The 107,676-nt window shown below is 32.7% G+C and overlaps 2 protein-coding genes and 2 long non-coding RNA genes across 5 annotated transcripts; 2 read left to right on the forward strand and 2 right to left on the reverse strand.

Moving 5' to 3' along the window:
• The first annotated feature begins 393 nt into the window (after positions 1 to 393).
• On the forward strand, positions 394 to 23,908 carry LOC143047545 (uncharacterized). 2 transcript variants are annotated; one of them, XM_076220612.1, is made up of 6 exons: positions 394 to 526; positions 8,674 to 8,729; positions 18,744 to 19,449; positions 19,483 to 19,784; positions 20,683 to 20,792; positions 22,279 to 23,908. In XM_076220612.1, exons 3-6 carry the CDS (start codon positions 18,744 to 18,746, stop codon positions 23,837 to 23,839), a joined length of 2,679 nt encoding a protein of 892 aa, XP_076076727.1. In that variant the 5' UTR covers positions 394 to 526; positions 8,674 to 8,729; the 3' UTR covers positions 23,840 to 23,908. The 2 variants fall into 2 exon arrangements, with proteins under 2 accessions (XP_076076727.1, XP_076076726.1); XM_076220611.1 differs by having other exon boundaries at positions 18,744 to 19,784.
• An 11,093-nt stretch (positions 23,909 to 35,001) lies between these two features.
• Positions 35,002 to 57,188, reverse strand: LOC143047547 (uncharacterized). Its single transcript, XM_076220614.1, has 2 exons — positions 57,000 to 57,188; positions 35,002 to 37,259 (listed from the first exon to the last, which is right to left on the reverse strand). The coding sequence occupies exon 2, from the start codon at positions 37,206 to 37,208 to the stop codon at positions 35,022 to 35,024; it is 2,187 nt and encodes a 728-aa protein (XP_076076729.1). The 5' UTR covers positions 37,209 to 37,259; positions 57,000 to 57,188; the 3' UTR covers positions 35,002 to 35,021.
• Positions 52,535 to 54,294, forward strand: LOC143047546 (uncharacterized). Its single transcript, XR_012969594.1, has 2 exons — positions 52,535 to 53,166; positions 53,850 to 54,294. It is a non-coding gene; the product is annotated as an uncharacterized LOC143047546 (long non-coding RNA).
• A 2,591-nt stretch (positions 57,189 to 59,779) lies between the features above and the next one.
• LOC143049146 (uncharacterized) lies at positions 59,780 to 63,981 on the reverse strand. The gene is made up of 3 exons (XR_012970087.1): positions 63,892 to 63,981; positions 61,618 to 61,743; positions 59,780 to 60,479 (listed from the first exon to the last, which is right to left on the reverse strand). It is a non-coding gene; the product is annotated as an uncharacterized LOC143049146 (long non-coding RNA).
• Between the last annotated feature and the right edge of the window lie 43,695 nt (positions 63,982 to 107,676).

The raw sequence follows: 107,676 nt of genomic DNA on the forward strand, positions 1-107,676 counted from the left end.
TTTAAATATATTATTCATATGCAATTAATGTTCTCTTGATAATTTAAAAATGATGAACTAAATATATATAATTATCTATCTGTTAATAGTCTTATCATTGAAACCATTCATTAAAATAGAGTCAGTCATTTACTAAGCTACGATTTGAGGTTTGACTGTACCCAATTTTTCCTTATACAGCATTCTACTAATGAAGATGTTAAACATGCAACCAATGTGCTAGTATCTTTAAGGAATATGCAAATACGTGTACATGATTTTGTGCATGGATTATATTATTTCTCACAAAAATTCAATGTATACATTTAGGAAGTTAGTAATTTGTTTAAGTTGTCAATATCTTGTAATAAGTTGTTAATTTCCACCCGTAGGCTTCTTGGTGAATCAAAGAACATGTTCCGATCGATTGATTTCACCAAGAGGTGCTGGCTCGCCGCTTGAGAATTATATCCGGCCGAGTAGCATAATTCTTGGATTTACGAATTCCAAAACAATCCACAAAGGATTTAAAAACTATTTTCCAACGGTGAGTTAATTTTAATTTTTATCAAATTTGGTTCCGTATGGATTTCAAACTTTAAACTACATGGAAATATGTTCTTACTGTAAGAAATATTATAGAACATTACGTTTGAAGGGTGTCATTTTGTTATACTGTGTATCTTTTTTTGAAAGACCTTATTCCCAATATCTAAAAATAAAAGAAGTGGATGTATTACAATTTATATCTAATAATCAGATAGTGATCTGTTCATGTATAGCAAAGTATGTGAAAACTCATATCATTTATTGTAACCTTTACATGATAATGTAAAAACAATTCAAGCTAAAAGGCAACAGTAGCTTATCTAAAATACTGAGGGAATTGCATGAGCTTCAAACACAACAAGGTCGGATACGACAAACGTGTAGTTGTCTCCTGTTTTGCATGTATCACCCGTCATACGACTCCAGACTCATTCAGATTGTCACGACTGAGAACAGGACACCCTCGACTGTTCATACTATTAGACCTAAGACCAATAACTCATCTCACTAGTGAGTTCCTGGAGTTGAGACACAACAATAGTGACAGTAATTCTTGCGTAGTATCAAATATTCAGTCGTCCTTCTAAGTAGTCCTCTAGGAGCAGATTATACATTAGGAGCACAAGCTTGTTTTAGAATGCAAACAATCGATAACATGTGGGTTATTGAGTGAAAATACATCATACCGGTAGATACATACAGAGGCAGAATTAGGGGGCAGCCCCCCTCCTTTTCTGGGAAAATTTTATTGATTATATAGGGAATCACCGAAGCATGACAAAGGTACCCCCCCTTCTAAGTCAGTCAGTTGTCCCTTACTTATGATATATGAACGTGAATCTTAAGGAACTTGGCTATATGCATTTTTCTATAAGGTTTAGAGAAGGATTTCTATCAATTCAGCAACATATGAATACCAACATAACTCGGAAAGAAGGATGAACACTAAACCAGATGATAATGAGACCCTCCACAACCATGACAACAATGAATGTATTTTAACAAACAATTTTTTTCTCTTTGGACTGTTGTCTCTTTTACACAGACTCCGATATAAATGAAAAGAAAAAAAATCCAATTTATATAAAACTCATTTCCTTTATACCAAACACAGAGTATACTGAGCTTCAAGTTCTGATATTTAAATAAGTAGATATGGTATGACTGCAAAATGAGACAACTATCCACCAGAAAACAGATACCGAGGATTTACACATGCAACCATGTAGGGCACTATACAGACGTTAACAATGAACAAACTCATTCCATAGAGTAAGTTATTAAAGGCACCAGCATGTCAAAATTTGAAACAATTCAAAAAAGAAAAACAAGTGCCCAATTTGTCACTTTTAAGCTGAATCAAATGTAAATTAAGATACAAGAAAGTCTTTTAACTGTCTTTATATATAATACAGTATGTATTTAAGCATATTTGGCTTATAAAACTTATTTCAGCTACTAGTGTTTAAAGAATTAAATCACACAAAAAAGCCGAGGAAAACTCAAAACGGAAAATCCCTAATCAAATGGCAAAATCAAAAGCCAAAAACACATCAAACGAATGGACAACAACTGTCATATTTCTGACTTGGCACAAGCATTTTCTAATGTAGACAATGGTGGATTAAACCTGGTTTTATAGCTAGCGTAACCTCTCTTTTTAAAAGATGTAATTAAATGTATATAAAATGTTTAACTTGACTCACCATAATTGATGAAAGGTCGAACACAAACCACAAAACACACAGATCAATATACTCTTTACTATTTTTATTTGGTTTAACACGAATAGCTGTGTCATATCTGACCACGGAAATGGCAAATGTGTCGTAGTTACAATCAGATCCTCTATCCTAAGTTCTGACATCACAGAATAAGACTTGTCACTGAACTTTTACTTTCTATGATCACCACGAACGATCAGGAAATACTTGCCCGTTTGTGAAACACCTAGTTCACCTACGTGTTTGGTAGGGTTCTTTTTGCTCTCATGCCTCTGTGTAATGTATTGTGTACTGTTGTTTATCTTTGTAGTTGTGTTTGCTATTGTGTTACCAGTTTTCTTCGACTTATGGCTGACTTCCTTCATATTGTTATCTCGTTTTATCTGTCCAAACTCATTTTGAACATAAAATATTTTCGATTGGACGTCAAGCAACACAACACTTCAGCTGTTCGCTTATTTTTAGTTTATGGGTTTATTTGACAGATTCGTGAGGGACTTCACAAAATGAATAAAAACGCTCTACCAATATCCTTGGACCACACATTACATGGAATAGAATAATGACTTCCTTTCTCTAAATACATGAAATTCAAAGTTAAGTGTCCAGCGTATTTGTTTCCACACAGACACCAGACGACCTGTGCTTGATCCAGTCAGTCATCCTTACGGAACGATCAATAATTTTCAAACGGAGCTGGGGTGGGGGGGGGGAGGTAGTTTTTTTATTTCTCTGAAAATTACTTATAATCCCCAATTTGATGGAAAAACGTATTGCGGTCAAGCATATGACAAAACAAATCAAAACAAATTTTAGAAACATACCCCACCCCTCTGCCTCCTTTGAAGGTATATTGTTGCTCGCTTATAAAGGGTTTGTTGTGTAATTTTGGGGCATCTCATTATATTCATTAACATGAAGCCTTCCTTGTAATGCTGTATTTTGCAAAGACCGTTTTTTTTAAGTTGTTGTCAGTTTGACTGTGTTCGACTTGTGAGTTTGACACATGATATCCCTTCTGTAAATTCAAACTCTCTTTAATTCAAAAAATAAGAGTCATGTGCACTACAATCTTTGTAAAAGTTAAAGCTATATAAACTATTGTCTCAAGCTTTCCTTCGTAAAAAATAATCATAGACATTGCTTCTTATGCAGTAAAATGGATATCCATTTACAATGAACTAGTACACATTTTTGTTTAGAGGCAAACTGAAGGCCGCCTCAGGTTGCGGGATTTTCTCGATGTATTGCAATTCCATTGGTGGCCTTCTGCTGTTTTTAGCTCTTTAGTCGGGTATCCGTCTCTTTGACACATTCCCCATTTCCATTCTCAATTGAATGCATGGTTTGAATTTATCATCAACTTTTCTTTCAGGACTAACCATGACAAGAAAATATTTTAAAAATAGGGGAAAGTCTTGCGATGGAAATCTTTTCAAATGATAAAAAAAGCTTGACCATATTGAATGTAGATATATTTTTGAAATTAAAAGAAATAACAATATCAGTTTCCAATGTCAAATTACACTTTGAACCAGTACACTATCAATATGATATCAATAGTGATCCTATGTCATAAATATTCTTCCCGTCCATAGAATATTAATGTCAGATGTTGTGTGACTTGGAAGACGTAGAAACTTTGCCTTAGGTTTGTTTTCCTGACAGATAACTGATTGGAGTCCCAAAACACGTGACGTACTTCACCACATGCACAAATAATTCTGTCTAGACATTAATTTATTACAATTGAAAAAAGAAAAACTATCAACAAAGTCACGAGACTGAACAAGGCATACAAAGATCTATTATTTGTTTAGTAAATAGAAATATATGGTTTAGGGATATTGGATTGAAACAGCTTTTGGATTACTTTATAATTTACGATTTATGAGAGAGAGTGGGAGATAGGGGTTAGACCTGGTGCACGAAAAAAGGGAGGGTTCCAACCCCCGGAACCCCTGGACCCGCCACTGACGTCAAAGGGGAATACCTCTAATGATGTACTGGCAATGGCATGTCATGTCAAAAGAATATATTGATTTTGAGTTGAGGTTTAAATGTTTAAAAGACGTTATGATGACATGAAGACATGACCCCTCCAGGGACCGTGACCCATATGAAAATCTGTGCTCTTTATTGGGGAAGCTCGTGTCATCATGCATGTTACATTTTATTTGGAAATGAAGGTTGATTTGAGAATGACGCTAGCTTGTTGTTAGTCAATTAGAATAGGTCAAAGAATAAAAGTCACATTTCAACTTTAGATGTCTTATCTGGTGATGCCGTGACACTTAGACAAAGAGATGCCCCAAAAATCAGATTCAATTGAAGGTCGAGGATAGTAAAGCCTCTTATAAAAAACTGTTCCTTATTGTAAGGTTGAAATGTAAAACTCTGATGAAAAAATAGTTTTAATCTACATTGGATAGATGTGTAGGAGGAGAGTTGAGATCTCATAAAACATGCTTAAACCCGTCCCATTTTTTTGCGCCTGTGCCAAGTCAGGAGTTTCTGGCCTTTGTTAGTCATGTTTTTTTTTTTAATTTGAGTTAATATATAGGTTTCGGAGTTTAGTATGACGTCCATTTTCACTGAAGTAGTTCATGTGCACATTTTTATCAAGAAGCCTGCTTATGCCTGGTTGCAAATGGTTGCATTTGGCTGTTTCTGGGTTTTTTGTGGTGTTTTTTTTTTTTTGTTGCTCTTTGGTCGAAGCGGGTTGCAGTGTCGGATCCAAGGGGGGGTTGCGGGGGTTGGACCCCCCTTTTTTGGACGATCAATGCATTTGAATGGGGACATATAGCTGGAACCCCCTTCTTCGTCCTGGGTTGGAAACCCCGTTTTTAAAATGGCTGAATCCGCCCCTGGGTTGTTGTCTCTTTGACACATTCCCTATTTCCATTCTCAATTTTATCTCTCTCCATAAAACCAAATAAAAAAGAGTCAAAAGGCGAAGTAACGTAATTGATATGTAATTTATAAATCTCCGAACATGTGATTTAAAACTCGTTGAATCGGAATATCTGAAATATAAACTGTGGCATTTTAATCTTCAGAGATTAATTAATTAAATCAAGTAAAAGATCAAAAATATCTTGTCGTTTTTTATGATTTGAAAATACCTGATTGTGTTAATTCTTACATTTATTATATATGTAACTTTTTTTTATATCTAAAGGGCTGACTAAATCCAATTTAAATAGAAATAGTAAATAATTGTTTTATCTTTTTCAATAAATCAGGAATAGTGTCACTATCGCAAATCTTCCAGAATGGATTACCACATTCATGCAGAAGATGTTTCAAAGTTATGTATTTGGAATGAAATCTTAAAAACGTCTATTTTTCTGTCATACTTTATCACTGGTTTTGTATGGAAATATGAATCGCTGTACCATCTTGCCTGTTTTTCTGGTTTATTGTAAAATGACGAACTTTTTACTGGTACATTATAAAACTTCTATGTGGATATGTTTAGTACGTTTATTCCCGATCATGTCAAACGTTCAATTAAAACAATTGTCTATTTAGGAATTTTGTGTCAATTGCATTTTTTTTTTTCAATAATTTCTGTCCCATGTATTCGTCCGGGAACACTTAAAGAGCAATTGTTATATTATAATATAAAAAAGGGATATAGATAAAACCATAAGTCATTCAGACGGATGAACTCGACTCCAATCTTAATTGACTAGGATTGTCAGTTTTCCTATCGAAGGTCTGTGGTTTCCCCCGGGCACTTCGGCTTCCACCACCAATAAAAACTGGCCGCCACGAAATAGCCCAAAAGCGGAGCTAAAAAGTGGCGTTAAAACACCAAAAATCAAATCAATCTCATTTCACATGACCAGCCTGCTATTGTCAGTTACAGCCGATTTCATTGAGTGTGAAGCCAAAGGTAATATCTTTGGTTAGCTTGCTTGTAAGCTGAACCGTGAAGTCATTGTTAGGTCGGTAAACTATCCTCCTTTAAGAGAAGACTAGTCCAGCAGATAACCAATCTATCAGTCTGTTGGACTAGGAGAGTAGTTTACCTGACCTAACAATGACTTTACGGTTCAGCTAATAAGCAAGCTAACCAAAGATATTACCTTTGGCTTCACACTCAACGAAATCCGCTGTAAAATAAAATCTTAAACATATGTCGATAATAGTAACGCAAATCAAGATTGGACAAATGTTGTTAGTTATAGTCAATCTTAATTTGTTTGTTTCCTTTCTTAAAAAAAATGGAAGATGCGAGAAAAAATAGCTTCATTGAAAATTGTTTATGAAAAGAGAAAGACACATTTTTATTAAAAAAATCAATGTCAAAATACATCAGAGATTTTAAGGATATAGTAATGTTTTACCTGTAATGTAAGCACAAAGCACACATTTTTGTTGAGAAAAAAAATAATAAAACACGTTTCCGACTGAACTATCTGATTATCGATGGTTATCGATGATTCCCAGTTTATCGATGATAACTACACTTCCTTTTCGTAGTTCAAACTAACTAACGTATGGAAGACACTTTTTGTGTTGGGCAACACATTCATTAAACATTTGAAAAATAAAGCCCATGTAAAATAAGGAAATGTGGTATGATTTTCAAGGAGACAACTATCAAACAGAGTCCAAATAAAACTAAATTAGATAAGTTTAAGCATAATTTGACCTGTAGAAGTCATCTGAGACAGCTATCAAACAGAGTCCAAATAAAACTAAATTAGATAATTTGACCTGTAGAAGTCATCTGGTGTTTTTACCTAAAACAGTCATAATTTTTTACCTTCCGTAGTCATTTGTTTTTTATTGTTTTTTTTTTTACTTTAAGAAGTCATTTTGGGTTTTTTTAATTTCTTGGAAAAAATGCTGTCTCATTAACATGTATCTTACAACTCATATAATACTGTGCTTCATCAAGGACTTGTACAATATGACTATACAAACTAGGGAGCTACCATAACACTACAAAAGGGAGGGTTTGTTCGAGTCAGAAAGCCCCAATATTTGTTTTTAGATTTTTGACGGTGTCATTGGTTTTTCTTTTACACTATATATTTATATAATACATGGCGATGAATGGAACTTGCACTTTTTGTAATCAAAATCTGTATACACAAAATTCAATTCTGTTTTACAAAACTATGGGATACAGACTAGTTTTATGAAAACAAAAATTTTCTTTTGTAGACAAAATTCTCTTTTGCAGACAAAATTCATTTTTGGAAATATAAACTTATTTGCATACAAAATTGACTTTTGTTACCAGATATGGAAATTAAAACACAAACGTAAATTTAGTGAGATAAATTTAATTTTGTAAGATAAAATTCGATTTTGTAAGATAAAATTCAATTTTGTAAGATAAAATTCAATTTTGTAAGATAAAATTCAATTTTGTAAGATAAAATTCAATTTTGTGAGACAAAAAGACAAAATTCAATTTTGTGAAACAAACTTCAATTTTGTGTTTATTTTTGTGTAGACAATTTTATGTTTTGTTAAACAGAAGTGAAAATTTAACAAAAGTTAAATTTGTGTCAAAAGTAATTTTTGTAACATAAAGTATTTTTTGTCAAAACAAGTAATTTTTGTCACAAAATTCAATTTTGTATGCAAATTAGTTCGCCCTTTTTTGAATTAGGTAAGATATATACTTTATTTGGAAACACTCAGACACATATTTACATGTGTAAAAAGAGGCAAAATACAGTCATAACTATTGGTACTACAAAACAATGTTAATATATAATCACTATTTTAAAATTACAATATTTTAACTAATTTCTTAATAAACAGTGATAAGTTCCTAAGAACTTTGATATTTCAAAATGAAATCAGTCTAAAAAGTATACGTTTTCTCTACAAATTGAAAAATGCGGAAATAATCTGAACTATGTATTTTTCTGATATTTTTAACCTATTCATTTTGTCCGTACGCAATTGAATTTCGAGTACAAAAGCACCGGAGGCCTGTTCGCGCCTCGTATATAATGTATGGTGAATATCTGGATTCAGGTATTTTTTTCATCTGCTTGATCACAATATTTATCAAATTGGGGATCAGAATATATTTTTTAGGGAAAAATACATAACCATCCCTCTGTTTTTTTTAAGTTAAATGGTCGTTCCTTTATTTTGTTTATTTATAAACATATTCGCACCTATTTTATAGTATTTGCCATATTAGCATCACTTTGACTATTTTGACCAGAAGGTAAAGAGGTCAAATTAATAACCATTTCCTAATATTACAACATTTTGTGTATTAGGAGATTATTTTTAGGAAATGGCAGGAATTTGCCCTTATTTGATATTATGCTAATACTCAGAACGAGGCTTGTCTTGTTTCAGGGTATGTTCATGACGTTGCAAATATTTCGTTAGATTTTTATGAATTATAATTTATATTTTTTTTTATATCTTGAAGGATTATGTTTTATATTGTGGAATTCGGAAAAGAAGAACACTAAAGTACACTAAAAGGTAAGAGAAACTGCAGCTTTCTGATTTTGTGTCCGGCAATAATTCATTTAAGGTTCATCATAAGGAATTGAAAAATATGGCCGTGTTTACACCTCCAAAATTACTATGAGTACAGACAAACTGGTACATCCAGGAAAATTTTAAGGCATGGCAGGAACTAGATATATAAAAGTTATATGAAGTCTACGTTTCAGAAAATTATAAACTTACCTGGATTTTGATGTTCATTTTTTTCCAGTCTGCAGAAGATAGCAAAATAAACAAACACCCGAGTTTCGTTTGATACGGTCCACTCAGTTACACAGTTTAAACCTGTTAAATCACCTATTGTTTACAGGTGTCTATTGTCCATCTATTGTCCATTTAAATCAATACTACTCACAACATTGATTATATGAGGGGAGCTTCTCAATCGTTTTCACTACTTAGTTAATTTTTGCACCTTCTGCAGGAACGAAAAAAAATGGATAGCAAAATCTAGAAAAGTTTATAATTTTCTGAAACATAAAATGCATTTAAAATTTATATATCTAGTTCCTGCCATCCCTTAAAACTGTTGCAGGTGTATAGGTTAGTCTGTACTCAGAGTAAAATTTGGGGTATAAATACGGCCATTTTAGCCAAAAGGTTATGATGAACCTTAAGAATTGATGCTTCATTTTGTAAATTTATTGGGGGTGTAAAAGCGTTGACCGAAATACATTTTCGAAAAAGTTACGCACGCGCACGTTCAACGTTTTTACGACCCTATAAAATTACGATAAGAAACATTCAACAGTGGCGGATCCAGAAATTTTCATAAGTGGGGCCCACTGACTGACCTAAAAGGGGGCCGCTCCAGTCACGCTTCAGTGATTCCCAATATAAACAACCAAATTTTTCCCAAAAAGGGGGGGGGGGGGGCGGGCCCCTGCCCCCCCCCCCCCTAAATCCGCCTCTGTTCAATACTTATAATTTCTTTTTTGTTGTTGATATGATCTTGAAGACAAGTTTTTCTTTTATTTATCTGTGCTCTTTATTGTGGAAGCTCGTGTCATCATGAATTGGAAATGAAAGTTGATTTCTAAATGACGCGAGCTTACTGTTAGCCAATCAAAATAACGTAATAATGAAACATACATGTATAAGTTAATTATTCGAATGAAAGAAATTAATAGATCATGATTAATAGAATGTACAACAGATGCTGGAGTTATTTCCTTTTTCGGAATTTTCACTATAATACATTTCGTTTATTTTAATTCATATCTCGCAAGACCTTGTGCAAAAGTGTGTTATGGAAAGTTTTCAATACAACATTGGATTATGAACTGATCTTAAAGATGAAATGCGCAGCCTGTCCACATAAGTGTGATTCTTAGGTGGAGTAGTAGTTTAAAAACAGAAAAAAAATAATTAAAAACGGTGAAAGCTATCCAATCTCTTTTTGTCACAGTGACTAATATTCTACACCTCTTACATGTTAGTAAGATATAGGGAAAGATTTGTACATAAACATCTGACAAACGGAAGTCGTAAATCAAAGAAGTTCAAACCAACCATAGGCAAGAGACAAACAGGTATATCGAAAAGAAACGGTTTATTAGAAGTGAAATATTTTATAACTCGAACTAAAATATTCAACAATAAAATTATTAGAAAGGCATACATTAGATAGCTGAAACTGTTAAGCAGCTACTGAAAGACAATTATTTTAATATGAAAGAATTCCTGAACATTTAAATGCTCTTTTTATTATTATTATTCACCACACACGCTGAGTTCTGCTGTTTGTGATGTTGCAAAGTCATACAACGAAAATAAACTTTGACAAAACAAATATGGATCCATCATAAAAATATATGTACATGATTAAATGACAACAACCAATGATTTTTTTAACCTGTAAAGTTCAAGAACTTTTTAATTACTATTTTCAACATTTCTTATACACACCCTTTACCGTTAAAAATTAAAAGTGTGTAAAAACATATGTTTTTACGCTTTAGAAATGAGTAATGATGATATAGACATATTTTTTTTTCTAACAATATATTTGTTTTTGTTTTGTTTTACTTGTTTTTCAAAAATACATTCGCCCGAGAAAAATAAATCTAAAGAAAACATATATAAATATATAAATATTGATATCCTCTCAATTAGGCGACAACAACCTAACAAAAATAACCAAAATTTAAAAAATGAAAATATTAGTCTTTAACTATATACATGTATATAAAAAAATTATAATTAAAGATCTACATAGCCCCGAATGAAAAGGTTGAAATAAAAGTATCGACAACCGTACGGCCTACAACAATTTGAAACTGAAAATCATACTGTAAAGTCGGTATGGGTATAGGTTCATTATTGGCTTCAGTTAAAAAAAACCAATGATCCTGGAATTATAGACACTTGTGTTCCTCGTAGAAGATGTGCTGTGGTTTTCATCCTATATCAACTAACATTCCTGGTTGATATGTTCATAAATGACATACTAGTATTTCCTTTATTTACTAAATGAGAATGAACATACATTTTTATATCTGTATACATCTTATTTGAATTTGTTTTTTTTTTTCAGTTTCTGAAGTTCTGTTACACTTTCTTCCATCAAAATGTGTGCTTGTCCATACCTTATTAATACATTGGCTAGAGGTACAGGGGAGGGTTGATATCTCACAAAATATGTTTAACCCCGCCGCATTTTTCGCCTGTCCCAAGTCAGGAACCTCTGGCCTTTGTTAGTCTTGTATGTTAGTTTTATTTAATATATTTATATGTTTAGGAGTTTATAGTGCGACGTCCATTTTCATTGAACTAGTACACATTTTGATTAGGGCCTTTTGGTTCAGGATTTTCTCGCTGTGTTGACCTATTTCAACTTTACTGTACAAGACCTATTTGTACATGGCCTTTAGATGTTTTCTGCTTTGGTCGGATTTTTGTATCTTTGACACATTCCTCAAACCCATTCTCAATTTTATTGTACCAAGACAATATCGGAAGCGGATTCAGGCAGGGGAGTGGCGAGCGTTCACCCCCATAAAATTTGCAATATTTCGATAATTTTGCCTCAAATTTTTTTTTTCGCCTCGCTCCGCTTTGTCTTATACTTTAAATGACATTTGCGCCCCTTAACCTTATATCCTGGAATCGCCCTATACTCCTTTCCGTACCTATAAATTACGATTAATAAGCCCACATTAATTTGTTAAAATAATTTGGTGTTCAAGTGCGTTTTGAAAATTAGTGTAAACAATATAAAAGTAGAAAAAAAGTATAAATATCACGGAAGACTATCAATCAGTCAAAATATTATCAATTTTAATATTAACACAGTTTTAAGTAATAATGATATAATCACAGTTAACCACTTAAATTTTAATAAATCCACAACAATATTTATGTAAATGAATTTGGTTAAAGTTTAGGATTTTCATTTTTATTCTAAAGAGATGATAAAGGTAAGTCATGCGCATTAATTTCAATTATGTTTTAGGCTTAAATGAAGAATACCATTCAAATGGAATTTTGAATTTTAAAAACAAATATCAAAGCTTAGACGAGTACCGATAAGACAGTATTACAAAGAAAATCACTTTTTAACATGTTGTTTTATAGTAAAAGATCAGAATAACCATATTAGGTTGCATTGGTGTCTTCTGTCATCTTGGATTGTAAAATGGCAGATCACGATAGGTCTATTTTTATATTTACGTGCAATTTGATTAGAGGAATTTTCATTTAAATGTACAAATTTATGTGCTTTTAAGTTGTATGTATGTTATTTTTAATAAATATAATTAACCAATAATTTATCTTAATTTTGATTTTTCTTAAATTTTTGTATAAAGGGGAGGTAACTAAGAAAAAGTACAGTTTATAAAAGGAATCTACAGGACATTTTTCTATTATATTTTATAGCAGGAAATAGTTGTTATTTAATATTCTGAAAAAAATATTATAAGAGCTATCTTTTCTTAATTTATTTCCAATATCTATCATTCAATTTTCCTTCTATTCACAGCATGATGCTTTTCTCAGTGTAATCCATACAAAATGTTTCATTTTTACACCATCTGTATCTTAAAAACAATCTCGGTTATCTCACATTTTTATAATATTTTTGAACGTAACTATACATTTTGAGAGTATGAAAAAAATCAATTTTTGTTTATACTCTTATACCAGACTTGAACATTAAAAAATAGCAGACATAGACTTATACAATAAAAATCGCAGACATGCGCAGATGTTGACACGGGAAAATTATGCTTCTACATTAAAAACTAAAATGATAGCAATGAATATGAAATGAGTTGCACATCCTGCTCCAAAATTAAAGCACAATTGCCCTTAGACCTCTTTGATAACTATAGTGACATTGGGTTTCCGTTGCATTTGGTCCATATGTCAGCTGTACTATGATACTTTATCCCATTTTGGGGTAAATCTTTGCATTTTCAGTACTACCGGACCATGAAATGATGACTGGGGTTATTAACGACATTGACTGCCTAAGAAGCCATCGCACGGTCGGCTCATTATATCAGACTATGAAATGTTTATCTTTCTTTGGCATACAAAAATAACAGTTAATCTTCTGTTTTTAAGTAAGTTTTAAATTCAAATTTTGTTATGTTTGTCGCTTTGCCTATTTTCAACTCCATATAAACACTGCTTTTATTAAATAAAAATATGAGAAGATATGGCATGAATGGCAATGAAACAACTCCCTACAAGAGTCTAAATGAAATTGGAGGTAGCTATTACAGGTCTCCGTATGGCTTTCCTGGGAAAATGATCAAAATTATGCTCTTATTGAATTACAAAATCAATAATTTCTCGATATCATATTATGCGATTTTTACAAACATATGCAAAACAATTGCCTCGAACGTTACCTACAGAAGAACTCTGATTGGTTTTATTGTATTTTCAAATTTACATGTAACTTGTTATGAAAGTTCATAGAAGACGATGCATAAGATGCATCTATTTTTAGTCCCAAATGTAGTTTATGTCTTCTTATCAACGGTGTGAAATTTATTAATTTGCACCTACTGCAACAGTTTATCGAGACATACAGTCGCCTGAGATAAAAATGACATATCTAATATCAAGGAAGTCGACTACTGATGACAACTCTTTTAAGATAATTTCTGCATTCAGTATGCAGGTTTTGAAACATGCATTTGGGAAGAAATAGAAATGGCTATATGTACTTTAAAGAGAAATATTGAAAGAAAAAGAAACACAACAAAAATAAAATAAAAAATAAAAATTAGGAATTATTACAATAAATCACAAAACACCATAGTTTCTAACAATTTTACTAGGTGAAAATTCAGTCTAGTTCTTGTTGTTGTAATCTTGAACTTTGACGTTAACTACAGTGATCTATGGATAATTGCGTTTTTCACCCCAAAGCTATGACCCACTAAAGATATTGTCCTGGGGGGGGGGGGGGGAATCATCTCCTAAAATGTTTCGTTTTCATTTGACTTACTGGCCCACGTACGTTTATCTTCATACTAGGTTTGGTTAGCTGATTTTGGCGAGAGTTGGACATAGGCTTTAAGATATATTATCCAGATTCAAATCTTTTGACTCACTTTAGTCTTTAAATGCCTCCTGTAATTTCGACCTTTGATGTAGTGACCTCGTTCTCAGTTATTCGAAATAGTTCTAATCTCCTGGAGCATTAAGTAAAACAATTTAGACGTATAGTTAATAAGATAACAGCCTGAAACAAAAATGTTGTCAAAATTCTAGTATTTCAATAGATAATGTGACCTTCATCTATTAACCCAACATTCTATGGTATTTTGCAAAATCTTTCTCATTAAATCAGGTTGAGCAAAATAATTTGAACACAGTTTAAAGATAAAATTCAGGAACAAAATGTATGCCCAAATTTCAGTTTATCAATCGCTGCTGCGACCTTGACCTTTAACCTATTTCCCCCAAAATCATAGGGACTTACTCTTTCTGTTGGGCGAAACAAAGCAACTAGTTTGGTCAAATGTAGACATATGTTTAAAGAAAACAACAATCCTGAAACCAAATTTTCCCCAAATTTCAGCAGGCTGTTAATTTATCCTATGGCCATGACTTTTGACCCTAAACTTACTTCGTCAAAATTTGGCTAATGAGATACTGAGAAAACACGTACAAAAAAGGATATAAAAATCTTCCTTTTCTCGATTGGAAACATAATGTATAATGGTATCCAGCAAAACACCTGTTGAACTATAGGTGAAAGGTAAAGGTAAACTAAACTATTGCCGTAGGTATTTTGTGGTAGAGCGTTTTCTTTCATGCGTTTAAAAAAATAAGATGTTGTAGGGTTGCAAATGAGACAACTCTTCACCAGAGGCCTGATCAGACGAAGAAGTAGGCAACTGTGTTTAGTCTTTCTAGTTGTTCAATTAAATACCCCTTCCCTGACGATTCGTAAACATGTACGTAGTTTTTGTTAGGGAGGTACCAATTGAATTTTAGGGGGAGGGGTAAGATGAAATTTGAAAAAAAGGCAGGACTGGAATTTTGAGTGAAGAAAGGCAGGACGGAATAGAGTGAACAATAAAAAGGCAGGATATAGATTACAACTAAGAATAAATCCATCCTTGACCCCTTTCGCCATAAAAATCAAATGGTAGCTCCATTACATTGAAAATAATTGCAACAATTCCCAAGATCCGATTTTATTTCAAATGGGATTTATTATATAATTTTGTAAATACAGAATCATTTGAAAGATTGTTCGTGATATAAATCACATATTCTTGAGGGTATTTTTTACTTCCAATAATTAGCTGACTAACTTCCTATGGGTTTTCCAGGATTACACGCAAAAAAAACCGCTAAAAACTGGCAACGGCAACCAATGGGTCCACAACACAGCGAGAAAATCCCGCACCCGGAGGCGAGCTTCAATTGGCTCCTAAACAAAAATGTGTATTTGTTCAGTGATTATGGGCGTCTTACTAAACTCCGAAATGTATGAAGACTGAAAATATCATTTTATTCATTTCTAGCTAGATAGCCTATGGAAAGTTGTAAATGATTTAAAAGCGTAATTGTAACATTAATTTGTAAATGATATTAAGTTATTCAAGACGTCTACACCAAAACAGGAAGTCTCACATAAGGTGTCAGATAAGTTGCCATAGGTATCAAAAATCCTATCAAACGTATTTTGGAGATGTAAGACCTTGTCACGTTAAAAGCTGAGTTGCAACAAAAATTACCGTATTACGGAGTTGTATGTTAAGAAGTACTTTTGGTATATATATATGATTAGACTATTATTACATTAAAACGGAAGGTATTTACTGATATTTATACCACAATATATCGTATTTAAATCCACTAACAGAACATGTCTCCATGTCAATTCAAAATGTATAAATTCATTGAATGAAGAGATGCTTCATTATTTCATCGCTGATCTGATAAAAATCTAGTAAGTGTGAGCCATTGTCCACACAACTCAACTTGACATTCGAGTCTTTAACTCAGTGATATTGTTCGCTTTTTTCAAAACTACCTGTACCCTTTTTAATTGGGAAAATATGCGCAATTTTCATCAAATTTGGGAATTTTAGAATAAACCATGAATTTGACTGAAACTTCAATTTACAGACCCCATTTCAAGAGTCAAACCCTGCTTTATAAATAAGACCCTTTTTTGTCAGTGATGATACATAAATAGACCCTCAAATCTGCACATACATGTATAGTAATTTTCAGCATGAAAAAAGTACAAATGAGTGTTTTTTCAGTTTGAATTCATGCACAATTACTACTGAAACCACTGTTTGGGAAAAAAGATGTCTTTTTGGGAATAATTTTAAGCCATTTTTTTTTCTTCAAATTGGGATTCTTCTCCAGGGGAAAAAGCCTATATTCTCAATTAATTTAAGGCAAACAATATCACTGTACATGTAGCTTTACACAAAAAGACTTCTGATCTAGAAACATGTAACTGAAATACATACTTTCCAAAAATTATTCCAGTATGTAAAGTTTTGAAGAATAGAAAAACAATAAAATATCCGATAATAATATAGCAATTATCTCTCTGGCGATAACGAATAATGGCTGACAGCACCGTTGCTTTCACTAATTAGAGGCTAAAAGAGCCAGTGTCGCTAACCTAGATCTATGTTCATCTTTATCAATTCGCCTTTTCAGAAACTAGAGGACTATGGGTAATCTCATTGTACGTACAAAAATGAAAATAACGTGACGTCATTTTCAACATTGTAGACTTCAATATGTTTCATGACCAAAAGGAATTGTTCAACTTATATTTGCTTATCATTTTGATTCAATTAGAATTTTTCTCTATGATTTTTTTTTTTCGATACAAAAAAGGGCAATAACTCCAATAAGAAGACAACTGACAAATTCGTCTACAAAAATGCTGACCTATTTGCAGTTCTCGTCTTGGTGATGTTTTTTGTTTCCGAAATTTTATATATATCTTTTATAATTTTAAGATAATAGACAAAAAACGCAAAACAAACTTGTTTTTTTTTTTGTTTGTTTTGCTAAATATAATGGCGTCAAAACTAATGGTTTTTGCAAAACGGTTTTTTTTTTACAACAGTGGAAGATGTCAATATATAATGTTATTTCATATAGATAGAATTTTAGTAGGTTTTTCTGTATGAATGGGATTTTAAATAATTAAGGAATGACTGTAATATTTTTTCTGTCTATGAAGAAATAACATAAAAAATTTGGTGCACACTGAATAACCAGTGATATTGTTGGCTTTTTTCAAAACTACCTCTACCCTTTTTTATTGGGAAAATATGCGTCATTTTTATCAAATTGGGAAATTTAGAATATACCATGAATTTGACTGAAACTTCAATTTGAAGGCCCACTTTTAAGAGTCAAACCCTGCTTTGAAATAAGACCCCTTATTGTCAGTGATGATAACATAAATAGACCCTCAAATCTGCACATATAGTCATTTTAGACATGAAAAATGTATAAATGAGTGTTTTTCAGTTTTTATCAATTACAATTACTACTGAGACTGCACTGTTTGGGAAAAAAGTCGTCTTTTTGGAAATAATTTTAAGCCATTTTCTTTTCAAATTGGGATTCTTCTCTGGGGGAAAAGCCTTTTTTTCTCCGGTAATTTAAGGCAAACAATATCAATGATAACGCGCGCATAGCGGGTTATTTAACAGTGTGCACCACATTTTTTATGTTATTTCGAATAGACAGAAAATATATTACAGTCATTTCTTATAATTTCTTATAATTTAAAGTCATATGAAACGAGTGAGTGGTGAAAAATAATGTTTATCCAATTCTTGAACCTATGCATGTATATATCATAAACTTAGTCCTCTGTGCACGATTTTATCATTTTTTACGCATATATATCGTATAATCACCGGATTTTTACGAGGTGGGTTACACTCAGGTCACTATGCATACGGAGAATATGTCGCCGAATTGCTTGCTGAAATTAAAATAAGTAAACTTCTTCTAAATGTGGACAAATTAAAGAATTTTCCTCAGAAAAAAGTATGTGTACATAAGTTGTATAATGAAAACTTTCCATTTAGTTATAAAAAACGTATGCATATTTTTTTTTTAATTTGAGGTTTCTTATGACAACCGTAGAAAACCATGAAAAAACATTGATGACGTCACGGTCACATGACCAAATTATGTCTATGGGCTGATAACAAAAGAACGTCAGCCAATCAGAAGACGCGTTACACCCAAAATTAAATTATATAAGCTTATTATCTCCGGAAGAAGTATATTCACCGCGCAAAACGTCGAGTGCTTTAACGTGTATGTTAAAAACGTTTGATGTACAATTGGTTTTGGTAAATGCTTGCCATTACATACATTTCTGTCGATACTCTTAGTATAAATTATACTTCAAGTCCAAAATAACTCTATATTTAATTATATTTCAAGGTTCTTTTCAGTGACGTGACGATACCCATGAAACTTATACCATATTTCAATCTATTTTATATTATTTTTCAGATGATAAAAGGAATTCTGGTCATTGGATACATTTTATCATTATTCAGTCTTTGTTGTGCTCTGGTAGAAGAAATCAAGCCACCCGATGAATTTTCAGCATGTCTAAAAGAAAGATTGGCAAAAAATGATCCAACACACACAACTTATGAATCACTTAATAATTTCTGTATAAGTAGCAATCGAAATAAGCAAACAGCTAAAATAGAAGGTCAGCATTTAAATATATCAGTAGAGACTGTTAACTGGATTAATGAACTTCTTCGCATGTCGGAAGTAGATATAAATATACACGAACGAGCAAAACGTCAAGCTACGAATGATACTAATATTCCTATCCCGCCATATTTACAGTTTGTCTTTCCAAGCCAATTTGGTACTCCATTATATCCTAGTTTTACTAGTAACACAGCAAACCAAGCTCAGCAACAAAATACTGCGCAGCAATCCCAGAGTAACGCGCAAGGTCAGCAGACGATAGTACAACCAGCCTCTGTTCAGCAGAATCCACAATTACCTGTACAAAACAATGTTCAAAACAATGTTCAAAACCCTCAAATACAAGCACAGGTACCACAAAACACACAGAACCAGTTTCAAAACGTACAAGTTTCAGCTCAAGGACCACAGGTTCCCTTCCAACGACCGCAGATTCCAGTTCAAAATATACAATCGGGCCAGGGTCCTGCAGTTCAAAATCTACAGCCAGGCCAAAGTCCAGCAATTCAAAATCTACAGCCAGGCCAAAGTCCAGCAATTCAAAATCTACAAGCGGTTCAAAATCTACAACCGGTCCAAAATCCTGCAATTCAAAATCTACAACAGGGACAAAATCCTGCAATTCAAAATTTTCAGTCAGCCCAAGCTCCTAATCAATTCGCTGCTGGAACCCAGTTCCGACAACCACAGGTAGTAAGACCACCAGTCCAACAAGTAAGACAGCCGCCTAGAAGACAGCTACGAGTTCGAAAAGAGTATAGACGTCTCACAGACCAAGAGCGTGCTAGATACCACAGGGCGATTCTTATGATGAAAGCCGATACGGTATGACATCCATTTAATTTAATAAATAATTAAAATCATATTGCATGCTATTTTTCTGGTTAGCCAGAATTTATTTCAATCCAAATCATACATATTGAATAGTTATATGACTGTGACATATTTCTGTATAATTAATCGAATGTCCTTTCACATACAATTAATTAATGGCTGATATTGGTATTAATAGTTTTCGGCATTTTTTGGAATTATACACTATCGAGTTGAGATGACCAATGATAATATGTTTATCGCTATTTTACCTATGACGACGTTGTTAGTTTTATTGACAACGGCACGTGCACTCTTCGTGTGTTTCTAGCGATAATTTTTCATACCACTCTACGGTTCTTAGAAAGGAGTCAATAAGATCAAATGACAAATTCTAAAACAGCGATAATTTCCAATATCAAGCACTATTGATGAGAAATACATTTTTAAAACTCTCATTTGTGTAACAATTTAACACCAATATCTAGTAATTTTGTTTGCAATCACTAGGTAGATGTCACTGCTAATTACCTCTGTAATCAGCACTACACTATTACTATTGTACATGCATAATGACATCTTAATATTGATAAATTTGGCAGTTAAGATTAAGAGAGATGACATTTGTCAGATTTTACAGAGATAGAATTTTATTGAGATTTATTTTGTCTAAATAAAAACATTTATGGATTAATAAAAAAAAATATTTTTTACATAAAGACATTGTTTCAGCACTAATAGTCTCGGTAGTTTTCTCATGTTTATAATATGCGTATCTTTCGATGCAACTTCCGAGCAAGGACTGGTGCTCATAAACGCAGGACTTCGGTAAAGTCCGGATAGCCGACAACCTTGCTTCGGAAGTTGCTTTCAATTGAGCTTGATATCTAATGTATCGTTATCTTTACAGAGTGTTCCACCTAACAGATACGATGCCTTAGGTCTTATTCATTTCCGAATGGTTGACAACATACATCATGGCGGTGCCTTTTTAGCATGGCATAGAATTTTCATTACAATGTAAGTACCAAAATTCAGAAGTTCATATACCAATTAAGCAGTGTATGTACTAGTCTGATAACAAAAGAAACGATACACAAGTTTGAACACCCAAATATCATAAAATATAATGAAAAAAATTATCCAATAATTACCAAGCAAATGCATATGATAAAAAGAATCTGATCAAATTGGAACGCTAGAAAACACCGAGTTATTGAACACAGACGAAAAATGATTACGAAAATCGGCATTTAATTTCCAAGATGAGAATTAAGTATTCAAATATCTGCAAAAGTTTTAATATCGTTTTTTTTTATTTTTGGTAAAAAATACAGTTTTTGAAATAACTAAAATTGAAAAATAATTGCATTTTAGCCTTAAAATAATGGTTCTGAAAAGAAAATAACACTCTGTAAAAATTATTCCAATTGGGCAATTATTTACCTTGGTACAGTGTATTCAATTTCTTTATATATGGAAAATACATTGTCTTGTGTCGATTCTTTTGTTGACAAGTATAGTCTTAGTCCTAAGTCAAAGCAAAAAAGAAAAGAAAATAGTATTTCAAGACGTCATAATTATTTTGACTAATAAATACCTAGTTTCAAATCCAAATTTGTGTTTTGATTAATAAATCATATTTTTTTGAAATTATCTTTAATGTGTGTGTTTTTTTTTAAAATATATACATGCAATTGCAAGTGTTTTTATATCGTGAATCAAAATATATTTAAAAATAATAAAGCTTGTTTAACAGATATCCACAGAAGATGTTAATATTGCCTGCATATTAATAAATAATAAAACAAAAAAAATGGTTAAAACATAAACACTATCGCATCTAAAGCTCAATCCTTGTACTAATATTAAAATGACTGGGAGATGTGGTATGACTGCCAATAAGACAGCTGTCCACCAAAGTTAAAATTAATTGTACTGTTATTGTATCCGATATTCTTAGCCGTTTTCACGAAATTTACCAGTTAGCTACAACTAATGTTTTTAACACACCAGTCCAAACTCATAAATCGAAAATAAAGTGACAGCGTCATGGCTAAAAAAGAAAAAAGAGAACCAGACAAACATTAGTACACAAAACACAGAAAATCAAAGACTTAATCAACACGAACCCCACCCCCTTGAAGAAGATCTGCTGGTCATCAGTAAACTCCTATTGCGAAATACAAAAATTGTGTAGGTCATTTGCAAAATAACAAAATTGTGTTGGTCATTTGCAAAATAACAAAATTGTGTTGGTCATTTGCAAAATTTTGGAGGTCAAAATCGTACAATACCCTATCTTCAAGAGCTCTGGCTTACAAGGTAAGAAAAGCGTGGAAACGGGATAAGTATTTAAATCAGATTGAATTTATGCAGTAAAATCATTGTAGCTACAAGTGAAAAAATATCCGTGGACACTGGTTATCTGTATAATACGTCTTCTAAATAACGGTTTGAAGAGTTCAAATATTATGGTAAAGTACAAAATACATTTATTTTTCAGATTTGAAAATGCCCTTCGACAGAAAGTGCCAGGTGTAACACTCCCTTATTTCGATTCGACAATGGATGAAGCTATGGTAGACGAGACTCGATCGATTATGTTTTCACCCTCTTTTCTTGGCAATGGAAATGGTTTGGTGACAAGTGGTCCTTTTGCTTACTGGCAGACACCATCGGGTCCATTGATAAGAAATACTGGCAACCCTGGTGGGAGTCTATTCTCGAAAGACGAAATTCGGAGTATTTTGACAAGAACTAGAATTTCAGAAATTTTGGAACCCGGTGCTTCGAACCAATTCAATCTTGAGAATATACATGGTGATGTCCATACCTGGATTGGTGGTCAAATGGAACCAATGGAAACATCAGCTTTTGACCCTATTTTCTATATGCATCATGCATTCGTTGATTATGTGTGGGAAATATTCAGAGGTAATCAAAGACGGAATGGTATCAACCCTACTCAAGATTATCCACAGAATTATGGCCCTGAATCGCATGGACCAATGACTTCAACTGGATTCGGCAACTTAGTCAATTCTTTTGGTTTAAGCGATATGTTTACGTCAGAGGTTTACACTTACGAGCCTAATCCCTCATGTTCTTTTAATAATGCAAATTGTGGATCTAACTATTTGACCTGTGACATATCCAGTGGCACTCCAACATGTATTCCAATAACATCTGGTGGAGGACCGCCGAATGGACCCCCAGGTCCTCCGATGGCACCAGGCGGCTTTGGAGGGGTTAATGGACCAATGCTTCCTGGTTTTATGCCAAATGCCTTCGGGGGTAGAAAGAAACGAGCTGTGGAAAAGATTGCAAAAATGAAAGCCAAGCGTCAATTGAAAGTAAATCAGACGTCACCACTGAAAAGTCCATTTAGTAGTGATAATGAATGTTATGCTCCTTCAGATTCAAGCCAGAACACATTTGCAATTGACGAAAAATCCGATACCAGGAAATGGGTCTTCATTCCAATCAAGATAGTTAGTAAACGATCACCTGAAAGTAAAAATTTCCGTGCCTTTCCGATTTATGATGGTGTTCCTGCGAGGGATTTTGATATATATAGTCCAGAGTCGTATCCAGAGATCAGTTCTTACTTTGAAGATGAGGTTATGCCGCAATCAAAAAGATGTATACAGTCAATAGGAAAAGGCAAATCTGTAGGTCGTATTCATATCCGTTCGGATGGTCTTAACTACCGTGGTACCTACGACGAATACGTCATCGTTGACCTTCGACAAGCTTTCATGGAATCAATGACTTATATTGCATTGCGAAATCCAGAGAAAGAATATTCAGAGGTTCTAATTTCAGCATACGATTCTTGTGGAAGAAAGTGTAAAGCTTTCTGTCGAAATGAGGAAGGGGATACATTCGGATTCCATGAATGTGCGGGCTCCATCCGGGTCACAAATCGAGCACCGTATGGTTTCGGGAAGAATTACGGATCAGCTGTTGACATGTCATGGAATATAAAAAGCAAAGAATCCATTCCAGAATTTAAGAACGAATCTGTTCATGTTCAATTTTTCTGTGATCATCATGAATACTAATATATTTATGTGTTGGGGTACAACTTAAAAATTAGAAGAAACAATAAAATTAGGTACATATTAACCCGATTCGGCCGCTTCTTGTCCTTTAAGTTACTTACTTGTAAAACTAGACAAATTCAATTACAGTACTGCTCAATACACTTTGTTGTTAGTTAAATGGTGCTTTTAAAGCTATATCCTTTCAAATAGATCTTATTTTAATTTTATTGCCGAAGTCCATTCTTGAACACAACAAATCTTGGGCTACATTTGTTTTTTCTTTCTCTTTTATATGCATAAAAAAGAGGGATACATTAACAATGAGGTATGAACTAGACGATACAAATATTTATATAAATAAAAAGAGTCTACCACTGGCACGGTTGCTGAATGCATGATGTGGCGACGTAAAACTAGCTGTATTATTAGATCTCTATCTCTCAATCTCGATCAGTGAAATTCAGTAAACAATCAACAATATCAACCAATAAAACCTGAACACTGTTTCACAGATGATATCGGATATGTTCTTTATGTCGTAACTACAATCCTGTCCCATTTCACGAATGTGACCCACCGAATTGGACTATTTGCCGGGTTAATAATAACACGAGCAACACGACGGGTGCCACATGTGGAACAGGATCTACTTACCCTTAAGGATCAATTGATATGACCCCCAGTTTTTGGTGAGGTTCGTGTTGCTTAGTCTTTAGTTTTCTATGTTGTGTCATGTGTACTATTTTTGTCGGGCCTTCGACTTTTGTTGAAAAAGCGAGACATAGCTATCCTACATTCCGTCGTCGTCGGCGCCGTCCACAAATATTCACTCTGAAGTTAAAGTTTTTGAAATTTTAATAACTTTCTTAAACTATCCTGAATTTCTACCAAACTTTAACAGAATATAAAAAAAGAAGATGTGGTATGATTGCCAATGAGACAACTGTCCACAAGAGACAAAAATGACACAGACATTAACAACTATAGGTCACCTTAAGACCTTCAACAATGAGCAAGGCCCATACCGCATAGAAGCTTGCTAAATATGATCATAAGATTTTCTGCCAGGAAACATTACATTCACTTTGTGGTTTAAGTTTTTGAAATTTAATAATTTTTAAACTATCCTGGATTTGTACCAAACTTGGTCAGAAGCTTGTTTATGATGAAAAGCTAGTATCAAGAAGAAATTTTGTTAACTTTTTTTCCCTGTTTTCCATATTTTACTTATAAATGGACTTAGTTTTTCTTCTAGTTAACATTACTACAGTCTGCAGTTAAAGTTTTTAAAACATTTATTAGATTCATAAACAATCCTAGATTTTTACTAAACTTGAACAGAAGCTTCTTACAATCAAAAGATAGTATCGAGAGGAATATCTTCATAATTTTTTTCCTCATTTTTGTTGAGCCTGCGATTAACAGCTAAAGTAGGCGAGACACTGGGTTCCACGGAACCCTTACGATTTTTTTGTCTGTTTGTCTTTTGTTTTATTTCAGCCATGGTGTTGTCAGTTTATTTTCTATCTATGAGTTTGAATGTCCCTCTGATATCTTTCACTCCGTTTAAAAGACATATATATATATAGTGATATTCGTCACCAATTCATCGATTTTTACATAGATGGCAAACACGGTTTTCTCTCAATACGTTTTGCCAACTTCCTGTTTCAATCGGCAATTTGTTATTGGTCGTTCGAAATCGACAAGTGTTCAAGTGCAATCTGTCGAATACTTATAGGTATTGATGGACGTAGTTAGAAAATATTAAATACACATACAGGAAAACAACCTTTCTCTAATAAAATTTGACAGTACAACAGAACACACTTACCACCGACACTCAGATCCCTACCAAGACAAACAACAACGAACAACACGTGGTCAAATTGTCTGCCATGGAACAATTTTTATTGTGGTTGGTATTAATCGGATATATTTCGGAAGCACAACCACATCTTTACTTATCTAGACAATTTATCGAAAAGATGACAAAATTTCTGTATATATAAAGACGATGTGGTATGATTGGCAATGAGACAACTATAGGTCACTGTACGGCCTTCAACAATGAGCAAAACCCATAGTTCAGCCACTAACATGAAGACCACTTGCCTAAACAAGTAAATGAAAGACGGTTCATTAATTAACAAAATGAATACGTCACCAATGGAAGCTAGTTGGTGAACGTTTCGTTTCGTCCCCGAGGGTATCACCAGCCAGGTAGTCAGCACGTCTGTGTTGACATGAATATCAATTGTATGGTCATTTTTATAAATTTACTATTTGCAAAAGTATAAATTATTCGAAATACTAAGGATTTTCTCATCCGAGGTATAGATAACCTTAGCCGTATTTTGCACAACTTTTTGGAATTTTGGGTCCTCTTCAATTTTATACTTGTTTTGGCTTTCTAACTTTTTTTATTCGAGCGCGTCACTGATGGGTCTTATGTAGACGAAACACGGGTTTGGCGTAACAAAATATAAGCCTGGTACCTTTGATAACTATTGACAATGGACATGTTCCAATTACAATGATCACAACGCCGTCCTTTTCCATCGAACCTGACCTACCGAATTTGACTTGTTACCAGTTTTGTAATTACTTGAGTAACACCACATGTGTAAAATGTGAAGCAGGATCTGCTTACCCTTTCGGAGCCCTTAAGATTTTATGAGTGAATATCCTGTTGGTATCTTTCGATTCATTGTGAATTATAATGAACCAAAAAAATGATGTACATAAAATTCGTGAAATGTCTGCACTACATTTACTTGAAACTGGCAGCATTTGTGACAGGCAAAATTAAAAAAAATCGTCAGATTAAAAACCTATTTTAATTGAATTGATGAAAACTTCACTCATGTAGCCCTTGCTATTCAAAGATGTAACTCGAAGTATCCCGTAATTTGTCTGTTTGTTTTTTTATTATTTTTTTTATATTTCTATATACATTACAATAGAAGGTATGATAAAATGAATATCGTCCAATATCTTTTTTACGAGAAAATTACTTACAGAAAAGGGGCGGATATAATCTTAATATTTTTTGGGGGTATTTTCGGAATGTGTGAAACAAAGGACACTAAGTAAGGAGGCCCTCAGAAACCACAAGTCTAATAAAACAAGCAACAACTTGCTCAAAAGAAAAAAAATCGAAAAGACCAACAACATAAACAAAACAATACAAAAAACTCAAGATAGAGCAACACAAACCCAACCAAAAAACGATGTGAATTGAGGTGAAAAGTGACTGTGTAATTGTAAGGCTACAGTAATTAATATCAGCTTACTAAGGACACAAACTAGCAAACCGTACAACGATTTAAACAAAGTATTACTAAACTTATACACAATGCTTATTACCGCAAAATACAGATCAAGTTTGAATTTTGGTAGCGTCACTCTAATCGTTCTAAAGATATGCCCCTTTAAAAATGGAAAAATTGCAAAAATGTTTAGTTTCCGTTCTCTTACTCTTACTTAAGTTTGTCTCAACAAAATATTATGGCACAAAACGTAAAATGACGAAAATATAAACACGAGTCTACAAAACACAAAAAGACTGAGCAAAAAAATCTGAAAAACAAACATTTTGACATGAAATGCAGTTAAATAGAAATGTATATAAGAGTGTGTTTACGTTTGTATATTTTTGAAAGTAACCTGGTTTATGACCCTTTTCTGTAGCCATTTTTGTACGAACTTTTCAAACTTCAATTGTATCAAAACTACAGATATAATGAATAATATAGATAGTCCATTTTAAAACATCGATTACTCACTTGCTTTTCTATGATGTGCTAGTGTTATTTGTTTAAAAAAAGTTCTAAGAAACCTGTAAATTCCAAAACATCTCGTGCTGAGTCAATAAAGTCGAGCGCATCTTAAAAGGTGCTAGTTGGTTTGGTCCATATTTATGTTTGTTTTAACCAATAACTACATTAATAAACTTGTTATAAGGAAATCAATGCTAGCACTGCATCCAATAATCCTATATCTTATTCTATCAGTCATTAAATTGCCAAATATGAGATAACAAGGATAAATGCTGTGGATTTTCTATAAAATTTCCATATGTTTAACATTGAATCAACACAAGGGTACATAATCCTAGATCGGACAAACACGTGTTAGTTCATATGTACTTGTCTATATTATAAAACAAAGGCAGTTACCGTCCTTTAATATGTTCATTTCTAAAATTTTAAAATATTCGAAAAATTAAACATTATAATTCAATCAAACTCATAAATTCAATAAAGTGGTTAACTTTTTAAATGCGAACAAAAGAAAAACATCTAGGGTGCCTTCATTGAAGTCAAAATGCAGAAATTAAAAATTAAAAATACCTGAACTTGCATTATATTAAATAATATGAAAAGTTTTTCCCCACTTGTATAGTAAACATACATCACCTTCACACAGTCACATCTCAGTCACTAAACACTTTTTAAAAAATAATATTCTGGTACAAGAAACCGAAGGTGTCATAACATTTAATTTCTAATCATTGTGCTGATTATATATATGTGATTATACTTAAAACATTGCTTTGTGATATTTTTGTGTAATATGTAATATATCTGTTGTATATATATGTTGAAGAATTGAATAAAGATAAAAAAAAAAAAATCTCAGTCACTAAAGATAAAAAAAAAAAAAAAAAACGTCTCAGTTATTACAGTTGAACGGACGTGCTGGGCCACTCTCCTTTACCCGCTATCTTCGATGAGGGTTTACAGTCAGATAATCAACGACTTACTACTTAAGATGACAGAAACCAATCCATGCCGTACAGAGAGACGTAGTAGTTGGCGTACCCGCGTTAACATGCACTCCAAAACCATTGTATCATGGGCAGTGTTATGCCGATTATTTAAGGCAGCAACCATTTGATTTTCTGGGGGGGCTATGGTTTTTTTTTCTGTACAAACTTTTTTTTTCGCCTGTGGCGAAAAACAATCTATTTTTTTCGCGACAAGTCGAAAACAATTTTTTTCTTTCAATTTTAGCATTAAATATAGTGGCAGCTGAGGGTGAAACAAACAATTTTTTTTTCTCAGAATCAAAAACAAATTATTTTTTTCTCCAAAAACTGGAAACAAACTTTTTTTTCCAAAAAAAAACCATAGCCCCCCCCCCCCCCCAGAAAATCAAATGGTTGCTGCCTAATGTCCGAGGGCTGTATCCTAGGCGTTGGGTTATACGACCTTCATTTAACTGCCTCACGGCTTTGGTCCTGATAACGCTTCCTGTCATCTTTAGAACTACGTCCACGATTCATCTACCAGTACTCCATCATCGAGGTTAGCGGGCTGCCAAGCTGACCAAACTGGCCCTGAAAGCAGCCGTTGTGAAGAATAAAGATCCAAATAGTAAACAAACCAAAATCTACTCACCAAAACCAAGATGGCGGCCTCCATTTGGCGTCCTTTGCTACCTGTTCCTGACCCACGGCACAAAATATCATAAAGCTCAACAAACGCCTTCCGGCACCGAGCCGACCGTGCGAGGGCTGAAAAGCCAGTCAAGGTCGTTAAACACTTCCATATATATATGTATAGTAATCGCACCCTAACCTAATGAAGGAAACTGAAGGTGAAGGTGTCGTCCTTTCCAATATAATGGTAGGCAGTGGTGCTGTCCCCAATGGACTGTTGTAAATAACAGCTCTGAGGGAGTAGAATACTATACTGCCATAGCCATACATCACTATACGGTGGATATTCTTGTTGGTATGAGATAACCTAGAAGAATATACTTTGGAAAGGTACTTCTCTCTTCATGTTTCTTTAACAATTTATTTTCTGTCTTTCTTATAGGCACTCTCTTTCCCTTTCTTCTATTTTTTCTATATCTCTTTTCCTGTCTCTTCTCTTGTTGGGTAAGTTGCTCAGAGAGAAAAGTGGCGAAGGAGTGCGTCAACGAGAGAGAGAATGTGCACGAGAGAGTGGGCGAGGGAGAGAATGAGAGAGTGCACGTGAACGAGAGAGAGTGTGAGTGAATGAACGAGAGACAATGAGAGTGAGTGAGTGAACGAGAGAGAATGAGAGTGAATGAGTGAACGAGAGTGAATGAGTGAACGAGAGTGAATGAGTGAATGAGTGAACGAGAGTGAATGAGTGAACGAGAGAGAATGCGTGTGAATGAGTGAATAAGAGTGAGTGAACGAAAGACAATGAGAGAGAGAATGATAGTGAGTGAGAGTGAATGAGTGAATAAGAGTGAGTGAACGAAAGAGAATGCGAGTGAGTGAGTGAGTGAACGAGAGAGAATGAGAATGAGTGAGTGAACGAGAGCGAATGAGACTAAGTGAGTGAACGAGAGTGAATGAGAGTGAGTGTGAGTGAGTGAACGAGAGAGAATGAGGGCGAGTGAGTGGAAGAGAGAATGAGTGCGATAGTGGACGAGATGGACAATGAGATTGAGCGAGCGAACGAGAGAGAGTGGGTGAACGAACCAGAGTGAGAGAGTGGGCGAACGAGAGAGAGAACGAGACTGAGTGAGAGAATGAGAGAGTAGGTGAATAAAAAGAGTGCGTTTAATAAAGAGTGGTTAATTGTAGTAGTAATATCTTTACTCATTTGGATTACACCAATTTTCAATAAGGCTCTCTTAATACAATAATAATTACATTAAAAATAAACAATACATATTCAATTATAATGATAAATAATGATTAAAAACAATTTAGAAATACAATAAACAATTATGATATGGCAATACAGTACAAATATCACGGTAATGTTAAAAGGACACAGATTTGAAGTTACGTTTAAATTCTAATCTATTTTTTTAATTGAATTAGGAAGAGCATTCAATACTATTGATCCAGTGTACGAGAAACTAAACTTATTCAACTCTGTATTTGGTTTTGGAGTTATAAAATTATCTGAGGATGAAAATCTCGTATTGTATTTTTGTGGTATTGTGGTTTGCAGAAGCTGATATGATAAGACTGGACATATATTCTGGAGCTAAGCCATGTTTTGCCTTATACATTCGTCATGATTTATGATAAAGTATTCTTTTTATAGTTCTTTCTTATGTTGTTCTGTTATACCACTGTCCCAGGTTAGGGGAGGGTTGGGATCCCGCTAACATGTTTAACCCCGCCACATTATTAAGGTATGTGCCTGTCCCAAGGAGCCTGTAACTCAGTTGTTGTCGTTTGTTTATGTGTTACATATTTGTTTTTCGTTAATTTTTTTACATAAATAAGGCCGTTAGTTTTCTCGTTTGAATTGTTTAACATTGTCTTATCGGGCCCTTTTATAGCTCACTATGCGGTATGGGCTTTGCTCATTGTTGAAGGCCGTACGGTGACCTATAGTTGTTAATGTCTGTGTCATTTTGGTCTTTTGTGGATAGTTGTATCATTGGCAATCATACCACATCTTCTTTTTTTATATTTGTGTGATTGGCTCAATGTTATATTCGTGAAATAATTCGCATAAATGTTTGGTGAAATCATGTTCGTCTAAAATTATTCTTGCTGCTCTTTTTTGCAGTTTTAGTAAACTATCTAATAGAAAGTTATAAAAGTTTCACCATATTGAACAAAGATAATCTAAGTGAGGTAAAACGTAAGCGTTGTAGTACATTTGTTTATCCTTTAAAGTAAATCTAAAGAAGAGTTTACTTTTTTGATTATATAATCGAGATGTGAAAACTAAGATATAGATGTATCAATAAAAATACCTATCGATTTGTGAAGACCAAGCAAGATAGAGATGCATCAATAAAAATACCTATCGATATGTGAAGACCAAGATAGAGATGCATCAATAAAAATACCTATCGATATGTGAAGACCAAGATAGAGATGCATCAATAAAAATACCTATCGATATATGAAGACCAAGATAGAGATGCATCAATAAAATACCTAGAACCTTTTCACATGTACTTTCTTTAATTTGTTGTCCATTTTTTACAAGATTAATGTTTTCATTTGATGTAACGGAAAGCTTCTGATTAGAGCAAATACATAATATATAGCTTTTCGTTACAGCCATTGTATTTTCATCACACCAGCGAAAAATATCTTGTAAAACTGTATTAAGTTGTTGATTTGTCCAATGACTGATATGGTGCTATCATCAGCAAATAAATCGGTGTTATGTTTAAAATTAGACAAAGGAAGATCATTGATAAAAATTAAAAAAAAAACAACACCGGTCCTGATACGGATCCTTGAGGTGTCACACCACCAATTACTCCCTCAAATGAAAGTAGGCCTACTCGGACAAAAAATAGTGCATTTGATGTCATTGTTTACTTAAACTACCCAACAAATTTGCAGAAATGAAACTTTTGGTGAAAGAGAAATATATTAAGACTATTTTGAGCCCAAATTTACTTGTCTATATGTTGACATTAAAAATTGAGGATTAATGCGCTCCATAGTATACTAATTTAAGATTTCAAGAAAACCAGGGGTTATTTTTAGTGGTACATCCATTCGGAAGGTCTCTTCTTTCTTATATGGCTTTAAAGGTATGCTGAAAATTGGCATGAAGAAAGGTGATACCTGTACGATTCAGGACATACCTGGTTTGTAAGAGGTTAAACTTAAGATAAAAAATTTAGAAAGCTATGAAAATTGCAAAATTTGGTTGAACAGATAGGGACTTTTAATTGGTGGTCTGACACCTTGAGGTACACCCGTTTTTTGTTTTTGTAAGTCTGAAAATGAATTTGAAATAGATACCATATGATATCCGTCAGCCAAATATGATGTAAACAAACGTAATGAAGTATAAGCAAATTTGTATTTGTTTAATTTTTTGAATAAGCAGTTCAAGATTGAGAAGATCACAGGCTTTTGTTAGATCTAGAAACACTGACCAACAAGACCGCCATCACCAATGGGTTTAGGCCATTTATCTAATAAAGATGTTAACGCAGTTTGACAGTGGAGAGCATGTGGAGCAGGATCTGCTTACCCTTCCGGAGCACCTGAGACCACCCCTAGTTTTTTGGTGGGGTTCGTGTTGATTATTCTTTAGTTTTCTATGTTGTGTCGTGTGTGCTGTTGTTTGTTTGTCTTTTTCATTTTTAGCCATGGCGTTGTCAGTTTGTTTTAGATTTATGAGTTTGACTGTCCCTTTGGTATCTTTCGTTCCTCTTTTTTTGACAAGAGTGGTTTGCGCGAAAGTTGTATTTATTAAGATAATTTCCTAAGTGTTTTTCAAGATTTTAGAAATGAGTGGTAAAATTACAATTCGTCTGTAATTAAAAACATCTTGTTTTGAGCCTTTGTTCTTATAAAACTGGTACATGTATGACTTTTGCCAGTTTAAATGGAGATAGGAAAAAACATTTTTTAATGCTTAAAAATTAAAAATATGACAAAGTGGTAGTAATATAGCATGATGAGAAGAAATCTTTAAAAACTTTGCACTTATGGTATCAAGACCTGTTGCTTTTGATTCATCTAGTGCTTTTAGTTGTAAACACACAAACTCATAATGCATACGTGGTATAAAAAATACACGTTATCTGGTACATGACCCAATATGAAATCATCAAGTTTGTTAAAACTACTAGTATTGTTGATGTTTTGATCTATATTAAGATTATCTGTGATATTTGTGAAATAAGCATTTAAATAAATTTAATATTTTAATCAACATTTTTTTTTAATTATCTGTATCATATACCCAAGCGCCTGTGGTTGTACCTCTAGAGCAGGGATTGTCATATTTTCGTGCAATGTTTCTTTACTCCAGTCTCCAGTCAATTATCCTATGAGTTATAATTATCCTTGAAATGAGGTCAAGGGTAGCTGACTAATATATTATATAAAAGTTAAAGAGAATATGATAGAATTACAAAAGCTGCACATTAGTCAATTAAATATGCAATCAGGTCAAGCTACGGTGGACTCGGACAAACATAACAGCCAAACCAGTATAATTACCTTACCATCATTCTAATTCCAGCTTGAATGGTTTAACACTTGTCATTTTGGGGGCCCTTTATAGCTTACTGTTCGGTTTCAGCTCCGTGTTGAAGACCGTACTTTGACCTATGATGTTTTTTTTTTGTTTTTTTTTTTTTTTATCAAATTGTGATTTGGATGGAGAGTTGTCTCATTGGCACTCATATCACTTCTTATATATATATATACACCAAATATGGTTGACATAATGGCTTATGGTATATAAAAGAGGTCCAACTCATGATAACCTAACAGTGACCAATGAACCTTGAAGATGAGGCCAAGGCCAGATGATATCTGTCAGACAGTTTTCTTAAAGTATAAGAAAACCTAAAATTGAGTAATAAACAATGAAAATGAGGTCACGGTAGGATGAGATCTGCCAGACAGTTATGTACCCTTACAATCATTCTATACACAAATATACATGTATTTATCCTATTGCATATAGTATTGAACAAAAACCATATAAAAAAACAAAGAACTTAACATTGCCAACACTCAACATTTTTAAGTAGTCCCAAAACCATGAAAATGGAGTCAAGGACAATGGACATATGTCAGATGAAAACTTAGTAACATATATGTAAGCATGATAAGGGATCTGAATACAAGGTATGCAGCATCCAGGTCTTTTACCCTTGAAAATATATAGCTGTTATAAATAATTTATGTCGCTTCAAATTCAAGACAAATAATGAAGAATAGAAACAAAGTGATTGTATTTAGTACTGTAATGATAGTGCATAGTGCATATCTTCTAAACAAGGTTAACATGTTTAACCCCAAACTGAAACACATTATGTATGTATGTGCCTGTCCCATGTCAGGAGCCTGTAATTCAGTGGTTGTTTGTTTATTTGTTACATATTTGTTTTTTGTTCATTTTTTTTTAATAAATAAGGCTGTTAGTTTTCTTGTTTGAATTTTTTTACATTGTCATTTTGGGGCCTTTTATACCTGACTATGCGGTATGGGCTTTGATGAAGGCTGTATGGTGACCTATAGTTGTTTATTTCTGTGTCATTTTGGTCTCTTGTGGAGAGTTGTCTCATTGGCAATCATACCACATCTTCTTTTTTATTTATTTGTAAAGTGTCTCTGTCATCATGGTCATTGCTGGATTTTTTTTTTTATTGGTACATAATATTGAGATTTGTTCTTACATTGAGCCAGCTGTGTACACAAATAACCATCACATATTTACACATAGTATATAAAAGACTAATTTAGCAATTAACAGCATATTTAATATATTTCTAACAAATAATTTTTGAGCAATGTAGGCAAAGGCAATTGAGGTACTTTTTCCACTAGATTTCTGTCAATAGATTTGTATATAGCAACTCTAGCATTCTGCTTTAAACTTCTTGGATTTTCAGCCAGACTGTTTAGAATTTGTAGGAAAGATTTCCTTGTTGCACCAAGGGGATGGAAATGGGTGATAACTCTGGCAGTATTTAGACAGTTATACAGAATATCATGTGACATAGTGTTGTAGAATAACATCAGAAGTTCCTGAGCATTTCCATCCTGGAATATATTAATACCCATGTCTTTAACTTCATGGATATAATGACTCATAGCTTGTGTGTCTTGCTTTTTCAGAAATATTGAGCTTTGGGAATGACAAATGATTGGTTCTGAAGGATAAGGTTCAAGATCCGGGTCTGCACCCCATGCAAACAATGTTTTCAGCCATCTGTGGATTGCAATAAAGTCTTCCGGTACCGCAGCCATTTCAGTTAAACGGACAAAATCAATTAACGAATTCCCACTGCCACCTTGCAAATGCTGACTTTTTATATCTGTAACATAATTTGGGTTAAGACCATTCTTCAGAAAAGTCTCTAGTAAACTGTTTACAAGTGATGAAAATTTTTGCCTTGTATCGGCAAAAATTGAAAAATTATTGTCAGAAATGGTTAAGAAACGAGCTGCGATTTTTGCTAATATGGTAGAGCCACCATGACAAAATTTCATAGTTTTAGCACCATTTTCTAGTAACAAGTGTACAATGTTTATTACTCCCATACTTTGTTCACACAAATTTTCAATGTTGTCTTTCAATAAACACTGCATTACGAGAAATAAAGGAGTATGACCTTCAAGACATGATTTATTCAAATCTGATCCTTGGTGAAGCAAAACTTTTAAGGCACTATATAAATGACCATAATCATTCTTATAACTATATGTTGAACTAATAGACAATCTTACACATTCACATTGCTCAGACTCTGGTAAGCAAGACTTAAGAGCTATATGCATTAATTTTCCCAAGGGCTGAAGTCCATGATAATTCTGGCTCCCAGGGTCTGCGTTAAATTTCAGCAATAATTCAAGGGTCTTGACAACTTGATTTTGGTAATCTGGCTGTAACTGAGGCCGAGAACATTTTAGCGAGACCTCCTCTGGGTGTGTCAGGCTCCCTCCTATGTAAGATACATGTGACACTAAGACATGAAGAGGGGTTTCTCCATTATTGTTCTTACAGTTTATCAATTGTTCAACCCCAGTAGTCAATAAATATTTTGTAGTGTCAAATATTGTGAATAAACCATCAACATCATTGCAATAAAGTCTATGAAGAGCTGTCTCTCCAATACTAGACACAATTTTTACATCGGCACCAAAATCAATCAAAGTCTTTGAGCACACTCTTCCCCAAACTACTGCAAGTAAAAGGGGTGTGTCTTTGTTTACATCCATTGAGTTGACAATTGATGGATTTTTAGAAAGAATTTTACCTATACATTTGATTGTCCCTCTACGACATGCGAAATGAAGAAGATCAACCATTTCAGGGGTTATCTCCCCTTTATTGATCATGTGATTAAGAAGTAATGTGAAGCAAGATACCCTGTCGTTAACTATTGCCCAATAAATGGGTAACAACTGATTCTTATTGCACTTGTAGACTGGTTGATCTATTAGCCAAAGCCATTTTGTATGGCCAACTGGTTGATGAGGATCAGGATAACAGATCCCTGCTGAGAAGTTACTGTCCATACCATTATTTAGAAGGTGTTGTAGAATTGTCAATTCTCCCCAAGATGCTGCCAGATGAACAGGAGGACTGCAATGTTTGTAACCATGATGACAGTGCCATTTCAACAAACTTAAAGCCAAATCTTTATCTCCATTTATTATTGCAAACTGTAGAAGATTGCAACCAGTTGTTGTGTCACAAACACTAAGCACATCTTCATTCAGCGGAAAGGAAGATACAAGTTCCTTAACATCAAGTTTTGACTGACAAATATCATTTTTACGCTTCTGAAGATAAAATATTCTCAGCACTTTCAGTTCTGTATCTTTAGATATTGGTTGCAGCGATTGTTTTCCTATGATAACTTTTATCGGCCATACTGTTCCAAGATACTGATTAAGCAGTTGTAAACAATTGTATGTCAAATGAACAATTGTTGCCATGATGGTGAAAGTTTCATCAAAGAATTCTTCATTGCTTATAAATCCAAAGCCCTGAAATAAAATAAAATGAAAGAATAAGAATGCTATTTTCACAACGACTACATTTATATAAATATAAGTGTTGATTGATGTAAGGTATACAGTAATGGAAATTACTGAAATATTTTTTACAAAAAGAAATAATTTTGCTGTACATATGTAGTATGAGAGTAGAAGTGAAAATTTATAGTAATACCAACATGACCAAACACTTTTAAGACATTGAGTGAAAAAATTCCGAATTTTCCTAAAAGAATTGATATAATTCTTATATGTCCAAGGTCAAACTTCTTTTTAGCAGGTTTGACCTTTCCCCTAAAAAGGGCACTTCATTCCAAAATTTAAGATAATTGTCCATTTTTAATGTTACTTATTTTAATTCATACTTAATAAATAATGTACTTGAAATTGTACATGTCATGCATGTATATCAATAATTAATATAAATAACACCATCTTTTCCAAAAGATGAATAGTCCTAAACCATGTCAACTGATTATGACTATAGCCAGCCAAGAAGATACAGATACATGTATAACAAGCCTATATGAAAACTTGTATAAACCAGATGCTCCGCAGGGTGCAGCTTGATACAACCACAGAGGTCGAACCCTGAACAGTTGGGGCAAGTATGTACACAACATTCAAGCTTGATACAGCTCTGAATTTGGATTGTGATTAAATATTTGACACAGAATAGGTTTCTGACACAGAATGAATGTGGTCTAAGAACTTAAAAAACCAATAGGACATTTACCTATTATGGTCCAATATCCAAAATCTAAATACATGGTTAGATTCAGCATATCAAAGAACCCCAAGAATTCAATTTTTGATGAAATCAAATAAAGTTCAATCTTGGACCCTTTATACATTGTCTTTTTAAAAAAAAAATTTAGATTAAGCATATCAAAGAACCCCATATATTCAATTTTGTTGAAATCAAACAAAGTTTAAATTGGACCCCGATTTGGACCAACTTGAAAACTGAGCCCATAACCAAAAATCTAAATACATGTTTAGATTCAGCATATCAAAGAACCTCAAGAATTCATTTTTTGTTAAAATCAAACTAAGTTTAATTTTGGACGCTTGGGACCTTAATGTAGACCAATTTGAAAACGGGACCAAAAATTAAGAATCTAAATACACGGTTAGATTCGGCATATCAAAGAACCCAAATAATTCAATTTTTGATGAAATCAAACAAAGTTTAATTTTTAACCCTTTTGGCCCCGAATTCCTAAACTGTTGGGACCAAAACTCCCAAAATCAATACCAACCTTCCTTTTGTGGTCATCAACCTTGTGTTATATTTCATAGATTTCTATTTACTTATACTAAAGTTATTGTGGGAAAATCAAGAAAAATGCTTATTTGTGTCCCTTTTAGGACCCTTATTCCTAAACTGTTGGGACCAGTAACCCCAAAATCAATCCCAACCTTCCTTTAGTGGTTCTAAACCTTGTGTTAAAATTTTAGTGATTACTTAAGTTATTAACCGCAAATCATCCATCTTGGGACGATGCTGACTACCTAATACCAATATACAATTTTTTTTTTAAATTCTTGCAGTCGTATAAAAAGAAGATGTGGTATGATTGCCAATGAGACAACACTCCACAAGAGATTAAATGACACAAAAAAAAACAATTATAGGTCACTGTACGGCCTTCAACAAGGAGCAAAGCCGATATTGTAATTTACTTAACGTATCCTTTAAATTGTCAATTCTCTATATCAATTTGTACCATTTAAAATAAAAAAGACTTAGCTTAAAGCTTGAAAGATACTACCAAATATAATGCCTACCAATGAAAATTTTTTTTAAAAAGATGTACTATATATGCCAATGAGAAAACACTCCACCAAAAACCAAATGACATAGAAGTAATTAACTGTAAGTGACCATATGTATGGCATTCAACCATGAACAAAACTGATGATGCATGTACAGTTTTAAAAGGCCCAGAAATAGCAAATATAATACAATTCAAACAAGAAAAGTAATGGCCTGATTTATTTACAAAATAATGAACAACCAGATGCTCTGCAGGGCGCAGCTTTATACAACCACAGAGGTTGAACCTTGAACGGTTGGGGCAAGTATGGACACAACATTCAAGTTGGATTCAGCTCTAAATTTGGATTGTGATTAAATAGTTGACACAGCATAGGTTTCTGACACAGAATGAATGTGGTCTAATGAACTTAAAATTTTTTTTTTGCCTTTGAGCAATTCACTATGCTGTTGAATATTAATCCTCTCAAAAAAAAGTTTGAAGAAATTTTCTTTTTATTTATGAAATCTGAAATGAGAAAAATTGAACACCCCCACCCCCCTCCCCGCCCTGCCCCACTCACCCAATTTTTTTATCACATGCCCCTTTCCCTTATTCCAAAACTGATCTCAATTTAAATTTCTAATGGAGTTTGCAACAATAACTATTCATTTAAATACATCATAAAATATTAAAATGTAACCAGATGCTCCGCAGGGCGCAGCTTTATACGACCGCAGAGGTTGAACCCTGAACGGTTGGGGCAAGTATGGATACAACATTCAAGCTGGATTCAGCTCTAAATTTGGATTGTGGTTAAATAGTTGACACAGCATAGGTTTCTGACACAGAATGAATGTGGTCTAATGAACTTAAAATTTTTTTTTTGCCTTTGAGCAATTCACTATGCTGTTGAATATTAATCCTCTCAAAAAAAAGTTTGAAGAAATTTTCTTTTTATTTATGAAATCTGAAATGAGAAAAATTGAACACCCCCACCCCCCTCCCCGCCCTGCCCCACTCACCCAATTTTTTTATCACATGCCCCTTTCCCTTATTCCAAAATTGATCTCAATTTAAATTTCTAATGGAGTTTGCAACAATAACTATTCATTTAAATACATCATAAAATATTAAAATGTAACAAGATGCTCCGCAGGGCGCAGCTTTATACGACCGCAGAGGTTGAACCCTGAACGGTTGGGGCAAGTATGGACACAACATTCAAGCTGGATTCAGCTCTAAATTTGGATTGTGGTTAAATAGTTGACACAGCATAGGTTTCTGACACAGAATGAATGTGGTCTAATGAACTTAAAAATTTTTTTTTGCCTTTGAGCAATTCACTATGCCGTTGAATATTAATCCTCTCAAAAAAATGTTTGAAGAAATTTTCTTTTTATTTATGAAATCTGAAATGAAAAAAATTGACCCCCCAATTTTTTTTTCACATCCCCCTTTCCCTTATTTCAAAACTGATCTCAATTCAAATTTCTAATGAAGTTTGCAACAATAACTACTCATTTAAATACATCATAAAATATTAAAATGTAAAAAAAGTGCTTGTTATCACTGAATGGTAAAGATTGTTTTAATCTATCAGTTGGTAGTAAAAGTGAATATACATTGTATATTGTATAAAACAATGATTTAAGTTGATTCAACTACTATTCTGGACAGAGAAAGATAACTCTAATTGAAATCCAATTGGAATTTCTTGCTATTGCACAATATTGTGCAATTAGATATTTCTTGCTATTGTGCAATACTGTGCAATTGAAAATATTTGCTATTACACAATACTGTGCAATTGAAGATTTCTTGCTATTGCACAATACTGTGTAATTGAAGATTTCTTGCTATTGCTGAATACTGTGCAATTGAAAATTTCTTGCTATTGCACAATACTTAATATAATAATTTTGGATCCTGATTTGGACCAACTTGAAAACTGGGCCCATAATCAAAAATCTAAGTACATGTTTAGATTCAGCATATCAAAGAGGCCCAAGAATTCAATTTTTGTTAAAATCAAACTTAGTTTAATTTTGGACCCTTTGGACTTTAATGTAGACCAATTTTAAAATGGGACCAAAAATTAAGAATCTACATACACAGTTAGATTTGACACATCAAAGAACCTCAATTATTAAATTTTTGATGAAATCAAACAAAGATTAATTTTGGACCCCGATTTGGACCAACTTGAAAACTGGGCCCATAATAAAAAATCTAAGTACATTTTTAGATTCAGCATATCAAAGAACCCCAAGGATTCAATTTTTGTTAAAATCAAACTAAGTTTAATTTTGGACCCTTTGGACCTTAATGTAGACCAATTTGAAAACGGGACCAAAAATTAAGAATCTACATACACAGTTAGATTCAGCATATCAAAGAACCCCAATTATTCAATTTTTGATGAAATCAAACAAAGTTTAATTTTGGACCCTTTGGACCTTAATGTAGACCAATTGGAAAACGGGACCAAAAATTAAGAATCTACATACACAGTTAGATTCAGCATATCAAAGAACCCCAATTATTCAATTTTTGATGAAATCAAACAAAGTTTAATTTTGGGACCCTTTGGGCCCTTTATTCCTAAACTGTTGGCACCAAAACTCCCAAAATCAATACCAACCTTCCTTTTATGGTCATAAACCTTGTGTTTAAATTTCATAGATTTCTATTTACTTATACTAAAGTTATGGTGCGAAAACCAAGAAAAATGCTTATTTGGGTCCCTTTTTGGCCCCTAATTCCTAAACTGTTAGGACCTTAACTCCCAAAATCAATACCAACCTTCCTTTTGTGGTCATAAACATTGTGTTTAAATTTCATTGATTTCTATTTTCTTAAACTAAAGTAATTGTGCGAAAACCAAGAATAATGCTTATTTGGGCCCTTTTTTGGCCCCTAATTCCTAAACTGTTGAAACCAAAACTCCCAAAATCAATCCCAACCTTTCTTTTGTGGTCATAAACCTTGTGTTTAAATTTCATAGATTTCTATTAACTTAAACTAAAGTTATAGTGCAAAAACCAAGAAAATGCTTATTTGGGCCCTTTTTGGCCCCTAATTCCTAAAATGTTGGAACCAAAACTCCCAAAATCAATCCCAACCTTCCTTTTGTGGTCATAAACCTTGTGTTTAAATTTCATAGATTTCTATTCACTTTTACTAAAGTTAGAGTGCGAAAACTAAAAGTATTCGGACGACGACGACGACGCAGACGACGATGCCAACGTGATAGCAATATACGACGAAAAATTTTTCAAATTTTGCGGTCGTATAAAAAAAGTGCTTGCTATCACCAAATGGTAAAGATTATTTTCATTTATCAGTTGGTAGTAAAAGTGAACATACATTGTATATTGTATAAAACAATGATTTAAGTTGATTCAACTACTATTCTGGACGAAGAAAGATAACTCCAATTGAAAATTTCTTGCTATTGAGCAATATTGTGCAATTAGATATTTCTTGCTATTGCGCAATATGTGCAATTGAAAATACTTGCTATTGCACAATACTGTGCAATTGAAGATTTCTTGCTATTGCACAATACTGTGCAATTGAAGATTTTTTTTCTGTTGCTGAATACTGTGCAATTGAAAATTTCTTGCTATTGAATCTAAGTACATGTTTAGATTCAGCATATCAAAGAACCCCAAGGATTCAATTTTTGTTAAAATCAAACTAAGTTTAATTTTGGACCCTTTGGACCTTAATGTAGACCAATTGGAAAACGGGACCAAAAATTAAGAATCTACATACACAGTTAGATCCGGCATATCAAAGAACCCCAATTATTCAATTTTTGATGAAATCAAACAAAGTTCAATTTTGGACCCTTTGGGCCCCTTATTCCTTTACTGTTGGGACCAAAACTCCCAAAATCAAACCCAACCTTCCTTTTATGGTCATAAACCTTGTGTTTAAATTTCAAAGATTTCTATTTACTTATACTAAAGTTATGGTGCGAAAACCAAGAATAATGCTTACTTGGGCCTCTTTTTGGCCCCTAATTCCTAAACTGTTCCGACCTCAACTCCCAAAATCAATCCCAACCTTCCTTTTGTGGTCATAAACCTTGTGTTTAAATTTCATTGATTTCTATTTACTTATACTAAAGTTATTGTGCGAAAACCAAGAATAATGCTTATTTGGGCCCTTTTCTGGCCCCTAATTCCTAAACTGTTTGAACTAAAACTCCCAAAATCAATCCCAACCTTCCTTTTGTGGTCATAAACCTTGTGTCAAAATTTCATAGATTTATATTTACTTAAACTAAAGTTATAGTGCGAAAACCAAGAAAATGCTTATTTGGGCCCTTTTTGGCCCCTAATTCCTAAAATGTTGGGACCAAAACTCCCAAAATCAATCCCAACCTTCCTTTTGTGGTTATAAACCTTGTGTTAAAATTTCATAGATTTCTATTCACTTTTACTAAAGTTAGAGTGAGAAAACTAAAAGTATTCGGACGACGACGACGACGCCAACTTGATAGCAATATACGACGAAAAATTAAAATTTTTGCGGTCGTATAAAAACCAAGAATAATGCTTATTTGGGCCCTTTTTTGGCCCCTAACAGTTGGAACCAAAACACTCAAAATTAATCCCAACCTTCTTTTTGTGGTCATAAACTTTTGTTTAAATTTCATACATTTCTATTTACTTAAACTAAAGTTACAGTGCGAAAACCAAAAGTATTCGGACGACAACGACGATGCTGACGCTGACGCCAACGTGATACCAATATACGACCAAAAAAAATTTTTGCGGTCGTATAAAAACTACCTTTGGATATGAAACGCAAATACGAAATATTTCATAAAAGAAAACTTAATAAATTGCTTTGCCGAGCACAGCTGGATACGACTGCAGAGGTCCAAGTGTGAAAGTTCGGGCAAAAATGGACACAATATTCATGCTTGATACAGGTCTGAATTTGGATTGTAATTAAATATTTGACACATAATAGGTTTCTGACACAGAAAAACTGTCAACTTAGAATTGGTTATATGATTTGAATTTATAATCAATGTTTTGCTTTTGTGCAATAGGAAGTACACCACTAATTCATGGTCCCATTACTTTCTATGTTAAATTCCTCCATTTCAAGCAGGCACACCTCTTTCATTTTAAGTTCAAATAAAGTGGCAATCATTGCATGTCAAAGCAACACTTAATGGTGTCTTGTACTGAAAAAAATCAGCATACCTTTAATGGCATATAAGAAAGAACTGGTTCCCGGAACTCCGGATGTACCAAAACAGGTACTTCAGAACTGACAAACAGACAAAATTTACCCTCTTTTTAAAATTTGGTGCAGTTTTTTTAATATTTAAAATGAAAAGTCCAAAAGTGTTCTACAATGATCACCAGTCCTTCAGTTTTAAATTGAATCCCAAAATACCTAAATATCCTACATATTTTGAATGTTACACTCATGCGTAGGAACTATTTTGTGTTAAATATGTAGTACTTTCTGGTATGTGCTTTCTGGCCGGGCCCGAATTAGTGGTGTTACACCTATAACAGAACCAAACTTGCTATATAGACTTGAGCATTACTTTATTTCATTCCATGACCTATTTCAAGCAATAAAAAACATATAAAGCTTTAGTCCAAACACAATTTTACTAATTTTAAGCTCATATTGGACTGGTAGTAATATATGGGTTATTCAAAGAAAACTGCATATGGATATTATATTTTGGCAAATATACTTTTTTATTCTCAATATTATTGTTTTATTTATTAATATCTTTTAGGAAAGCTATGTCCTTACCAATAGTCATATTTTTATCAGAGGTTCTTCATTAAATAAAAAAATATTAGTCCAAACTTAAGACATAATTGAGAATATTGTCCCCCCTTTTTTCTTCAAATTTGAAAAGGGCCTTTTTTTGTATAAACCATACTTCTGTGGTAAAACATAGAATATTAAGAGCAATCTATATATCCCTCAGCTAGATAACTTGCTAAACTGGTTCAAAATTGCATGTACAGTGAGATTTTGGAATTCTTATATGAGTATATACTATTTCAGGTATTGGCCTAGATTGTAAAAGGCTACCATAAGAAAAACAATAAAACTTGAAAAATCATAGGATTAATTGACCAAAAGACTATTTGTACCATACACAAGTCATAATATACATGTTTTATTGATTTCAATCACAAATAATGCAAAAAAAAGAACTTTGAGTCAAGTCTTAACTGCATGCATGTTGTATGACCATAAAAGGCTAAACTACATGTACCTTAGTATACCAATTTAAGAGCTGATATTTCCCTTAAACAAAATTGTTCACCAAAAAAGATGACTGAACATGATTACTAACATCAAATTTGACTTATTTTCATTGGATTAGGTGCAACTTCTAAAAATTGGATTTCTGATGATTCTCTAGATCTGTAATAGGAACTACACCACTAATTCATGGTCCCATTACTTTCTATGTTAAATTCCTCCATTTCAAGCAGGCACACCTCTTTCATTTTAAGTTCAAATAAAGTGGCAATCATTGCATGTCAAAGCAACACTTAATGGTGTCTTGTACTGAAAAAATCAGCATACCTTTAATGGCATATAAGAAAGAACTGGTTCCCGGAACTCCGGATGTACCAAAACAGGTACTTCAGAACTGACAAACAGACAAAATTTACTTTCTTTTTAAAATTTGGTGCAGTTTTTTTAATATTTAAAATTAAAAGTCCAAAAGTGTTCTACAATGATCACCAGTCCTTCAGCTTTAAATTGAATCCCAAAATACCTAAATATCCTACATATTTTGAATGTTACACTCATGCGTAGGAACTATTTTGTGTTAAATATGTAGTACTTTCTGGTATGTGCTTTCTGGCCGGGGCCCGAATTAGTGGTGTTACACATATAACAGAACCAAACTTGCTATATAGACTTGAGCATTACTTTATTTCATTCCATGACCTATTTCAAGCAATAACCAGGTGCTCCGCAGGGCGCAGCTTTATACGACTGCAGAGGTCGAACCCTGAACAGTTGGGGCAAGTATGGACAAAACATTCAAGCGTGATACAGCTCTGAATTTGGATTGTGATCAAATTTTTGACATTACATGGTTTTTTTTACACAAAACAAATGTCAAGATTTTACAAATCAATTAAAGATTTCTTCTTATTTAAATCTAAAATTAAATAGTTGACACAGCATATGTTTCTGACACAGAATGAATGTGGTCTAATGAACTTAAAAGTTTTTTTTTTGCCTTTGAGCAATTCACTATGCTGTTGAATATTAATCCTCTCAAAAAAATGTTTGAAGAAATTTTCTTTTTATTTATGAAATCTGAAATGAGAAAAATTTAACCCCCCCCCCCTTTTTTCACATCCCCGTTTCCCTTTTTCCAAAACTGATATCAATTCAAATTTCTTATGGAGTTTGCAACAATAACTACTCTTTTAAATACATCATAAAATATTAAAATGTAAAATAAAGTGCTTGTTATCACTGAATGGTAAAGATTGGTTGGTAGTAAAAGTGAATATACATTGTTTATTGTATAAAACAATAAAAAAAACTTCATCAGTAACATTTTATATTGGCAAATTTCCAATGAAGTTATTTACACAAAGTTATTGGCAAATAAAAATAGAAAATGACATCATAGTCATGTCTGGCAAATTTCCAACATACATTATCTAAAACATTTTAGATAAGATAAGGAAAAAAGCTTCATCAGCAACATTTTATATTGGCAAATTTCCAATGAAGTTATTTACATAAAGTTATTGGCAAATAAAAATAGAAAATGACATCATAGTCATGTCTGGCAAATTTCCAACATATATTATCAACTACTATTCTATACAAAGAAAGATAACTCCAATTGAAAATTAATTGCTATTGCACAATATTGTGCAATTAGATATTTCTTGCTATTGTGCAATACTGTGCAATTGAAAATTTCTTGCTATTGCACAATACTTGATATGGAATCCTGATTTGGACCAACTTGAAAGCATATCAAATAAGCCCAAGAATTTAATTTTTGTTAAAATCAAACTTAATTTAATTTTGGACCCTTTGGACCTTAATGTAGACCAATTTGAAAACTGGACCAAAAATTAAGAATCTACATACACAGTTAGATTTGGCATATCAAAGAACCCATTTATTCAATTTTTGATGAAATCAAACAAAGTTTAATTTTGGACCCCCATTTGGACCAACTTGAAAACTAGGCCAATAATTAAAAATCTAAGTACATTTTTAAATTCAGCATATCAAAGAACCCCAAGGATTCAATTTTTGTTAAAATCAAACTAAGTTTAATTTTGGACCCTTTGGACCTTAATGTAGACCAATTTGAAAACGGGACCAAAAATTAAGAATCTACATACATAGTTAGATTCGGCATATCAAAGAATACCAATTATTCAATTTTTGATGAAATCACACAAAGTTCAATTTTGGACCCTTTGGGCCCCTTATTCCTAAACTGTTAGGACCAAAACTCCCAAAATCAAACCCGACCTTCCTTTTATGGTCATAAACCTTGTGTTTAAATTTCATAGATTTCTATTTACTTATACTAAAGTTATTGTGCGAAAACCAAGAATAATGCTTATTTGGGCCCTTTTTTGGCCCTTAATTCCTAAACTGTTGGAACCAAAACCCCCAAAATCAATCCCAACCTTCCTTTTGTGGTCATAAACCTTGTGTCAAAATTTCATAGATTTCTATTTACTTATACTAAAGTTATTGTGCGAAAACCAAGAATAATGCTTATTTGGGCCCTTTTTTGGCCCTTAATTCCTAAACTGTTAGGACCAAAACCCCCAAAATCAATCCCAACCTTCCTTTTGTGGTCATAAACCTTGTGTCAAAATTTCATAGATTTCTATTCACTTAAACTAAAGTTATAGTGCGAAAACCAAGAAAATGCTTATTTGGGCCCTTTTTGGCCCCTAATTCCTAAAAGGTTGGGACCAAAACTTCCAAAATCAATACCAACCTTCCTTTTGTGGTCATAAACCTTGTGTTAAAATTTCATAGATTTCCATTTACTTTTACTAAAGTTAGAGTGCGAAAACTAAAAGTATTCGGACGACGGACGACGACGCCGACGCCAACGTGATAGCAATATACGACGAAAAATTTTTCAAATTTTGCGGTCGTATAAAAAACATATAAAGCTGTAGTCCAAACACTATTTTACTAATTTTAAGCTCATATTGGACTGGTAGTAATATATGGGTTATTCAAAGAAAACTGCATATGGATATTATATTTTGGCAAATATACTTTTTTATTCTCAATATTATTGTTTTATTTATTAATATCTTTTAGGAAAGCTATGTGCTTACCAATAGTCATATTTTTATCAGAGGTTCTTCATTAAATAAAAATATATTAGTCCAAACTTAAGACATAATTGAGAATATTGTCCCCCCTTTTTTCTTCAAATTGGAAAAGGGCCTTTTTTTGTATAAACCATACTTCTGTGGTAAAACATAGAATATTAAGAGCAATCTATATATCCCTCAGCTAGATAACTTGCTAAACTGGTTCAAAATTGCATGTACAGTGAGATTTTGGAATTCTTATATGAGTATATTATTAACTATTTCAGGTATTGGCCTAGATTGTAAAAGGCTACCATAAGAAAAATCAGGTGCTCCGCAGGGCGCAGCTTTATATGACCGCAGAGGTCAATCCGGGCAGTATGGAAAAAACATTTAAGCGTGATACAGCTCTGAATTTGGATTGTGATCAAGTTTTTGACATTATATGGTTTTTTTACACAAAACAAATGTCAAGATTTTACAAATCAATTAAAGATTTCTTCTTCAAACTTATTTAAATCTAAAATTAAATAGTTGACACAGCATAGGTTTCTGACACAGAATGAATGTGGTCTAATGAACTTAAAAATTTTTTTGCCTTTGAGCAATTCACTATGCTGTTGAATATTAATCCTGTCAAAAAAATGTCAGAAGAAATTTTCTTTTTATTTATGAAATCTGAAATGAGAACAAGTATGGACACAACTTTTAAGCTAAAAATTTTTTGATAAGATAAGGAAAAAAAACCTTCATCAACAACATTTTATATTGGCAAATTTCCAATGAAGTTATTTACATAAAGTTATTGGCAAATAAAAATAGAAAATGACATCATAGTCATGTCTGGCAAATGTCCAACATACATTATCTAAAAACATTTTAGATAAGATAAGGAAAAAAAGCTTCATCAGCAACATTTTATATTGGCAAATTTCCAATGAAGTTATTTACATAAAGTTATTGGCAAATAAAAATAGAAAATGACATCATAGTCATGTCTGGCAAATTTCCAACATATATTATCAACTACTATTCTATACAAAGAAAGATAACTCCAATTGAAAATTAATTGCTATTGCACAATATTGTGCAATTAAATATTTCTTGCTATTGTGCAATACTGTGCAATTGAAAATTTCTTGCTATTGCACAATACTTGATATGGAATCCTGATTTGGACCAACTTGAAAACTGGGCCCATAATTAAAAATCAAAGTACATGTTTAGATAAAGCATATCAAATAAGCCCAATAATTTAATTTTTGTTAAAATCAAACTTAGTTTAATTTTGGACCCTTTGGACCTTAATGTAGACCAATTTGAAAACTGGACCAAAAATTAAGAATCTTATAAATTCATAAACTGTTGTGACCTCAACTCCAAAAATCAATCCAAACCTTCCTTTTGTGGTCATAAACCTTGTGTTTAAATTTCATTGATTTCTATTTACTTATACTAAAGTTATTGTGTGAAAACCAAGAATAATGCTTATTTGGGGCCTTTTTTGGCCCTTAATTCCTAAACTCTTGGAACCAAAACTCCCAAAATCAATCCCAACCGTCCTTTTGTGGTCATAAACCTTGTGTCAAAATTTCATAGATTTCTATTCACTTAAACTAAAGTTATAGTGGGAAAACCAAGAAAATGCTTATTTGGGCCCTTTTTGGCCCCTGATTCCTAAAATGTTGGGACCAAAACTCCCAAAATCAATCCCAACCTTCCTTTTGTGGTCATAAACCTTGTGTTAAAATTTCATTGATTTCTATTCACTTTTACTAAAGTTAGAGTGCGAAAACTAAAAGTATTCGGACGACGACGCAGGACGACGAGGACGAGGCCAATGTGATAGCAATATACGACCAAAAAATTAAAATTTTTGCGGTCGTATAACAATTAAACTTAAAAAATCATAGACTTAATTGACCAAGAGACTATTTGTACCATACACAAGTCATAATATACATGTTTTATTGATTTCAATCACAAATAATGCAAAAATAAGAATTTGGAGTCAAGTCTTAACTGCATGCATGTTGTATGACCATAAAAGGCTAAACTACCTTAGTATACCAATTTAAGAGCTGATATTTCCCTTAAACAAAATTGTTCACCAAAAAAGATGACTGAACATGATTACTAACATCAAATTTGACTTATTTTCATTGGATTAGGTGCAACTTCTAAAAAATTGGATTTCTGATGATTCTCTGTAATAGGAAGTACACCACTAAGGCAGTAACCATTTGATTTTCTGGGGGGGGGGGGGGGGGGGGGGCTATGGTTTTTTTTGGAAAAAAAAGTTTGTTTCCAGTTTTTGGAGAAAAAATTAATTTGTGTTTGATTCTGAGAAAAAAAATTTGTTTGTTTCACCCTCAGCTGCCAATATATGTAATGCTAAAATTGAAAGAAAAAAATTGTTTTCGACTTGTCGCGAAAAAAATAGATTGTTTTTCGCCACAGGCGAAAAAAAAAAATTGTCCAGAAAAAAAAAACCATAGCCCCCCCCAGAAAATCAAATGGTTGCTGCCTAATTCATGGTCCCATTACTTTCTATGTTAAATTCCTCCATTTCAAGCAGGCACACCTCTTTCATTTTAAGTTCAAATAAAGTGGCAATCATTGCATGTCAAAGCAACACTTAATGGTGTCTTGTACTGAAAAAATCAGCATACCTTTAATGGCATATAAGAAAGAACTGGTTCCCGGAACTCCGGATGTACCAAAACAGGTACTACAGAACTGACAAACAGACAAAATTTACTTTCTTTTTAAAATTTGGTGCAGTTTTTTTAATATTTAAAATTAAAAGTCCAAAAGTGTTCTACAATGATCACCAATCCTTCAGCTTTAAATTGAATCCCAAAATACATTGTACCTCAATATCCTACATATTTTGAATGCTACACTCATGCATAGGAACTATTTTGTGTTAAATATGTAGTACTTTCTGGTATGTATTTTTTTTTTTTGATTAATGTCCTTCATACATAAAGATGTAATATTTTCCAGCAATTTTAAATTTGTGAAGCTTTTTGGTTATAAAAAATCCCTACATATGTATTTAATGTATTTAAAATGGAAAGAAAAGTGACAAATAACATATTATATTAGTTTAAAAGGGTCTATAATATGTTATTTGTCACTTTTCTTTCCATTTTAAATTGATTGCATGCAAGTTAAGTCTCAACAGGCTTATATTTGGACCACTTGCTATCCTACAGAAGAGAAGAAAGATATTATGTGAAATGAAACAGGTACAAAAGAGATTGTAAAGCGCTTTTTATACAAATTTAGTGAGGTCTTTATTATGTACTTCAACTTTAATTTATATACCAAGCTCCTCACATTTAACTTGATCCAAAAAGGGAATTAGAGGAGGGTCATTTATACAACACATTTTGCACATTGAATCTTCTTTCTTGTGGATTCAAGTTCAAAAATATGTAATACAACTGGATTAAAGCATAAAAACACAAATATTGACACATGAAAACCTGTCAGATATAAAGTCAGAATGCCACTTATGCATCAAAATTGAAAAAGCTATGAAATGCCTATTTTGACCATATAATGCCAAAATTGGTTATTTTTGCAGAAATTCTATCAAATAAAAGTTTAAATCCTTTAGTTTCATGCAATTTGACAAATTGACACCATCAAATCATTCAGGGAAGTTGCCAAAGTACAGATTCTATATTTGCTGATTTCACCTCTTACATGTAGGTCCGAGACCACAATTATTTCGTAGTGCATTTCTTTTAGACAATAAATGCAAATTAAAAAAATCCCAAACTGTGCTTTCTCAATAAAATGTTTACAGTGTGTTGTACTACTTTTGGGACAAATTATATCAAAATTATAGAAAACTTCATCGGCTCTAACTCAAAATATGGACAATTTTATGTTAAGGGGGTTTTGAAATCTTTTGACGGCTTCCGAAGTGCTAATTTTTAACCTTTTTCAACTGGACCAAATCACTACTTTACTTTAAAATTCATGACCCAAATTATTTGACAGTGTCATTTCATCCCTTGACTTACTATTTGAGCATAAAACATGGAGATATATACATTTGGAAGGGGTATACAAAAAAAAAGGTAACACACTGTCCACACTAGGGACAACGAAAATCAAGATATGACAATTGTGGTCTCGGACCATAACCCCCAACTCAGTCCGAACCTTCCTCTTGTGGTTATAAACCTTGTGTTTAAATTTTATAGATTTCTATTTACTTATTTTTAACTAAAAGTTATTATCCACAAACTAACTGTCTTCGGACGACAACCTGATACCAATATATACGACCACAAATTTTTTTTGTGGTTGTATAAAAATGAACACAAGGCAATAGCATACTAGTAGATACAACGAAGAAACACATTTAAACAATCTCACTACAGTTATTAAGGTGGCAGGTACCAGTTTTGGTGTACCAGAACATGTGTCCCACGCAGAAATTTTGTTATAGTGAAGTATTGAGGTATATAATTGCATCATGTGGACTGAAAAAATAAATGAATGTAAATTCTAGGCTATTGTACTACACAAGTAAGTAGTTGCATACACAGGTTGGGGATTTCCTTCACATATAGGTCCAATCAAATGTCAAAATTGTGGTCTCCTCACTTGACGGCATCCAATCAAAGTGGGGAAAAAATTCAGTTTTATGTAAACAAAAATATCTTGAGATTTTGATGGTAAGGATAGGTTCGGACAAGGCTCTATTTCACTGAATATCCTTTCTCTCTTGAATTTTGGCTAAAATTCTTGTTGGCTTTTAGCAGGATTTTGCAGGTGAGGATTAGATTGGTACCATAGCATCACATTCTTTGCCTTATTTGCAATGCATTTATAAATTTTAAAATCTCCATGCTGGACAGACACCCAAATTTAAAGGTTTTCTATATATTTACATAAGCACGCACACATCTTAGTTCCTTGAAACCATACATTTTATTTGTATATAAGCTTGAATGAATTTTCAAGAAAATAAAATCATAAATCCATGAAATTCTAAAGATTTATTGTAAAATAACTGGTTTCTGCCACCTTAAGCCTAAAAATGATTTTAACATATCACAAAATGTGCCTTTTTAAGAGTTCTACAGGTGTGTGGTATTATATTTCTTTTATTCACAGTCAATGTATAGGTCTGTGTGTAAGCAAATAGTTTTTACATGGATTTTAAGAATTATCAAATATCAAGACAGATAACTCTGTATCCCAATACAAACAATGACATTCAATTGATTGGTTTTAAAATGATTATGTTCACCAAACAATGATTTTATATCATAAATTATATAAAAATAGCAATTAAAAAGAGAGAAAAAAGTAAAATAAGCCTCAGCATAGTACAAGAAAAAGCTGATTATACTGTATATTACCTGTTATAATGATTTATTTCATATGATATGGACATTTTCTTATTTATTTGCATTTTAACTATGAATATATGAATTCTTCTTTTTTTATAGGTCTACTACATAGTTGATACTTTAGGACAGGCGACGGAAATAAGAAAATTGGTCTCTCTCATCAGCAATAGTGTGGCAATTCTAAAATTTCAACATGCGGCCTAAACAGCTAGCTCATGTGGAGAAGAGATATGAGACTGATTACGATTAAATGTACACTTAGTTTAGTGCATCATGGATCTACAAAGTGAAACATATGTACCAAAAATATTAGTTTATTCATAACTAAGCCTTTTTCAGCACTGCAGTCAACAGAACAATGATAGTGACAAGAATTGAGACTATTTAATACCTCAAACAATGGGAAAATACTTCTTGAGATCAGTTGTAAGTGGTTTTATATCATGCATGAAACAATAAACTTAAGTAGTTTTATAAACTGTTGGATAGTTCATACACTGTACCAGAAAACTCACACAATAAAATTTATTAAATATGAACACAATCATTTTTTTCAAATTTTTTTGCATTCAAAGCAGTTTGACGGCAAAAGACGCAAATAATGCTTTAATAAATTTGGTCTTACAAAGCCTGTTCATGTTTTCTTTTGTGCTGTAACCATATAAAATGCATGTATTTTTAATGGTAAATGACTATAGAACTCAATCAGACTAAAAAAATGGAAATATATTGTTTTCAATGAGTGGTTAAAGGTGGCAGGTACCAGTTTTGGTGTACCAGAACATGTGTCCCACGCAGAAATTTTGTTATAGTTAAGTATTGAGGTATATAATTGCATCATGTGGACTGAAAAAATAAATGAATGTAAATTCTAGGCTATTGTACTACACAAGTAAGTAGTTGCATACACAGGTTGGGGATTTCCTTCACATATAGGTCCAATCAGATGTCAAAATTGTGGTCTCCTCACTTGACGGCATCCAATCAAAGTGGGGAAAAAATTCAGTTTTATGTAAACAAAAATATCTTGAGATTTTGATGGTAAGGATAGGTTCGGACAAGGCTCTATTTCACTAAATATCCTTTCTCTCTTGAATTTTTTTGGCTAAAATTCTTGTTGGCTTTTAGCAGGATTTTGCAGGTGAGGATTAGACTGGTATCATAGCATCACATTTTTTGCCTTATTTGCAATGCATTTATAAATTTTAAAATCTCCATGCTGGACAGACACCCAAATTTAAAGGTTTTCTATATATTTACATAAGCACGCACACATCTTAGTTCCTTGAAACCATACATTTTATTTGTATATAAGCTTGAATGAATTTTCAAGAAAATAAAATCATAAATCCATGAAATTCTAAAGATTTATTGTAAAATAACTGGTTTCTGCCACCTAAGAACTTATTTCAAAATATTGTGTTCTAAGGGGAGTAACTCAGTATATTCAGAAATAAAAATCAGTTAATCTTGAGTGCTGTGGACATGGTAGACAAAAAAGGTGATACATGTACATTATAAACAGCCAACAAACAAACAAAATTCACACTTTTGATATACAACAAATGACAACTACTGAATTACATGATTCTGACTTGGGAAAGAGCAGGACATAAAAGAAGTCTTTCTTGAATAGCCCTTCAAAGCTTTATAGTTATTATGATTGCATTACCAACCACTGTATCAGTACACCTGGCATTTATTTTAAATATTATCCTGCTGAGTGACTAACCTAAGAGGGAAACTGCTGAGTGACTAACCTAAGAGGGGGCCTGCTGAGTGACTAACCTAAGAGGGGCCCACTCAAGTCATGCTTCAGTGATTCCCTATATAATCAAACAAATTTTTCCCATAAAAAGGGGGAGGACTAGCCCCCCACCCCAACCCCCTGGATCAGACTATGCTCTGTTCAATTATTTCAGAAATGTGTGACTTATTTTTGAAGCTCAAGCAACATATTGAAAAATCAAAAGTATCAGCATAAAGGAAGGAAGTACATGTATCTGACACTTCCTGAAATTTGTTTAAAACTACAATAATTGCTCACATGTTATATCACTGCCAAGCTGCTGACCAAATATGCATTTTGTGTTCTTGTAATTAGTTTCTAAATGTGTAATGAAAATATGTGTTGGATGAATACAGGGACATGGTTATTTGTAACAGTAAATTTGGTGCTGTAGTAAAATTTGTCTGCCAGACTTTTTTCCTAGTACATCTGTACAATGAATAAAAAATCAACACTGCAAGGTTTTAATGACGGGGACAGTCACAGATCCAGCCATTTTTAAAATGTTAATTTCTGTGTCATTTTGGTCTCTTGTGGAAAATTGTTTCATTGGCAATCATACCACATCTTCTTTTTTAAAGATCCAGCCATTTTTAAATGTCCAACCCAGAAGAAAGGAGGGGTTAAAACCATATCCCCTCAAAAATATATTAATCCAAATAGGAGGAGTAAATTAAACACTTTATTATTACATGTATTAGTGGTCATGGGATATGTTGGTAAACCAGTGTGAAGCAATATATATAGACAACTTTCGAGTTCGATGCATTTCCGTCAAAAACTCTGGTTTTAGTGCGTTTAGGGGTGTCGTCACTTCCATTCCAATGTTGAGCGAGTGGTTGGAAAACTATAATTCTTGTAGTACAAATTATTCAGCAAATTGAATTCTCAAAATTGACAATCAGCACTGCTGTCATTAGGGAATTGTCATTAAGTACCTACATAACAACCATTATTTCTAGTTTATCCTGCACAATGACGATCACTTAGACGCTTGATGAATGTTAATAGTGCAGGGATACAGGCGACCCCTCTATCTGGTAAATGACGCCATAAAGGCGCGCATAATTGACAAGTTTTTTTCTGTTGATGGATGAACTCGAAAGTGAACTAGTAACTACTCGCTATGCAGTACAATAACTCATTATTTCTTCGTGCAACCAGAAAGGCAGAGTAGTTCTGATTGATCGAAAGTGGTTTATTATTTTGAAAGGAGGGCGAGTTGTTTAACAAGCCTCAATCATGTGAGCAACAAGAGTGGGACGAGTTGGTGCGGGTCGATTTTTCATTGGGGCGAGTTGTCTGACTTCCCGACCTACATGTACAAAATTAGATATATTTCATCGCACTGAACCCTTGCATTTACAGTTAATTTACCTGTAATTGCACTGCAAACGTGGTCATTCTCGTCGCTTTGCAATGCCACTTACATTCAAATAAAAAAGAGACTTTTTACTCACCTGAACATGTTGAAGAGAGTGACAAGCTTTTATGACCTTCCCCTTGTTTACCCTCGTACGATTTCCTGGTTTTTATTAGTAGAGAGCCTGAAGTCATCCCTGACATAGATAATATTTTTCGATTTCACACAAATATCACGCGTGGTGTAACTTTAATCCTCGTTACAAGGCTACATGAGTAACATGTATATGTGTTTTCTTCGAACGAGGACAAGTAGTCTATATCATTCTGCAGTACAGATATAAATAGATAAAAAGAAGAAATACTACGGAACGACCATTTTACTTTAAAGGAAAAAAACTGGAAAAGGGGGGGGGGGGGGGGGGGGGGCCATGTTTTTTTCCTTAATGATAAAAAAAAATCTGAATCAAGATTTTCTTAAGATATCGTAGTCCTAATACCTTAAAGTGTTAAATATCGAAGAAGAAGAAAAAATAATTTAAAGCGGCGAAAAAAATCATGTCGCAAAGCGCAAAAAATAAATCCGGCGAAATCAGAAAAAAACACACCCCTATTTTGAAGTTTAATCTTGGACCATTATATTATATAAGTTTAATAGTCCCAGGTTAAATGGATGTCCTAAAGCAAAACAGGTTCTTGCAATCTGATTTGTTTTTAAAATTACCGTCAGGTAAAAATAACACCCCATCTCCAAGTTCAAACGGGAATAACTGGACTTTTGTCTTTTTTCACCCGAATGATTACTTTGCCAGTTTACTTTCTACTTATGAATATGCATGTCCTTTTGGTAGCCTTCGCCTCTTGTTAATTTTGCTTTTAAAAATTTGATATATTCTTTTGACAATTTTCAACGGTTGTCTTTGCCTCTCCTTTAATTATTTACCAACTCTTCTGTATTTATAAAGGAAACTAATGCATAAATAATGATCTGCTTGAATGTTATCTCAGTAACCCGGACACATTTTTGTTAGCTAGTTGTGTCTTCTTTGTTGACTTATTTTTCTTGAACATGTTGAAAAAATGTTCTTTTATATAAAACAAGTGCCACATGTTGTTTACCCTTCCGACAAACCTGAAGTTATGGGTTCGTTTTGCTCATTCTTGAGTTTTCTCTATTGTATTTTCTATAGACCTACTGTTGTTTTTGTTTTGTTTCGGTTTTTTTGCCAATGGCATTGTCAGTTTGTATTTGACTTATCAGTTTGAATCCATTTGTTGTTTTTTTTTGCCTCTCTCCTTAAAAACAGATACTTTTTTGGATAATATTCTCAGACCAGTACTATACATTCTATTCAATACTGTATTCGATATTGAATCAACGTTTTGCAAAATCAATAATATCATCGATAAACAAAATGTAACTTTTTTCATTGTCAAACATTCCTTAGCCTTTCAAAACTTCTTTGCATAAGCCAAATGCATAATTTTCAATTAAAAATAATCTATAACTATTAAACCAATTTTCACTTTGTCGACAAAGTAATGCCCAGGTAATAACATTTATTTCTTATGCAGCAAAAATACTGCAATCTGATTGGTTAATTACCCCGGTGTAAATAACACCCTACCCTGGTTCACCCCGGGATAAATAAAAGTTTGCCAAAAATTTCAGAATTTTTTATTTTTTTTTGCCAAGATAAAAAAAAAAAAAAAAAAAAAATTCAAAAAAAGAAATTATCAAAATAAAATGTTTATATTTAAAAAAAAAATAAATTTCAAAAATTTTAAAAAATATTTAAAAAAATTTTTTTCCAGAAAACTCAAGAAAAAATTTTTTTCTGACTTTTTCCAAAAATTAAGTAAAAAGTATTTTACAATGCGCAGCAACATGGACATTGAAAAAATGTTACACTGTAAATTTTTCATTACCATTTTTTCAATTTTACATCCTGGTTTCAAAATGAGTAAAGGAAATGTTCATAAGAAATAAATTCGTTATCTTGGTGTAATCAGGGGTGTACGAAATTTTACACCGTTGTTGAAAATTCATACACCCATTCGGCAATTCATACACCCATTCGGCTACGCCTCAGGGTGTATGAATTTTCAACAACGGTGTAAAATTCTGTACACCCCTGATTACACCAAGATAACTAATAATACTGTCCAATTAACCTGCGTAAGAGAACCGACCCGCATTAAGCAAAATCACCGGTACCAAGCCAGGAATAAGACAGTTATTATCAATTCGTTCGATGTGTTTGTGCTTTTAATTTTGTCATTTGATAAGGGACTTTCCGTTTTGAATTTTCCTCGGAGTTCAGTATTTTTGTGATTTTATTTTTATCATAACGTAAATGTAACTATTTATAAGTATTGAATGCTTCTTTTAGTAATGTCATAGAGTTGTAAAATCGTTGACCGTGCATACATTTTAAGAATGAAGCGCGGAAATACAAAATGTACTTCGGTGAACGCTTTTTACACCCCGATGAATTTACAAAAAGGAGCATTGAATTCTTAAATAAACACAAGTAGCATGTTTAACCCCACCACATTCTGTATGTAAATGCCTGTCCCAAGTCAGGAGCCGATAAATCAGTGGTTGTTGTTTGTATTTATGTGTTACATATTTGTTTTTTGTTGATAAATTAGGCCGTTAGTTTTCTCGTTTGATTTGTTTTACATTTGTCTTTTCGGGGCATTTTATAGCGGACTAGGCGGTATTGGCTTTGATCATTGTTGAAGGGCAAACGGTGAGTGACCTATTATAGTTGTTAATTTCTGTGTAATTTGGTCTCTTGTGGAGGGCTGTCTCATTGGCATCCATTCCACATCTTCTTTTTTATATAACAAGTAATATAAATATACAACTTAGTCGCCTGATTTCCTTTATTTTAAAAACTAGAAGTTTGGTTTCATTCCATTCAGTGGTTCTCTAAAAGAAGACGTTTGTATGTATTTCCCATTGGGTCCTATGTTAAACTAAGTCCCCCGCTGGCGGCCATCTTGGATGATGGATCGGCTACAAAGTAACAACACTTGGTCAGCACGTCATGAAGAACATGCATGCCATGTTTGGTTTCATACCATTCAGTGGTTCTCTAAAAGAAGTCATTTGTATGCATTTCACATAGAGTCCAATGTTAAACTAAGTCCCCCGCTGGCGGCCATCTTGGATGATGGATCGGCTACACAGTAACAACACTTGGTCAGCACCTCATAAGAAACATTCATGCCATGTTTGGTTTCATTTCATTCAGTGGTTCTCTAGAAGAAGTACAAAATGTAAAAAGTTAACGCCGACGCCGACGACGACGGACGCCAAGTGATAAGAAAAGCTTACTTGGCCCTTCGGGACATGTGACCTAAAAAGCAAAGGGGTTTTATTATCTGGTCCTCTTCGTTTGAGTGTTGATACATTATTGTGATAGTCGTTTACTGTTGTTTTTTGAATTAATTGTGCGTTCCCATATCCATATTTGTCCACTGTGTCCAGTGCATTCTACGAGTTTTAATTTGTTTTCTTCATCCGCAGTCAGACACAGTCCTGTATCTATGTTTTGTATCAAGTTATCCTGCAATAAAAACAATATTATATTTTTACATCTGTTTTAGTAATTTCATTTGTTTATTTGCCGTACATTAAACAATTGTCGGAAGTATATGATAAAGAGATTAATACATGGCCTTTTCCATATCGGCCCGGGTAACATCCCTCGACCCACTACGTCTCGGGATGATACCCGGGCCGATATGGAAAAGGCCATGTATTAATCTCTATATATATCATACTTTTGTTATACTTTTGTTATATATTTAAAATTGAAAAACGTGATTGTGTATTAATAAAATTACCCTCCGGGACACCTGAGATCACCCCCAGTTTTTGGTTGGGTACGTGTTGCTTTGTCTTTAGTTTACTATCTTATGTCTTGTGTACTATTATTTGACTGTTTGTCTTTTTCATTTTTTAAGCTATGGTGTTGTCAGTTTACTTTTGATCTTTGAGTTTGACTGTCCCTCTGGTATCTTTCGACCCTCTTTTGGGAATTCACTACACGCACGAACATCCAAAGTGAAGGAATAGTGCTTTCGAATACATTTTTCAACTTAAAAACTGACTGATGACTGAATGATGACTTCACCATGACGCAACTATCACAAATCTTTAAGTTTAAGACGGATTAGAACTTTGCTTGGCATTATAATTAATTTAATTATAAAACTTCGGTATCTACTAATTAAAAGCTTTATTTTATTGAGCATATTTTTTCAAATGTCGTTTGCCCTTTGCAACAAAGTTACTTAACAACTATAAAACCAGGTTTAAGGTGGTACCTAACACTACAGGGAGATAACTCTGTAAAGTCAGCTTAACGTTTTAATTACGTTGTGTTGTAAAGGAAACATTAAGCTTCTCAATGATCAAAATTGGTGTTTGTCAAACTGCTATATAACCAGTGTAATATTTTTGTTAAAGGATCAAAGTAAATACTTGGACAAAATTTTATTAAAATTAAACGAGCCAAATTAATTTTAGTGAAAGTGTTGGGTACCACCTTAATCCACATTTTTTCTACATACGAAAATGCCTGTATCAAGTCTGGAATATTTTCCCATTTGATTTGGGACTTTCCTTTCTGACTTTTTCTCTAGTTTTAGTATATTTGTGATTTTCCTTTTAACTGATATTCTGATTTTGTATTCACTGACCTTTCGGTAATCCCATTGGACAAGTTTGTTGAATTTGCATTCTTTGATTTTAACTTGATTATTTTTCTTTGGTACTAAACAGAAAATTCCTTGTCGTATTTCGTTGTCAGAAGACAACTCCCAAAACTTAAGCAAAAAAGATACATTAATTATCAATATTTCACAATAAGTATAAATACATGATCAGATTCATATTAGTATTTGGACCATACGCGTATAATTTAATTTTGGATGTAACGCGTCTTCTGATTGGCTGACGTTATTTTGTTATGAGCCCATAGACATAATTAGTCATGTGACCGTGACGTCATCAACGTTTTTATGGTTTTTCTACGGTTTAAAATGGAATTTAGAATTAAATTATAAGAAATGACTGTAATATTTTTTCTGTCTATTCGAAATAACATTAAAAATGTGGTGCACACTGTTAAATAACCCGCTACGCGCGTTATTCAGTGTGCACCAAAATTTTTATGTTATTTCTTCATAGACAGAAAAAATATTACAGTCATTCCTTAAATGACCATGACTTCATATGGTCCAACCAATATATCAGTATTGTCTTGGTAAGGGAACGACCATTTAACTTCATAAAAAGTGTATGTGTTGGGGGGGGGGGGGGGGGGTCGGCTAAAGGTTTCTTCGAAAAAAATCATTTGATTGATAGCATTGGAAATGTGAAAATAAATTCTAACTCAGACAAAAAAATATAACACCTCCTTGCAGATAATGGATTGTCATTAATAAACCAAATACCAACTTTTTACACTGTAAATGACATATTGTCATAACCCTTCAAGTTGTCGAAAAAAGGAGTGGATAAAAATAAACTCCTCAAATTAAGACATCAGAATTTAAATTTTAAGCAAAATGATAATTTTAGTTTATTAATCAAATGGCGACTGGTGTACCCCTTATTTTGACATTTTGACCTATTTAGTTGCTTTGTTTTGAAAAAAAGTCTACACATCGTTGTCAATATAATGGAATTTTATTCGACTGTTATACGAATGAGAGGTTAGGCTAGATTTAAAACACGTATAAATCCACCATTTTCTATTAAGAAAATGCCTGAACCAAGTCAGGAATATGACAGTTAAATTTTTATCCATGAATTTGATGTGTTTTAGCTTTTGATATTGCCATTTTTAGGGACTTTCTGTTTTGAATTTTCCTCGAAGTTGGATATTTTTGTAATTCTACTTTTTTGTATCATTGATACATGATCAATTAATTCAGTGAATTTCACTTACAAATTTAAATAAAGTGAATAAAATATGTGGTCATTGTCGACGTCTCCCGAACTCTATACTTGCTGAACAAATTACCACTGATTCAGAGATTATTCTGTGTATTTATTATTGCGATTTCGAATTCTGAAGAATGGACACAAATGCTAATTAAGTTATGCCGATTCGAGGAAAGATCAGGAAAAGCTACATACAGATATATGTGTCAGATATCGCAACGCAAATTTTTATCATTGCGATATTCACCATTTCGCATTATTCGCATTCTTAAAAACCTCGAAAAATTTCTGTTTATTAAAACAGTGTAAACACAAGTAGAACAAATTAGCATAGAACATTTCAAAATGTTGTCCATACATTAATAACGTTAAGTGTATTTATAATCAGGGTATGTAATACTCGTATAATCGGAGCATATTATTATACGCATATAATCTTGACCATACTTGTATGTTCCTCATATTCTCTTGAAGAGGTACATAATTAAAAATTAACGAATAACCTTCAAAACAATAGGTATCGGATTCTATTTTCTATGTTAGACACATTTTTAACACATGAGTCACATGACCATGATGACACAACATAAACGTTTCATTTACTTGGTGCACCGAGTAAATGAACCGTTTGTGTTATGTCATTTAGTTTTCAGGGTACATTGTTATTAAGAAAGACTTTCATGACGCAATAACAAAATGTCATTTCTGGTATTCATAATGAGTTGGGAGCCTCGGTGGCCGAGTGATCTAAGTAGTTACTCCTGTAATCACTAGCCAGTCAACACGAAAGTTGTGATTTCGAACCCCTCTCGTGCAGGTGCACTCGACTCTAATCTTAATTGACTAGGATTGTCATTTTCCCTATCGAAGGTCGGTGGTTTTCTCTTGGCACTCCGGCTTCCTCCAACATAAAAACTGGCAGCCACGAAATAGTATAAAAGCGGTGCTTAAAAGTGGCGGTAAAACACATCAAAACAAATAAAGGATGAGTCTATTTAATCATTACGCAATAACAAGTAGTTTACCTGCCAGTAACCTTTCCAATAACACTTGGCGAGACATAATCTTTGAGAGTTGCAGTTACCTAAACATGTCTTCCCATCAGGTTTGGTGATCTACAAAATACAATCTATCTTTTCACTAAATTTTATAGTATCGAATGCACTGTATGCAATTTTATTTTTATGAAGAATGTTATCGTATTGTGTTTCATTAACAGTGTGTAACTCGTAATAACTAAATACAAAAGTTCCTGGTTAATGTGTGATGAACATGGTTCGCCGGTTTTATTTTACTAGGGTTCACCTTATTATTACTTTTATCAGGTTAAAATATTGTTGTACAAACTCGTTTAGTTTGAAAATTGATCGGTTGTCCACTTTAGGTGGCACGATAGTATTTCCTGGCCCATAACAGGGGATAATGATAGCCTTTTTAGAATTTTCACCACTTTCTAACACTGCAAAAAATTCTACATTCACAGTTAACTGAAGTACTTTTATTTTACTATTCAGAAATTAATTTGAATATGTATCATGACCGTTTACTTTTTTTTGCTATTTTTAAAAACCTAAGGCCACTACACTAGTACTTTTAGGGATTTTATGGTACAGTGAATACAAAATTAAAAAAAATTCTCAAAAATTCATTTTCATCTGTATGTAAAATTATTTCATATTTTTCTACACCTGATTCATCCATCAGTTTGGTTAAGTATGTTCAGTTGATACTGTATTTTATGTCCAATCACACTGTTTAGATACATTTGCCTAAGTAGGGTACACAAAAGAGCAACCTAAATTCAGAAATGCAAATACTACCGTCCCACCTTTAGGTTTTGTATTGTTTACATTGCTATGGAAATTTATAATATTTGGAATCAGTAATGGTTAGGTTGTTGTTAGCAAACCCGGAAATATTCCGATTGGTAGTCGTAAACATAAGGGCCGTCATTCAAACGTTTTAGAATTGAGGGTTATGTATTCGATAAACACTCATATGAATAAGACATATGGTATCGTCCAAATTAAGGTAGCACAATACAAAGATTTTTTCACTCCCAATCAGACAACTTTAAACTGATGTAATTCATTTCATCCTTCTTTATATTTTATAAATGAGGTACCAAAAGAAAGAAGAAAGATTAATCTTTCAAATTGTGATAATTTCATTATGACTTAATAATTACATAATTAATTATTATGTAATTAGTCGCTATATTGTGATGTCCACACATGAATGAATTTAACGTCTTTGTTTTTCATAGCATCCCAAAATATTTTATAGATTCTTGTACAACACAGCTTGACCTCCAAAACTGTGTCTCAGATTTCCAAAAACATCAATAGAACAAATTTTATAGCCAATTGAACTTAGTGGTCTCTAATGAATTGATGTTGCAAACTTCATTGAAGATTTATGAGAGAATGAAATACAATAGGGAAAATCTGAGACACAGTTTTGGAGGTCAAACTGTGTTGTGCAAGAATCTATAAATTTTTTTTTAGGATGCTATGAAGAACAAAGAAGCTAAATTCATTCAAGTATGGACATCTCAGAATGGCAACTAATTACATAACAATTAATTATGTAATAATTATGTCATAATGAAATTATCACAATTTGAAAGATTAATCCTTCTTCTTTCTTTTGGTACCTCATTTATAAAATTTAAAGAAAGATGAGTGGAATTACATCAGTTTAAAGATGTCTGATTGGGGATGAAAAATCTTTGTATTGTGCTACCTTAAATGGTATGGTCATAAACCTTAGTATATAAGCTGATGCGCTGTCAGAATAAGGGTCGCTTAATAAATAGTCAAGACGTCTAGAAGAAGCAAGAAGGTATTTATTTCATTTATAAAAGATTAAATAGATGCTGAATACGAATCTATCTGCGTGCCTGAATAAGGTTGCAGGGGAATATTATAAGTGAAACATACGCACCGGGTAACAGGTGCATAGGCGACTGTGCGGTTATAGTGCACAGGTAAACAAGTGCAAAGTAGTGCACAGACGGAACAGGCAGATAGTGCACAGGATAGCGGTGCACACGGATAGCAGCACATAGCTAGAATACAGCAAAGTTTGGGATTGTGCACAGGTTAGCACTGGTTGTTGCTGGACAGATAAAGTCTGTGAAAAAACAGCAACACGTCCCACATATAACTAGTGGTTGAAAGAGGCCAAATTAAGAAGTTAAAGATAAATACTAGTATATAAGAAACGGTGCATCTTCCAATATCCAGGGGTAATCTTTGGTACGATACCCATAAGTCACTACACCGAGTACGTGACAAATGCACGGAAATCGTATTTTTGTTTTTTACATAACTGAACATTAGTACAATTGTTATAACACATCTCCAACAATAATGACAATTTATAGATGTTAGAATTATATAAACAAAATTCATTCATAATATGCAATATTAAGTATATTTGTGAGGGCCCTCATGGGGTTTTTGATTATGTGATTACTTGGCCGTTTTTTTTAATGATTATTTGATTATTAAGCCAAATATTTCATGATTATTTGATTACCTAGGACTGTATTTTTAGTTTATGATTATTTGATTACTAAAGATAAGCAAATATTTAATGATTATGTGATTATATTGGCAAAAAAATGGTGATTATGTGATTACTAGGACCCCCCATGAGGGGCCTCATTTGTTTTTGGTATCTTGAAATACGTTCATAAAAAATTGACTTTTGATTCAAGTATAAGTTCACTTGTTCACTTAATTAAACGAATTATAAGACAATCAAAAACACATCAACGTTAACAAGTGAGTGAGTAAAGAAAGGTATACGTTCGGTAAATGCCAAATTTCCAAACAATGTGGAGGAAGACTCGTGTAGTGTTTGTAACCTTTATTTTTTAATGAACCTTTTCCAATTGCTATAAGAGGAATTCGAAAATAACCGTTATCCCGCTTTCTGCACTTTTTTTCGAATCGTGCGGCCGGAGATAATATTAAGGTGTATTTTGGATTCATTGTCCGCAAAGCAATAATTTTTCCTGTTTATAGTTGCATTATATAGTGAACAGTGTTTTGAATTTTGTAAACTAGTTGAGGCAACACCGATTTAAAAAGGTGTGAATAAACACATTAAAGATACCAGGACTAAAATTTTGTATTTGCACCAGACGAGTGTTTCTCCTACCAAAGACCTATAATTGACGCTTGAATCTAAAAAGGAGTTAAAAAGGCCAAATAAAGAACGAAGTCTTGTCAAATACAGCTAAGGTAATCCATTCATGAGTTATAAAAGCCTTAGCATATAAAAAATTCTAAGTTTTGTTAATACTCAATTTATAATTATGACCATATCAATGAATTGATCATTCTCCCATTTATTTGTATTGTAGTCATGTCATGTAATGTTGTCATTTTAATGTTATATTTAACATTGCCAGTAAAGCGGAAGGTTTGGGACGCCACAAAACCCGGTTCAACCCACAATTTTTACCTTAAAATGTGCTGTAAAAAGTCAGGAAAATGGCCATTGTTATATTATAGTTCATTTCTGATTACATTTTAATGTTGTGTTTCTGTTGTGTCGTAGTTCTCTTATATTTGATGCCATTCTCTCAATTTTAGTTTGTAACCCGGATTTGTTTATAGATTTCGAACAGGTGTATACTACTGTTGCCTTTATTCATGACAACACAGATGTCCAGACTAATGGGTTGGTGATACCCCTGGGGAACTAAAACTCAACCAGCAGTGACGCTCAAATAAAGAAAGAAAGGTAAAAAAGGCCAAATAAAGTACGAAGTTGAGGAGCATTGAGTACAAAAAATTCATTAAAGTTTTGACAATTGAAGCTACGGTGATGTATTCCTGGGTTAGAAAAGCCTTAGTATATCAAAAGTTTTATGTTTTGTAAGCAGTTAATTCATAACTATGACCATATCAATGATCATTCATGACAACACAGAAGTCCAGACTAATGGGCTTGTGATACCCTTGGGGAATTCAAACTCCGCAAGCAGTGGCATCGACCCCGTGATTGTAAATAAAATAGATTCAAGGATTTAAATCTTGTATTTGCACCGGACGCGCGTTTCAGCTACAAAAGACTCGACAGTGACGCTGGAATACAAAAAGATTGAATATAATGGTTGTCAAATTTAGATGTTAAAAATTGTATGCAGAAGACGCTTGACTCTTCCATAACTTGTTGAATTTAAACTACATAGTCGGTGTGCTCTTTGTTTCATGAGAAACAGTAGAAACAAAATATGAAACATGAATGCCTCTTTGATATTCAATAGTGCTTAATTTTGAGAGAAAAGTACAGTTTGAATAGTTATTTGATATTAGTGAATCATATGTAAAAAAAAAAAAAAACAAAAAAAAAACAGAAAATAGAAAGACACAATCTATATTTTGTTAGTGTTAGCATTTCAGTATTCTTTAATTTTTGATTGCAGAAATTGTATTACACGTTACGTACAGACAGCGATTAACAAAATGAAGTTAATTAAGTGCTGTTCATTTTTAAATAATTAATCAACATGTGTATCAATAATTCACTGCCAAAGTTTATAAGCTTTTATAATTTGTTCTCAATTACTGATAAATATTTTCAAGAGAGGAAAAATACTTACCGCTCCTTTGGCTATTAAATTCACGGGTATATAAAGATGAACGATTTCTGTTACATATTCCAGAAAATATTTAAATGGTTTACAGTTGTTTTCTTTTTTAAATTTCTTCACTTTTGATACATCTCCGGTTTTTAACTGTAAAGGAGGCAAAATCAAACCAATTACATATATTTACACAATCATGTTTTTCAAGTTAGCATGATATATTAATACTTAGGGTCATCTTGCATGCCTTCCACGTTATGTAATCAACTTTCAAATTATAGTCTTTATTTTGAATTGATTAAAACTTCCTAACTGTGACTTTGCGATAAGGAACAGCAATGCAAGCGCTGTTTCTTTGCTATTCAGCAGTATGTGTTTTTTTTTCTATTTGATTACAATTTTAGTCGTTTTTTGCAAACGGACTTAATTCTAGGCTTCAACAAAATGTACCCCTTTTTAATCATGGCGAAGAGAACAAGCATGGTGTATCATGGCGGATCTAATACATATATAGTATCGGCAGCTTACCACACATGTGTTGAAGAATAAAGATTGCAAAATAGTTGGTTAGGAATTTAAATTTCTTAATATGTTCACTGTCCTGTACTAAGTCAGGCAGTTGTTATCTAATAGTTCGTTTATATGTATGTTGCATTGTCGTTTGTCATTTGTTGCACTTCTGTGTTCTGTTCGTACGCTGTTTTCCTCTTATAGTTGAAGTGTTTCCCTCGGTTTTAGAAAATAACCCGGATTTGTTTTCTCTCTATCGATTTATGACTTTTGGACAGCGGTATACAACTGTTGCCTTTATTTATCGATATTCAAACACAATAACGCAGTTGAAATATACCTATCAGTCTAAAACATCATTGCCAGTCCATCTTACCACAGCCGTACAGGAAAAAGGTGGAAACCATACACTTATTAAATAATGTCTTTTGTACTTTAAATCTAAAATCTGAATCATTTGTAGATAAATATGATAATGATTACACTCTAAAATCTAACTTAAAATTGATTGTCTTTAAAATGATGTTTTCAACAGACAAGCTTGTATAAGGACTATTTCCATATTTTTTAATTCCAAATGTTTGCGATATTGTGGAAGATTAGGACTAGTAGAAGTTGTCAAATATATTACTCACAGTATAATTTCCAATTCTTTCAAACACTAAGTCTTTGTATTCGTCCATCCACACTTCTGCTACTCTGTATAAATTAGACACTGTTTTTTGCGCTTCTCTTAGTTCATTTTCCCATATAATAGAACTTCTATACGCATGTCCAACATGAGAACATGGCAGCATTTCTATTCCGTCACCACACATAACAGCCTTTCAAAAAATTTAAACGGTCATATAAACCTATAATGGTTTACTTTTATAATTAGTTATCAAAGGTACCAGGATTATAATTTAATACGCCGACGCGCGTTTCGTCAACATAAGACTCACCAGGGACGCTCAGATCAAAATAGTTAAAAAAAGTTTAAGAGCAGTATAAATTGTTACTTGGATGGAGGGTTGTCCATTGGTACTCATACCACATATTCCTATATCTATACAATATTTTTACCTTTTACAACATTTCATAACCCTACCATGATACGGATATGTAACCGCACACTTTATCTTAAGGGGAATACAAATATAAATGCAGCCATGCTAATAATCGAATGAGACGAAGCGAATAAAGTGTAACCGTTGAAATACAGACTCAACAAAACATGAATAGTCAACCTTCCCTCTTTCCAGTTCAATGAATGAGCAGAGTTATACAATACTGGTTAGAAAATACCAATTAACTTCTAGTATATGATGTTCAAGAGGTGGAAGATACAATAGTGGTATAGATATACGAAGATGTGGTATGAGTGACAATGAGTGACTCTCCATTCAAATCACAATTTATAAAAGTTAAATTGAGAATGGAAATGGGGAATGTGCCAAAGAGACAACAACCCGACCATAGAAAAGACAACAGCAAAATATCACCAATAGGTCTTCAATGCAGCGAGAAATTCCCGCACCCGGAGGAGTCCTTCAGCTGGCCCCTAAATAAATATATATACTAGTTCAGTGATAATGAACGCCATACTAAATTCCAAATTATACCCAAGAAACTAAAATCAAAAATAATACAAGACTAACAAAGGCCAGAGGCTCCCAACTTGGAACAGGCGCAAACATGCTGCGAGGTTAAACATGTTTATGATATCTCAACCCTTCCCCTATACCTCTAGCCAATGTAGAAAAGTAAATGCATAACAATACGCACATTACAATTCAGTTCAAAAGAAGTCCTAGTCTGATGCCAGAAGATGTAACAAAAGAAGAAGTCAAAGTACGGTCTTCAACAGGGAGCCTTGTCGCACACCGAAAAGCAAGCAATAAAAGGCCCAAAAATGACTAGTGTAAAACAATTCAAACGGGTTAAACAATGGTCTTATCTGAGTATATAAAAAACAAAAAACGAGACACACTTATGAACCACATCAACAAACGACAACTACTGAACATCAGATTCCTGACTTAGGACAGATGCAAACAATTGCAGCGGGTTTAAACGTTTTGATGGTACCAAACCTTCAACCTTATCTGAAACAATAGTGTAACATCACACCATAGAAAGACACACTATAAAATATCAATTGAAATGGCTTTACTCAATCTATATAAAAGTAACAATTTAAAATAAGAAAAACTAACTTCACGATTAGTCGAATGTAGCGCCACAATAGTATGCACAAATATGCAAACATTTCGAAAAGTAATTAAATATCATTGACTTGAAGACTGTTTAAAAAAGTCTCAACGAAACCGAAAAATAAGTTTAAATATAGTCAAGATATGAATGGCATTCAAGTAATCATTTACTTTCTCAATTCTAATAACCAAAAATGAGAAATCGTTCTAAACTATTCCATATCCAATAAATGAGAATTGACACTTGATTTACTAACAACATTTACATTACACACGCTGCTGCACAGGATGCAAAATGAAATGTTGCTTTAGTTTTGTTTGAGACCAAAGTATTTAAAAATCCAAACCGAATTTGAAAGATAAAAGATTTATAAACAATACAAAAAGTTAATTCAGAGACGGCCGAGCTAGACATCGCGCTTTGCATATGATATATTTCTGATTTTGAAATGATTTACATGCAAGGCCTTACTAAGAGTATAGGGAGAACACATGTTGCACATAGCTGGTGTCATTTATTCCTTCACTAGCAATTTCATGTTACCTGTTTTTATACTAAGTCCTAAAGTAAGAATTTAAACCTGCTTTTAAAAAAATGCAGTATGACGAAACACAAATTACACCGATCTGGTGATTTTAATTCTTTATGTCAAATCGCTAATTTGACTGTTAAATATTGTCATTAAATAGTGATGGTTAAAATGGTAAGATAGATGTTTAAAATCTGAATATTAAAAAGTAGAATTTAAAAATTGAATAATACATGATAAAAAATGAATGTTGAATATTGTAATGAATGTTTAATCTTGAAAAGTAAATGAAAATCGATTGTTGTTTATCGGAAAACTGAACATTGTTAGCATATACTATAGTTATCAAAGGTACCAAGCTTATATTTGATACGCCAGACGCACGTTTCATCTACAATCAGTAACGCTCAGATCAAAATAGGTAGAAGCCAAACACGTACAAAGTTGAAGAGAATTGATGACCAAAAAATCTAAAAAGTTGTGCCAAATACGGCTAAGGTATTTATGACTGTGACAAAAAAAAATCCTTAGTATTTCGAATAACTAAAAAATATATTTAGAAAAAAAAAAAAGCAAAATTGCCATGCTTAATGTCGAAATCGATGTTTGAATTTAAAAAAAATAATATATTGCACATTGAATTTTGAATATTACAATCTAATATTGAATGTTTTTGATCAAATGTTGAAAATAAGAATATCAAATGTTGAAAGTTGAATATTGCATTTAAAATGTTTAAAATCTTGATAAAAACAAAAACAAATTAACCAAATGTTGTTCGATTCAATGTAATGTTAAATATTTAGCAACAAATGTTATTATTAAGCAACAAATATTATTATTAAGCAACAAATGTTATTATCAAGCAACACATGTTACTATTAAGCAACACATGTTGAACATTGAAATGGAATATAAATACTAAATATTTTGATTCGAAAGTTGTAAATTTAACTCTAATGTTGGCAGAAAATATTTCAATTTTGATTATTGAATATTATACATTTATTTCCCGTGCATGAGGGAGATATGAAGATTTGGTCACTCAAGAATATTTATATTTCACAAGGGCTTTGCCCGAGGGAAATATGATTTTCGAGGGTGAGTAAATCTTCATATCTCTCGAACACAAAGGGAAATGAATGTTTTATTCCACTGTCCATATGCTGAACATAACATATTAGTTTACATACATTTTTTCTTAATTCGCTTGTCTTTGTTACTAAATACGACATACACATTAATAAACAGTACGGATCTTTTTTGTTTTAAATTCTAAATTGGTATAAGAATGATTGTTTGCTATCGCTTTTAAAAAAATAAGAATTTCAAAACGTTATGTACATTAACCGCGCGTAACGTTGCGCGATGTATTCCCGACACTTCAGAGGGGAATATGAAGATTTGTTCAATGACACATGGTATAGTCTCAACCAATCAAATAGTGTTTAAACTATCAATATGTATAAACAGTGGAATAATAAACAAAGTTGATATTCATTTTGCTTAAATAATTTGATTTTGCATAAATGCATAGAAAAATTGCTAGCATTCTATCAAATATTTATCCACTATTTGCAAAAGTATCTGCATCTATTTTTCGTCCACAAATTTTGGTCGTCATGGATGTAATCGGACAAGATGAACTAAAAAATACATTTTTTTGAAATGTCAATTTTGATAAAAATTGAACAGTTTTTTAAGTCTTTATATGTTTTGAATTATGTAGACATTAATTAAATACAATGTTCTATTTCTAATATCTTAAAGGTATACAGTTATACCAGATGCAGATATTTCAACATTCAGTTCGCACTACTATCTACTCCGCCTTTGGATAAACGTTTAGGAAATTTGTTTAAATGCTCAACTTTTTTAACTATATACAATCATTGCCTTCCAATTTTCCACTCGAGCGTTCATGATACGTTAATACAGACGGACTCCAGGTTTGGTTGATTAAATTGTTTGAGCCTGGTATTGCCTGTAACTTAACCATGGAAACAATTTTTGAAACCACGAAGCTTTAGCATGCCCCAAACATAAATCACCTTCAGTTTGGTAAAACCTTTTGATGGTTCTTGTTATAGTAATTTTCAGTTTCAAACTGTCATCTTTGATCATCAGTTTATGGCATTTTGTTTATTCAGTTCAAATTCTAAGTTATAAGTAAAACACTATGTTTATTTACCTTAAACATTGTGTCCCAGAAATCGCCTCCCCATACTTGCATTCCTGTGTCGAAACCTCCAAGTTGTCGAAAAAAAGCTGTGTTTAACACAAAAGCGTTTGCCTGATGACCTGCTATCCTGTACAAAAAAAAAAAAAAAAACCGGTATGATAAGTTTCACTGAAAGACTTTTATATATTCATTTGCGTGTAAGTAAGAATCAACTACATATGCATAGCCTGATTGTTTTTTTATACGTCAGTGTTATTTTGCTTTGGTTAAGTTATATTCATTAAGCTTTTTCAGATCCATGGAATTTGTTATAATATCGGGTTCTAGGCATAAATTTGCATTAAATCTAATCAGGATACTATAATAATTATGTATGTTCGAAATGCATTATCATCATCATCATCATCATCGTTATCATCATCATCATCATCATCATCATCATCATCATCATCATCATCATCATCATCATCATCATCATCATCATCATCATCATCATCATCATCATCATCATCATCATCATCATCATCATCATCATCATCATCATCATCATCATCATCATCATCATCATCATCATCATCATCATCATCATCATCATCATCATCATCATCATCATCATCATCATCATATTATTATTATTATTATTATTATTATTATTATTATTATTATTATTATTATTATTATTATTATTATTATTATTATTACCTCATTGGTTTTGTCCGCTGCAAGGATTTAATATACTCCTTCTTGTATGGTGAGTATCTTTGATTCAAATAGAAGTCGAAAGACATCGATAATACCCCCTTTTTGGGGTTATAGAAGTAGTCAGGCGAATGTATAAAGTAAAAAAAATTGTTAGGATATATGTTTCCAATCACTGGTATAACCAGCATTTTTGGTTTTTCTTTCAGTCTTTGAAGTAAAGGTTGTAGCCATCCTTAAATGAAATAAAAAAGACATGACTATTTAAATACAATACAAAAGGAATGTCATTAAATCACAAAGAAATTGTGACATCTTATAAAAAGACATTTTATCAAACATTTTCCTAATAAAAACTTTACTTAAAATTTATTTTCAAAACTGAAAACAAGAGTGCATACAAAAAATAACAGGTAATTGAAGACATTCCTTGACGACACCTACAATACAGGAGATATACATATACATGTCTTTACTTATAAAAGAGACCTTTCTCCACTAGAGATCAAATGATGTCAAAGTTAACAAGGCAATGGTTATTATTTTAGTAGTAATAAAAATCTGAAAAGTAGGGATTGCCGGCAATATTTTTTTAGGCATTCTAAAATCAAAAGATTCAGAAGATCTGACAAAAATTCCAAAACATGACAAGCGAACATCTTTAAGTTACTGTGTACCCGATGATCATGCATTCTTTTCCACTTGTTAATCAATATCAAGTTCCCATTTCCTCGATTGTGGTATCCCACGATGCAACTTTCACTGAAGTCAACTTTACATTTGTCATTTCAGGACCTTTATAGCTGACTATGCGGTATGGGATTTGCTCATTGATGAAGGCCGCCGTACGGTGAGCTAACGTTGTTAATTTCATTGTCATTTGTTCTCTTGTGGAGAATTGTCTCATTGGCAATCATACCAAATTCTCTTTTTTATATTTCCATGAGAAACATAACAAGTGCTACTAGTGGTAACTGATTAGCCTTCCAGGACACAAAAGTTCTCTCCCTTTTTCACTAAGTAAAGTATTGCTCAATCGTTAGTTATTCTATTAAATCTTTTTGTTTAATGTTTTTCTTTTTGATGGGTATTTGATTTACCTTAATGTTTTTAAAATTTTGTCGATTGGCCAACGATATGTCAATAAAGCGCAATTACCATTGCAATTAATAGTTGGGTTCTCGTTCATGACGCATAGCACACAAAAATTGATGCTAGAGCTTCCTTGTATATTCATTATTTAAAACGTCAAAGACATAAAAAGTTTGTTTTGCCCAGTTTGTGAACACCTATTATGTCTGAAAATGTATAATGCAAACTTTCGTAGTTCGAAGTACAGAAACTTAAAACTATACCACAACTTAGTTTGATAGAAAAAATATTCCAACATCGAATATTTCTTATATAGTAGAATGGCACTGAAATAGACTAATGTGTTTCATATCTACTATACTTGCCTTCTGAAACTTCACTGTGCGAATCAAGACATGCAAAATGCTTGGATTTAACCTGGTCCAATGCCGTCTGTTTTGCAACAAAAAGACCCATACTGGTTGGAAGCCTAATTATCCGCACTTTAGAAAGGTACGAAATATAAACGTCCAGTTTGTACTTCAAATAATCTAAAAGCAGATATTGATTCAAGTTATTGTCGGTTTTGGTGAAGAAATAAATATTTATTAAAAAAAACAAAACGACGAATAGATTAGACAGGATTACTGCTAGTTACAATCTTAAAAACGTTTAAGAACCTGCGATCATCTCCAGTTTTTGACTAAAAAAGAAAAAGACAAACAGACACAAATAGCACACAATACACAACATAGAAAACTGAAGACTAAGCAACACGAACCCCATCAATAACTGGGGCTGAGCCCAGGTGCTCCGAAACGGTTAGCAGATCCTGCTACATATGTTGTACCCGTCATGTTGCTCATGTTATTACAAACCCGGTAAAGTGTTACGAATCTTTCATAGTTTATTTGATGTAACAATCACTGAAGTTAGCATTGACCTTGAACCATTTGCCAGAAACTGCAGGTACTCTCAGATATGTACTTGTTTTTGCTGTTGTTGTTGTAACGGATGTATAAACACTTATTTACGTCAACTCTGTTTTTGACCGACCGTACAAGGGCTGTATAGCCGTTCAATGTCGTTAAAAACTTCCATCGACGACTTTTTTTGTCAAATGATTATCTGCTTTGTATCAATCTGATGACTTTTGCCCTTTTCACTGAATTTTAGGATGTTTTCAGATGTTGCGCTGTTATATGCCTGTTGAAGTTTAGAGGAGGGCTAGCACATTCAAACATCTAATGATGTTTACCGTTAGTTTTTTCAATTTAAATTGTGTCACATATTTCATATTGGGACCGTCTCATACCACACCTCCCTATGTGTTCTATCAGATTACGTACCTTCGGTAGATCCATCATCGACTAATATCAACTCATCTATCAAAGATTCTGGAGTATGGTCTAGGACACTGTGTACTGTTCGTAACAATGTACTCCATGCCTCGTTCCGGAAGGCTATTATTACTGTACAAGAATCAAGGTCCGAATATTTGATAGTTTTACACCTAAAATAAAACAGTGTTGATATTACTATTATATTTTGACAATCAGTGTCAAGCAAATTTGTCATTCGTCGCCTAGTAAGTATGTCAGAATTAATTGAACCCATCTTCGCCAAAGTGCATCATTTACCTATTGTGTTTTTCCTATTGGCCTATCTTTATTGTTTTTTGCAAACACTTGGTACAGTTCAAATACAGATATAATTAAAAACTGTAGTTCAATGCAAACATAGACTCATCAGTGACGTTTGAATCTAAAAATGTTTAAATGGCCAAATAAAGGACGAAGTTGAAGAGCAAGATACCAAACTTCGCATAAAACCTTAGAAAGACCGATATATAACTGGTTGTCATAATGCTCGTATTATCATCTTTCTAAAGATCTTATCGCCATTATTTCTATAGTTAAAGATGTTCTTCCAAGATGTTGCAATCAGATGTGGATTCTTTACACTTCTAAAATCTAATGAGTATCTGTATCTGTCATTGTATTCTTACAATTTGAATTAATATTAGAACTCTTCTGGTAGAACTATCAGAACCCGGGTATCATTAGCTGTGTTTTTAATACTGGTTTATAACATACTTTTCTTGAATTAACAATTTACTAGTAAATACATTATAACGAAACTACGATTCCAATTACATTCTCTTAAGCAAAGTAGGAATTAGATAAATGATGCTATAATCTTTATGTCTGTTTTTTTGTAAAATAGCTTTTCAACAATTTCACTTCTAATCGTGCATCTCCTCTGACCGACATGTTTTTTGTATTTATATGAAACAGTAATAATACAAAAAGCACGGAAACACAAAAAGTAAAAAACAAATTGCAAAGTTCTTTATTTTTATTTTATGTTAAAATAATGATGACACGTGACTTGATAACCCACATGTCAGTTCAAGCTTGTATGTCATAAATCCCAGTGAACAAAGTGAAAATAAGGATACGATCGGAAAAGATCTGCATCATATTTTATCTTCTGCCCGACACAAATACACGACTCCAAACTAGAATATAAACAGACGTGATGATTTCAACTTTCCAATTCGCTTTTTCAGAATCTAATGCATCCTGGGTTATATTTTCAAAAGTGTGCACCAAAACGTCCTGATTGGTTACAAATGTCATAAACAATGGAAATTTAACCAATGACGTGACATTATTTTCATTTTGGGGTACGAACAATGAAATTACCCATGATGCTTTAGATTCTGAAACGGTCAATTATCAACTACCTTTTTTTCGACAGTATGACGGTTACATATTCTAATGATACGTTACCATCGGGAATGTTCACAGTATACGCACTAAATCAGGTAACGATCATCTAACGAATTGGTTGACCGATTTGATATCTCTGTGTATCAACTCACTTCTTGTTAGTTGACTTAGGTCTTTAAAAACCAAACCAGTCGCCGAATCCTTCATATTACTAATAGGTTTGATTTCACGACTGTGATATTTTGATTGAGTGCAGATTCACATGAAGAATGGTGTATGCATAGCAGAAAAAAGTAAAATATTAAAAGTACCAACTCCGAGGAAAATTCCAAATCGAAAGTCCGTAAGCAAATTGCAAAATCAAAAACTCAAACACATCAAACGAATGCTTAACAACTGTCGTATTGCTGACTTGTTACACACATTTTTCTTTTGTAGAAAATGGCGGATTAAACTTGGTTTTACGGCTAGACAAACCTCTAACATTAGACGATTAATTTGTCAAAGCTTCCAGTCTCAAAACTTTTAGGAATTCATGCAATTTCACTTGATTTTTGCTTTTTACCTTGTACTAGTATTGTCTTCTCAATCGATTAATGAAATTTGTAGATCGGTAAACTACTGTATTCTGAATTTAACGAATCAAAGAAATTTGAACATCGTTTGCCAATAGTTTCCTCTAAGTAAAAATCATTTCATACACCAAATAAAGTTGACACACCGTTTTTAGTAAATGAGCAAGTGATTTTATCATGGAAATTTAACGGTTCAACAGACATGTAGACATAAAAAGATCAAACGCCTTATATATGTAATTCTATCATATATAATGTATAAATGTTTACAATCAGTCCTTCCATTGGGTTTATAGTTTACTATGTTAGTGTGTTACATACCAACATTCTTAAAGATTTTCTGTGCTTATGTAATAAACATATACTAACCATGGGTCTATGATATCCGGATTAAGAGTTCGATGAACAGATATCAGGTCTGATGCATATATATTCAAATGATGTTTCTTGTAATATTCATCGTACTTCAACTTGTCTTCTGGTGATAAAAGTGTTCTGTTGATATCAACCCCTGTACCAAGCTCACCTTAAAACATATTATAATAGCTTTTCAATATTCTGCCTCTAGAATTTCTTGACACTGCACACATTTGAAAACGAATATAAGATATAATTACAACACAAGGTATTACGTCAGTTTTCACAAGCATTCATCATTTGAACAAAAAGTTGATAGGATGATGTAGATGTAAGGGCTTAATAAGCTTATCTTTAATACTAAAATAACGAGGTCCAATTTGTCAGTCGTCATGGAGCCAATATAGGACAATGGTGTTGATTAAAAATTACACCTCTCCAGACCCTTTTGTTTTCCACATAATTAATATTGCCAATAATTAACAAGTTCCGGGTCGAATACGATACCGATGCCAATAGTATATTCATCTGTTACCTATTACCTTATCTGTACGTCCGCATCGGACAGGCGCACCACCAAACGGTGTATTTCGGAATTTGCTATATACACGGGTCAATTCCGTATTGTAGTATTTTAATGCATAAGACTTTGTAAGATGACAAATATTAAAATTCTGGACTTAAAATAAGGCGTATATGTACAGTTTTCAATTTGTTAGCGGGCATGACGTAAAACAGCGAATCAAAGATTTCAACTTTATTTTTAACTTATTTAGGACAATGCTGTTGAATAAAAAATACTCCATTCCAGGACCTTTTGTTTTCCAAATAATTAATATTACCAATAATTGATAAGTTCCAGGTCGACGGGTTCAAACAGTAAGATTTTGAAAGCAGAAAAAACTGTGCGTCTTATAATCGGCATGACTTTATCAGATGACAATCCCAATACTACAAGGCTAAGGCATATTTATATACGGACCCGCGATATCACGGGTGTGTTCCAGTTATGTTTAATAGTACAGGTACAAACGATATTGATTGTAAAAAAAGGATTGAGATAAGATTTTGACTCCACATTTCATTCTTGTTTAATTTCGTGAAATAACATACTGATGATTCATTTATTTTCATGGGTACCAATTTTCGTGGATTGAGGAAAACATGTGTATTCGTGGATATATAACTTTGTGGTTTCGGCAAGTCTGAATACATTCCTTTCGAAAATTTGTATTTCGTTGAACATTCGTGGTTCCCCTGTACCCACGGAATCCAAGACAATTGGTATCCAACGAATATTAATGAATCCACAGTAAACCAAACCAATATGTGCGCTGTAGAGGCGCATTTCCACAGAAATTCCACAGGAATAACTTACCTTATCTTTATTTGAACTAAAATTCCGGAATTTTGGATCTTAAACGCCGACGAACTACGTACTTTATTTGGACCTTATATCTTTTTTGAGCGCGAATTGTGCGTCTGGCGGACAAAATTTTAATCTTGTTCTCTATGACAGTTCATCCTTTTTTTGGACCTGATATCTTTTATTTCGACCGCAAATAGTGTGTCTGCGGCACTAAATTTTAATATTGTTCTTTATGATAGTTTATTCAACAATTTCTCGTCAGTGATACTCCCAGCAAAAATATTTGAATATCCTAATCTTAAGAAAGACGGCACAACATCAGACCTTTGAATGAAGGAGATATATTCCTTAATGTAAAATCATTTCTAAAATTTTGTAACAGAAAATTTTGATAACATAATACACGTATTTTATGCCCGTATTAAATGAACATATTAGTAAAATAACAATCCAAACTTTCCGAAAGCACGTATATAATTAACATTTGATATACGGAACATATTGTCACGCGTTCTAATGGAATGGTGCGAAAATCAAATATTTGAATCAATGAATGAATGAATTTATTTATTTGCAAAAAGCATTTACATGCTATGGCAATCAAACCATATATAACATATATTTAATCAAGTACACATAATATAATAAAAGATGAAAATATTTTATAAGTAGCAGCATTGACTTCTGTAACGCAATACGAAAATAAAGCAAATATACTAGATATTAATAAACTTTGTTCAAGTAGTAAGATCAAAATCTATATTCAGTACAATAGAACAAAACGTATTTAATTCTATTTTTATTCTTGAAGTCATTATGGTTCAGTTTAAAAGATGGTCGAAAGATACCAGAGGTACATCTAAACTCATAGATCGAAAATAAACTGACAACGCTGTGTCAAAAAAAAGACAAAAAGACATATAATAGTATACCAGACACAACATAGACAGCTAAAGAATAAGCAACACGAAACCCACCAAAATATGGAGGTGATTCAAGGTGCCTCAGAAGGAAAAGGACTTCCTGCTTCACATGTGACACCCGTCATGCTGCTCATATAATTTAAAGATGATGTCTTACCTGGTCCTTGTTGTTTTTGAGGCTGAAGTAGATAACTCCTCGATTTTATTTTTTGATCTTCATTTGGATACAACATTTTCTCATTTCCTATTGTTTTTATGTTTGCTTCAAGTCGTGTATGAGCAATATGATCTGGATTGGTAATTTTCAATCCTTCTTCACTTTTAGTAGAAAATGAAGATGTGAAATCATCAAATAGTAGATAGTGAATTACACTTAATGTTATTAATACACACAGAAATAAAAGACATTTTCGCGTTAGATATGTATGTCGCAAAGTCATTTTCCAGAAAAATTATAAATAAAGGCAACAGTAGTATACCACTCTTCGAAGTCATAAATTTATGGAGAGAAAACAAACCCGTGATTATAAACTAAAACTCTAATAGCTCTTTTTTTGTTTGAAGTTTTTAAAATTATAGGTTAATATGAGACAGCTGCTATACGTATGTTTTTATTTGATATTTCTTAAACTACATATTTAAATTATAGCGTCAAGGTTACGACCTAAATATATGACATATAAAAACAAATTAAGCATTTGATAAATTATAATTTCAAGTTGAACGAGCTTTTAAACTTGAAAAAAAAGAAAATAAAAGAAATACAGAAATTTCTGAACTGTAAGGAGTCAAATAAAAAAATTCTTTATTAACTCCTAGGAAATTGTAAACGGAAAGTCCGTATTTAAAAGGGAAAATTAGAAGCTCATACACATCAACTGAATGGACGACTGTCATACTTCTGACTTAGAATATACATAAGCAAAACGAGTGTCACGTTGCTTTCAATCAACATGGTTCAATGAATTTATCCATATCAACAACAGATCAATAAAGAATAAATTGTATTTCCACATGTTAACAAATTGAAGTCTGTCAGAGGTTAAAAGAATTATACTTTCTTAACAAAACTTCCCGTTTCAAGAGAGTACTGCATTCTCACGTAAAAAATGAGACTGAAGTTAATGATAAACCATGATATATACATTGAAAAATATAATGACAGTACCTCAGAAAAAAGGACAATATACAGCATTTAACAATATAATTATAGTGATGATTATAAAAACATTATCAAGTTAAGTCTTTAACACTGTAATGACAGCTACCTATACACAATGTTACCTAAGGGTAAATATCAGCTTTTGACAACATTTTTTTTAATTTATTTTACCGGATTTTTACTCGGTATGATACAATTTTTTGACATGTTACCTTTTCTGTTATGGACATCCTGGATCTCGGACAAGTAAGAGCAACCAAATTAAGTAAAATCAAACTTATTATCGGTGCTTTTTGAGGGGAAGGTTAATTGTTTACCAATGATTTTGTCGTGTAAAGAAAATATAAATCAGTTAATTTCTTAGTTTTCCCCCAAAAATGGAACCAATTGAAAACGTGGTATTGTTTCTTTACGTTGCTCTCACTAGACTTGGTACCAGGATGTCCGACCATAAAGAACCTGTCGAAAAAATGTAAACTTGTAAAATGTAAAATGTATGGATATCGGTCTCAAGTTTAAACAAAACGAATGTATACATATTAAACGAGACTATCAAAGAGCAAACTTTATATAAGTCATATGCAGTTACTGACCCGATATCCCTTTTTCTCAAGAATATTTGAATAGCAGTTGCCGAAACTATATTTAATTATGCATATGACCTCTTCAACATGTTCTTGTTTCCAATGTATACAATGAAGCGTGAAACGACACAAACTTATTTCTTTAACAATTTTTGGAAAAAAATATTTCACTTGTTAATATTTTTTGTTTGAAACCTACAAATCATTATGTTTTATGCTTATTGTTGATATTTTAGTCAATACTCTAACAAATTCTTTCACCATCGATGCAGCAGGTAATGTGCATTTCATTGCGTTGTATATTTTTCCGCCTGATACCTTTATGAGGCCTTTTTAAAGGGTGATTTTTTTCCAATATTTAAATCAATTAAATAACATTGACACATTTAACATCAATTGAAAATGTTTTTTTCTAGAATGCAGTATAAAGACAATAATAGTGCACCGACACGAAACGGGGAAAAAGCTCGGCAGAGGCTAAATGGATGTTTATCCATGTTAATGTATATGCAACCAGCACAAATATAATATTTTGCAATAATGTATCTTTCAATGTCATTTTCCAATTGTAAACCGCCTTTGTTTTAAAAACTGCTTGCAAATTATAGATTATGTGAGGCAGCTGCATCAACGTATGCTATAAAATTGAATTCCTTGAACTTTTTTGAAAAGTATATCGTCAAGGTTACTACTTAACAGTTAAAGCACAAATGTTTGATAAATTCTAATTTCGAGATTAATAAGTTCGTTTACAAACAATCTATTATCTATCAAATTGGAATAATAGAATATCTCAATCTGCGTAATACAAGAGGATGGTAATAGGGGTACCTTCATGACGGACAACGGTAACAATTCTTGCCAAATGACTTTAACGGTAATTTTTGGTAAAATATGCTCTTTTTTCAGACGATTTTCGAATGATGTTGACGAATCACGTTATATATTTTCCCCAAAAATCACGGTAAAATTTTAATCAATTTGACGCTTACGGTAGACGAAAATGGCCGTTTGACGACTGACGGTAAGGGGCATAACAACCCTCATACAAGGATTGCATGCGAATGACAAAATGTTCTATCATATCGTGTCTACACCTTGGAGGACAAAGGGAAAGGTTTGCGTGTTCCAAATGTGGCCCTGAATTTCAATTTTATCACAAAATATTAAAAAGATCGTACTTAGTAGCGTTAATTGAACTATTTCAAAAATTTTTACTCTTGGTAAAACCCATTTCCATAAGAGTTTATTGTAGACTCGTAAGTCAGTTCATTTTGAATATATTGTCTGCACTTTGAGGCTGTAAAAGATTTAGACAAAAACTTTGGACGCAACCTACGATTCAAAATGATCCTTAACCAAATTGAATGGTTATCAACAGATTTGTTGCATCAAATGTAGTTATATTGACAACGATTTGTGAACAAAGCAAACCGACATAATTGGTAAAAATGTCAAAAATAGGGGTATAATCTTAATCACTATAAAAACTAGTTGAAGGTTGTTGTCTCACCTGGTCCTTGTTGTTTTCGAGGCGGAAGTAGAACACTCCTCGATTGTATTTTTTGGTCTGCATTAGAATACAAAAATGTCCCGTTTTCTATTGTTTTTATGTTTAATTCAAGTTTTACAGGAGCATTATGAACCGGATTATTCATTTGCAACCTTTTGTCACTTTGAACACTAAATGAAGATGTAAAATCATGAAATTGAAGAAAGTTAATTGCAGTTAATTTTATTAATACACCCCACAAAATAAGAAACTGTAACACAAAATATCTATACTTCGTAGTCATTGTTCAGTGACGACTTAAGACTGCTTTTGGTTTAAGGTTTTTGCAAAATTACATCTCCATTTCAGACAGCTTGAGTATACATGTACGTGTTTTTAAGTATTATTTGATTAATTTTGAACGATACATTTAAATTCTATGGTTGCAGTTTCTTTTTAAGTTTTCTTAATTATTTGATATATTATAAAAAAAAAAAACCACTGTAAATCAGCTGTTTCACAATCTGAAATTTTATTATCACTGAATTCGACATGTTAGATGAATACTTTTTTTACGAGCAAAGATGACCAAATTTGAATCATGTTATATCAACACTTCCAAAATCTGTAATGCTATGTTCTGCATGCTGATTTTTATGAAGAAGCGACAAAAATGATCATGCCAAAGTCTTTGTCTGGAATATTGTGTCATGCCAAAGTGGTAATAAAGAAAATATATTTTAAATAGAAATACATTCAAGACAGTAAGATAGAAGCTCTGATATAAAATTGAAGTCATTATCGTTAAAAGGGCACTTGCTGTCGAAATCCTGGTCTCCAAGTTGACTCGAATTCTCGCATTTCATTAATAACTTACTTAACCACAAAAAGTATAAAATGAACAGTTTACAATGTATATACTAGATAATATATATCAGAACTTCGTGTGTATTTTAGTCTAGGCGCCATCTTATCAACTATCGAGATGATCTCCGAAAACTGACACAATAACAAACACAAATTAAAATAGATGGCGACTTCGTGCAATATCATTTTTCAATGTCTGTTTGATTTCATGTTAAAGGTTAAACTAACAAGTTAATTATCGGTTTTACCTGTTTAGAAAAGAGTTTTTGTGGATCGATTCAGTTAATCGAATGATTAACCCTTTCACCTTCAATGTTGATATTCTTTTCTTTTTAATAACCGAACATGCACAATTCATGTGTAATCCATTTTTAGCAAAGGGGTTAAATTGACGGTCTCAAGAATACGGATTCAATGAGGTTAGACTATTATTATTACTTGCAAATGAATAATTCATCATCGATGTTTCTTACCTTTTTTTGAAAAAAATTGAACCATGCTGGTTGGTAAAAGCGAATTATCATTTCGCATTTTACTTTCGGTAATGACCAAAGAAATCCTATTTTGATTTATATATATATATATATAACTCGTAGCCCTTTTACTATAAAGGTTGCTTCTGATCTGGTCAATATTGTTTTTCGAAGCTTAAATAGAAATATTCTGTATTCTATCATCTGAATACACATGTTTCTTGTCTGCTTTTGTTCATATATCAAAGGAGGGTGGAAGATGACAAAGGGACATTCAAAGTATAGTTGAAAATAAAATGGCAACCCCCTGTAAAAAATAGACAATCAAAGACAAACATTAATCATTGGTTTTTTTTCTACTTTATTTTCAACCTTTCATTACTTTAAACACAAAATAAGAAAGATAAAATTGTAGTACTGTAATAAAAAAAAAAAAAAAGAAGACAAAAAATGTTTTTAATTGTGTCAATAATTATTTTTTTCTCAGAAAATATCTAAATTGTCTATCTCGACGGCACTTGTTAAGTTTAATTGGTAACTGTTATTGTTTTAGATTTTAAATATTATAGATAAATGTTAGACTGCTGCTCCAAAGTATACTCTTCTTTGAGTTGAATAAACATTACATGTAATTTGAATCATTAAAGCTGCAAAACACGTTAAAACATATAAAACAAAGCTATCGCTGTTTAATTATAGAATAGGTTCAACCATCTGTTTCACAAGAAATTCGATAACCTGTTAAAATTGCAAAAACAAAATGATAAACCAAAAAACAAAAAAAAAAAACAAAAAAAAAAACAAACCAACAAAGTTCAAATGTAGTTTTATAAATAAAAAATAAAATCACAAAAATACTCAACTCCGTGGAAAATTCAAATTTGAAAATACCTGGTCAAATGGTAAAACATATAGCTCAAACTCATCAAACAAATGAATAACAACTGTAATAGCTTGACTTGGTACAGACATTTTCTTATAAAGAGCCATGTGGATTATACCTCTCACTTGTATGACAGTCGCATACAATCCATTATATTGACATCGATGTGTGAACAAATCAGAGATAATAGGTTAAAATATTGAAAAAGGAGTACAGCAGTCAACGTTGTGTTATTATCTTAATCACTATACAATAAACAAACATTTACCATGACACAATAAAACAAATGACGGGATGTATAAGTACAGAGCCACGTCAAATGAAAACAGAAATACAAAAAGGCTACACACTATTCTGATTGGCTATGGCTTGTCAGTTTGATTTTAGACTAATGTGTTTGAATGACTGTTGGAAACTCTCTCCTCCCATTTACTTGATTTTCGAGACAATGGCAGCCCAATGATTGATCAGGGAAACTATTAGTGGGCCAAACAATTTACTCTTAGGAGCAGCACCCTCCGTATTGGTGAGAGACGTATTGTTTTATATGTTTTTCATGTCATGGCTTTGACAATTTGGTAATTTAAAAGAGTAAAATTTAAGAATGTTAAACAACTAATATGAAGAGAGCACAAAATTGTACATGTAGCAGAGAAAAAACGGACATCCATGATCACCAATTCGATGTGAATCAAAACGTTTTTATTGTAAAGTAAAATCTGATTTTATACATCATTTCGGATGATGAAAATTTAAAGTTATGAATTTGGCTTTTGCAACGCAGTTTCGAATGCTTAAGAAGGTTTGGCTTTATATAAAAAAGTTAAATCTTGTATACTGATAATATTATTATCTAATATTAAATGTATTTGAAAAACGCTAATTCCAATATCAAATATAGCGATGATAGAACATCCTAGGATACCTATAAAATAATTTTGTGTTGTTCAGACGTGTGGCCATGACAAAAAAAGACATACACCAGTATATCAGCACAATAAAGAAAAACTAAACACTGAGCAACACGAACACAACCAAAAACCGGGTGTTATCTTAGGTCATCCATAAGGATGAACCGGTCCAGCTCCACAGGTGACGCATATACAGAAGTACATATTTTTTATTTGAAAAATAATGATGTTTTATGGACTTGTAATCTTCATTTTTTTGTACTTAACACGAAGTAAAAGACGACAATCAAATATTTCCGTGGATCAGATGGTGTTTACTTTAAATTTTATATGAAACAGTCAGTTAATAAACATTTACAATATACTTAAACAAATTAGTTTTCGCTACAAATACAAGAAATAATTTTTTTTCTCAAAATCTTGATAATATAAAAAAAAGTTACATAAAATAGATCATTTCTGTTCTAATAGAATGAGAAAAGAATAGATAAATTGACGAATTTTAAAATGAAAATATGAAAAAAAATTGTTTTAGCATCATGAATAAGTTTTATGAAATATATTATTGCTTCATTCAATCATCATGAACATTATAAACAGTTAATTGCTATGCTATTCCTGGATCAAGTGGGTCCGTTATGTTGCCCGTTCGTTTGATGTGTTTGAGCTTTTGATTTTGCCATTTGATTAAAAACTTTCCGTTTTGAATTTTCCTCGGAGTTCAGTATTTTTATGATTTTACTTTTTATCAGTTTGTTTTTTTTACTACTGAGTTCAATTATCCCTAAGATATCATTTCTGTGCCTTAGATTTTAAAACTCTACAGAGGAAAAATCAAATATCTTTCCTATGTCATCAAATAACATAACAATCACGATCTAAGCATCTTCATGCTGGAATAAGAAAACATATCAACACATTATTCACGGAATCATTTGTTTATTACATACATCCTGATGATATACATATCTCTTATTAATTGAAATTATGTCGGTTTTATTCATTTCTTAATACTGATATATAATCAAACACTGTAGGAGACTGATAAACTGCTAAATTTTTTTGTTGAAATATTTTATTTTATGTTCTGGTACCTAACAGAAATCCCTAGTCGTTTATGGCACAACTTTTTGGAACTTTTGGTCCTCGATGCTGTTCAACTTGTACTTGTTTTGGCATTCAAACTTTTGTATCTGGGAGTCACTAGTAAGTCTTGTGTGGACAAAATGCACTTCTTCCGTGTTAAAAAATTTAAACTTACTGCCTTTTGTTAGCTATTATTCGTGTGTTTCTTTTTCAATTGTGATCTCCTATTTATTTATATTGTTGTCCTGTAATGTTGTGTTGTCATTTTAATGTTATATTTCACATGGCCATAAATGGGGGAGGTTTTGCATGCCACAAAACCAGGTTCAACCCACCATTTTTTCCATTAAAAATGTCCTGTACCAAGTCAGGAATATGGCCATTGTTATATTATAGTTCGTTTCTTTGTGTGTTACATTTTAACGTTGTGTCTCCGTTGTGTCGTTTGTTTCTCTTATTTTAGAGTGTGAATTCACATTACTATAAGACGTGTCACGGTACTTATCTATCCCAAGTTCATGTATTTGGTTTTGATGTTATATTTGTTATTCTCATAGGATTTTGTCTAATGCTTAGTCCGTTTCAGTGTGTGTGTGTGTGTGTCTGTGTGTCTGTGTGTGTAACATTTTAATGTTGTGTCGTTGTTCTCTTATATTTAATGCGTTTCCCTCAGTTTTAGTTTTTTACCCCGATTTAGTTTTTTGTCCATGGGTTTATGAGTTTTGAACAGCGGTATACTACTGTTGCCTTTATTTATTTGTCTTTTATTAGATGGTTGAATTACAAGATTTCGGATGGCGACCTATATTGTTTTTTACTAATACCATAGGAGGTGGACACTGTGGATGCAAAACTATATAGCACAACTGAACTATCCATCTCGTTATGAACTCCTCCTTATACTTATTTGAGCACATAGACACTTACCATATTAAACATACAGAAACATTTTAAATTTTTGTGGTAAGACAACTTTAAAAGGTTTTATGGCCCTACACATTAACCCATTTTAAAATTTATGTCTTTATATCTTTTTATGATAAGACACTAAGTCTTATAAAGAAACCCTACAAAGATACCAGGTTTGTGATGTTGTATGACAGATTGGCATTTCAAATAAAAATAAAGGCCCATTAAACTCACGAGTTGCTTGACCGGGATGGAATATCCGTTTCACAGATGATAGCGGATATGTTCCTTATGTCTTAACTACAATCCTGTTCCTTTTTCACGAATATGACCTACCGAATATAACTTATGACTGGGTTTTTACAAACATGAGTTACACGACTGGTGCCTCATGTGGAGCAGGATCTACTTACCCTTCCGGAGCACCTGAGATGACACCAAGTTTTTTGTGGGGTTCGTGTTGCTAAGTCTTTATGTTTCTATGTTGTGTTTTTTTGTACTGTTATTTGCCTGTTTGTATTTTTTTTGTACAAAGTTTTAGTCATGGCAGTGTCAGATTATTTTCATACTATAAATTAGAATGGCCATCTGGTATATTTGCCCCTCTATTAGAAAAGCTTGAATTAAATGAAATATAATGACAAAATAAAGTACGAAGTTGAAGAGCATTTGAAGACAGCAAATTAAGGTATTTGATGTCCCGTTGAATTTTAAAACCGAAAAGTATTATCTAGCAGACATCATTATTTATTTTTTTTTGAATTTTGCATTCTATGCTCTTAAATGCCAAAATTGTACTAGACTTCTCAAAAATTTATCAAACTAAAAAACACAATATCTTTAGATGTCAGAACACTACTTACTCCCTCCAATTTAGAACGTTTCTATAAGTAGCCCTATTCTAACACAACATAGTGCTTTTGGTGTCATTATTCTTTTTTGACTTAAACTAACCATCAAATTTGAAAAAAATGAAACGTTAGGTGAAAGAGAAAAATATTTTGACCATTTTGAGTTAAACTTTACTTGTCTATGATTTTGCTTTGAAAATTCAGCAACATTACGCTCCATAGTATACTAATTTAAGATTTCCAGAAAACCCGGAGTTATTTTGGTAATATCTGTGTTCCAAAGGTCATATTTTTCTTAAAAGTAAGGTAGGTTGAAAATTGGCATGTAGAAAGGTGAAACATGTACATGTCAATGTAGGATATACTTGGTTTCTATGAAGTTGAAGTTGAATATTTAGAAAGTTGTGAAAATTGCAAAATTTGGTTTAAAAGATAGGGATTTTTAATTGGTGGTCTGACATCGGCCTTAATAATTTCCGATTTTTGCTCGTTTCTCACTTCGTCCTTTCAATCAGATCTTTTTCAAGCATTTGCACCAAACAAAAAATAGGAAAATATGCCAAAGCAGAAACAAGAGCTATAAATTTGAGAAACGATAAAGAGACATTGAACATCATAGGTCGAAAATAAACGTAACCGCTTGGGCCACTTGTTTTAATAGCTTTATAATAAATTGATCAATCAAAAAGATAGAAATATATATTGCAGTAGTCAAATAATGAAAATATATCATGTAGACCCCTTTGTAATATCACCGCACCTTGTGGAATTTTCAATTTTAATGGAAATTGGAAGATTGTCTTTTTTATTACCATACATAGCTTTTCTAAGTGTAGAACCGATCTTAATTTTGACGTAAAAAGTGCAAAGCTTCAAACAAGTTCCAATGAAAACGAACTTTGAGAAACGGAAGTTTAGGTTGAAAAAGTATACGGCTAACAGCTAGCGTAAAATGCTTGTGTTTTGTTTTCACTTATTACTGATTAAAACAATGGAATGAATGATGTTAAAACTATAAATGTTTTGTATTACTATTTCAGTCGTATATATAAAAAAAATGTTTTTTTTTCTTTTTATTTTTTATCGAAAATGAACCTATTAATATTGATAACTTTTAGAGCTGTAACAATATAAAATAAAAGTTATGTGATAAAAAGAATAAAACCTTAAGTGGTATTATTAACGTTATCCAATGAAACCAGAAGTTGATGAATATGTTAAGTGACACATTTTCTATATAATTCAAACACCAGACCAGAATAATAAGGAAGACCATTATTGTAACAAACTTAAATATGAAAGTAGTGCTAATCTTATTCATTAGTTTACTTTTTAGGACTGCAATTCATTCCAAATTCAATTTGAATGTAGGAACAGTTTCAGAACCACAGTATTCTCTTACTGAAGAGTTCAAATCAACAATTAATACAGCAAAGTATGAGTCTACGTCGACGCTTTCTACAGATTTAAAGAGAATCACCAGAGATAGGGAACCATTTACACTTATTTCAAAAAGGCCTATCTCACGTGAGAATGATTACACAACTATATTAGACAAAAGACGACAGACATCAGAAATCTTTCAAGTTACAAAACTTCAGACGTCAACTGATTTATCTACCCAATCTTCTTTAATGGATCCATGTTTTCACGTAGGCTCATGTAGTTTTACGTCAAACATGATCCATCAATTTTGCAAGTGTGACAAGGAATGTCAAATATATAACGATTGTTGTCAAGATTATAATAAAGAAACTCATTTATTAAGTTCTAGATATTTCGAGCACCTTTCCTGCATTAGAGGACATAATGATATGCAGGCATTTGAAGGATACTTTGCAGTAACAACCTGTCCATCAGATTATGAGAACCAGACTGTCATTACAAGATGTTATGAAGATGATATAATAAACAATGGACCAAGTGTAGCTAATGAATCTATTGTTTTTAAAAACAAATTCTGTGCTCTATGTCACCAAGTAATTGATTACGTATTTTTTCGATTGAAATTCTCCGTAACAGATAAAAATAGAAAATATTTATTTAATGTCTCAAGAGCTGATAAACTACAATATTTGATTAATTTAAAAAATATGCTATATACAACTGTTCCTCCCCAAAATGTTTCTATTCGTCCGTGTATAGTACATTCAAGCTCTACTAACACATTCTCTTGTCCAAGTTATATTAATCCTGTATATCATCTTGCATTCCGTGGTACTGTCATGATGTACAGAAATCACTTTTGTGTTCCTGTAGGACCAAGAGTGGATTGCTTGGGTCTTTTATACGATAGAATTGCTGAGATTGGAAGAATTACTATTTATCCATTGACTGTAATGTTTTCGTTTACAGCTATGTCGAAAACAGAATCTGAATGCAGTATCTGGAATGAACAGGTAATTAATTTTAAATGTTAAGTTTGAAAAACAATACACACACACACACACACACACGAAAACAACATTCTTAAAAAAATAACATAACGAAAACATTTTTCCGAGAAAGATTGTTTTTGTTGGTACAAAATATTGATTACGTATTATTGGTACTCATAATTCCATATCTGATTATGACATCATTTTATTATAGTAAAGGTAAACTAGGTGAAATAGGTGAACGTTTCTGGTTCGTTTAAAGAGTAGGAGATCACAACCTGTCAACTCGGAGGTTATACATTCGAATCCCGTACGTGGTTAGTTGTGTTCGATTCCCGTACGTGATTAGGTGTGTTCGATTTCAAACGTAGTTGACAAGGCTTTTCACCTTTCTGTCGAAGGTATGTTGTTCTCTTTTCGTTACTATATCGGCCGTCATGATATTTCCAAGATTACTAATTGTTGCGTCTAACACCTAAAAAAGAACTAACAATAAATAAATTACAACAAACAATACTGGGGATTTTATGATTATCATGCTTGATGTTTTGTTTTAAATTCAAAGATTTTTTCAAATCCATTTAACTAAAGTTATTCTTTTGTTAAAAATGAAAGCTAAATACGATTATATTTACCACGGCAAAAATGACTCATATGATCAGGAATATATCAGTTTAAATCAATCAAAATCGACAAAACTGTAGCACATCTTATAGACAACTTTCGAGTTCGATGCATTTCCGTCAAAAAGATAATGAACATCACTCGTGCGTTAAGGGGTATTGTCATTTCTGTCTCCATGTTGATCGAGTGAATAGAAAAATATGATTCTATATTGCACGAATTCGGCAAATTAAATTCTGCTAGCTGACATCCAGCACTGTTTTGTCATTAGGGAATTGTGATAACGTAGTTACGGAACAAATATTGTTTTTAGTATATCCTGCACAATGACGATAACTAAGAAACTTGATGACGTCAATATGGCAGGGATACTGGCGATTCCCTCTACCTTGTAACTGACGCCATAAAGGTGCGCAAAATTGACGATGACGGGGATCTATTGAAATATGCATAGATTAGATCAAAATTTGTCTCAAATAATTTCATAATGTCTCACTGTAGTTTTCAGATTAAGAACATGCAACTCACTGTTTCGTTGATTAAATATATAGAGAGATTTCGTGTTATAAAACACTTTATCCATCTTTTCCATTGAATTAGCTTTACATCATATAGTTTGTATTGTTATTCACATATGGTAAAATAATAATAAAAAGGAAAAAAAATATTCAAATTTCTACGTAGCAAACATCTTTAAAAAGTGTTGCTTTATATATATTCAGATTGAAGAAAAGGACACCTGCTCTTTCAAAGAAACGTATACAAACTTGAGCTTCGATGTTAATTTGAAATTGGTATCCAACAAACAGTTACAAGCTATAGACATTTTACATATTAGCTTAATGTATGCCTTGACATTTGATATTGGGAATTTAACATCATGGAAGGATTATAACATGGTCATCAATGAAGAAAATCCGACAGACGTATCGCTATATACGCTGACGATCAAAGTATACAAAACTATGTTTGAAGAAGAAGGAAATAATTTTATCCAAATGGTCAACGACTTGAAATGGCAGTTAAAACTTTATGATGAAATAACAGGTGACACGTTTACAGTAGATAAACATTCGGGAAAATCAAGTGACACACGGAAAAAATCTGTTCTAAATTATGATAAATTATTTTTAGAGGCTAATTACACCTATCCTGTAAATCATATGTGTCCCATCCTAAAAAGTTTTCATGAAATACCAAAACGAGATAGTTTATGTCCAGATATAGCAATAACTGCCATGCGTAAAAATATTTCACACTTGGCTATAACTTCTTTTGTGTGTCAGCTGAAAATAGAAAAACCAACGAACCGGCTGAAAGCAGTTGTAACCTACACATGTATGAGTGTTTCTATCTTTTCTTTAATTTTGTTAATCATTATCTACAGAAAACTTAACCTTTCATCTTCTATTCCAGGTTCTAATCTAGAAAATGTTGCAGTTTCGCTTATATTCTCGAATCTTTTGTTTATGTTAGGAATTGGTGCTTCTGATAATGGTTTAGTATGTTATGTTATTGGTGTTGGTCTTCATTATATTTGGCTTGCTGTATTCAGCTTTATGTCAGTGTCTGTTTGTTGTATAACGCTAACTCTTATTAAAATAAGGTCAAACGGTTTAGATAGGAAAGATAACCTGACACAAAAAAGACGTTGTTTAACTTTTGTAGGCATGATCATTCCATTGTTTTTTGTCTGTCCTGCTGTGCTCTTAGATCTATATGGAAGTTCGTACTTATCGTCCGGCTATAGCACACAACCCTGTTTCCCCAACAAATATCCGGCGAATGTAATATTCTTTAGTGGCCCATCTTTATTATCTATTATAATTAATTTTATATGCCTCCTTCGAATTGTTATCAACATTTGCAAGCTTCAGTCTGAAATACGTCACGTGTCCAAAACTAATCCATACAGGTATGCTAAGGTATATCTTCGTATTTTGGTTATATCCGGGTTCTTTTGGTTCATTGGTTTTGTGTCATCCGTGTTCAAAAATGAATGGCTTGAATACTCATTCATCATAATATGTGGTCTTCATGGTTTGTTTGTTTCCCTTGCAAGCCTGTCTACAAGAAGAATTGTTCGATCGTTTGTAGAGGTTAGAGAAAGTAAGACATTCATGGTTTCGTAAAAGACGAAAAGTTTCCAATCGGCAATTCTCAAGTGAATCGGTTACTCTCTTGATGAAGGTACATAATCGGCCGATCTGTGACGAATGGAATAGTTTCTTTTCCGTCTTTTGTTATCTCTTATTGTTGACAGTTGGTGTTGTATACATACTGGATCGAGTTCAAAACAAATTCTCATTTTGATATTGAAATAAATATACCTTCGTAATTCTAAAAGTCTGGTTGTTTCCGGTAAATATTATACTTGTACAACAGTTATCCTTCTCTTTTCCCAAACGTTAAGAGGCATTTTTGACACTATATCAGCTTCGCTTGACTGAAATAAAATGTTTACTGGTATTTAATTATTTTATAATTACAACATAGAAACACTCAAAGCAACGAATTAATAGTTTGGACATCGAAACCTGAAAATGTTAATATATTTGTTAATTTAAACAAAACAATAAAGTCTGTAAAATAGACGAATATGTCTCACCCTGTTCACTGGTGTCCGCCATATTGAATTTGTCTTTGTTTTCTTCTACGTTTTCTATTGAATTATATTCAGTATTCAACATAACTGACTTCGTCAACTTTTCTACACTCTTCAAGATTCATATACAATTTCTTCTCAGCAAAATCTAATTGTCTTACGACATTCTACACAAAATAAATCAACTTTTTGTAGGAGCTGTAACAAAACCGCCGTAGCTCTTGGGCCCCTTACAACTCTCCCAAAACAATAAAGTCATAGGAGGATAAACATTTCACTAACGAATATAAGAAAAAAATCTAAAATATCAAAAACACTTGATTAATTTCGGTGCATCCTAAGCGGTTTCTAGTCTCACTTTCATCTGGAAAACTTAACCCAAAGAATTGAAAACCTTGAATATAACTATTTGAAAAAGCGAAGAACTATTTGACCATAAGAACATAAAATGAATACCCGTCAAAATTAAGTTTACTCTTATTTTCTTTTAAGTGGTCGATACCGCTGCTAGAGATCTATTTTATTTTCTATGTAGCTCTAACCCAGAAGTAAGATCCTAAGTACTAATACGATTGTTAACATACGTTTATTTAGCTTTACGTTGATAAATTTGCAAAATTTTAAGAAACTTAAGTTCCAATTAATTCAGGTAGTTTGGTTTTACTTTGTATGTGCCTTTTGTCATAAAGGTCTTCACATTTATAGTTACTCGGCACTAAAAGGTTTTGCTTTCAACGTTCCTGACGAAGGTAAATCCATACAAAAAACTCATTAGGGCGCACAAAATGTTTAAAGCGATATTATCTTTTACAAATGAGTTAAACATAAGACAGATTATGAGATCTTCAAAAAAGAAATGTAAAATTATCAAGACTGCCACGCAACGTCTCCTCTGTAATACAAAATATTCGAAGCAAAATCATTTTCATCCTTTCACAAAAAATATATCGAGTTCGAATTCGAAAATATAAATTTATTTAGAACAAAACGTCTTTCTTCTCTCCAATTAAAAAAATACCGAAATGAGAGTAATTTTTTTGTCGATAACTGATTAAATAAATGTGAAAATTAAAATCCCAAAAATACTTAACTCAGAGGAAAATTCAAAACGGAAAATTCCTAATCAAATGTCAAGATCAAAACACTGATCATTGATTTTGCTAACGTCAGGGTTTTTTTCTTCATTGTGCCTATATTTCCATTCGACCCGCAGAACAAATACTTATAAATATTACAACATACTTTCGATTCTTTATTGTTCGGTGGATACCACTTTTGTGAGTTTCGTGGGTAAAGGTCAACTACGAATTCAAATATTCAACAAATTACAAATTTAAAAATATAAAAATTTAAAGAAATTCAAACCACACAATTTACAGGACTAACTTCTTTGGATGAATATGACAAGCAATAATTTTGATCATTGATAGACTTGATTCTCTTTGATGATATATATTCACAACGTGTAGCTTGTTAATAAAGTGTTAACTCCTCTAGGTGTTCTGTGTCCCCTTAAAGTCTATGTGCAGGTGAATGCAAGATAGGAAAAACCACCCACAACTGTCTCCTTCAATGAACAAAAGTTAGTCACATTAGTATATAATTTAATTTTGGATTTAACGCGTCTTCTGATTAGCTGACTGTGTTTTGTTTATCAGCTCATAGACAACATTCTTTTATGTAACCTCGACGTCATCAACGTTTCTATAATTATAAACTACCTTTTAGAATTAAATCATAACGAATAACTTTTATATTTTTTTCTGTCTATTCGGAAGAGCATAAAACATATAATGCAAATTTTAAAATATACAGCTACGCAGGTTATTTACACCACTTTTTGATGTTATTTATTAATTGACAGAAAAATATTATAGTCTTTCCTTAAATACAAACGACATTCCAACGAGTATCATAACTGAGTGTTATCTTCTTTTAATTATAATTAAAAAGAAAAATTTGATTTTCATCTTAAGTCTGTTTTCATATTGTAACAGTATATGCAGTAAACACCTCCAACATCAGAAACTGGAGAAAAATCAAGGATTCCCATTTTACTAAAACATTTTAAGGCTAGTCAGTGTGCCTTCATCTGTATTCATAAAAAGGATGTCTGTCTCATTTTACTAACAGATTAATGTATATATGTGCTTAAAATAAAGATTTTGCATGCCTCAATGTGTATTCATGTTATTGTTCTGTATGCCAACCGACTGGGTAAAATGTAACTAAATTATATCAGTTGTTATTAATTAATGTTTTGTTAAGCTACATATCGGAACATGTGCCGTAAAGGAAGCAGTTCACAAACTTAATAGTAAATGAAGATAATGATTTACAACAAATTTCATATTTCTGGATAACATTCGAACTAAATTTTTGAAAACCAATTGTGTTTTGATATGAAGACGTCCAACAGAACCTAAAACGAACAGCCAAATTTATTAAAAACAAATTTGAACGATGAATATAAAAATAAGAAGATGTGGTATGATTGCCAATGAATAAACTCATCTTAGATACCAGTATTTTTTTTTATTTCAAACAACTCTCTACCAGCGACCAAATGATGTAGAACCATTTACTACTGAGCTGATGATATCATCGAGTTCTAACGGTACACAATCAATATAATCGACCCAGTGATAGTAAACAAAAATCATACTTGGTTAACTTCGTCATAAGTGCGCTTTGCCTTCATGACAAGTTGTGAAATGAAGAATCTCATAGCTAATTTAGATGTTAATCTATTTTAATTAATAAGAGATGCAGGTATTCAGCAATGGTAAATAAAGGCAACAGTAGTATACCGCTGTTCAAACTCATAAATCCACGGACAAAAAACAAAATCGGGGTAACAAACTAAAACTGAGGGAAACGAGAGAGGTTTTCCTTTTAGGTTCAGTTTGTAATGGATGATGGTTTACTATTTTATGCAACTGTCGTATAATTGACAGGTTTAGCTAGCTGTAAACCCATATTGTATCCATCATATTCTACTTAAGAAAATGCCTGTACAAAGTCAGGAATATGATGTGTTTCAGCTTTCAGTTTTGCCATTTGATTAGGAACTTTCCGTTTTGAATTTCCCTCGGAGTTCAAATATTTTTGTTATTTTATTTTTCGAAAACATTGCTTATGCGTTTTCATTCATATACATCTCACCCTTACTGGTCACCTGAGATCAAATACGATTTTGATGAAATTCGTGTTGCTCAGCCTTTAGTTTTCAGTCTTGAGTATATTCTTTTTATCTTTCGGTCATTATTTTCGTTTTTGGTCTTCGAATTGTCAATGAGATTAATTGCATAGGTCTAGTTAGGTATTAATAAACTCCGTTAACATTTATGGTGATTAAATATGAAACAATAACACCTGGCACCAAATCATTAAATTGTCACAAACGATTATAATAGAAAAAGCAATTATTTTGATAGATTTTTTATTTCTTTTGTCTCCAATTCGATGAATAAATAATCAATTCGTGATATTTTCTATGGATTAATTTCTACTTAACCAATTGTAACTCTTAGTTTAAAAGATCCCTTGTAAGCAGCAACCCTCTATCACGGAAACCAAGATAGGAAAATGTAAGTTTTGGTAAATGGTATCAACTGGGAGATATATACTTCATATGCAGACGTTGTAATAATTTTGATACATATAAATGGAAATTTAAAATAGGAAAAGTAAAATTCTCTCTTGTTTTGTTTGTTCTCAGCTGACCCTCATTGTCAATCTATAAGAGAGCTATTAAAACAAGAGTTTCTATTGGTTAACTTGAATTTATCCAATCGAAAATACCACGAGTTGGTTTTTCCGATATGGCATAAACATTTTGCATTTTTGTCTTTCATTTTTACTTACTTGCTTCGTCTATTTGCCTTTTTATTATTCTTTAATTTGTTGACATCTTTGTTTCTTTCATAATGATTAAGATTATAACACAATGTTGACTGCTGCATCCCTATTTTTGACATTTTTACCTACCATGCCTGTTTGTTTTGTGCTCACATTGTTATCACCATACTACTGGCATACAACGAGTGGCGAATGATACAAGAAGGACATTCTAAATATCATGCATGAGAGCTGTACGTGTAGGTTTGATCCACCATTTTCTTTATAAGAAAATAATTGTACTAAGTCAGGAATATGACAGTTGTTAACCATTCGTTTGATGAGTTCAAGCTCTTGATTTTGTCCTTTGATAAGGGACTCTCCGTTTTGAATCTCTTTCGTTTTTTGTTGTTTGTTTTTTTTTTTTTGTTATTTTACTTTTTATTCCAAGTTCGATCGGGATAAATTCCTTGAACAACGTCACCAAACTTATTTATTGAGATTACGATCATATAGCATGAATTTAATGATAATGTTAGCCTTTTTATTTTCCATACAAAATTCCCGAAAGAAATCTTTGCAATGTATGACATAGGGAGGAAACTAATTGAATGAAACTAAAAATACAAAGCTAGTAAATTGTTATGTTTTTTAAAATAAAACACAAAAAACAAAACAAAAAAAAAATAACGGATAAATAAAAGAAAATCATCAAGACAATATATCTATGAAATAAGAAGCTGTTTTTACCTCAAAGTATTGTTTTTGTTTTCTTGTTTTCGATTCATTTTTTTACGTTAGTTATTGTATTACTTTTACTTTGGATAGTATGTTAATAAAATATATATAAATATACATAATTAAATTTAGGGACAACTTTTTTTGAGTGCACATACACATGTTATAGCATGTGTCAATTTTGTTGTTGATGTGTTTCACCGTTTTGTATGTATATGCCCATGAAGGTCATTATTCTAGAAGTATCTCTGTTAGTTCTTGTTTAGATTACGATGCTGCGATATGGGTCCATTCTCTCGTTTTAAGACATTAATAATTACATTAATGAAAATTGCATCTCCCTCGTTCACAGCTTTGATTGTTTCCGTAAGTTGGTTATCACTTTGTGTGTCTTCGTCAATTATTTATTTGTCGAAATGAACATCGGATGTAAAAAAAATTAGACCTTTTGGTTATGAATACAGCTGTGTATATGCTGATGCGTTTTGGAATGTTCTATTTCGTTATATTGATAGCGATAGAAAATTATGAAATTCATTTTGATTATGATGAGTATCTATAATGTTAAGAACCATATGTGCGCTATCGGTCATGAACCTGTTTAAGCTTTCATTTTGAACAGTTTTATTGGTTTTGCTCCTAAGTAAGTTTTTTTTTATGGTTAGCAAAATATTTTGATCTAGAAATCAATGACGGAAATTCTAATTCGTAGATCATGTGACGATCGTACCGATCGTTTTTGCATAAGGATTGTCTTTCGTTTAACGTAAAACAACATTATGCTTAGGATTGTCGTTTTAACTTTTAAAACATCTTAATTCCTCTCTCCCTTTACTAGTCTCATATAATAGATTAACATTGTGTGTCTGCATAACAAATAAAACAAGACAGTCTTAATTGTGATAATGTTGTGTATCTTTAATTTACGTCATAGTTTTCCCTTCATTTGTCTCCAGGCTATTGTGTGTCTTTCGGTCGTATGACTTTTGACCTGACTCGTATTTATGCATATCGCTTTCGACTTTTCGATTTTGGTCGTTCCTAGTGTAGGTTTGTCCTGATATGCTAATCGGATGAAAGAAGCTTTAACAGTGTTGCTTCTATTTTGTTTACCCTTATACTTAAATTCTTCTTAATGTGTGTACATGGTATGTTCTATCTACTCCAAAAACTCGGCGTCTTTGTAAATTTACTACCAACAACAATGAATAACTATTGTTGGCGCATGTTTTAGATTTATTATCATGTTTGTTTGAATTTTTAAGTCAGTTGTGTTTTGTGCCAGTGAAGTATGTTTTGACTGCTGGATCACCATTATAGTTACATTAACATATTATAAATGTCTGTCCGACTTGTTGATATAACAGACCAGGTTTTACTAAAAACAAATCTCCTGAAAATGTCTGTACCAAGTTAGATATACGACATTTATTTCAAACATATTCATTTATGGTGAAGTGGGAAACCAGTTATTGCAACATATATTAATTCCTTTCCACTTTTCGGTGCGAGTACTGCCTTGCAGCGGCAATAGCCTGCTCTTTTTCGAAATCTACAAGGGTGTTTATTCCGTGCAAGAGATATGTCTGTCTCTTAACACGTGTCAGCCACTTATCGTGTAATAAGTCGAATGATAAACGTTACAAAAAGTAAAATAACAAAATACCGAACTTCAAGAAAATATTCAAAAAAGAAAGTCCCTTATCAAATGACTAATCAAAAGATCAAACACATCAAACGCCTGGAAAACAACTGTCATATTCCTGACTTAGTGCAGGTATTCCTTTATGTAGAAAATATTGGATTTTCCCCATACTAAAATCCATTTCATAAGTTTGTGTTGAATTAAAATCATGTTTTTTTTTATATTAATAAAATGTATAAAAAAAATGAAAGGACAGAAAAGAAAAGAAAACGATTAGTTTATTGCTTCAAAAGGTTCCTACAAAGAGTAGAAATGAAAACTAAAAAATCATAAATAAACCATCTATCAGTTTATCTAATAACTTCATTTTCAAAAATGATAACTGAATGCAGCTAAGACCAAAAAAAGTAAAAAAAAAAAAAAAAAAAAAAAAAAAAAAAAATACTGAACAAGGAAAATTAAAAACAGAATGTCATTTATCAAATGTCAAAATGAAAAGCCAAAACAAGGAAAATTCAAAATAGAAAGTCCTTTATTAAATATCAAAATGAAAAGCCCAAACACATCAACCGAATGGGAAACAACTTCCTTATAGGTGACTTAGCACAGTTATCAAAGGTACCAGGATTATAATTTATTACGCCAGACGCGTGTTTCGTCTACATAAGACTCACCAGTGACGCTCAGATCAAAATAGTTGTAAAGCCAAACAAGTACAAAGTTGAAGAGCATTGAGGACCCAAAATTCCAAAAAGTTGTGCCAAACACGGCTAAGGTAATCTATTCCTGGGATAAGAAAATCCTTAGTTTTTCACAAAATTCAAAGTTTTGCAACAGAAAATTTATAAAAATGATTACATAATTGATATTCATGTCAACACCGAAGTGCTGACTACTAAGCTAGTGATACCCTCGGGGACGAAACGTCTACCAGCAGTGGCATCGACCCAGTGGTGTAAATAGTTATCAAAGGTACCAGGATTATAATTTATTACGCCAGACGCGCGTTTCGTCTACATAAGACTCATCAGTGACGCTCAGATCAAAATAGTTGTAAAGCCAAACAAGTACAAAGTTGAAGAGCATTGAGGACCTAAAATTCCAAAAAGTTGTGACAAACACGGCTAAGGTAATTTATTCCTGGGATAAGAAAATACAGGTTTTTCCTTAAGTGGAAAATAGTGATGAATACAATTGAAGGGATTGGATACCTTTCTCATGATGAGACATATACTTAAATATTTCTGAACATGTAAATATGTTACTAATTTTGCGAACAATACATCGATTAAAACCTTTTCGGCTATAAAACCACGGTTTTAAGAATAACAACAACTCCCTTATAAACCCTAGCTTCTGGTCCTGGCACCATCACAGAGTATTAAAACAAAATGTTGAAATATGTACAGACATTCTCACTTTCATATTTACTAGATCATTAAAAGAGATAAAATACCATCCGACTGGAACCATGTACACGTCACACCTGTATTTAAAAAGAGGGATAAACACAACCCTGGCAACTATAGGCCTAAATCCTTAACATGCATAGCTTGCAAATTACTCGAACATATTTTTGCAAACATCATGAGAAATTATCTAGAAACGAAAATTATACTTTATGAATTACAACATGGTTTTATGGCAAAACGAACATGTGGGTCCCAAGTCTTTTCACTGATAAATGAATAATCACAAAACAAGGACAAGAACATTAACACGGATCTCATAATCATGGATTTTACTTTTGACATGGTACCACTGAAAAGATACTTATCAAAATGAAATACTTTGGCATATCGGATCATATATTAAACTTGGTTGAATCCTTTCTTTCAAACAGAACTGAAACATTACTGTTAGAAAACATATCATCTTCAAAAATATCAGTTACATCATGTGTCCCACAGGGTACAGTGCTTATACTGATACATAAATGACCTCCTAAAATACAACGAACTTAGCCAAATCAGACTCTTGCGAAATAAGAGTATTATCTACCTACAAGTTAAATCGTAAACGCCTGCCCCAAGATTCAAAAAGACATAGAAGCTGCCATACAATTAAAACAAGTGTTACGCCATGAACATTACAACAAAGAGAAATTCCACCCACTACAATATGTATGAACACATTTCAAATTCAGTAAAACGCAAACTTCAGACCTAAAATAGAACAATTGCATTCAACAAAAACCGCTAAAGCAAATAAATCCTTATTTCATCAGAAGAAATCTTCACTGCATGGGACCCATTTGCAAGAAAAAGTACACGGTATGTGTGCAACAACAGTGTGTCCGAGATATTAGATACCATGAATTGGCAAACATTACAAGAAAGCGGACTAAGCGAGGATAATAATTCTGCACAAAATTGAAAACAAAAAATATAGCAAAATTTTCAACAGTTGAGTCAGTCTATTACAAGCTCCAACCATAAAGACTGCAATGGAGAAATTCAGTGTAATAAAGGCAGCCACAAATTGTCTTTTGTTTGTTAAACCATTGAATATATAAAAAAAGAAGATGTGGTATGATTGCCAATGAGACAACTGTCCACAAGAGACCAACATGACATAGACATTAACAACTATAGGTCACCGTACGGCCTTCAACAATGAGCAAAGCCCGTACCGCATAGTCAGCTATAAAAGGCCCCGATAAGACAATGTAAAACAATTCAAACGAGAAAACTAAAGGCCTTATTTATATAAAAAAAAAAATGAAAAAGCAAATATGTAACACACAAAACAAACGACAACCACTGAATTACAGGCTCCTGACTTGGGACAGGCACATACTTAAATAAAGTGGCGGGGTTAAACATGTTAACGGGATCCCAACCCTCCCCTAACCTGTGACAGTGGTATAACAGTACAACATAAGAACGAACTATAAAAATCAGTTGAAAAAGGCTAAACTCATCAGATGGACAAAAATACAAGTTAACGTGGCCGGGTACTTATACTTCCCGACAACAAAAAGACACTAGGAACAGATCTGAGAGTACTCGCAGTTATCTGACAGCTAGTTGAAGACTGACACACATTATCTGCTGACATGACTAACAACCCTTATAGAAATCTCCAAGGGTGCATTTCTTGAAACTTATTAACATCTGAAATAAACAGCCAAGCATGTTTTTATCTTAGAATAAAAAAAATGAAATATCAAAAGAGAGTGAATAAAGAAGAATAACTAGAATAAAAAATTAAAAATCCGAAAAAATATGACCAAACAAAAAGTAATTATAACAATATATAACTTAAAAATTGGTTAATCTACTTTTGGTAAAAATTTAATGCATATAAATTTGGATATATTTACCAGGCTTGCGCCAGAATTCAAACATCAGTAAGTTGATTCTGTAACCGAAGGAGTAGAAAAATATCCTTATCTTTAATGATAAATAGCGTTTTCAGTGGGGGATGTCAATTTTCAAAACGATTATGCATTACCATACAAAGTTGTTATAGTTTTTTTAATACTTTGAGTTGGTGCAAACTTTGTAGGCACAAGCACTTGTTTCCATCCAAGGAAAGACCCACTATATACGTATATTAGTGCATGGTTCTTAAGTACCTGTGTTTGATTGAGTGCAAATCGCCAATGATATTGACAGCCACTCCTACAACGTTTCTGTCTTTGCTAGTGGCACACAAGTTACCGGTTATAGTATCAACAGCCACTCATACAATTTTGATGCCATAAGTGGTGGCCTGCAAGATACTTATGACACCAATAGCTACGCTTAATTTGTTGATGGCATTACCGGATGAACTGCAAGTCACTAATGCCACCAATAGCTACTCTTACTTTGTTGATGGCATTGCTGCTGGATTGCAAGTAACTAATGACATCATTAGCTACTTTTACATTGTTGATGCCATAACTGGTGGACTGCAAGTCACTAATGGCACCAATAACTACTCTTACTTTGTTGATGACACTGCTGGTGGACTGCAAGTCACTAATGCCACCAATAGCTACTCTTACGTTGTTGATGCCATAACTGGTTGACTGCAAGTCACTATTGACATCATTAGCTATTCTTACTTTGTTGATGACATTGCTGGTGGACTGCAAGTCACTAATGCCACCAATAGCTACTCTTACTTTGCTGATGACACTACTGGTGGACTACAAGTCACTAATGCCACCAATAGCTACTCTTACTTTGTTGATTACACTGCTGATGGACTGCAAGTCACTAATGCCACCATTAGCTACTTTTACATTGTTGATGCCATAACTGGTGGACTGCAAGTCACTAATGACACCATTAGCTACTTTTACAATGGTGATGACACTGCTGGTGGACTGCAAGTCACTAATGCCACATATAGCTACTCTTACTTTGTTGATGACACTGCTGATGGACTGCAAGTCACTTAGTCACTTATGACACCATTAGCTACTTTTACATTGTTGATGCCATAACCGGTGGACTGCAAGTCACTAATGACACCATTAGCAACTTTTACAATGTTGATGACACTGCTGGTGGACTCCAAGTCACTAATGCCACATATAGCTACTATTACTTTGTTGATGACACTGCTGGTGGACTGCAAGTCACTAATGACACCATTAGCTACTTTTACATTGTTGATGCCATAACTGGTCGACTGCAAGTCACTAATGACACCATTAGCTACTTTTACAATGCTGATGACATTGCTGGTGGACTGCAAGTCACTAATGCCACTAATAGCTACTCTTACTTGTTGATGACACTGCTGTTGGACTGCTACTTTTACATTGTTGATGCCATAACTAGTGGACTGCAAGTCACTAATGACACCATTAGCTACTCTTACTTTGTTGATGCCATAACTGGTGGACTGCATGTCACTAATGACACCAATAGCTACTCTTACTTTGTTGATGCCATAACTGGTGGACTGCAAGTCACTAATGACACCAATAGCTACTCTTACTTTGTTGATGACACTGCTGGTTGACTGCAAGTCACTAATGACACCAATAGCTACTCTTACTTTGTTGATGACA

Source organism: Mytilus galloprovincialis, chromosome 10, assembly GCF_965363235.1.
Source record: "Mytilus galloprovincialis chromosome 10, xbMytGall1.hap1.1, whole genome shotgun sequence".
NCBI lineage: Eukaryota > Metazoa > Mollusca > Bivalvia > Mytilida > Mytilidae > Mytilus > Mytilus galloprovincialis.

Bases quoted from the DNA above. Each gene is read 5' to 3' on its own strand.
- LOC143047545 (XM_076220611.1), top strand. From the start codon at position 18,744: ATGATAAAAGGAATTCTGGTCATTGGATACATTTTATCATTATTCAGT. The intron at 19,785-20,682 runs GTATGACATCCA...TTATCTTTACAG, and splicing joins TTATGATGAAAGCCGATACG to AGTGTTCCACCTAACAGATA. The intron at 20,793-22,278 runs GTAAGTACCAAA...TTTATTTTTCAG, and splicing joins CATAGAATTTTCATTACAAT to ATTTGAAAATGCCCTTCGAC.
- LOC143047547 (XM_076220614.1), bottom strand. From the start codon at position 37,208: ATGGCAACAATTGTTCATTTGACATACAATTGTTTACAACTGCTTAAT.